The following is a 139,108-nucleotide window of genomic DNA, read 5'->3' as shown; positions in this document are numbered from 1 at the left end:
CCTTGTAATCTGAATCCATTCTAACTCTTTCCAGTTTTTGTGGTCTGAAAAAAAAAGTCTTTAAAAATAAAATTGAATAGCGTGATAACTGAGGCTATGAAAGCACAAAAGAAAACTAATCATCTCAGGCCATTAAGATCCAGATTGGGACGCACTTAAAGCATCCCGGGATCGCCTGTTTATTGTGAATCGGTGACTTGCAGGTCTCATGTTGGGTTTACAGCAATTGTTCTTCCCTTTGCTGCGGATGGGCAGGGAGAACCCACCGGGGCTGCTCCCCTCACTCAGCCTGTGTGTTTTCCTTGTCTCCATTTGGATGTTTCTCTCTTCCAAAGCTGTTGCTCGTCCTTTCAGCAGCGGCGGGATGGGCAAGACCCCGAGTGCTGGGCTCCACCACGGTATCTGATGAAAACGCAGTTTGAGCCTGCCTTCTTTAATGATTCCCTTTGAAATGTTGTTGCTTCCGCACATCCCCCTTCGGGGTAGAATATTAAGCAAGAGCAACTCGGCTGGAAATTCAGATTGTTTTCGCGTCTGTTTTCATTTACATTTTAATGATAGAGAAATCTTAGAAATCAGGCTATTTGCAGCACGGCTCCTCAAAACAAAAGGGAAAACCATCTCATCTGCAACCATCTCACCTTTGCCCTCTGCAAATGGCACCGGGAGCTGGGGATGGCCGACAACTTTGGGCATGAAAGTGCTCTTTGCTCCCTTTTTCCCCGGATGGCAGCGGCAGAGCCCAGCGCTGGGTGCAGCATCGCGGCGAGGGTTTGGGTGCTGAGCAGAGGGGGCTCTGTGCTCGGTAGGGTTGGGTGCTGGGTGATGCTCCAGGGGCTCCCAGAATTTGCAGGAGATGGGGATGGGGTCCCAAAGGTACCCAGGTCTCATCGCCTGCCTTGGATGGTGGTTGGGGGGGTTTTCCTGCACCCCACGCTGGCACAGCCCCATCCCGGACACCAGCCCCGCTCCTTGGGTTTGGGACAGAGATCCAGACCTCCCCGAGAAAACAGCTGGGAGTGAAGATCAGGAGAAGAGAAGCAATAAACTCTCAGTTATTCTTCTGCCGTTGAGGCCAATCAAGCTGCAGAGAGTGCCCCAAGGCCAGTTGTACATCATTATTTCACAGCGCGCTCCCCGTGCGATGCACTGGCTGTCTGGCTGGAGGGGACGCCTGCCTGGGTTGCAGCAGCAGCACTGAAATATCTAGAGCCCTGCAACCATCGGTTTGAATCCCAGAAGCCTCCATGATGCACTTTATTCCTCCAAGGGGATAATAACCCGAGTGCCACGCGAGCTGCCTGTCTATGAGCATTTGATTGAGGGCTTAAAAACAAAGGTTCTGCTTGGATGGCCAAGAAACACCTACCCAGCCCCAAACGGGGCTCGCTGCAAACGTCTGCTGGCTCCGGGATGGGGGAGATGGCCCCCCCGGGGCTGCTGCATGTTGGGCCGGGGGCTGCTGGGGACAGGTCCCAGTTCATTTGTGGGACCGCAGCACCACCAGCACGGACCCTGGGGCTGCAAATCCTGAGCCAGGCTCAGCCCCTGGGATGGCCAGAGTTGCCACCAAGATCCCTGGGGACACTGGGGACCCTGCGTGCCTTGGGAAGCAGAGGGAGGCTCAGGTCGGGGCGGTGGAGGGAGGCTCCCATCTTATCTGTGTTTGGTCAAACCATAAACGCCAGCACTGAACGAGCCTGGCTTGGCTGCATTCATGGGCTCTATCTGTGCTTTCCATCTTGGAATCTCCATTTTTCTCTGTTCTGCTGTAATTTCTCCACTCTCCGCACAGGGCCAGGAGGGACGAGGCAGCTGCCAGTTCCCCAGTCATGGATGGAGGCTGCATTTTGCACCGGAGCAAAACAAGTGCATGCATTTGGGTTTTTTTCAGTCCATCAAGGGCTCAGATAGTTTTGTTTGGCTTTCCAAAAGTCTCCTTCCACCCCACGGCTCCAGCCCTGCCCTGCAAGTGGCACCATCTGTATCTTGACATTGAGCAATGCTGACGGGCGAGCACCATGTCACCGCGTTGCGCCAGCGCCCGAGCGGCGTGGATCTGATAACCGTGCCGGCCCTTTCATCTGCTGAGCTGGGGGAGAGTTTATTTCTCAAGCCATCCAAAAACTTTCCAGGGTGTGGAGATCCCAGCTGACCTCCCTTCTCCTTTGTTTTCTGTGTGACGATGAGCAGGCACCAGGGCACGTACACCCCGGCAAACCCACCAAAACCCAGCGGATGAGACAGAGGCGCGGAGAGAAATGGAAACTTTTTAAAAATTCATGAAAAACGAGGAATACAAAGACGAATTAAGAGGAGCCAGTAGCGTTGGTCTGAGTCTGTTTGGTGTTGATACTGTGCAGAATTAAGCCACACTGGTCTTTCTTGTGGCCAGAGGGGAGAAAAAGGGCTCCCAGTGGAGAGGACCCAGCCCAGCACTGGCGATGCTGAGCGGGGATTGATAACCCGGCGCGGGGGGAGCGGCGCTGCCGATGCTGCTCTGGGCCCAAAAGCTGCGTTTATCCCCGCGATAGCAGCCCAGCCAGCGCTGCGGGCCTTGGGGGTAAAAAAGGCTTAAAAATCCATCCTTCATTCATCAGGCAGCTGAGACAGAGAGGGGGAGGAGGGGGAGGCAAAAATAATGGAGAACGAATGGAGATTTGGGGGCAATGCGGTGGGGGGGGATGCCGTGCCCCGGCTTAGGGGCTCAGCCCTGCTCAGTCCTTCACCCCCAAACCCAGCACAGGCAGGAGCATGGCGGGGAGATGCCCACCCCACGCTGTCCCCAGGAGGGACATGGCTTTGAAACCCAGCTGAGATGTCACCTCCCAGTCCCCAAATAACATCCCACCCCAGTCTCTGAGCCACCTGGGCCACCTCTGTGGATGCTGGCGATGGGGCGGCAATGGGCGCTGGGGTCCCCTTGCCCACTGTCCCCCCTGTGCCCTGGCGATGCTGGGTGGCTACCAGGAATTTTGCAGGCAGGGGGAAGGTTCATCAGTCACTTCTCATGGAGCAAATAACACGATGTGACAGCGAGAGGCTGCTCAGCGTAGCTCGGAGGGGATGCTCCACTCTCCCGCGCAGAAAGAAACCCGCCATGCGGAGACGATGCTGCCTGACAGTGCGGGCAGCGGGCAGGCAGGGGCCGGGCAGCAGACCGGGGTGTCTCAGGCTGGACACGCTCATTGCCAGGACACACTGACCCTCTGGGGAGCAGCCAGCCCCCCAAAACACGGTGGGGAGGTGTCTGCTGCCCACGCGGGCTCTGCCCACAGACCCCCGTGCTTTGGGATACGTTTGTGTTGGGGGTGGCTCGTCATGGAAAACTTTCAAAAGGACTCACTTGGGTTGCACACTGGAAGAAACCCAAATTTTAAAACCTTGAACATCTGATGTAACAGTTCTTGTACCCCGGCCAGCCCCACTTCTGAGCCCACCGGCTGCAGGGCCAGAAGAGACCATGATGAGAATCGAACATGATGTCTCACCCAGCATGGGCCAAAGAAACTCACTCAGCACCTTCTCCACCAGCTCCATGATGTCTGACAGCAACATCACCCGTGGGAAAGCATCCATCGTCTCTACAGCTACAAATGGGGCCTTGGGCACATCAGTTAATGTCTCACATCCTCCCATGTTCAAAATGGGGGTGACCATGGCGGGTCTAAGAGCAGATGTAGACATCCCCCTCCCTCCTCCTCTTTATGGGAGCAGACATCTAAAGTACATTTGGGAACCTGCCGGACCTCAGGGAAGGGACTCTGTGGGTCACCCAGTGTCCGTGCTGGTCGCCACCCAAGGGGCAGAAGTGCCACCACCCACCTTCTCCTGGGTGACAGGGGACCCTCCTGCGAAGTTGCTTAGTGGAGTCCAAAGCGTGAGGATTGCACTGTGGAAATAATTCAAATTAGGCATGCGTGTAATTACAGATATTTTATCCAAACAGGAGGAGCTGGAACATTACCGGGTATCTGGGGAATCATCGTGCTGGATGCACAGTGGGAAGCGACGCGGTGGATGGGGGATGGCATAAGGGCGATGATGAGGCCATAGCACCTCCTGGCCAGGGGGGTTCAGGTCCAGAGACCTCCCAGTAGCACACTGGGAGCCACTGGGAGAGGCGTCTCCCGCAGCCGGCCGTGCTCCTCCAGGCCAGCGCTGCTCCAGCTCAGCTCTGAGCAGGTTTGGCATACCCTGAGGGGGTTTTCTTTAGCTTGGAACGAACCCAATCCACCAAATTTTACATGATTTTCTGCCTCTGGCTCCAGGTCCTCCAGAAACTCAGCCTCTTGGCTCGTGCCAGGCGCCTGCCGCCGGCTCCGGTGCTGCCAGATCTGCCTGGAAGCCGAAGTAGGAGCTGTGCCCTATGTTCTGCAGCAGCCCCATGGCCGCGGGGACAGGGGGGGACACAGCCGGGGGTATGGACATGTCCCCAGCGCTGGGGCAGCTGCGGCCGTGCCGCTGCAGAGCGTGTTGGAGCAGATTCCCAGCAATAAAGGTGAAATTCGCAGGGAGCTTCTCCGAAAATGAAAGGCAGCCCCTGGAGCAACCTTTCCCCAGGAATTACCCTGCTGATTAATCTCTCCCAAAGCCACTGGTGATAAATGAAGCGATTAAGGGACTGACCTGCCAGTGGGGCTGGATTTTTTTGGAGGGGGTGGGCAGGGAGGGATGCTCTGCTCTCTCTCCCACAGCCGTGTTTTGGGCTCTTTGCAGAGCTGACACCTCCTAAATCCTTATCACCGCAGTTCGGGCTGCCCTGGGAGAAAGTCACCTTTGGCCACTGTCCTAGCTTGGAGGAGCCAAGAGGATTCGGGGAGAGGGTGCAGAGCCCACGAGCCCAGAGCAGAGCCTGAGCGGGCACAGGGATGGGGATGCTGCTGCTCTCAGCTGCGTTTGGTGGTCCCCGCGTGTACTGGGGGCTAATGCGTGTGAAAAGCAGATTTATTTTTGCCTACGTTTCATATTCTTCACGCTCCACGGCAGGAGACAAAGGATCAGCTCTTCAATGGAGTCCTAAGAATAAACCTTAAACCTCATCAAATCCAATCCGGCAATAAAAATTGCCCGAACAAAAGGCCGGGGACTGAGGGTGGTGGCGGGGGCCTTTTCGCCACGATAACAAGTTTTCACAAGACTGTTTATCCGCACAATTTGGAACGACACTTAAAATCTTTAATCCCAATAGGCATGAAAGTGCTTGTCCTGAGCAAGCAGGTGGATTGTCCCGCGGCGGCCGAGCTGCCAATGATGCTCGGTGGCCGCCGCAGTGCCCGTGGGGGTCACGGGGAATGTGCTGAGACGGGGCAGCTGCAGCCTGAATGCTTCTCTTCACCCCTCTCCATCCCACCCCCTATTCAACCCCGTTTTAAAAGGCAGCAAAATGGTTACAAGGTTTAAAGCAGAGGCGAGCAAAATGCTCCACAATAGGGAGGACAAAGGCGGGTGGCGGGGCCGGTCCCTAATCCAGCGCCCATGGCAATGCAGCCCGGACCCTCTGCCTGCGAGGATTAAACCCACTGCCAAGGGGAGGGTTTAGCGGTGGGGCTGGGGGGGTGTGGAGGGGTGTCCTCCCCCCAAGCCCACCAGAAGGGCTTTTCTGCATCAAGAGCCCCGTGGAGCGGGCGTTCGCTCCCAGGAGCGATGCAGGAGATGGGGTGGAAGCAACGAGGCAAAGAGGGGGACCTGCTGCCCGGGGGGAGCAGCGCCGATTCTCCAACTGGTGGGGACCTCATGGAGGCTGGAGGTGGGATGTTGGGAGCCAACTGAGGATGCAAAACCACCGGGTGGGACATCCTGGGTGAAGGATGTTAGAGGACAGGTGAGGGATGTGCTGCATCCCACTCTCAGGGCTTGGCTGGGCCATGGTCCCCGGCTAGGGTGCTCCATGGCCCGGGATGCTCCGTGGCCTGGGATGCTCCATAGCTTGGGATCCTCCGTGACCAGGGATGTTCCATAGTCCAGGATGCTCTATAGCCCAGGATGGTCCATGGCCCAGGATGCTCCATAGCCCGCGATGCTCCATGGGTCCTGCTCACTGCAAAGAGGCTTTTAATTACTGTCAGTACCCAAGTCCCACCGCATGCAAACTGCTCCCTCTGCTCCCCAAAGATGTGCCAGAGGCAAATCAGGGCTTTGGGCTGTTTTCAGACACAGAGGTGAGGACAGAGACCCTGGGAACGTGCCATGGGTGCTGGTGTCTGTGCAGCACTGCTCGTTTTCAGCTGGCAGGTCGTGAGAGGGGCGAGCGACTCAACGCCTGCACAAAGATGCCCAAGGTGCTCCTGGAGAGCAAAAAACTAAGAGTGAAAATCTCTTCTATGCACAGTTGTGGACATTGGAATCATGTTTTGACACAGTCTGAGCCAGGCCACCCTCTCGTTCTTTAAAATAATCCACGTTTAAAACAGCCTCTATGAAACCAAGGAAGGAGCAATACCGTGCTTGGCCAAGTCATGTATTTTTTCCTTCCCAAGTTCAAGGCAAAACAAAAGTGCTTGAATAAAGTTGGGGAAAAAAAAGACAGTGAGGTTGTGCTTTAAATTAGCATTAATTTACAAAGCCCAGACAGATCCGCTAAGCAAATTGTGCCCATTAATATATTAACAACAGCTTTTCCACTACTGCTCCTTTGGGTCCAGAGTGTAAACAGAGGCTGGTGATTAAGGCTGTTTTTAAATTCTAAGAGCCTCAATGACCGGGCTGGACCCAGCACAGCGTGCCCAGGCCGCCTGCTTTCGGGAGGGTGGCAGGGTGACCTCAATAAAGTAGGTGACCACGGCACCTCTAATCCCCTCTTTTAATTGATTACTCTCACCCAGCCCCCGAGGCCATGAGAACGGGGGACCCACCCTCTATAGATTAGCACCCTTTAGTTTACAGATCAGCCACTTTTTCAGTTCTCTGCCCTGCAGCAACGCATGAAAATAACACTAATCTCATTAAGGACAGAAGGGAGCCCTTCAAAGTTTATTAATAATGGGAGCAGACAGGGAGAGAGCCAGGCTCTGGGTCAGATTTCAAAGCCGGGGAAGTGGCAGGAGCTTTCCAAGAGCCTGGTTTTGCCAGAGAGGAGGGGTTTTGCCATGTTTTAAGCTGGGTCTGGTGGCTGCGGAAGGTGCTGGTGGGCAGCGAGGGGACAGCGACGGTTTGAGGAGCACTGGGAACCCCCCCAGATGTGGCTGAGCAGGGCAGGGCAGCACTCCCAGCTCTCAATCATGTTGGTTTGGCTGCTCCAACCTATTTTCTTGCATCACACAGGACTGTCTTCCTTGCAGCATCACCTTGAAAAAGACCTGACAAACAAGACTTTAAGCTTTAAATGCCAGGCCCACATTAAAGAAGAGATTAAGGTTTTCAAGGATAAAGCAGCATCGTGGCCCTGGGTTTGGTGCTTTTATCCTTTTTAGGTAGAGTTGCAGAATTTCTCCCATTGCTACCTGTGAAGCTTCTGACTGCATCACCCCCGGCATCCCCAACCCCAGAGGAGGTACCCGAGGGCTTTGTCTGCAGGGAGTGGGTTTTGTGAGCATCCCTGCTGCCCTGTGGCCTTGTGAGGTCCCCTCAATGTGCAGGGACCCCCAGCACACCCCCACTTGCCCTGCTGTGTCCCACATGTCTCCCGGAGCCATCCCCTGCTCCAGAGCATCTCTGCTTCGTGCTGTCCTCCCTGAGCCTCCCGTGGAGCCGGGGCCTCGCTAAACCCGATCGACTTCGCCTAAACATTTATTAACTGATTGCTGCAGGGTTACCACAGGCTTCTGCTCGCGTTCGGGGGAGAGGAGATGTCCACGGCGTATCCTCGCATGAACTCCCGCCATACCTCCATCTCCACGCGGTTGGTTCTGCATCTGTTGCTCTCGCTGCTGAAGTGGCTTTTAACCAAAGACATATGAGGCGCGTTAACATGGGTTTGCTTGTTTGCAGAGCTTGATCTTAGGAGGAACTGTCTGATTTCAGCTCATAGTTAAAAATCTCAAGCCTAGATACAATTGAGTGCAGATGCAGAGACCGGGGAGCTGGTGGCAGCCTGGCTCATGGGCACACGCGGTCGCATCAAGTTCAGGATGCATGCGGAGGAGGTTGAATCCGCAATGGACACAGGACGGATTAATTATAACAAAGCTATGGATGCTTCCTTTTGCTTGATTTAATGCTGAGCCCGTCCTATGGTGGGTCTCATCCCACCTGCAATTTGCTGGGCGGGAGGGAAGGGAGGAATGGCCGGGCTGCAGGAAAGATCCCCATGAGCAGAACTTGGGTGGTACCTCTGCCCATCGCCTCTGCCTCAGGAAAGGGACCTAAAAGAAAAGCTGGGCTTTTTCCAGCTGTAGCCCCACCCTGGGCTTCGCACTTCTTTCCAACTTTACAAATGTGCCAGATTAAAAAGAAAATAAGAAAAAAAGGGAAAGTAGCACATCCCTTTGTGCAAGGCTTTCTTAAAATCCCTGTTAAGTTCCTGTACATGCTGACAGTTTTACAATTTACATGACAGCTGGCTTGCTTGGAGGAGATCTCTGTTAATTAAAATAACACAAAGGGAAAGAAGTGAAATCGTGTCAGCGGATAATTAATTCGGAGCAGGGCACCAGGCTGCGCGCTGATCCCGCTAACAAAACTCTGCAGGAATTCACAGCTTTGCGGGGTCTGGCCCTGCTGAGCCTCCCGGAGCCGCGCTGGCTGCTCAGCCCCATCCTCGCACCGCGCTGGGACACGCATGGGACCCTCGGCCCCGCTGTGCCCTGGTGCGAGGTGCCGCATCCCTGGGAGAGCTGGGATCTGGAGAGGTGCTTTCCCGAGGTGCCTGGCTCTACCTCTCTCAAAATGATTCTTTCTGCTCCTGCCCCTTGCTCAGGTCCCAGCATGAGCCCGTGAACATCCATCGCTCACCCTGTGTGCAAAGGGGGTGGCCAGAGCATCTCATCTCATGCCAACCTCGATGCCGGGGCTCTCCAGGACCCCAGCCCATGGCTGAGACAGCCAAGGCCAAACCCCTCCCGGCGGCAGCGGGGTGGGTGATGTCCCCGCTACGTCCCAATGTCTGTCTCAGCGGCTGCACCCAGCGCCCGATGCAAAACCGGCCACTCAGCAACTCGCGGTTAAAGTTATGCTTAGTTAACTATTCTGCGGCTTGCTCTCGCTGCTTTAGTGTGCTGATCAGGCGGGCTTGGAGATGGGGAAAGGGAAAAAAAACACAGAAAGGAAAGAGAAAGAGCAGCCCAGGGCTCCAAAGCAGCTGAGGTGTCAAAGACAGAGATTTAATGAATGTGCCTGCGGTTCACCTGAACAGATGAGCACAAGCTAGAAGGAGAGAAGGAAGAAAATGGAAAAAAGAAAGGATCATTTTTCAGATTGGCAGTTCCCCTCCCAGACATCTTTTAACAAGAGAGGGGAAAAAAAAGGCTTTAAAGGGCCAGGCAGCTGCTTCCCTGCACTGCAGAGGGAGTCACCCTGACACCCATCACAGGGCTTGGGCTGGGGTGGTGCGGGGGCTCCCAGACCCCCGGCTCCCCTTGGGGATGGGGGTACCAGGGTTCTGGGGGCCAGTGGCACATGAGGGGTTGGAGAGGTGTCCTGCAGCCCTGACAGCGAGCACAGGCAAAGCCGCTGGCTCATCCATCACTGGTGCTGGCCCTGGTTTGAAGGCAGCAATAAGAGCGTCTGCCTGCAGAATAAATCTGTGTGCTGAACATGTTAATAAACAGAGGGGGTCTGCAGCCGCCAGCCTGGCTCAGTGTGTCGCCACACCGTCCAGAGCTGCCCCAGCAGAGCCCCGGGACATCCCCGTCCCACCGCCCCGCTGCTCCGTCTCTTGGTCCTGCCCCGGGGGAGCTGTACAGGGGACCCGGGAGAGCGTCAGCTCTCGAGTTTGTCTGCAGTTTACCAAAAGAGAGACTTTCTTCCCCATTTCTATTCCCCTTCATAACCATTTCCCATGCATAAAATTACTCTAATCAGTGCCACGTCCAAGCAGTCGGCCATGAGTTTTATGCAATGTTTCCTTTTCAAATGTCTAGAGGGAACGTGTAAAGTGTCTTGAGCCAGCAGCCTCCCTATGCTCCTTCATCCAGCAGGAGAAAAAGATTTGCACACCTCTCCCGAGCTCCGTAGGCCTGTGGGAATAGGGCAGGAGTGCCCCAAAATAATAATAATAATAAGCTAAGCAGCACTGCCCTGGTGTTCCTGCCCCTCCTGGCTGGGTGCTGGGACCTCGGGGTCCCCCGAGCCCGTCGTCCTGCACGGCCAGCGCTCGCTCCTGCGCTCTGTGGCTCCGCAATTAGGGCTATCTGGGTTTCTTCTTAGCTGCAGGACATTTTTGAAGCTGCAGGACTTTGATCTTATTTCCTAAGATTTTCTCTTTCCCTTCCTTTTCATGTGCTTTTTCCCTGGTTTTTGTCTCATTACTCAGGTGAAGGCTGATGTTCCCCACGGCGACCATGCTGGAGCCGCTGTCCCCATCTCACCATGACCCGGAGGCAGCGGGATGGGGGACAGGGCAACGTTTGGTCCTGGAGCAACTTTGTCCCTGGGCCTCTCCCGGGCTGCCAATTACGCTCAACACGCTGAGCAATGTCAGATCAGGTTCTTGTCAGGGAAAACATCGCGCTGGGGTCCTTCTTCCCCCCTTTTTTTCTGCCCCTGCTTTGCTTTTTTCTTGACGTTTTTAATGATTCTGCAAAGGAGCCCTAACGCTGGATCCCCCGGGCAGGGACGGGGACAGTCCTGCATCCCAGGGGATGCGCCACCAAAGTCTGGGCAGCCAAGGGAAGCTCCAGCCTCTCGGGATGTGCTGTTGGCTCAGGGTATCAAAGTCAGTCCCGATAAAGAAATAAATCTTGTCCCCTAAACATTAGCATTTCTTCTTAAAACAGGCCCAGCCTTCTCGTAGCTGTAATCCCCCCCAACGCCAATCTCTGATTAAAACTCCGGTGTTAAGTGAGTCGTAATCCTTGCCACCTCAGGGCTATTTTATTATTATTATTATTTTTTATCCATTAAAACCGGTTTTCTCTAAATGAAATAAAATAGGAGTAGAGATAACAAAACTCATTGCTTTTTCATATATATATATATATATATAAAAGAAAGAAATATTTTGCATTCAAATAAAAAGTTAATAAATGGCCGAGCCCCAACAGATGGGGGTGTGTGTGGAATTTGCATTTTTCAGATTAACATGCACGAGCGAAGATAGAAAACGCACTCGCCCCGGGGAAATAATTTGAGAAATCTTTGCATATTTTATTTAAAAGCATGCCGCGTTAGGCAGGGTAATAATGCAGAGCGATGGTGATTAGGTTAGGCCTGGAGGGATCGCAGCCTGGGACCCTCCCGCCTCTCTTGCTCTGGCTATAGTCCCTCCAAGCCCCCCCAAACCTGGGGTGTCACCCCCAAGCACCCACTCCCATTGCAGGGTTGGTGCATCAGTGGATTTAGCCCCATGGAGTTGGGGTGGTCTGTGCAGCTCCAGCCCCACGTGTGTCAGTGACTTGAGGAAATCCTCCCTCTGCGTTCAGCCCCCCAGGGCTCTGCGAACCCCACGGGATTTACAGCATCCCCTTGGGGTCCCAGCGCCCCGATCCTGCGGGATGCTCAGGACATCCTGACCACAGAGGTCAGAGCTGGCAGCACCAAGTGCTTCTGCAAAAGCCGGCTGAGCTGGCGCAAAAGCGTTTGTACCGTCATCTCCCATTTGAAGCCAGGCGGTAAATCAAGGCTCATCCCTTAAAGTGCATCTCAGCTTGGGAACGCTGTATGTGGAAGGTGCTTTAAAAATGCATGGCCTTTGTTGTGGGGCTTCGTGCAGCTTGAAAGAAATTGGGTGATCTCTCATAAACTGCTTCCACCGGAGCACTAACAGCCTGCTCATCACTTTTATAGGTCTTCAAACCCCCTGCAAGCGCTTGGCAAAGGTGTTTTGTCTCCCGTCCCACAGCGAGGAAAAGGGAAGGTGAAGGGAGCTGCATGTAGTCGGGTGCCTGCAGTCCCCCCAAACCCCCAGAGCTGTGTCCCCGTCAGGACGAGCAGCCTTTGCCCCCATCCACAGTGTCACCCCTGCACAGCCATCCGCTCACAGGGATCTTGGGCTTTCAGACCATCCTTTGGGTTCCTCCTCGCTAATTAATCCCTCGCTCTGGCACAAGCCCGGGCAGATGGAGGTGCCGCTCCAGGAGCCCACCCCTCGGCAGAGCAGGAGCTGAGCCTGGGAGGGCGGCTGATCCTCCAGCTCCATTAACACCGGTGGTGTGAGGTTGGGGTACGACCTGCGGTGCAGGAGTCTGAAGATGCAAGTCCCAGCAGCTGTGCAGTTTAACGGGGTGATAATTGGGCAGCAGGAGGGGAAGGAGCATAAATGGGAGGCACAGCAGGAGCAGGGGCTTTTGCACTGAGCTGGAGGCTTCTTCCTTGGCATGGCGGGGCTTGGCAGCTGCCCTGCAGTCTGGGGGTGTCTGCAGGGTGGGTGGCTCCTCTGTCCTGGGTGGGGAGTGGGTTAACGGTACAGATCCTATAGGGCACCTTTTTCCCCAGGTGTCTTGTCCCATTTCTACTGATGGAAAGGTAAATGGAGAAAGAAGCCCAGAGGTCCGTCCAGCTCAGAGATAAGTGAAGTTTTGCTTTCCTGCCCAGCTGATGCATCCTGTGAGAAAGGGCTGTAAGAAAGTCGGCATTTTTCTCCCTGCTTCATTTTAGGTGCAGATCAACAGCTCTGGGCAGGGACCGGATTTTCTGCAGCACATCCCTCACCCCTATGGGCTACAGACCTGGGTTAAGTTTGGATGAGGACTGAGCTACTTAATTGTATTTCCTCCCTTCCCCATCACAAATTATTTTCATTGTCCTTTCAGAACAAAGCAAAAAAGATTTCAAACCACATTTTGGGGAAGAAGGAGGGATTTTCTCTCCCAGCAGCAGCAAGGGATAAAAGCCTCCAGACAGCTGAGAAAGCTGCAGCATTAAAGCCCAAATGCTGAGCTTATCCGGCGAGCACAGCCGGGCTGCGAGGGCTCCAGTGTGATGCTGCACCGAGGCCAGTTTCCCAGGGGCTTGGATGCGCCTCTCCCATATGGAGGTTCCCTCCTCAGCCCCGTTTGCCATGCCAGCCATGCTGCCTTGTCCACCGAAACAAACGACCTTGAGCAGAGCTGCCGGTCAATAAAATAATTTGCTAACTGATCCATCTTCTGTGGGAAACAGATGAATCAACTTTGGCACCCTGGGCTGTTTTATGTACGGATGGCAGAGCCGTGAAGTTAAAATAACACGTGCACACACATCCATCTCTACGCAATAAAAGGATGACTCCAAGTGAATAAATTTGTGTGTTTCAAGATGGCAAAAAAGCATCTATGCATCTTCTGACACCTGACTTTCCGAGGTGAGTGCTCTTCCCCAGCACAACATGGCCCAGACCACCCTCTCCCTTGCAATGTCCCCTTGTCCTCATGTTGTGCCCATCACTCCCAGCAGCTCTGTTTCCCTGCCCCGTCCTCCGATGGCCCTTCCTGGGGGTTCAGGCTCTGGGGAGCCCTTGGCCACCAGCACCTCCATCCTCCCCAAGGGATGGACCGAAGGCTCCGGTCCCCAGGGTCAGGCTAAAGTTTCATCCCCAGAAAGGTGACTTACAGCCGGGAGCAACGTGGGAGGCAGACTCTGCTTTTACGGCTCTCCTGTGCAGCAAAAGCACTAAAAGCAATTAAGAAACGGCCATTTCCACCATAGCAACACATCATCTCGTGGCAATTGGCAGGGGGTGGGAAGGAGCTGGAAATGCAAACCAGCCAGCGCTCCCCGGACCGAGGGCTCGTGCGTCTGCCGGAGAGCGCGGCAAACTGGGGCACGGGAGGTACGGGAGCAGAAAGGCCCCGAGGCGGCTTGTGCTCAGTGAGCCCCTCGTCACGGCGAGGTGATTAATGCCCTTCTGCTCCCGTGCCTCGCTGCTCCCGCTGCCCTGGCAGGTCCCGCGCCGGTGGGCACCCGGTGAGCGGCTTCGCTTCAGTTTTCTGGTGCCGACAGCAGGGATGGAGATGGCGGCGTGGGGAAAGGGCAGAGCTCTGACCCAGGGACTCGTCCGTGGCCGTGAAATGGTCTATGCACTAGCGGCTGTTCCCAGGAGAGGGGGTTTTGTCACTGTCCTTCCCCGAGGACCCCAGGTTTTTGGGAATCCCAGGGCTGAGGCTCAGACCCAACTCCTACCACATGCACGTTGCTCAGATGGGCTGGAGCTGCCCAGTGTCAATCTGTTTTCAGACCAATTCGATGAGCACATTGTCTTTGGATTTAGGCTGCTGCAAATAAAGCGGTGCCTGGGAGCAGGAGAGAGCCCAAATTGGAGCACAGGAGCTCCCCAGGGAGTTGCACCCCAGGTTTTAGTCCTGAGGTAGAGGTTGCTGGGGACAAATGCACCTCTGACTTGTTGCCTTACCTGTCTGCCCTACCTGTCTGCTTTCCAAATCCTTCACTCAAATTGTGGCATGAGTTACTGGGATGCGTTACTGGGATGAGTTAATCCCCCAGGCTCTCCCGGCAGGTTAACGAGGTTAGGCACAGCTCAGCAAGGTTAGGCACAGCTCAACGGTAGCCTGTAATAAGCTGGTGAGTAGGAGCAAGCAGCCGTGCTCATTGCGGGGAGGTGAGAGGTTGTGGTTTCGTGTCCCAGAGGTTAATGAACCCTACGCAGCCACCCCCAGGGCACAGGAGCTGCTTTAGCTGGACACCAGAGATAAAAGGAGCTGCTCCAAGGGCTTGGAAAAATGGGGTCCCTTCCGCAGGGCCACGGGAAATGTCCTATGCCCCAGCAGCTTCATCCCGTGCTCCTCTTCCTCGCTGGCAGCCGCACACCAGGACTGATGCTGCAGCACCGGCACTGCTGCAGGGCACTTCCTGCGAGCCATTAGCGCAAGCTGGGTAATTAATACCTTCCATGCATGAGGAAAAATGAAAGGCAGGTGGGAGGAGGAGGGGAGGGGAGCCGGGGGCAGCCAGCTCCATTTTGAGGGCAGTCGGGGGGGTTCTTGGTGATGTGGAGCCTCCCGGCCACTGCAGCGTTCGCACCTCTGGGGCACGTTGTTCACAGCAGGTCCCACCACGATGCCGTTGGACACTGCGTCTTGACCCATGAAACTGGGCATGATCCGTCCTGTATGGCCACAGCAGCTCTGCTCCCTCCTCTTCCTCCTCTTCTTCCTCCTCTTCTTCCTCCTCTTCCTCCTCTTCCTCCTCTTCCTCCTCTTCCTCCTCTTCCTCCTACCACCACAGGACCAGCATCAGGCTCAGCACTGAGTGCTGCAAATCCCCCCTGGGCTGCCCATCCAGGTCACGGGAAAGTCCCCTCAGTGCTGAAGAAAGCTCCATTTCAGCACCTTAAATACAGTTCCTTAACAAACGAAATGTTTGTTTTCTAAATAATAATAATAATAAAAAAGCATTCCAGCCTTAGGGCATTTAGTGAAATGGCTACAAGCTCATTCAAGCGTGTGTCCATTACCATCCCCACTCCAACCCCCCCGCAGCCCCAGCGTTTTATTCCGGCAGAGTGACTGACAGACTCTGATCGATGCTGATTTGGGTCTTAAATAAACACATTGGCCCTGGTTTGGCGGGGAAGAGCGAGGTGTCGGCATCTGGCTGACAGGCAGAGAGAGGGCAAACTTTGCCAAACGGGCATTTCTTTGCAAATGTATTTTCTTTGCTATCAGCATTGTGGCAAAGGTGGGATGTGGCAGTTAGGACACGGGTTATTTTGCATTTTTCTCCTTTCAGTTATGTTTTTCGTAGACAGAAAAATAACTGAGATGGAGTTCAAATATTCCAATAGTATTGTCCTGCTGAAAGCCGTCAGACATGACTAGATCAGACCATCCAGCAGGGAAAGGTGCTTTATTGTTGACAGTTGCTGTCAAGAGAAAAGCCCTTTGATAATTTGCTGAGCTGCACAATTCATGTCTGCAAGAGCCATAGAGCTCCAAGAAACCCTGAGATCCTTGGAAATGCAAAAAAGGAAACTCCTCTCTGGCTTTTGCACCAGCATCATGTAGTTCTTACAATTATCGGACATGGCGCATGAGAGAGGAGTGAACTCAGGCTGCTGCAGGTTTGCAAAATATCACTCGGGTCAGTTTGTTCCCCCTTTGTGGACCATTTTGTCCAGTCTACCTGTTTGATACACCTTGTTTCTTGCTTTACCACAGTGTCGGGCACCAATATGAGAACAGCAGCAGATGAAGTTTGTTGGTGCACCCTCCTCTGCACAATGTGCGGTTGCAGCGCCCGTGTGCTGGGGGCTCATTCGGCAGGTGATTTCTTTATCTCTGCATCTCTGAGCCCTGCGTGCCGGCCTGACCAGAAACCGAGCTGCTCTGACTCGAAGGTCACAAGTTACCGAGCCGAACTGGGAAAGAAATTCCAGGAGAGCAGATTGGGATTGTTCTAATTAAAGGAGAGAGGCAGGGGAAGGGGGGCAAAGCAACACTTGAGCAATCAAACATTTTCCCCTCCCAAAAATCAAACGGTTGGAGGTAGGATTAAGAAGGTTGAAATCGCCTTTTTAAAGGAATGTAAAAATGTGGATGTTGGATGATTGACAAATAAAGGGCACTCTCCTTTAATTTAAATATGCTCCTAGTTTGTGCAGAATATGTTAATTTATACATTGCCTAAATAGCCGGTAGCTATTGTCTGTAAACCCACATCAGATCAGGGCAGCAGGGCAGTTAATGTACTGGCTGGATGTTCTGGCTGGTCAGTGAAGCGATCCCGGTTTCCTCCCGCCGCCCCCAGCCCCTCAATGGAATAGCTGAGCTGTAAAAAACTGCCGGGGGCATCAACTGAAGTTCATTCTGTCAGCCCCACACAGGACGAGGTTCTCCTTCCCACAGCACCGCACGGACCCTCAGACCCGGCTCCTGCGCCCGCTGCCCTGAGCTGCTCCCATGGGCTGGGGGGAGTGGGGGACCCTCCGGACCCCTTGCCAGTCCCTGTAGCCCCATAGGGCTGATCTTGGGGGTACCCATGAGCTGGGGGTGCAGAGGCCGTGCACAGCCCTGCAGCGCCTTCCTCTGTGCCCTGTGCTCCCCTCCTGCCTCAGTTTCCCCATCTGCTGGCTCATCCAGCCCCTCCAGCCCAGCTCTCCTGGGGTTTTAGTCCTGTCTTGTCTCTCTCACAGTCCCACAGCCTCTCCCAAATGTCCTGGTCCCCTCTTTGCCACGCCATGCCCCACTGTGGGGTCCTCAGAGCAGCCTTGGTGCTCCAGCTGTATTTTTAACACCGGGACATTTGGCAGTGCCGGCGAGTGAATGCGATGGTGTCACATAAACCCATGTCTTTGCTCTGCAACGCTCAGCAATGCAGAACGAGCCCTTTTTCTCCATCAGACCCACTGTTGTTGTACAACCCACTGGCCTCAATAGGTGAAATTGGCCTCTCGCCCCCCAAATCAGCCAGTAAACTGGCCATGTTAAGGACTCATCTTACTTAAGAAAGGTCCATTTTCTGCATTCCTGATCCCTTCCAAAAGATCAGTGTGGATCAAGGTTAGAGTGATATGATAAGTAGTAATTATACCGCTGCCTTGCCCCTAATTATTTTCCATATAATTCTGTACCCTCAAGAAACCTTTTAAATAGCGCACGCTCGTCAGCGCTCTGGTCCGAGGGATTCATTTGTTTCAGGAAAGAAATATTCTCGGGGTTGAATCCTTCGTTAGTCTTTACTAGAGAGACTCTCACTGCCGTGGGTGGGTACATGTGCCCCCTGGGAGCCGTGGGGCTGTGCCCATCCAGCACCTGGCCCGCAAACGAAGGGTTTTGCAGGCACCTCAGAATTTGATCTGTCGGCAGCATAAAGCGTTTGGCAAGCAAAGAAAAAACCCCTGGAAGTCTGCTGGAAAATGTCAGTGAAAGACGCTGAGTTTCGCTGTCTTTTATCAGCTTATCGCGTCTTTCTTTTCTCGTCTTTTAATCCCACACAAGTGCTGCGGCTCTGATGTGTGAAAGAAAAGGAGATATTAGATCTCTTGGCTGTTCGGCCCTGAGTGTGAGGCTGTGTTCCCGGTCTCTGCCCAGGCATGGGAAGGTGCTGAGCTGCCGTTTCATCTCCTGGTGCTGCCCAAACCTGCCCAGTTTGCCAGGACACGGCTGCCTGGTGAACCTGTGCCCACAGCTCACAGACCTGGGTAGACCTGGGCTTCCCATTGCTACCCACAGCCCAAATCTGTCCCGCTGTGCTCCTGCCTTCCCTGTTTGAAAACCAAGGATGAGTTTCTGAGCAAGTTACCTCACTGAAATAGTTAATGAGGAATTATACCATCCCCCACCCCTCTCCCCCCAGCTCACCACCCCTCCGAAAAAAAAAAATCAGAATAATAATTAAAAGATGCCTAGAAACGCTCTTGGAAGAGCATAAATTCTGAAGATGAAAGTAAATGATTAAAATAATTAAATACTTCAAGTTGACAAGCAGAAGCAGAATCTTGCCAACGGACATTTGTCGGTAATTAGTTAATTAATCCTAACACAAATTATAAGCCATAACAAACCAGTGAGGCTGAACGCAGCCGGCTGTTCAGAATTAAACTTGGAAAAAGAGGGAATGAGAGAAAGAAGGAAGAAAAGTTTTAAGGTTTTTGTGGATCGGAGGGAAGACGCGGTGTCAAAAAGCAAGGACTGGAACCAGCACACGTGCTGGGACAGGGGACAGGGACCAGCACACGTGCTGGGACAGGGGACAGGCCAGCGCTGGTGGCCCCGAGAGCCCCCACGAGGCTCTTGGATGTGATGGATGGAGCAAGGATGGGGAGATGAGTCCAGCTGGGTTGCATGGTGGGACGGGATGCTCGGAGCAGGCAGTACAGAACTCAGGATTTCCACCCTTTAAATGCATATGAATTTAGAACAAAGGCTCCCCAGCTCTGTTTCCAGCTCTGCCACAAATGCCAGCATGTGAGTTGAGGCAGGTCACTTGGCCAGGCAAAGAAACAAGCTGGTCCGTGTGATCGGGGTCTCCTCAGGTCACCGGGAAGATGGTGACATTAATCCAGCGGTTTCTGGAAGACAAGTGCAGGATGGTGTCTCAGAAGGGCTCTGTCTTGGGCTGCTGGGAGGGGACCTGCAAACCAACTGCCTGTTAACACCCTGATTTAGAAAGCAAAAAAATAAAGGCCGGGTTGGTGCTTGGGAGCTGGTTCCAGCCAAGGGAAACCGGGTGCAAACGACACCAGGTCGCGGATGTGGCCAGAAGGGACCTGCCGTGGTGCACACTGAATCACCGGCAGGACGGGGGGGACGGAGCCGCCGCTTTGCCTCGTGCGACGGGGAGAGGTTAATGAACCGCAGGCTGGTTTCCCACCTCCGCTCACCTTGGCTCAAGTCCAATTTTCAGCCTGAGATTAAGCGATCCCAGTGACCCACAGGCCAGAGCCGGTGAGTGACAGCTCGTGCGGCGGTGTCCCTGCGCGCTCGCACGCGGAGCGGGGCTGCGGGTGCACCCCACGGCCAGGCTGTGCCCTTCCTCCCGCGCTAAAGCGGCTCAGTTTAAGTGAGAAGTGGGACACACAAGTTGCAAATGGGCTTTTATCGGTGAGGACGAGAAGGCAGGAGACGCTCGGAAGGAATGAGCAGATGCCAGGGCAGTGAGACCTTCCCACAGATCCCTCATTTTCAGCGCCTGATGTGCCACGTCTGGGTCTGTATCATGCGAGGAGGAGTGTGAACATGTGAGCACACTAGACCATCCGCTGATGTGCTTCGCACCAAAGACATAATTTACAATGATAAGAACTTAAAAATTGAAGGCTCGTCTCTTTTTGGCCAAAATTCTCTGAGATGCATGCAGAGCGGGTTCTTCTTTGCCACAAAATCCATCCAGAGCTCCGCTGGAGAGGAAGTTTTATTCCGCATGTGTGTGAGCATGTGTACGCGCGTGTTCGAAGTGTTTTGCATTATGTGAGCTCTGACCTTCAGAGGGGAACAGAAGGAATATTTTCCCCCCTGGGGCTAGAGTTGTCAGTGAAATGTCTGTCTTTCTTAATAATTTCAATCCGGGTGACAGGGGACAGGGCATTTTGCTCTGAACGAACGTACTGTAAAAACTGTCAGATAGAATTTGTCTCAAGAAGCAACATTTCTATCTATTCAGGGTCATAATTACAGGCATCGTATGACCTGTGGAGCAGCACATTTTTCTCAACTGAAAGAAAAGGAGTCCTAAAATAGGTGGTTTGGTCTTCTGCAGAGCTTTGGGTTAAACCAAAAAGGATTCCAAGCAGTAACGGTGATGATCTCCAGCTTGCTTTGTTTGGTTGCTGGTTGTTGTTTCTATTAAAATCCAGAATAAACTGTGCACAGAAATGACGTAGCAGAAAAGAAGGGATATAAATTGCCATTCACTGGGCCGGAGTAATGGCCTATTTCGTCCTATATCCTGCCTGCCCCGCTGAATTTCCTCCAAAGTGACAGTGGCCAGCGTATTTTTAATGAACTGAATAAGTAACTAAATGGGTAATTAACCAAATGAGCATGACGATAATTTGATTGTGCTTTCCCCACTTTTAAAACACAGGAAATGGTAAGAAAAGTAATAATTCAGTGACCAGCAGGAATTCGAACAGGACAGAGCTAGAGGAGCTGGGGGGAGCTTTGTCTAGATGTTGTTGTCTATAAATCCCCCACAGTGCTGCAGAAATAGCTGTTTGCTTTGTTAAACATTTTGATTCCTTGATTCGAGCCTCCTCAGTGGGGAAAAGCAAAACAAAATTACTAGAAGCAGGTTTTCTTTTTATGGTTTAATTTTACAATTAGCAGCAGTTATGCAATGATCATCCTGCTGGACCCCGTGGAGCTGGACAGTTGTGGGTCACACACCACTCAAAGCCACACACGGTGCTGGGATCTCCAGCCTGGTTTTATGTCACGGAGCTTTTGTAATATCAGCCTGTTGCTTCCCCGCCTCACCGAGAAGGTTCGAGCAGCGAATTGAACTGGGAGAGGGAACTGAAAGTTAACACAGTGGGAAGCAGCCACGATGCCAGGGAGCTCCAGAAATGGGAAAACTGGGGAATAACGAATAACAGTCCCTGTCCCTGGGCATCCCAGCTGCCTGGGGTGAATATCCTCTTGCTCACTGCAAGGAGACAGCGGCGGCCGCTGCAAAACAGCTCGGGTAGGAGCATCCTGCACCGAGCAGGGCCCCAGCTGGTCTGTGCCATGTTCTCACCTGCGAGATCAATCCCACCAGAGCCGCACACAAGCGCTAATCAGCTCTATTGACACGCCAGACGGCCGGTTACAATCCATTTGCACCTGCACACTCCAGCGGACGCCCCGCTCTTGCCAGCGCAGGTGGAGGGTAAACACTCTGCAATGGTCTGGGACCGAGGGAGCAGCGCGGTGGGGGCTGCTGGGGATCCGCACCACCGGGCACCGACCTTTCCCGACAAGTTCGGCAGGAATAACGACAGGTTCCCTTCCATGGTGGAAACTATTCCCCGATTCCTGCTGGGCAGAGATGTCCTTCCATCCTTATTCCGATGTAATAATGTCAGAAGCGCCTTCGCCCCGGGAAGAGCGGTAGGTGTGTTCTGGATGTACGCGTGCTTCCTAAACAGGGAAATTCAATCTGTCAAGAAAATTCAATAACAACCTTAACGTTTAATTGCACCCTAGGGCCCAATCAAAATCAACAAGGACGGTAGTTGTTGATTTTTCATTAACCTTCTCTTAAAAAGGTCTCAAAAAATAACTGCAGAGTTAGACTGGCTGGCTGTACATACATGTGCAATGTGTACAAAGAAAATGTGTTTAAAACTTCAGGTTGGATCGACATAGAAAATACTGAAGCACTGGCACAGAACTCGGCCATCGTTAGGTAAAAGAAAACATCCTGTTTTGATTTATGCACGCAGCACTCAATTTAACAAGTGTAGCTACAGGCAATTGGAAAACAGTCAAAATGGTGAATTTGCTGCTTACACTCATTTATACTGTTTCCCGAAGACAATTTGCTGTTGCTTTCTGGCACATTTAGTATTTTTTAAACCACACAAAGGTTATGCCCAGCTCTCGTAATTACACAGTGACTTTCTCGGTGTAGGTGCAGTTGGGCGTTTGCCAGGTGCTGGAGCATCCAGAGTTTTATTTCCTGGGGCTGCCGCCTTCACGGCAACTGCCGGGGGGGTTTAATGCTTCGGCGACCCCTTTCATTACCGCGGTGCTGGGCCTTTGTGGAGCGGCACTTAGTGAATGTATTAGACAGGGCTCAGGCAGAGGGTAATCAATACACCAAGTGCCAGTTGGAGTCACTCCGCTCGTCAGGATGGCGCCAGCACTTAGACAATATCCAGGCAATTAGCGTATTTGGTTTGTTTCTCTTGTTATTAATTATCTACGTCACAGCCACACCTGGAAGCTTCCGGGTGCTGCGCAGCCCCGTAAGACAAGGCAGTTTTTAAGTAGATAGTGGGGGGGGAAGAAGGGAATAGCAGAGAACAGGATTTGTGGCTGTCAGACCCACATCTGGCCAGGGGATGGGCAGAGGTGCCACCCCAGCTCTGTACCTGAGCTCACGGCGTGGACCAAAACCTGTTTTGGCTCAATGGGTGGGATGGGGGCAGCAGGAGGGACTCTGAACCTGAGAGCGCTGTCGTGGTTCCCGGCCACAGAGGCGGCGGGAGCTGCAGGGAGCCCGGCACACAGCTGGAACAGCTGGAAACACCCCAAACAGAGACATGGGCAGCAAACCCAGCACCCATCGCTCCGGGAAGCGTTTCATTGCCTCTCACAGCTCGATTCCCCTCGACTACACGGATCAGAGGCTGCAGGAGCACCAGACATTTATTTCCAAAAGAATTTGTGCCCAAGGAAATTGCCAGAAAAGGAGGGATTAGTGCTTTTCTTTCCTTTCAGACTCCACAGACCAGCCCATCAAGCAGGCGGCCATTCGCTCTGGCTGACACTGCTGAGCCCACTCTGCTCATTTGAGTGCTTTATTCCAGCTCGGTTTATTTTATTCCAGCTCGGTTTATTTGAGTGTTTTATTCCAGCTCTGTTTATTTGAGTGTTTTATTCCAGTTTTACTCCGGAGTGCAGGGCAGAGCGGGATGTGTCACCGCCATTGTCACCGCTCCACTTCCCGCATCGAGACTCTGCTCTTTAACACCACACACGGTGCATTTGGGCCAAGAACCGAACCGAACACCCAGACTCGCAGGACTCTCGTCCCAAACCGAACTCCCAGGTCTGTCCGGAACCTCCGAGCAGCCCCGTCCCCACGGAGCGTGCGCGGGGGCGGCGAGACCCCCCAGCCCGGGGTCGTCGGGGTCCGGTGAGCGGGACATAACCCGGGGTGAATGGGACATAACCCGGGGCTCTTCTCCGCGGTCTCTCCGCCGCCGCCATCGCCGCCCCGCGCCACGTGACGCAGCGCCACGTGACCCCGCCCTCCCCGCCGGCGTCATCACTGCGCGCCAGCGCCTGCGCGGGAGGGAAGGAGGCGGCGGCGCTTCGCTGTGTCACGGCGCGGCCCGAGGGGACGGGGCAGCGGGGCGGCCATGGAGTACCTCATCGGCATCCAGGGCCCCGACTACGTCCTGGTGGCCGCCGACACGGTGGCGGCCTCCAGCATCGTCCAGATGAAGCACGGTGAGAGCTGTTCCGGGGGCGGGGGGTCGGGAGTTCTCTCTGCCCCGGGTAGGCCCGGCGGGGAGCCCCGGAGCGGCCCTAGGCGGACAGGGGGATGAGGGATGAGGGATGAGCTCCGTCTCGGTGGTCACGGTGCTCCGAGGCTCTGGCAGGGTGAAGATGAATGTCCCCATTGAGGTTTTATTGGTTGTGGGGGCTGCTGGCCGGGCTCTGGCACACACAGTGAGCTGAGGGCTCAAAGGACCGATCGCTGAGTGTAAAGTTTCCACACCTGAGCCCATATTAGTTGGTTTGTCACGTTAACGTAGCAGTGCTGGCTCATTAACCCAAACCACAATGTACTGCGGTGTAGGTGAGTTAAAAAACTGCACAGGGATAGCAGTGGGTGAGATTAAACGCTTGGTTGTGTCTAATTCGTTGGTAAAAGGTAATTTATGGGGAAAAAATGAAATATTGGAAGTAAAAGCTTCAGTGAAATCTGTAGCTCAAGAATATTAGTCAAACTGTAACATGGTTTTGGTTGCTTGATGTGGTAGAATATTTAAAGTAGAACGTTCTCTGAACCAAATTCTTACTCCTGAGCCCAGGAAGCACCACGTATAATGTTGAACTTTAACCTCAATATTCTATGTGAAGTTTTAGTCTTCATTGTTGTATAAGAAAGACAATATATTTCTGAAATGCCTGAAGGAAGCACTTTGTGCGTCTCAGCTTTGTTTCTTTTGGTGACGTTCCAGAACATAATGTAGTTCTCAGAGTCTCTTAACTTTCTTGCTTCTGAAAGAAATCATAATGTGTTATGATATTGGCAAAATAGTTTATTCTTTCTCATGACTGTGGCTCTTAATATTATTTTTCTTTGTCCAGACCATGACAAAATGTTTAAGATGAGTGAAAAGATCTTGCTCCTGTGTGTTGGGGAGGCTGGAGACACTGTGCAGTTTGCAGAATACATCCAGAAAAACGTTCAGCTCTACAAAATGAGAAATGGTGAGTGAAGGAGCACAGTTACTCACCGAGGGGCTGGAAGCTGAGTTAATAAACTGGAATTAGACTAATGATGCTTTGTCATTAAAGAATATCGTGTAATTTCAAAATAGGAACGAGAAGTCAGGAAGTGAAACATGAATATGGATTTGTCCTGTTATCAAATACGCACATTTCTTCTCCAGGTTATGAATTGTCTCCTACTGCAGCTGCAAACTTTACACGCCGAAACCTGGCTGACTATCTTCGGAGTCGAGTGAGTAAGAGCTGAAAGATTTTGGCAAAGGCTCGCAGGGAAAAATTTCCATTTTCAAGTAATGAAGTCTGATGAAAAAGGTGGCAGCTTCTGTCTTTAGTGGTCAGTTCACTTTGCTGAAAGGATGTTTTATTAAAACATATCTTGATTTGCATATTTAGAAACTTATCGCTTATCAATAACTGATACAACTGTAGTCTTGAAATTCCAGCCTTAGGCCCAATAAACATTTTGTCACAGCACTGCAGACAGCTCAGTCAATTAAGCCTCTTTAACATTGAGATAAGGTTGTCAGTTTTCATGCAAATGCGCTGAATCCATTTAATCTTCTTGGAAAATGGTTTAATAGAGCAAAGCTGTTTGATGTACTTAGCAAAACAAGCCCTTTTTGTAAACAGCAACACGAGGCTTTCAGTAAATATCAAACCTAAGTCTGAGCTGTATTTTCAAGTTACCAAAGTGAAGTTATTAATTTTTCTCATGGTAATTTTTTCGAAGTATGAGAAGATGTCATGAAGGGGCAAATGGGCTTTTCGGGATCCAAGGTTAAGAAGGATCATTGATCCTGTTTCTGATACAGGTGACACCTGAAGGCAGCGAGTTTTCCAGTGGGTGTGTTTTGCGGAACTCTGTGCAGTTTGGGGGCTGGTGTGAAGGGGGTGGTGGTGTTTGGTGCCTCATCCCAACGGTGTCTGACCTGTGCATACAGTGCAGGTGAGGGTGACACCGACCATCCTGCCTGTTTGAGCAGAGGCAGCTATTTCTTATGTATGATTTAAAGTACCACTAACAGGAGTGATTTAACAGGTAAATTTAGCCAGCAGGATGTGGCACTGATGTGGCACTGTCGTCTTCCTCAGTGCTGTGTCCCCTGAGCCCCAATTGTCCCCATGTGTCCCCTCCTCCCTTCCAGCTCCCCTGCTCCAGATGGGCAGCACAGTGAGGAGGACACTGGCAAAGGCAGATGTGTTTATTTACCGGAGACGCAATGTTGTGCTGCTGCAGATGGCAATGCCCTGGAGCAAGCGCTGCACTCTGACACTGCTGTCACACCACAGCCATCTCCTTTTCTTTAAACACAGTCTTCCGTGATCTGCTTGTGGGATCATCAATTTGATGACCCAAACCATGCCATCATGGTTTTTTTTCTTTCCTGTGAATTTTTGTTACATTTTTATCATAATTTGTGGGCTACCAGAAGGACTAATGCTAGCTCTCTGTAGCTATTTAAATTGATATAGGATTCCTGGAGGCTACTAATTTAATTAGATGGATGATAAAAATGAAAAGGTAAAACATGTCACCACCTCCTGTTAGAAACAGGAAATAGTTTAGAAATAAAAAGTCCTAACACTGAAACAGTTCAGGCATTATACTGTTGTTGTGGTCTCGTCTGTAACAGAGCTTGTTCTGTGGTGTTAATTACCATCTGGGTTCTTCCCTGTATTATGTAGTTGGATTTCCTTTATGAACCTTATGGCTTCTGCAGTCCGAGCTCCTGCTTTCTTGGAGATGGCTGTCATGTAAGGCAGTGCCTCCAAGTTCTCCTGGTGGGAAATATCAAGTGTAACAGTGCTTAAAAAGTGAAGTAGGGTCTGAAAAACCTCTTTGATTTCTATTTATCTGTTGCAATTGAGCCAAACCTAGAAACAGCTTTGGAGCCAGCTGGGTTTCCTGTAGGTGAGCAGTGCTGTCGTTCCCCTTCCATGTGACCTGCTCCAGCATCTCACTTCAGCCACCTGCTCAATCAAGCGCCTGGTTTGGTACATTAACACACTACTGAGGTTGTGTGCTGAGGGGGAATAGGAAAAATAACCCCCCACACCCCTCCAAACAGGACAAAGTTGAGTTTTTTGTGTTTAATTCCAGGTGACAGGCTCTGGCCCCAGGCCCACGCCTGGCAGGAGCTTCCCCGCGCCCACCTTGTCCCCTTGCTGTGACTTTGGCTTCCGCCAGATGTCACAGCGCTGCTGTCACCGCCCGGCCTCCCGCTGCCAAGCCGCTTGGTTCAGTGTGTTTAGCACAACTGTTCAGCTGTAAATTCTGAAGAATTTCACACATCTCTTAATTGCTGTAGTTATTTTAAATCAAACAGCACGAAGTGCAAAGCTGCTTGGGATGAGAAATGTCGCCTTTAACGGGAAGGTCAAGTTTGGAAAAAAAAGTCAAGTTTGTCAGTTATCCACTCATTTGGTAGCCCTTTAATCACACCAGTCTTGTAGAGTTTTGAACTGTTAGGATGGATTTAGTTAAGCCAAGGGGCTGCCTTTGGGCTGGACTAAAGGATGGAGGTGTATGAGGAATAACCAGTCCAGCACTGAGGTGTTAGTCCCACTAAGAGCCCTACGAGGTCCTGTCTGCAAGTTTAGTTAGTAATCTTGGAAGTACTAAATAGATTATGTATATTTTCTAATGCTTAAATCCTACCTTTCTTGAATAATAAGGTGGTGTGAGGAACAGTTGATTTACATTTGAGTTTTAAGAAGTTGTTTCTAAGGCCATTAGCGGTAGAAACTACAGCTGAACAACAGCTTACAGATCTGTGCAAGTCTGTATAACACCATTTATTTATGGTTGAGTATCTCGCATATGCCAATGTTGGTAATTCAAAGTCACACAGTAATTTGAGTGATCTTGTGTCATGGCGCTTAAATATCAACTTGTGTGATGTTTCAGAATAAATAAATGATGAAATACAGACTAATTAAACTAATGCAGCTGCATGGTAACTTGGTTCCAAATAGTCTTGAATGCTTTGAAGATTAAATCACACAATTTACAGTGATGTTTGATATATGTGTAACTGTAGCTGGTTTTATTCTTTCTCACTATCTTGTCAAAGTCAAAACATGGTATCATGTAGTAATTTCTTGAGTGCAAATCCACTGTGCTTAGTATCAAAATTAGCTTTTCCTTATGATAACATTTTGGCTTTAGTGTAGGGTTAAGGGTGGTGTGACTGGGGGAAGAGCGTGCTCAATGAACAAAGGAGTTCTTATAAACTGCAAAATATTCACGTTGTTCTCATGTGTTGGTGGTAAAAATCCACAAGTCGTATGTTGAGATGAAAGAATCTGGTATGAAAACATCATTAAAGCTTTGTGAAGTTTGAATCTGCCATGAAAGCTTGAGAATCAGAGTGTTATGTTTTCCCTTCTGCATTCCATGTTCCCAGAGGAGAGTCTTGATGTGTTTGCTAGTGGTGCTTTATGGGGGAGGATTGTGCAACCAGTGATGTTGTGGATCTGTAGGTAGCAAGGGGAATTAGGATTGCAGACTCCTAACAAGCACCCGGTTCTGCTTGCAGACCCCTTACCACGTCAACCTGCTCCTGGCCGGCTACGATGAGCACGACGGGCCCGCGCTCTATTACATGGATTACCTGGCGGCTCTGGCGAAAGCTCCGTTTGCAGCACACGGGTACGGCGCATTCCTCACCCTCAGCATCCTCGACCGCTATTACAAGCCAAGTAAGTGGAGTCTGTGTAGAAGAAATTCTTCTGTTACGGTTTAATAAGTTAAAGGCTTAAACTGAGAGATTGGCTTTTGCTGAGTCAGATGGTCCAGCACAATTGCTGAGGTGGTACGGATTTGAACTTGACTTTTTGTTAGAGTAAATGTAGCTTTCAAGATTGCCTTCTGGTTTTGCTGAAAGGGTAATACGAAACGAGTCAACTCCTTAACGTGTTTTCCTGTTCGAAGCATAACAGACTGTAAGTGGAGGAAGTTTCAATTTATACTAAAACATGACTAGACTTTCCTGGACCATTAGCTGCTAGTAGTCTGTTTTTAATAAATAACATTTTGATAGCTTTACCTTCTACTTGCTTGTCTGTTGACTACGACGTGTACATTTTCCCAGAGTATCAATTTTTGGAGGGCAGTTCCAGATCCTGTTGCTCCATATCTTGGATTGGCTCTGTGTGATAGATTAAAAGCAAACAAGTGAAAAGATATTCCTAGCAAGATTTCCTTCTGTACTCTGCAGTGGTGGCGATGAAGATTGGTTGGCTTGGTTTACAGCTTCACGCACATGATAGCTCTTGATCGTAATTCTTGTACGTGTCTGTACCTGTCTAAAGTTTTAATTTTAGAATCATAATCCAGTTCTTGCGCTGCCAAAGAATAAACATGGCCCCATCCCCACTTTACAGATGAGGTAATGTTCAAAGCTTGGAATATTGTTAATCTGACATCTCTGGCTTTAGCTACAAAACTCCTTTACTCCTGCGTGCAAAGCTGAGTTTAATCTCATAGAGAGATGTTTGCTTAGTAACCCTTTCATCTGTCTCCTGCAAGAAACAGAGCCATAAACTGCCAGTTTTATTCTGATGCCAGTTTTATTCTTCTGCCCGAGCAGTGGACGCAGGGCTGGAATGAGCTCTAGAAACAGGGTTTGTGAGATCCACAGAGCTTAGTTGTTTTCTTGTCCTGTCCCATGAAAATTATACTGCTCCGCTTTCACCATTCCTTGTGAAAAGAGGAAAATAGTGACCTACAATATGTTGTCATGGCTGGTTGTCCCCATAGAGTGCTGGATTTTATCCAAATGGGTGAGAATAGCCAGGGCATCACACACGTGCCTTTCCCATTCTTAAAACTAATACCCAGCAGGGAACGTAGCACTAAAACCCGTCTCCTCGTACTGTCACTGACTTGCAGCCGGCTGTGGACAGATGGAGCTGATTTAAACTGTAATAAACTCGGAGAGAGAGAGACGGCTGGACTTCTCCGCAGCCCAGTCCCTGGCCATGGGAGGCAGAATTCCGTCATGCTTCCCATTCAGTGGAACAAATCGATTCTCAATGGCTTGTTGCAGCGTGAACGCGTCAGTGCAGGGCGTCCTCAGTACATCTGGAAAGTGTTTTCTGTGAGCTGGGAAGGAGAGGGTTTGGTGCTCAGCTGAAAAGTTGTTTAAATTTAATAAAGTTTCTGTTGAGAGAGATGGCCTCTAATTAAATCAATCTGTGGATGTTTTCTCTTTCAGGTATCACACGTGAGGAAGCTATGGAGCTCCTAAAAAAATGTCTAGAGGAGGTGAGTTGCCAAACTTAGGCCCTTACGATCTTGAGAAAGGAACGTTTGTTTGCATTCATTTGCTGATGTTTTCCTGTTCTTCTTGTCGCATTTTTTTGCCGTCTTTGCCAGAAGGGTAATAAATGCATGTTGACCAGATGTGGAATAGCTACTGGGAAACTGATGGAACGACTTCTCCTTGGTGCCATCTCAAGACATATCAGGGATAAGAGGGATTTGTGGGCACTTGCGTTGTCTTAGCATGGTTCATGTCCTCCAGAACATAAACTTGAAGCCTAATTGCTTTTCTTCTGCTTTTTCCACGCTTACCATAATATTGACACAGACAGCCTTTGACTTTTTCCTTTTATGTTTCTTCTGAACATAATGCAAGCATCCTTCTGTTATTGTGTACATACCTGCAAGCATACTTCTCTTCCAGCTTGTGAAGTGATATCTGAGTTAAAAATTTAACCTTAAAGTTCAGGATCAATTTTAGCGTAAACATGACCTTTCATACTCCAAGGCTTTTATTGTAGGATAATGTTCTTCATCCTTGTCTTTAAGAGATTGAATTGAATGTAAGTGGGAAGAAACATCTGGGGAAACATAGGGTAGAAATACTCTAAAGTGGTTCTGCTTGAAGGATCTTTTGGATACGTACACTTTGTGCCCTACGTTGTAGCTGACTGGTCTTCCTGCTTCAATGTCTTTCTTGTTAACAAGCTTGTCTATTTTGCATCCAGTCTCATCTAACATGGATGGTCTTATAGCAGAGAACAAACTCACTCTGACTCCTGAGCAGTGAAAACAACACTCTAGTTCCTGATATTTCATGTTGCTAGAACCAGGATGGAAATTTACATGTGCAACAGCATATCCCTTAAATGAATGCTCTCATCTTTTATTTAAGCTTTGAATGAATCTCATCTCTTTTGTCTTGTCTTTTGTTGAACAGCTTCAGAAACGCTTCATCCTAAATCTGGCTTCTTTCAATGCCCGGTTCATTGACAAGGATGGCATCCATGAAGTGGAGAATATACCCCTATCAAAAGCAACGTCCTAACCCCTGAGATCTTTCTTCAGCAGTCGTCTTTTTTGTTCACTTTGGTTTTTTCTATTCATGTGGAGCACACAAGTCATGTAGTGCACTGGGAGATCAAATAAAGATTGACATTTATATAGCCAGTTTTATCTTTTTATTCCACTGATCCTTCCTGAGTGTTTAAGTGAACTGTTCCACAGTGAAGGTGAAACTGGATTTACTGTTAATGGGTGCACATGTGGGTTACTTACTTTTCTTTCCTCTTCTGATATTTTACTACCCCCCCAAGTGTTCTTAGGTGTGGGAAAGCTGGTACTATATCATCTAGATGCCAGTGTGTGCTGTCATCCATTCTCATAATTCAAACTCGAAACACACCAGGCAGGTGTTTCATGCTGAATGTACAGCACCAACTTTATTTTTCTGAAGATATTACCGCTGTTTGCTTTGTAAAAACAATAATAATCAGTTTTCAGAGACTTGCTTTTGTTATACTTTGTTTCATTCTAATCCAAGTGAAAGGTGAAAAAGCTTTTCAAATAGAATGGAATTTTAAGATGCTAATGTCACTTAACTGGCCTGGCTGTGGTTGTGATACCGAGCAAGAATATTCTGCTGGCACAGTAGGCTCGTACCTTTGTTAAGTATTTTAAATATAAACTGATGTATTAATTGCATAATTGTTTGACAATGTGAGTCTTTTCCCCCAAAACTTGTCAGTCTTAGAGACCAAGTATTTCCATCTTTTGAGCAGGTGAGGGCTGGATTAGAGACTGAGACTTGCTTAATGTCACAGAAGAGATTTGCAGCTCATCCTGCCTCTTAAGGCTGCCTTTAAATCCAGTTCTTAACTGAAGTCCCATCAGGCTTTTTGCTTAATTCTTTCCACAATTGGTTTAATTATCAGCTGGTTTTGTTGTAGTCATGGCTGCAGTGGCTTTTATGTGAGGCCAATGGCATACAAGACATTTTGCTGAAAATTTTGTCTTCTAAAACCTTTTCAAAGTTTTTTTTACACTAAGAAGCCCCCAGTCTGATTCTTTTCTCTTGGCAGGTCACAGTTAACACGAGTAGAGTCTGAGTGTTCTAGTTCTGTAATTGAAATCTCACCCCTTCATGTTGCATTAATGTATTTGTTTAGCTTAATATGCAGCATCTCTGATTTATTTTACCGCTGATGTTGAATGTTTTTGCAGGTTTCTTGTCTCTTCTCGTCACTGCAGAGTGGCTGCGCTGATGTGCTATTTTTGTCACTGCATATCCAAGCAGTAATGCCTCCTTCTTGGGGAGATTCGTTATTGCACACACCAAAACTGGGCTGTGGTGCTATTAGCTCATGTGAGTCTGGCAGAGGATCTGCCTGGAGTTTTTATTGGCACCTATTTGCATGCAGGTGATTAATAAACATAAAACAATTATTCCCTTGCAAGCCCCCGTGTTGGATGCAGGTTGAACATATGTTTCGCCCCAGGGCAGGGCCCAGGATCTGAATCCCCTGGTGAGTGAGAGATACAAGGGGCTGCAGCAGGAGCCAGCGGAGCAGCAGCCTCTAGGAATGAATAAATCCAGACCTTGATTGCAAAGCAGCAGAACAAAAGAATTGGCCCACGATGAGACTGGACTCCAGACTCTAATGAAGTAGATTCTTTTGAGGCCTTTCCAATAATTTACACTCCCTAAGCAAAGGTGTGATACTGTGGAACTTTGAATTGTTTTAAAGGTCTGCAGGGCTGATCCGTAAGTTCAGAAACAGTCAACTTGTGTTTTTAATAGTAATACATGGAATCTGTTTGAAAAATCAATGTTTTAAGTTTCCCATTTGCATTACATAAGGAGAAGAAAACCTACCTCCTTCAACTTTTAGGGCTAAAGCTTTTGAAAACCGCATTTTGCCTAGAATCTGGGAATACCTTTTGGGAAGAATTCACCTTTCCATTTGAAAAACATCTATATTTATCATGGCAGGCCTCTCTTTCATAAAAAATCTCGGAAAGAATTGAGCACTACAAGAAAGTACTGCTTTCTACTAATAAATTGTGGGGATTTTTTTGTTCTTCATATTATAAAACGTTAATGTTGTAAACCAAGGTAAGGTATTCCTGGGGCATTGTACCCTCAGTGAGCTGCTCTGCTTTGCTTTGGCTGGTAATTCTGACCATATGTTTTACTACCAAAGCCTCAGGGCCTAAAGAGTTAACAAGGCACTTTTTCTTGTTTTAGGTTTCCTGTTTAAAGCTGCTCTTTTCCTGAGCCCTGTGTGCAACAGATCATTGCACCAGCTCATCCCAGAGCTTGGGGTTTGCTCCCAGATCAGTTTACAAGGGACCAGTCTCCATGCCTGAGGCTGGTTGGTTTGGGAGTGCTGTGCTGAAAGCAGCCTGTGAGTGTAGGTGCGGTGCTCGTAGCTCATTTTCTTGGTCTTAATTATACCTTTTCATGCAAGAAAATCTGCATTTTGTTGTAGACCTTTATCTGGGACTGTTGGTGGGGGAGAACGCCCCAAGTTCATTCACCTGAATGTTTCCCCAGGATTTTTTCCAGCCCAAGAAATCTGTGACCCCGTTCGGTTAAAGAAGCCAGGAGACACTTGAGCCGCGCGAGGTGAAATGCTGTGGGCAAGACGGCTTTTGCTGCGTAAACTTGAGGCCCTGGGCAGCTGTGCCCACAGAAATCAGTGAGCCAATGTGGGGACTACACAATAGAATAATCACTTGGCAGTAGGTTCCTACAAGAAGCATTAGCCAGTGCCAGGGCTGACATTATGTTCATGTTTAGGAGTTGGTTGCATCTGTAAGAAAATATAAATTTACCCTACCTGTAAAAAGCTTATCCTTCAAACCATTTTAAATTCTTTTTCTTTAAAGGAAGCACCTTATATGGAGCTTCCGTGTGTTGCTATCAGTCTGCCATCAGCAGTAATTAAGTGCAGGAAATTTCCATGTGAGCACTGATCAAACTGAACAAGCATAAGTTGTTTTAACAGATTTTAAAAAGTCAAATGGAAATGGTGGAATTAAAACATGTAACTTCTTTTCTTCCATGTTCTTGACTATGTTGATTTGAATCTCTGTGTACTCCTGACTTGCTGAGGACTATGTTAAAAATAAGTTAGTTGCCTTGAAAATGAGAAGTGACAGCTTAAGTGTTTTGTTTCTGTGCTAATGTGCAATTAGGTAGTTATCCAATAAGCTTCTTCATGTAGTCTAACTCAAGGCAGCTGTGGCAGGAATAGAGAAACCCTTTGCTGCCGAGGATGGTGAGAGGCTGTTGAAAAGGATCTGTTTCAGAATTGCCAGGGTGACCTGGGTAACTCTAGACCAGTCAGCCTCACCTCCATCCCTGGGAAACTGATGGAACGACTTCTCCTTGGTGCCATCTCAAGGCATATCAGGGATAAGAGGGTCATTAGGGGCAGTCAACGTGGCTTCACCAAGGGGAAGTCGTGCTTGACCAACCTCATTGACTTTTCTGAGGACATAAGATGGATGGAGGATGGCAGAGCGGTGGACGTGATCTACCTTGACTTGAGCAAGGCATTTGACACAGTCTCCCACAGCATCCTCACAGCTAAACTGAGGGAGTTTGGGTCTATAAATTAATTCTAACCATACAAGGTGAGGCCAACCTAATAATCTAATTGTCTGAAATGACTACTTGCCTAAGTGTATTTTGATTTGGGTAAAGTACCTTTTGCTTAGTAGGGGCTTCCTTGATGTTGTCAAATATTTCTAGTCTTTATGCACAAACATGGAAATAGTTAATTAACTGAAGACAAAGCAGGCTCCATCAGATTTTGTGTCAGTATTTTTAGGGTTATTGATAGTATCCTATTACAGCACCACCAAAATGCCCATGGGCTTACGCGATGCTTGATCTCCTCTTGCTAAATGTTGCACTTGAAACACAGCCGATGCCCCAACCCCGCGCGTCTCAGCAGAGGGCAGTGATCCTGCACACACTGCGCCGCCTCCATCCAGACCCATCTTGGCTCTTCATCCCCGTGCGGATCGTGCGACGGGCACAGAACCTTGGTGTTATGGAGGAGGGATTAACGCCTGCCACGGCAACGGCACATCGGATGTACAAGGTTGTTTCTTGAATCGTTTTCACAAGTGTTGGACACTTATCCCATGAAACAGGTATTTTTTGATGCTTTCACAAGTGAAGGCTAAGACAGCCAGAAATTTGCCAAAAAGAGTAACTGGAGTCCATCCTCTACTAGTTACTCCAAGCACTAACGAGCAGGGACATAAGGTACATCTTTAATCTTTTTAAGATAATCCCGTTCTCCCTTGCAAAAGTGCACTTGATGTTGACTGTGTGCTTCAAGTGAGGATGCTCACAATGTTTTATCAGCAACACTGTGCTAGGGGGAGAAAGCTACAGCACCGTGGGATGCTATTTTCAAAGAGCTTTCTGTGATCCCACAGCAAAATTGGCTTAAAAAAAATACATCAGGAAAAGCCTGAAATGACCCTTTTGGAATGTGGAGAACTAAACCAAGAGGTTGTCTGTGTTCAAAAAGCTTATTAACACACGGCGTTAATAGAAAAAAAAATCTCTGCCCCAGACTAAACTGAACAGAGATATTACTCCCTCACAGCAATCAGAGAATACTTTAAAACAGAAATGTTCATTTATTTTATATCTTTTCATCAAAATCTTCAGACTTTACCAGGTAAGACCTGCAGTGGAGATTCTCTCAACTGTCCATCTTTCTTCCACGTGTTAGGAAAGATGCTTCATGGGGTGGACAGGTTCCCCACCTCTTTTGCCTTGCTCATTTTCCTGGGGACAGCTGAATGCTCAGTTTGCCCAAAACCTGCCTTTTTGTGCCCAAATGGCCACGCTGTGCTGGGGTTCCCGTCCCACACAGGGCTGTGGGTGCTCTTGTTCCCATTCTGGCTCCAGAGGGCTGCACCAAACCCCATCTCCCTCCCAAAGCCCCTGGATGGGGCAGACGCGGAGTTATCTGTGCTAAACGCCTCGTCTGATTTAGCGTGGTAATTACTGTGTTCTTTTGGAGGCTCCTTGTGATGACCAAACAAGCAGGAAACTCTAAAAGGTATAATATATAATATGCTCCTGACATATGACAGGGCTGGGGGAGAGGAAATGAAATGGAAATGGGTCAGGAGTGGGAGGTCGGGGCTGCAGCAGTTCCCTGGTGCCAGGGCCCATTTCAGAGTCAAAGCAGCAGCAGCACATTACAAAGAGGGTGGAGAAAAGTTGTTTGCATTGTCCGAACCCAGCAAACTGGCCTGGCCACCGGTCTCCTCCTCAGCATAAACGGCTGATGAGTTCCTCCCTAGTTTGATGCTTTTTGCTTTTGTTTTTGCAACCCAGCAACAGGCAGCAAAGTAGAACAGGGGTTCTTAAAGGTCATGACTTTTTATCATTGGAAATAAAATAATAAACTTGTAGACTTTGTCCGAAACAGAGTGTTGATACTAATTTGGGGGTTTTTTTGTGGAAACAGTGAAGTCTCCAAGGTGTGATGAAGCTCTCATGAACTCCAGAAGAAAAGCTTGTTGTATTTTGGCCACCAATGTTCCGAAGCTTGAGTAGAAACCTCCATGGATCCACTGGTCAGGTCTGTAACACAGTACAAGTCTGACTATGGAGGAAAGAATGTGATTTACTACTTGCAGCGTGCACCTGAGAACAAGTAAGTCTGAGACACCGTCGCGGAATTAGCTGGAACTTATCTGTTCCGTGAGGTAATAAATAGATCCACACAGAACACATGACATTTTGAGTGCAGACAGAGAGGGATGGTGGTCTGGTTATTATTTTTTGTAGAGTGCAGCTCACACCAAGAAAATGCCGCCTCTTGGGGAGTCTGTACCCAGTTTAGGGATCTGTAGAGTGGAAGAACTCAGAGGGGACCCCAAGGCACTTCTGCAGCGACAGACCCATCATCAGGTGAGAAGATTGCAGCATCCAGACACCCTGACATGCTGCACAACTCCTTGACTTGGAGCAATATCTTGATCTTTCTCTGAACTCACTTCACACCCCCCAAAAAAGCTGAGTTGTCTCCATTTAGCAAATCTTCTTTGGCTGTAACCTTTGCTACTAAAATGAAGCTATCCATATGGGAAAGACTTCTGGATTTCAAGATACAATTTTAGCCTTTTCTCTGCTGAGAAGAATCAAATGAGAAGCATCTGAAGGTGTCAGGATAAAAACATACAAAGGAGCCATCCGGAGTAACCCTGGCATCGTTTGCTACGTGCATCAGAGATATTCCCAGGATGCTTCAGCATTGTGGGGTCAAAGCTACTGTCTGCAGTTATTATCACTGTTTATGGTACCCTGGTGCAAATGCAGTGATGCTCAGGTGGCCCCAGTGGGAATTCTTTGCAATAGAAAGGAGGTCAGGCAGGAAGATCAAAATGACACCTTCTGGCTCAGCATGTCCAAGTTCTGTGTAATGATGGGTTTAGGCTGCTTGTCCCAAAGTCTGTTAGGATAATTAAGGCTGCACACGATGCTGTCTGGGCTGCTCAATCAGTAATCTCTGAAGCAAGCGTCTTGTCACCCTTGCAAATAACGTTTGTTTTACTGTCTGATTTGAAAATGTTTTCGGTTTTGGTGTTTTGATTCAGCTGCACTAACAGGAAAAACTTCCCTTGCTCACTGATGCTGCGGCTCCTCGGATTCTGTATGTAAAGTCTGGAATTTAATGGACTCTCTCATATATGAAAGAATGCATTAACTACAGGTCAGCAAAGTCTGGTTATTGTGTTGGTTTAGTACGGAGAGCTGTTATTACCCTGTTGCTTTTAAGGTAGCCTGCTGGAAGGTAATGATTTACTCTGTCCGAAGCCATGCAGGATGCAAACACAACCTCTGCCTGTTTGTGTTAGTGATGCAGTAGAGAGTCAGTTCGGTGTTAACCTCAGTTTACCCTTGGGACAGCTGACTGGTGGGGAATGAAGAGTCTCTGTTAATGGTCTGTCTCTTTCAGTAGTCGGGGATTATCATGTGCTTTCCCTGGACTTGTCATTCATTCAAAAAATAATCATTTTTTTTTTAGTTCCCTTTTAGGATTGAAATTCCAGAGTGTTTTATAACAAGCGTAGAAACCATGAGCCTGAATCTATTTTTACTCCCTGACAAAATACCACGTCTTTTCCCACGATAATATTTGTAATCAGTGTGGGAATTTATACCAGAGTTAAGCCCTGAATTGTGTACATTTGTTTTTCTCTCTCTTAGGATGGAAAGGTGAAGAACACATCAGGGAACAGCCTTGTTTGACAGTGATCCAGGAAGGGAACTCTGGTACTAACTCATTACAAACCAGAACCGGCCTGGCACAACCTCGGAAAGCTCTGTGTCTCTGCGGTTCGGCAGAAATGAAGGGGTCCAAAATTTGGGGTGGTATCGAGCATCTGTGGCGGAATCAACAAGTGAATCCAAATCATCTGACTTCCTCGCAATTACAAGGTAATTGGTGGCATCCTGGCCTGTCAGGCACCAGACTGTTCCTCATAAAACATTCAAAAGCCTCGCAGTCACCCAAAAAGGAAAATGAGGAGGGAGGTGTTTTTCCACCCGATGGACGGGGCATGTAATGACTATGGGCACAGCCTGATTCCTCGTCTGCGTTGCTCATCGCCGCTGTGTCTAAGAATTCCTTGATATTCAAAGAGTGCCCTAACCAAGGCAGGTTTTCATAATGTGATTAAGTTATGCAATTATCTTTCACGCCTGTATATTACAGTGTGCACATACACACTTTCATCACGTATCGGAGTGCAGTTTGCTCTTCTCTGATACCCTGCACCAGAGAATGCCTACAAATTGAATTATTCCAGGATAGTTATCCTAAATAACTCCACGGAGGGAAACCTGTCTTTTAGCACAAAAGCACCTTACTCTCCTTTATAGTAATCCATTTTAAACATGGATTATGCTGATGCAGAATGGGACACTCCTATTTTGGAATTATTTTAAATAGGAGTAGTTCTTGTGCTTTCGGCTCACACCCTGCATTATCCAAAATAGCTTTGAAGTGTAAACAAGCCTCTAATGTGTCTGTAGCATTTCCATTCTGCTCCCTGGCTCCTCCTTGTTCCCTGACTCTTCCTTTGGGAAGGTCCACAGCAAAACCAGACCTGCAGAGCTCGTCATTTAGATCTTTGCTTTCACAAACTTCATACCAAGGGACATTTCCAATCCAACTCCCAATTTAAATGCATCCCTAAGCCTTTGAAGGGACTATTTAGATGCAAGTTTCTGACTCACAGCCATCCCACAAATCATGTTAGTACATAAAATGTTTCCTTTCACCCTTTTCTAAAAGGGAGATCCCTCTGGAATCCTGTGGTCCCTTCTGGGGCTGGTTGATTATTTCTCTATTATCATCAGCCTATTCTGCAACCTCCAGGCAAAACTGATGGGCACAACTCTGAGAAAGGTCCAGTATAACGAGCGCTGTGATGACCCAGGCCCATGTCCATCTGCAGTGGATGTGTGGGGAAGGCTGCAAACGTCCTCTCTAAAATTGCCCCTTTTCCATTGTGTCGAAAGCCGTTTAACCATCCGCTTCCACAAAACACCACAGCTTCTTACTTGTCTTCTGTTCATTTATCTAAACCTGCTTCCTGACTATGTCATTTGGGGTCCTGTTTTTAATTTTAGTGTCTTAATTCTCTGTTTGTTTTCTGTTATTCTAATTCCACCCCAGATCTTCCTGGCTGCTTTTCTCTACGGCTTTACCAGTGGGGCTGGCCAGATCTGCAAGAGGCGTTCACGACAGAGGAACACCACGCAAGCACACGTATGTCATGCAGTATAATCTGTTCTCTGGTTTGTTAATCCTATTTTAACCATTTCCATCGTTCTGTTTGTATTTCCAACCTCCTGTGAGTACAAGGTGGCTGTTTTCAGAGTCCTGTCCTTAACGACACCAACACAGCAGCTCATTTAGAGCTTCATTGCACGTAGATTAGTAGAGTTATTTTATCTGCTAATTTATCACGCGTTGCCTTGATGCCATGAGGTCCTTCTGCAGCTCTTCACAGACAGGTTTAGATTTGACTCTCCGGGGTAGTTCAGGAATGGCTGAACACATCGTTTCACCTCCAAGATCAGCAGAGCCTGTGAGCTCAAAGCATCAACACCAGCTCCTGCCGTTCCCTCAACTCTCCATTTGTCACTGCACAGATTGGGCAAACATCAGCCAGAAACCTGCAGGATGTTGTTTCTTATAACCACATAATATTTCAAGAGAGAACCACAGAGGCAGAAGGATCCTTGCTCACAAAGACGATGGAGGTGCTTTCTTCAGATAAAAAGAGGTTTATTAAGATAATGAGAATGACATTGTGGTGTGGGTGTTGTACATCTATTGCAGCATTAAGAGAAACAACAGCAAGTACAAAATCCTGCAGAACTCCTATAGTCATTATCATGACAGCCTATCTTGTCCATGCTACAGTTTTGTGTATCCAAAACTTCATTCCCATTTCTAATGGCAGAAAATCCAAAGACTTTCATATTTTTTTTTTTTTAAAAAAAAAAAAAGGGCAAAACAAAAAAACCCAACTCAATTTTATATAAATAACTTGCACTGGACATCTTAAAACTTTCAGATTTTAATTACACATAAATAAATATATACAGATTTAGAACAGTTCCGTTTGGCCTGGTTCAAGTTCTGCTCCTTGTGCTTTTATTAATTATTATTAATTTTAGAAACTTGTGTGCTGTTATCGGTAGGTTGTGGAGTTTGAATTAGTCCTGGGTTGAGCTGATGCTGCTTTATCCCCAGCTGTGCCTGTAGTGGTCGGGAGGGCTCCTGCCCTGGCAGCCGTTGGGGAAAATCCGCCTTGAGTCTCAATTTAACAACTGTAAACGAAGTCTGAAGCTGCTTTCAATCCAAAGCAATTCTCCTGGCAATTTCCTCTTGGCGTGGCTCTAGAACGGGGCTGGGCTGTGGGGATATAGGGAGGTTTTTCTGTGTGTTTGCCTGTCAAAATCAGCTGATAAATCCAGGTACAGCTGGCGACCCGACTCCCTGCCCTCTGCTGCTCCAGCCTCTGCTTCTTGCATTGATGAGACTTTTGCTCTTTCTCCTCCAGCTTTTCAGTTGGAACAAATTCCTGGAGCACGTGAGGATTTCACTATGGGTTTTAAAACAGAACAAAACAAAATTGCACATGACTTGGCTTCCTGCATCCACGATTTAAAAACAAAAAACAAGGTAAAAGCCATCACCTTGGCTTATTCTCTCAATCTTACTGTGTCCATTAGAGTTGTTCTCTTCTTAAATTCCTTAAATCTTCCTCTTTTCTTTTTTTTTTTGTCTTTATTTGCTTTATGAGTTTCATCCCAAGTTCCAATGTAGCAGTTCAGAAAACAGTGCCCTGGGTCATCTTTCCCCCTCCAGCGCGTTATTTCCGATGCTTCGCTTCTTTTTCTGACGCTTTGGAGTCTCCGGCCGCGTGCCCATTCCCTGTGCTGTTCAGGAACATTTTATCCAGCCCCTTGAGGGACTCCACCAGGTAGTTCTGGAAGGCGGTGAGGGCAGCACAGATGGCCGGGCCCCCGAAACCGTGGGTGATCAAGCTGAAATGAGTCAAACAGCTCTGGACGCCGGGCTCGAGGATGAGCGAGGGGCGGCTGTTCCCCAATGGTGAGCGATCCTGGGCTATCAAGTCTGCAAACTCTTTACAAATTTGCCTGAAAGAGAGAGGGTTGGATTACTATAGATGCTGTTGGAAAGCTGCAGGGATGTGGGTTCTATGAGTTCTATGATGCTATAGGTGTATTTGGGGTTTCTTTTCCTGCTCCCTGCCCCAGCAGCTGCATCTCTGCTGGGAGTTTTGGGCTCCAGCCTGCGGAAGCCCTTGGTCTCTGCTCCCAAGAAACAAGCACCAGGAGCAGAGGAAACAGCCTCAAGTTGCCCAGGGGAGGTTGAGGTTGGATCTGGGGAAGAATTTCTTCCCCAAAGGGCTGTGGGGCATTGGAACAGGCTGCCCAGGGCAATGCTGGAGTCACCAGCCCTGGAGGGTTGGACAGATGGAGATGAGGTTCTCAGGGTCACGAGGCAATGCCGGGGGTGGGTTAATGGTTGGACTCCATGATCTTGAGAGTCTCTTCCAACCAAAGTGATTCTATGATTCTCTGACGCAGCCCTTCACTCCACGTCAGCTATTCCCCTTGCTGCACATCTTTCAGACCTGTGTGCGGTGCATGAGGTCATCTCTTTCCTGCAGGAGAACAAGCTTTGGGGGTAACGCTGCCCTTCTGGGCTGTGGGGACCGAAGGCAGCGGTGGCCCAGTGCCATCTGTACTCACTTGGTAGCCAGCAGCATGTTTTTCCTGGTGTGGAGCTCCGTGGGGTCGGAGTGCTGTCGGCACAGGTATTCCGCCACTGCCTTGGCTGGGAATTCTGTTTCGCACACATACCCAAAATCCCGAGCCAGATGAATGGCTTCACCTATGAGCAGGACAGATTAAAAACCCATGTGAAAGGGGAGCACATTCTGTAGCAACTTTAACCATTTTGCTGATGTGGGTTATTCCTGCAGGGACTGGAACACTTTCCTTTCTTGTTTGTCACCCAGAAGCTCTCTGGGTGTCTGAGGTGTTTCTCACTTTGCTGCATCCTCCTCTCCCTACTTCTTCCAAAATTTCCTGTTTCACCTCCCCAAATTGAGCAGAGATTTAAACAGGGGCTGAAGGGTGAAAAAGCCACTTTAGCCCCGTGGCTGCCGGACAAACTGGGGATGTGAGAACAGGGCAGAAGGAAGGGGTTTCCATCCTCCCGCAGCAAGCGGGGCCTCAGGCTGCATGCGGAGGCAGAGCATCCATCACCCTGTGGACATGACCCCCGTGGACGGGATTGATCCATCTCCAGGCGTCCCCATGGAAATAATCAGAACTGATGGCGATTGATCATGCCCAACACCCGAAATCCTGGTTGGGCAGGCAGGGCTAATTTGCCTCGCCCCCCTGCTGCTCGTATGTATTAGATCATCCATCCTAACAGCATTAACCCAGATCCCATCACAGCTCCCCAGCGCCCCGAGCTCAGTCTGCAAAGCCACGTTATGGGGAAAGTGTCTGTGCCGCCCATCTAACGATGATAATTTCCACTTCATCTCCTCCTCCAAAAAAGGAGCAAATAAGGTAAACCTGGAGAATTTGAACTGCGGTTGTTTGTGTGTTAAAAAACAATCGGGAAGTAGTAGCTGCTGAAAAACAGTTCTTGTGACAATGCAAAAGGACTTTGTGACCTGAGGGTGAGAGCCGAGGCTGGAGCCAGGATTTATCCCCTCCCTGAGCGAGTGAGAGTGGCTGCGCAGCTGAACACGTGAACAGCAGTTTGGTGCTGCCTTAGAGGGGTTTCAGCACAGGGAACGTAGTGGTTCAGAGCCCAGGGAAGCAGAGCGAGGGGCCACAGAAGCCTGTCTGAGTGCACAACCTCATCCTGAGAGCTCAGGGATGGTTCTGAGGCTGAGCTACAGCCCCACAGCTCCCTTGGAACCACATGGGAACTGATCCCACGGAGCAGGCGCCCAAGAGAGGGTCAGCACTGGGTATACACAGCCAGAGGAGCCCGCATTTCTACCTGCAGCCCCCGCAGTGCTCCCCAGCACCCATCCTCTGCATCCAGAGAAACAGTTGTGGGGCAGGGAAAGGAAAACTATATCATTAGCACTCAAACCCCAGTGTGTTGGGATTTTTTTAAATCAACAGACATTGGGAAGGTGGAGGGAAGAAAACAAATGAAGCCAAGACAGCAAATGTCCCAGAAAGAAGGTGCCTGGGGCTCAGGAGGACGCGCCGGTCCCTGCGTGCTGAGCAATGACAACGCCACAGCACCTTCCTCAGGGTGAAACGTCTCCCAGTACCACAACAGCCATGTGCAGGAGGAAATTACATCCATCAAGCACACATGACACCACTCTTTTATTTGCTATGAACTGGTAAGCAGCAACCAAAACATCAGCAGCCACCTGAAATCAAAATGGACATTTCTTCCTTCCTTTCTTCCATTCTTTTCTTTCTTTTGATGGAAATCAGCCTTTCATTCAGCACGAACCAACTGCCCTCAGTAACAACCTCCGCCTAATGAAGCGGGTCATTTAATTTGCTGGCAACAATGGAGATGATTTTCTATTCAGAACCTGCAGGCAGCTGCCTCCAACACGCTGGGCGCAAACACAATGGATTCCGCAGCTCGAAGGGAGCCGGCGCTATCATCACATTTGTCTGCATCCTGTGGCCTTTTCTCCCGAGATGCGGTGGCGACATCACCGTTTGCATCGTGCAAAAAGTAGGAGGGGAGCAAAGAAACAGGCGGCCTTAAGCAGAGAGACCTCGCAGCACGTTCTCCATCACCAGCCCTGAGGATGGCTGCTGTGAACCTGACCTTCACCTGCAAGTCCTCAGAGCTGCGCAGCATCTCTGCGAGGTCTCACTCGTCCCCTGCTGTCTGGCAGGACTCAGATATGGGGCATCTCCTTATGAGAGACAAGACCTGGAGCCGAACATGGCAATGGAGCCTCAAGAGAGGGGTGACACAGCGCTGGGTTTGTGTCCTGAATGGGTGCACGGTGCTGCCGAACAGCGGCTAAATTCTGGGCAGCTTTATTCAAGCTTTCTTGTGTGTGTTTGGTTTCTGTGAGCCTGACTGAGCACTACCAGAACTAGTTCACAAAAGTGACTGAACGCTTGGATCCAGCCTAAGGGAAGCTCAATGCCCCGTCCAGCCTGGGGACGGCTTTTCCCCACGGGCTGTGACTGGTCCAACAGAAATGTCTGAGTTTTGGAAGACAGATGTGCTTGAATCAGCACGGAGGCTGACACAGGGATATTTCCAGTCTCAATCGGTGGTGACTGCTGCATATTTTAAGTGTTCTCGTTTGTGGAAAGCTGCAAACGAAGGGCAGTGAAGTTTTGGCACTCCCGTCCTCTGCTCTTACCTTCCACGAGGGACGTCAGCAGGGTGACGTTGGCAGCTTTGCGCCTTCCTGCAGGCAGGTTTAGCCCGATTTTCTCTAGCCTTTCCCTTAAACACCGACCCCCGTTTTTGGATTTTGCTCTGAAAACAGAAAACAAGGAGTCATGTTAGAATAACTATTGTTAATCCCAGTTTCAACTATTAGGTTTGAAAGAAAAGAAGAAAAAGCAATAAAAGTGCTATTTCCCCGATATGTCGCACACCGGAATTTCTCATCCCCGTTAATCTGAGAGGTAAGAGCTGGTGCTGAACGCAAATATTGTTTCGGCCTTACCCCCTGCTCTTCAGCAGGGGGTGCGGAGCAGCTCACCTGCGCAGAACTCCGCCGAGGAGAGAGGCGTTGAGACACTCGGGGGGCGAGAGCCTCCGCTGCACCTCCCCGACCGTCACCTTGTACTTGGAGGTGGAGCTGAGGAGCGAGAGGCGGCCGGGCACAGAGCAGAAGACCTCGTTGGGATTCGTCACCCCTCCGATCAGGCCGTCCTTGTTCATGGCCAGGCTGGGGATGCTGGTGCCGTTGGCCTTCGAGGGGATGGGCACTGGGGGACAAGGAGGGGAGAGAGGAGACGGTGGCTGAGATCACTCGGGTCACTTCATGTTCTCCTCGATACAAGAAGAGAGGTGGGGTGATGAAACTGAATTAAATAAAGGGGAAAAAAAGGAGGAAGCCTGGCCGCTGCTCTCACCTGCTTTCCCACGCCGCCCAGCTCTACCATAATTAAACCCCAGGTTTTGGGCTAGTCTCCCGGATGGACTGTCCCCAGCATCGCTACCTGGACCTGTGACTGGTGTCCCCTCCCTGTCCCCGCTGGGCACTCGGAGAGGTGGGGTGGCCGGGTGAAGCACTGGCTCATGGCGCTGGTGACATCCTGCGACCAGGGCTGAGCCGTGACCCCCCTAAACCCCGGGAGATGCCGGAGTGGCCGAGAGCCAGCGGGTGCTCACGGGAACCCATGGACAGAGTTTCTTTGACTTTGCGATTAGCCCCACGAGCTGCAGCCCTAAACCTCCATCATCCCTGGCTTAAAGGAGCTTGAGGACATCAAACCCAATTAATCCAGCACAGGTTTCCTTTTAATTCATGGGCAAAAGTCAATTAACGCGAGAAGTTGGAGAGGCAATGTGGACTGCAGCATCGCACCCGGGTGAAGTGGGCATGGTTTTCCCATACATCATTCCAGTATCAATGTTCTCAGATGCAATAAAGGTTTATAGTTTAAAACTGTGGCTGAAAGCTGTGCTAAATCTCTTTGGCTTTTATGTTCTGAAATTAATAACCAATTTAGCTCTGGAAAAAGAATAGGTTTTGAAAGAATCCAAAGAGGACTGCAAAGCCATCTCTCCAGATCATTTCAGCCCTGGCATCTTTGTGGTTCCTCGGCAATGACTGTTCCACATGCACATTCAGATGGTTCCTGCAAGCAACACAGCAACAAATACCAGCACAAGATGCAGGTTTTATAAAGGAAACACACATGCCCAAAATGAAACCGAAAACCGGAAAATTAACTGGGGAGGGTATGTAGACCAGACCTGTTAGGGGTGCTTACAATCAACATATTGTAAATACGGCTCAATAGCTTGTTAGTGTGGCAATAAAATGTGCCACATGGTATATAAAAATGACTTTTAGTTTTCAGACTAAAAGATGAATGGGAAGTAACTGTGGTATGTTGGAATCGGCCGCGGCGGTGCTGGCATTTGCCACCATGGTGCCTGGCTGAGGGACAAATACAGGAACGTCACCGTGAGCCATTGGAATCCAGAGCTATTTCCAGGAAGCAGCAGCTTCAAAGCTTTCTTCCACAGCCCCAGAACAGGTTAGATCTGTCTCTAGGGGACACCCGCACAATAAGAACTCAGGGTGTGTTTTACAAACACCCCAGCGCTGCCGCCAAGGCGTGTGTCATGTCAGGGCCGGGTCCCCAGCGAGGGGGGCTCTGCTGCAGCGAGGGCACCCCAAAGCAGCCCCCCCTGGGGAGCTGGTGTTGCCCGTGGTGTCAAACGCTTTTTCTCCCCGCGAAGAGCTCACGTCACGCACACACTCGCGTATTCGTGCATGCTGGAGATCATGCGCTGGCGTGCGCTCGAGCCGCATGCGTGGCTGGGGAGCGGCACACGGCGGGGACCGAGCAGCCATGCAGGAGCCAGGGGGGTCGTGCGTCACCACGCGTCTGCGGAACGAGGGGACAAACCTACAGAAAACCAGGCTGTGGGAAGGCAGGGGTGGATGCTGATGCACAGCACCGAGACACCACAACACCTTGTAAACGCATTTTTAGCAATGATCCTGCTCTCAGAAATAAATCCCCTCGAGAGCTGTGACCCAGACCCACCGCTGCGATGCGCGATGCCCAGAGCAGCCGGGTCAGCCCTGCTCCGTGCTGCAGGCAAACCATGCAGGCACCGCTCACGGAACAGAAACATTGACCCCAGCACATTCGGCACGTGCAAGCGTGGGACAGGGCCACCCGTGTCACAGCGAGCTGGCACCCTCAGCCGCGGGGCACACGGGGAGCAAAGGGAGGACCAGGATGGGTGGCTGGCCCAGCATCGCGGGGGGTTAGCGGTCCCCTGAGTGCTGTGACAGTGCTTCAGCCACTAGACAGCGTTGCCTCAACACAGCAAGAATAAACACAGCCACGTTCGCCATTAATTATTAATTATTGTTATTTGGCCTCACCTGCTGCTGTTTGCCTGGTCTGATCTGCAGCTTGTTTGCCCATAAACATGCTGCAGGAGGGAGACAAGCTACCATTAAAGCCTGACAGCTTTGTTTCCTTGGCTTTTGGGGAACCAAAATTGTCTCTCGTCATCTGAGTAAACCAAAAGTCCCCCTCGATCTTCAGTTGCTGCTTTCCTGTTCCCGCAAGCAGCAGGTGATCGGAGCACCTGAGCCAGCCTGCAGACGAGAAGGAAGCATCAGAGCGGGACGCGGACGCGGCCCGAACCGCGGCGCACGGACACAGGCGACCCCGGCACCCGCCGCCACCGCGGCACCCACCGAACCGAGATGGGCACGCGCGGGCGCCTGGCCCCGCGGGAAACGCAACTGGCTGCTTCGCATGGCATCGTGTCGGGGTTCATCCCAGCCACGGGGCAGAGAAATCAACCGCTGGGACAAGGGCTCATGGTGGGGGTGCTGGGTGCCGAGGCGAGCGGGAGGCACTTGGTGCCATTGTGCCCGAGCCGGGCAGCCACCGGACAAGACATGGAGCTGAGCCCCACACGGTGCTTTGTAGCTGGGAATAAAAGTGTCACATCGCTGTCACTGTTGCACACAGGCTGCCAAAGAAAGGGTCAGGTGCTGGTGCCCAAACAGCCACAGTATCCAGGTGCTCAGCCCCCTCCTGATGAGCAGAACAGGGCTCAGCTGGGGCCACCCCCCCAGGGAGCTATAAAGGGCAGGGCAGAGGCTGCATTTCCTTCCGCAGGGCTCTGGTTGGGTTGGTTCAGTCAAAAGAAGGGCAGGAAAGGGTCATCAGGTTTTTAGTGACTGCTCAGAATCCTCATGGTGAGTATAAGGTGCTTTTTTTCTTCTTGTGCCCATCTTTGCCGTGGGCGCAGTCCTGGTGGGTTGAGTCACCGGAGAGGCTGTAGATGTGGCTACATGGGGGAAAGTTACAAAACAATACTTAGTCTGCTCCCTGAAATGCTTTGGTCGCTGGGCCTTGGCTGCTCCACTGTGTCCCCCTGAAGCTTGTTTGCTCTTTCCTTTAACTGAGAGCTTTTTCCCCCCCATGGGAGGAGTGCTTCGTTCATTCATCCTGCTGCCTTGACCGGTGTTGCTGGGACTCAGCTCTCACGCAGAGGTGCGCTCGGCTGCAGGTTTCGCCAACTAAAGCCCCAGTAAAGCGTTTTGCCCTCATGAGCCCCTGGTGCTGGGGATGCTGGAGGCGGGTGAGCACTGCAGGGCTGCGCAGCAACAGGGCTGCAGGGGTCTGGTCTGAGAGGGGAACTTGATTTCAAAATAAGGTTGTGCTGACAGACCTCAGGGAGCTTCACGGGTTGCTGATCCCCAGTGCAGGTACAGGACCCCATCCCAGTGCCTGTGTGAGCTGGATCCTTATTGCAGCTGGGGAAAACTGAGGCACAGAACCAGTTAAATGATTTACCAAACATCGGGCATATGGGCACAATCTGATTGCATGCAATTCTGGTCTGTGGGAATGCTTTTATAAGCAATCCAGGCTTTACAGCACTTCCTAACACTTGGGCAATAGCTATCAAAAACCCATTAAGTATGGCCTCTGCTTTTCTAACTCCAAAGTGCCTTTTTAATGCTGTGAAATGCTTGTCGCTGCATCATCTTGTCTCCTGATGCTCCCGTATTTTGAAGATAGCCGCTGAGAATGGCAGCGTGTCGATAATAAGTGTGCAACGTCTTGCTGAATGTGGGAAGAAAACCATCCTTACTTCTTCTGTATTATGTCCCAAGAAGCGTTTCCATGAGGCTCAGCATCTCACTGCCGCCTTTAACACTGCAAGGCAGGTACCGCTCACAATACGTTATAAAAGTCTGAGGGTGGTAAATGTAGCCAGAAGGAGCTGGTCCAGCACTGGACATGGGACAGGATGATGCTCCCTGGAGAGGCAGATGGGGTAGAAAGGCAATTCTGTGAGCACCAGCTCCTGGTATCTCCAAAAATGCTTCAGGTGGGATGGGATGCCATGGCCTGGCTGCTGTCAGGAGGTGGGAGGAAGGAGCTCGATGCCTTCAAAGTGTCCCAGGATAAAGCATGAAGTTTCTGACACTTCTGTTCTGGTTTCCAGAGGTGAGTCCCATTTTAAATTCCAGGTACAAAGAAGAAGGAGCAAGAGAAACACATTCTCCAAAGGAATTTCAGCACAGACTGACCCACAGCCCTGCACCTCTGTTGCCTCCTCATCCCTTTCCAGCGCAGTCTGGGTTGATGATGCTCCAGCCCTGAGCTCCTCCTCTCCTCCCTTGTTTGTGTTCACAGACATTTGTGTCTGAAACTACCACTACAATTCCTGAAAATGGTCACTTTTACATATAAATATCCAGTGCAAAAAGCACATCCACAGCCTGGGTTCTGCATGTGGGCACGGCTGAGAGCTGGGGCATCGTGGTGCTGCACACCATCAGCTTTGGGGTTTTTTTAAAAGAAAAATAGATTTTGCCTGCAAAAAGAAAAAGTATTGACTCATTTCCATCTGAGATATGTGTTAGCTGCTTGCAAAATCGTTTGTAAGCAGGAAAATGTGTGGGACTTGGAAACTGAGTTGCTTATCGTGGTGTTACTTGTCCAGTTGCATTTCCAGCTGGAGCTCGGGGTTCTGCAAGAGGAAAAACAAGTCCAGAGGGAACATGCAAATCGCTGCCTGTCTTACAGGTCTGTTTTCTTCTCTCCTTAGATACATTACAGGTAAATCCTCCTCCTCAGCAGTGCTGGATCCCTGGGTATTGGAGCTTTTGTTGCAGCATCTCTTTCAGAAGTGGGAGTGTGCTACAGCTTAGATCGCGTTTTAAAGAGGTATCAGTTAATCCGTTTAGGAGACCACCTGGCACAAAGCAATCTCTCATTTTTGGGCACAGTGCTGTCCCCAGCCACCCCAAAAGCATCTCAGCCCCCCAGTCCCTTCCCGGGGCTGTGCACCGCTCAGCTCAGCCACATTGAGCATCGCTGCAGATCCAGAGCATCCCAAAAACGTGCTGCGGGTGGTGCTGCCCTGCAAAGGGGATCCTGCACAGTGCAAGCACGTTTCAGACGTTCCTCGCTGCAGCTGCTGAGGTTTCGCTTCAACAGTGTTGCAGGTCTGGTGATGACAGCCCTGAGCCCCCCAGATTTTGTCCCCTGTGTGGACTGGGGTCCTGCAGCTCCATCCTGCTCTGGCTGATGGGCGCTTGTGCACGGCCCCTGATGAAAGGTGCTCTGGAAAGGCGAGGGATTCCTGCTCCTTCAGGAAGAGCTTTCAGCGCACTCATCTAACCTTCGTTTGAATGTCTCCGATGTAAATTATGAGATGGAGATACATATATCAAGAAGTATCTGCATGTGGATGTGAGCCAGAGGCAGCTGCTCCTGCCATGGCTTTAAAAAGCCTTTTTCCAGCGAGGAGATGCTGCAGAGTTGAGCTGCTTCAATTTCCTGGTGCTTCAGCGGAGAGGTATTTATTGATGGTCCAGGGAAGGAGGTCAGTGCCATCAGCTGTATTTCAAACCCCAAGTCTGTAATTATCCTTTCTTCCCAGAGGGGATTATACAGGTATTTTCTTTATCTCGAATGCACAACCTGAAGCAGGTCCCCATGTCAAAGAGCCTCGCTAGGAAACCCCGTAATCGGCTCGGAGGCCTTTTCAAATGGAAGGATGGAAAGAATCTTGGGTTTTTTTATCTCTAGGCTTTCCAGATCACCGAGTCCCGATAGGGAAATTGATCTGGGACCCTTGGAAGAAGAGAGGACAGAGATACAACTCAGCAGCCTCAAACCATTCCCATGAGAAAGCTGATCGGGAGAGGTCCCATGCCTATGCAAAGCTCCGTACTTAACATTTTGTTTCCAATGCAAATCAATACATTAGGTTGTGAACTAAATGCTAAGGTGCCATGTGATATTTAATGCATTTTTCTTTCTGTGCCTCTGTTTTACCCAGCAAAGCTCCTGCAATGTGTCACTGCGGGTCTCTGCTCCTGGGGGGCTTTGGGACGATCGATAGGGCAGGAGGGTTCAGCCCCCCCAGACCAGCAGATACAACATCTGTTACAGATGTTACCTGCCTAGTGCACGGTGTCTTGGTGGGAATAGACACCCAATAAACCAACAAAATTTACTCAGACCTCTGCAAAAGCACCCTGTGCTTCTTCAGGACTGGGAAGGGGATTAGTAAGAACTTTGCAATTAATAATTTCAGCTAATGCATTTTGCTGCTTTACCATATAGGAATGAGTTGGCCTCAAATGTACTGCTCGCTCAGCATATTCTGTGCATTTTTTGGAAACTGCTCACAAATAACAATGTATTGTGAGTTCCCACACATTTCCCTGCTGTACTTCATTTTACAGATTGGGTCGTGCTGTCTGGGGAGCCCAGGACGTAACAGCCTGAACCTCGGGAATGCCTGTTACCTTCACGACTGCATTTGAAAAATCAGTTTAGTGCAGTAATTGATTATTCCACTCCCTCCGATTTGTTGTTGTTAATATACAGCTAACCCCCTTCTCATCTATGTTAGAAAAAGCTGGTTTAAATTCATTTAAATTATTAACCGCTCCGAAGGGACGCGAGTCGCTCCGTCTCCGCTTGTACAGCGCACAGAACGCGCAGGGGTCGGAGAGGCGCGAAACCGAAACGGGAGGCTGGAGAGCCCCAGGATTGAAGCCAGAGGAACTGGAACCCTGTGCTGCTTTGTGCTGACACCGAGGAAAGTTTCCGATCTTATGTCACCCCCAGTTCAGCCGCGCGGCAGCAAAAGCTCCCGGACTCGCACACCCTCCCCGGCTCTGCCCTGTGGCTTTAACCATCACAGGTTTATTCATTTAGCAGCGCAAACTCCCATTACATTTTGGCAACCAGTCTACGGGATCTTTATGTGTTTAAACAGTATAATCCATTTTACGGTAACATGCTTGAGAGGTTTTCCCTGTATTCCCTATAGAAGTGCCTGAATTTGTGTGGCTTGGATCTACATAATCTAAAAAGGGAGAACAAAGGCGCAGTGTCTTTTGCGAACGGCGGTGGATCCTATGTAAGCCATCGTAGTGTTGCTATCAATTCGCTAAAATGTATTTAGATTATTGAAGGGCAAAAGACCCTTCAGCAAAGATTAGAGAGGAATAATAATAGAAGAATACTTTTTGTATAGAACTTGCTGCCAACCCTCAGAGCAGGCGGGAGGGTTTCGATCTGAGCCTCGGAGCGCAGCAGCGTGAATGTGCTGCTTCACCTGCGGTTCTGGAGCTGCCGGATCGCTCTGGGGACAGGCACCGCTGTCACAGCCAGGATGCTGTTACTTTTCCTTGCTTGGAACACGCTCTGGGTTTTTAACGTCTGTGTGTTGGCAGGATGTCCAGCAAAGCAGACGTTGCAGCTGGGTCAGCGCTGTGCCCTGGCCAGGACACACGTCCCATCCCAAGCTGCGGGGGGATGCACCAGGAAACCCCTGTGCAGCGATGGGGACCCACCATGGTGTAGGGAGTAACCTGGGGAAGGAGCAACATCTACATCTTCCTATGGGGAAACCAACTCTGACCAGCTGCAGATACAGCATCAGGAGAGCCCAGCCAGCTGTGCAGGAGGGGGCACATCTGCACACAGGTAACCGCAGCACAGCTCTTGCTGTGTGTACAAACCCTCTGGTGATGTTTCTTTAATGCCTTCCCCCATCTCTTGCTAACTTGGATCTTGTGCTTTAAGCAAGCCTGGCTGCCCTTGGTCAGACCCTTTGCTCGCACCCCACCAGCCCAGGACTGCAGTCCCACTTTGCCCAGCACACGGGGCCACCACGGGGCTCCCAGGGAGCCCTGGGGATGCGCCATCCCCATGAAGCCACCTCCATGCTGGGGACACCACTTGCTCCCCGAGACCTGTCCGACCGGTCCTGAGGGAATATGGCCTGACCCCGTCCCTCGCTGCCTGGCGCCTCGGCACTCGGGTGACTGATGCCAGATAAATGCCTGAGATAGAGGGTGGGGAGACTCGGCCGGGCTGGAATCCCAAACACGCACCACAGACGCTGCAGAAGCTGCGATGGCTTTTTAGGCTGCAGGGGTGAAGCTGCGCGCAGGTCCCCTCGTCCCCCTCCAGAGCCCCTCGCTCCCGAGCCGCGGGCACACCGTGTTCTGGGATATTGGATTGCAAGGGGCAGTTTGGGCTCATTTCTAGCAATTCTTTCTTGCTTCATTCTGCTTCTCCATCAGGCCACAACACTCAACCTCTCGCCAAACCAAAGGCGATACCCAGACACGGCAGAGCTGGATATGGGACAGGGCAGGGAGGTGAGAGCTGAGTGTGCAGCAGCTCCAAGCTCTATATCCACGTTTGCTAATTAGTTCCTCCATTAAGAATTAAAATAAACAAACAAATGGAAGGACAGTGAGAATGAGTAATTCTCCAGGATGACACAGGAAAGGGTGGGTTGGTTTACTTGTTAAGGTGCTAGTCTAGGACTAGAGAACCCTCTTCAAATAATTAGGACAGATTACAAACTTTTGGGGTTTTTTTGAGATCACATATTTTGGAATATTATGAAAGAGGGAGGAATGGTCTATGTCTGCCTCTGCTCTACTGCAGATTTGGTGTGTCCCTGGGCTGGGGGCACATGATGGTCCCCATGGCTCTGCCTGTATCTGTGCTGCCATGGGTGGGTGCCCCATGGGGCCCTGGTGAGGCTCACACCTGCTGCATGGCACTGTCTGCACGCTGAATATCTCAGGGCCACCTCCTCTGCAGGGCTGATGTGGGGACAAACACCATGGGCTCTATGTCACCTGGCCAAGGCTGCTCCTACTGACCCCACTGTCAACCCACCGATGGACAACGCAGCCCCCATGGGAGCTGAGGCGGTGGCAAAAAGTAACCCAAGCTGGCTTTTCTGAACCTACCCTTTAAGAACTGCTCTTCTAACAAAGAAAAAAATTCATTTAAAAACATCTAATTAAACAGTAAGTCATTACAAGGTACATGAAACTTGGAGATAACACATGCCTGGGAGGCACTGGGGAGGTTGAGACAAAGCCCAGCGCCTTCACCGGTACCCGCATGTGTTATCTCACATGAACACACACCTGGTTTTATCCCGGTGCAATTATAGGACATTAAAAATATAATTTTAGTGGAAGAATGGTGATCTGGACGCAGTTCAGAGCAAAAACTTTCTTTTAAGTTTCACTGTTTGATTAGTAGGTGTTCCCGCCACGCACGCCTGTGTGCGGAGGGAGAAGCGCCGCGCTCGGAGGTGTGACTGTTGTGATGAGCGCTGGGTCCCGCGGTGTGTGCGAGGGCTTGTCTCAACCGTAAAGCCTGCGTGAGCAGCGTCGAGGCAGCAAAACCTCCAGTCAAGACCCGGCTTGCCCCATTTTGAGCCCCTTTTCCCAACTCAGGCAAACTACAGCAGCAGATGAAGCTGCAGAGCGCCGGGAGGGCTCTGCCAGAGCGCTCAGCACCCTGCGGCTCGCTGAGTCCAAGCACTGCCGCCCACGGCTGAGGACACTCTTATAAAAGACGTGTCTTTGCAGCCCCGGGTGTTTTACAGGATGACCTCATTTATTACCTTGCTCGTCACAGGAAATGATGTTTATCTAATCTACCATTCTTTCAGGAATTGTTTTTCCTGCCACATCTGGCTGCACGTGGCGGTTCTTCCAGCTCAATTCCTCTCTGCACTGAAACACAGGAGAGGTGGCACCGCTGCCACAGTGCCAGCGCCCCATCCCAACAGCAGCCCCACACGCAAGCCCCGCGGGGAGATTTTGGAGCTCATGTGCGGTGGCGAGTGGATCTAAGGATCTCGGTCTTACTCTCCCTCCTCTGCTGCATTCTTTAGTAGTGACAACTACTTCTTGCAATATTTCTGGATGTGGGCTCGGAGCAGTCTGAGGCACAGATCTCTGTCCATCTGTCCAACACTCAGCCAAACAGGTCCACATTCCTGAGCAGAAACACTAGCGCTGCCGCTCCGGAGCAGCTGAAAAGCCTCGAATGGAAATTAAAACGAATCACAAACACGAAGGAAAGCACAGTGGCCAAATCCTGCTGCCTCAACGAGAAGCTCCGTCCCTTCCAGCCACGCAGTGCCTGGGCACCGTGCACCCCTGGGTGCTAGTGTGAGTCCCCACGGGCTGCGCCCTGTTCCGGCTCTACTCCAGGTTGTAAAACGCTTGCCCGCAAGCGGGATGTGCAGGCCCTGCAGCTCTTCCCACTGCTTGCAGGGCCCGTGGTCTGCTCCTGAACCCCGCTGAGCCCCCAGGCTCCTTCCAGGTACCAGCGAGAGAGATTTGTATTTCTCTTTATAATAAAAAGGCTCCATCAGAAGCTTTCAGCTGATCCTTAAAGGATGTCAAAGCAATAAACCCCCTTCTTATTTTATAACCAAGCTGCAGGGTTTTTTGCTACCAAATGCAATGGCATAATGCTGGATTTCATAAACAGAAAACCAGGCTCTCCCCACTCAGGGGAGGGAAGGATCTGCAGCAGGAGCAGCGGCTGTTTGGGCATCGATGAGTCTCCAGCCCTTTTTCCTGGGGGTTTTCAGGTCAGGGTGGGAGTAGCTGTCCCAGGCATCAGGGGAAGAGAGCAGAAAATGCCTGTAGCTGCTGCAGCCTGAAGCAGACAGAGCCATGGACTAAACTTTTTCAGAGTGAATTTTACTGTTTTCGAGTCAAATGTATCCCTGGCGTTATATAAACGTTTTGGGTGGAAAAACAAAACAACAACACAAGGAAAAAAATAAACAAAACAAACAAATACAACAACAATAAAAATGAGACAGAAAATAATTTCCGAAATACTTTTGAAAAGGAGGAAAAACAAACAAACGTTTGCGCAAAAAAATATTCACAAAAGCTGTTCTACCCCGTTCAGGATTTTATCCGTTTCATTCTCAAACTAAATCTATCCCGTTTGTCACGGCAGCGCGGGGGAGCTCAGCCTCCGTTTTTTTTAGTGCTATTCACAGCTCTCTGTGCTCGAAATCAAATCGCGGCTCTACGTCCGGCACACGCAGCATCCCCGCAGCCGAACCGGCATCCCGCATCCCCGCAGCCGAACCGGCAACTCCCGTCCCCGCTTCCCCCGGGACCGGCGCATCCCCGGGGCTGCTCCCGGCGTTTCCAGCCCGGGGGCTGCCCACAGGAATAACGAACCGGAGCCAGGCCAGAGAGCGATGGTGGAAATTGAGTTTAGAACGTGGGTTTTCGGCCCGGATCCGCCTCCCGGCGCTGCCCCCGCCGACGGGACGCGGCGATGCGGGACCCGCGTACCCACCGCTGGGGCCGCGGGACGGGGACCCCGGGGCCGCCCCCGAAGCCCTTGCTGAGCCGATGTCACCCCCTATCCTCTCCCTCTGCCGCTTGCTAAATTCGAGGCCACCTGCAGCAAAAAAGGCCAGAGCGCTGTGGGCTCGGGAAAACACACCCGGGGTGTATCAGGGCGCTGCACCCCTCGAGTCTCCCCAAAAATCGCCTGTAATGACATGAACTGCTAAAACCGTTGAAGTTTATTAAAGAAGGAAACGCGGGGGTAAGAGCAAACTCGCAGCCAGGGACAAATGGTTTGATTCGAATGAAACAGGAGTTAAAAGGTGGCTTAAAGGGTTTTGGGGCAGGTGATTAATATTTTGTTGAACCAGGACAACCGTATCTCGGCAGCTAATTAAGGAGAGATTTATCTGTTTTCACATGCACAGATTTATATCAGGTTTTTGTCCGACGGCCATGCCGTCAGGAATTCAAGGATTAACCATTCCCGGTGCGGTATTTGAGATATCGGAACGATTTATGACAAAACGGGGCTTTTCAACGTTTACCCTCAGTCTCCACGGAGAGCAGGGCAGCGATAAAGCCGCTGTCCGTCCGCACACCTTCTCGCCTTCTCTGCCCGCCTGGAAACCGCTCGGGATTTGTCTTTGATATGTTTGTTTTATTTTTCCAAGGGTGTTTTCCTCTCGCCCCCGTTGTGGATTCGGGAGTCAGCTCCAAGCAGACAGAGCCAGTGAAGTAGAAACGACCCCGTATTATATACTAAAAATAATACTAATAATAAAACAAACAAACAAACAAAAACAGACTGCAAAGTAGTTAATTTGGCCGTTTCGAGCGGAGGGCAGCGGCGTTTGCCGCTATCGCCCGGCAGCTCCTGCGGGGAGCAAACCGACCGTCGATTTCGGGGACCCGCGCAGCATCACCCGCGGTCCCGGTCCCCGACTTCAGCTTCCCTAATTCCCCAGCTTTCTTTTGAGCTCCAATTATCCGGTTTGGGGCATCTCTTCCAGGGCCGCCGGCACAGAAAGGGAAGCGCGGCCATCGAAATACGGGCGAACGGGGACCAGTCCAGGGCCCCGGGCACGGTGCAGGATGCGGCCCCGGACGGTCTCCGGTGCTGCCGCCGCACGGAGCGGGGCCGGGGGGTCTCGAACTCCGGCTCCGCTACAAGAAACAGCCCCGGCGCCCCCGTCCCGGCCGTGCTGCGGCTCCCGGGATCGCTGCTGGTCGCTCTGGGGAGCCGCGCCGCCCCACAAAAAAAACCCCACACGCTTTGCTTTGGATTTATCGATTTCTGAGGCTGCTCCAGCGAACTCGGGGCTTTGAGCTCCGAGTAGAGACGGGGACACTCCGGCAGAGCATCACCCCCAAAAGCTGCCGTCGGAATCCGACTATTCTCCTAAATATACTTTGCCTTTTTATTCCAAACACAGCAGGGGGGAAACAAGGGAACCGGAGCGGGAAGAGCAAGTGTCTTTAGTCGCAGGAGCTACAAATGTCCTGCACCCACAAACCCTGCTTTTCAGCCAGGGTTATTTTCTTTTTATTTCGAAAGAGAGACTAGAGAAACTGTAGGCACAAATCTGGCACTGAACAACAACGAGAGACGAAGATTTCTAAGTAATGGCGCCTTTCGAAAAGGAAGGAAAAGCCCTCCAAACCACTATAACTTCAACCGAACTTCCAGACAAATATTCTCATTGCAGAGTATTTTCTGAAGATACCTTGAGTGCTGCCGACACACAAAACAGCGAAGGCACGGCCGGACCAGAGCGCACACGCACCACACAGCTTGTTGCAACCATTTCTCATGCAAGGATATTTAATGAAATGCCTCTCATGTGTTCTAATTAAAGCTAAAATAATTACGGTCATTAATGCTCCACAGAAATGCCGCGTGTAATGAAGTTGCGTTCTTAGAATAACAATTTTCATGGCAAAGGGGCTGTAACGCACCGTGAACGCTGCTCCTTCCGTGTAACAACCTCCATCGCCCATGTCGGCGGGGAAGACCTGCACGACTGGGATATTTTTTCCGCGTTCTGGGGGGATGCTGGGCTCCGTACCACGGAGCAGCAGTTAAACACGTCCTCTCCATCCACAGCTTTTTGTAAAAAATCGCCCAGAGAAGCCAAGAGCAGCGCTTGAATATTTCATACGAGTTATCGCTCCGAGCAGCCGCATAAATCGCTCACGTCCCCCCTGCTCCCAGCAATGCCCCGGTGAAGTTGTTATTAGAAAAATATTTTACGGAGTTGAGCTGTTTTCACCACGGGGCTTTGTTTGGGAGCAGAGGGGCTGTTTAGCAGGTCGGAGATAATCGGCACTAAATTAGGAGAGGCGGTGGGAGACATCGGGGGCCGTGCGGTGCCCCTGCCCGCTGCCCGGCTTCCCCGCTCCGGCCACGGAGGGAGCGGCTGGTGTCGCCGCCGGTCCCCGGGACAAAGCCCCGTTTTTGGAGCCGCAGACGGGGAGTCCCCGCAGGCCCGGGTTGCTGCGGAGGCGGGGAGCGAGGATGGACGAGGCCACCCGGGGGTCTACGGGATGCTCCCCGGTCCAGAGGGACGGGCAGCACCGGTTCCTACGGCCGCGCCACCTCTTCGCTCCCGTTAAACTCGTCCTTCCCCACGGTAGAGTCCCACCGAACGAGCCCGCTCTGCCGTGGCTCAGCGCTTTCCCCGCCCGAGGCGGTGCGGAGCGGTGCGTGGCCGGGGCTGACTCCCCCGCAGCCAGGCGCAGGGCTCCCGTCCGAGGCGCCGGGACCGGGAGCGCCGGGAGGCGTCGCTCAGCCCCGCCGAGGTATCCCCGGGCTTCTTACGCAAACCGTTCGGGGCCGCCGGCGGGGCTGCCCCCGGGAGCCCCGATAGCCGGGCTCGTCCCTGCGGGCCCCTCGGTCCCCGGTAACGGGAAGACGCCACGGCCTCGGTACTGCCCGAAGGAGCCCAGCGAGCCGGGGACGGAGGGACGCGCTGGCCCGCCGGGACCCGCCGCTTTCGTTGCAGTCTCGCCGGGGACCGCAACGAGCGCTTCCCGACGCGGGGGGAGCGGCCCCGTGGGACTGTTGTCGCGGGGGGAAACCCGACGCAGGGGAGCCCCGAGGGCAGGAGCGGAAGCCGGCCCGATGTCGCGTCCCGCGGTGCCGCCGCACTCTTACCTTTCTTGATCACGGACTGATCGAGCAGGTTCATTCCGCCGTCGTCCACGGCCTGAAAGCACCGAAGCAAGAGCCGTCAGCCGGCGGCTCCCGGTGCGGATGGGCACCGACCGCTCGGAGCGGGGGGACAGCGTGGCCAGGGCCCGGTTCACCGGCTGTCCCCAGCCAGGAGGGATCGTTCGGTCACGGATGAGCCCCGTTGACGGGGCTCCCGCCCCGGAGGTCCTCCTTGCCCGTGGGTACGGACACCGCAGGGTCCGACCTGTCCCGGCTGGGACCCCCCCCGAGGCGCACAGGCGGCGGCGGGATCGGTCCGCGCTGTGTCGCGCCCGCCCCGCCGGTCACCCTCCCCGGCCTCCCTCCGTCCCCCGGTACCTGGATGTCCTCGATGCCGTGGTGGCCGAGGCCGTGGAGGCCCAGCGGGCCGTCGGCGAGGCCGTGTCCGCCATCGGGCAGCCCGTGGAGCAAGCGGGGCACGGTGGGGTACTCGCGGCGGGGGTCGAGCCCCAGGGCGCGGTGCGTCTGCGAGAGCAGCCCCGTGTCGTCTTGTCGGCCGCGCTGCGGGGGCCAGGCGGGCTGCTGGTGCTGGTGCAGCGGGCTGAGCGCCGCGTACGGATCCCCCAGATGCGGGTAACCGGGCTCCTGGCCCTGCGGGTAGGGCAGCGGCGGCTGCGGGTACGGCGGTGGGAAGTAGGGCGGCTGGAAGTCGGCGGCGGGCGTGTGGCAGAGCGGCGGCGCCGAGCCGTAGGGCGTCTGGTTGAGCGCGGGCAGCTGCGGCAGGCGGGCCCCGGCCGGTGCCCCGGGCAGCCCCTCGGCGCGGTCCTGCGGCAGCGGTGACAGCGGCGGTGAGGAGGGTGCGGAACCCCGACATCCTGACCCCCCGTCCCCGACCCTCCATCCCGTCCCGCCCCGCCGCGCCCTGTCCCGCACTCACCATGCCCGGGTAGCTGTGCACTAGCATCTGTGCGGGCCCGCGGCGAGCCCCGGGCGGGCCGGGCCCCGGGGGTACCCCCGTCTCCGCCCCTCTATCCCGCCGGAGCGGCGTCTCCCATCGCCCGCCCGCTCCTCTGTGCCGGCCCCGACTCCATGCACGCCAGTTATAGCGTCGGGGGCGCGCCTGCCGCCCCGGGAGCGCGCGTCAGAGCGCGGGGCCGGAGACGCGCCGCCCGCTCCCGCGGGGCCCCGACGGCTCCCGACAGCTCCCAGCGGCTCCCGGTGGCGGGCGCAGCGGGAGGCGGCCGGGCGCGGGGCAAGAGGCGCCCGCCACCCCGGGAGCGCTCCCCGCTCCGTCGGGCGGCCCCGTTCCCGCTGCTCCCGTGTCGCACGGTGCCGCACGCTTCCCCGGTGCCACCCTCCCCTCGCCCCGGACGGCTCCGCCTGAGAGCCCTATCGGGGAGCGCCCCGGGCCGGACCGGGGGCCGAGCCCCGAGGGTCGGAAGGGCCCGGGGGTTCGGGCTGGCTTCGGGACCGCGGTGATGCTCTACGGTTTGACTTTATTAGCCCGAGCAGGCAGCTGGTGCCCCGGCCGTGAGCACAGCGCGGGCCCGGCTGCAGCTGCAACCTCCGCCCGACGGCGGCCGGAGCGGGGCCCGGGGCCGGTCCTGCCGGGAGAGCCTGGGGCTCCCGACGGGGAGTGCGAAGCCACAGGCCCTGCCTGGGGAGATAGAAAAGTGTCTGGGGGTGCTCCAGGCCTAGTTCTAGGCCCGAGGGGACGGGCGGGAGTGCGGGCGCCGGGTGAGAGTGAGCGAGGGAAAACGGGGAAGCAACGACAGGCAGCATGCCTGCCTCCCCGCCCTCCTCTCCCTCCTCCATCCCTGCCTCCTTCTCTCCATCCCTCCCTCCTCTCCATCCCTCCCTCTGCTCGGGCCCTCCCTCCGGGGCAGGGTGATGCGGGCCCGCAGCACCGGGTGACTGAACGCGGCAACGGGCACCGGGCACCGGCTACCGGTGGGGCGAGCACAGGGTGATCCCCATTGATCTCCCCACCGGTAACACGCACACGCAGGCGGCTGTCCATGGCCCCACCGGTGCGGTGATGCACCTGCACAGGGATGCAGGGCAATACAGGGGGATGCACAGCAGCCCTGGCCCACACACACCCCGCTGCACTCCGACACCCACGGACTCACATGCAGACTTGCAGCCCACCGGCCCCATGCCCATGCTCTGGGGCCACCATGTCCCCACGGGGTCCCCACGACCTCACCGTGCTGCCCATTGCTGCGTGGGACTTTCCTTTGGGGGCAGAGTGTAATTTGTGTGTGAACAGAGAACAAACCCTTTACCCCCATCTGTAACACACCGTGATGTGTGATAGACATTAACAAACACAATCCCACATTGCATTTAATTTAATTCCACTCTTCCTGCCCCGAGCTACAGCTCCCTTCATTTTCATTTTTCCTCTGAATTCCCACAACTCAGACCTCTTTGATTTCCAGGTTTAATTAACAATGCTCATTAAATGAATTTTTATTCATTTCTTTTAATATTATCCTGCCACCTGTCTTTAGGAGGCAAGGGCTGATCATTTATTCTAATTTATTTCTATTAAAGATGGCATTTAAGGGAGGGAGGAGGGATATGCAGAGGTGTAAAGGGCTGATCTATTCAAATCTCTTCATCCCTCCTCAAATGCTGTTCAAGGACGCTGCTCCTGAAAGTTCTGTATTTATTTTCCACCAGATCCGTTTCATTTGCTAGGAAAAATTGGATTGGACATGCTGTATTTTGCAGTTATGTTCCAGTTCATTCTTAACATCTCTTGCTCGTCTAGTCCGTATCATGCTGAGTCTTTATTCATTTGAAAGAGGTGAAACTGTGAAAAATCCAGGCGGGAAGGGCCATGAGCTGACCTGTGCGTGGGACCACAGGGTGGGCAGAAGGATGCTCCTCAGCAGCAGCTCAGAGAGAAGCCGTGTATCCACCCAAAAATCAGACAGAGCAGAGGAAACCTGCAACACTGACACACAAAGGGAAGGAAAAACAAAAGGCAAAGCTGACACTGAAGTTGCCGCACAAATTTGGCTTGTGGCAATGTGGTATGCAAGGGGTGTGGGGCAGTGACCTCTGCTTTCGGGGCTCAGCAGCCAAAATACCTGCCGAGCAGGGCAGCAGGGGCATGGAGGCAAAAGTATGTGAGCACAGGTCTCTGCCCCAGCTGGAGATGAACCGGTTCTTCCTCAGAAGCCCGGCTCCTATCAGCACCTCAGAGAAACGCGGGTTGCTCCTGTGGTTTCCCACATCTGGACTACGGGTGGGGAAGGAAGCTCCTTGTTGTGGGGCTGGAGAGCCGGGCAGGGCTTTGGGGAGACACACAAGGACCCTGGCAATGGGTGGGCAGGGAACAGGGCAGCCCCCTCGCACCCCCAGAGCCCCTGTGACATCTTGTGGCAAGAGGTTTGTGGGAGGGGGCTGCGCTTGGTTCTGCAACGCAGCAGCCTTATGAAATATTTAATTTTATTGGCAGTGCTTTTGGGGTGATACGAATAAACACTGTAAGATAATGTATGGCACAGTTGGGTTTGCAATGGCATTATGACATTTAAGCTGTCAAAGCGAAGCAGAATGTGCATGTGCTCCTCTGGAGTCTTATCCGTCTTGTCCGAGCCACAGTGAACAATCAACCTGGCGAGCTCACTCTGGTGTTGAAAATGCACCAGGAGATAAAACACAATTTGTTCTGGGCCTTGAAATCTTGCTCTGTGCCAGGATCTGGAAGTTCTGTGCCAGACAAGGGACATTAGGTGATGCCATCATCCAGCTCCCTGGCACTAGGGGATTGATGCCCTCAGACGCCAGGTGCTGGTGGCAGAGCCTGTGGTTGGGCTCACAAAGCCAGGGGTGGCTGAGGAGGGACCCCACAGCCTTCGCAGCTTTGGCCAGGCTGCTGGGGCACCATCTCTGTGACACAAGGCTGTACCACCCAGAGGAGTGTGGTTTGTGTTATGCAAAGAAACAAGTGTATGATGAGCCATCGGGGTCTCTGGGAGGGTCCAGCTCTGGCATGGGTGGTCCTTCCCACACCTGATGGGACTTCCCGTTGAAGACCATGAGAATGAGGGACAGGTGCTCTTCCCCAGGCACCTGCTGGTGCTCAAAGCCCACTGGGATGTGGTGAAGGGTAAATTGGAGGACATCCCCAGGCTCTTGGTTTGCTCCCAGAGACCCTGCCTGGGAATTGAAGGCCAGCAGCCCACAGGCTCTTGGTCTAGGACTGATCTGGGCTTGGGCAGGGTCTGGCAGACCAGGATCTCTGCTCAGGTGTTTTGGAAGCTCCTACCGCTGCCCACAGGGATGAACAACAGTCAAGCCAGCACTGCAAACCACAGCGAGCCCCGCACAGCACTGGGGGGAGAGAGGTGAGTACCCTCCTGCTGATACAGGCCCGTATCGCTCATTAGCACTAATAATAGCCTTTCATTAATGGGAAACCCACACCCTTTGACCAGAGGCAGAAGAACATACAGACTGGGAATAGTGGAAGGTAAAGTGTTTGAGGGTTTGGATGGGTTTTTTTCTGACAATCTGAAGTGTGTTTCTGCCTCTTCCAAGGCGCTGCTGTTTCCCCGCGGTGCAGAATGAGGTGTTCTTGGCAGGCTGGGGACACTCTCCCAGCCCACGCTCCAGCAGAGCTCTGCTCTTTTCCAGGGCCAGGAGGCTCATTTGCCTCTTTGGCTCGCATCACTTTCTTCTGGTAGGACCTACCCTTGTTCCAACTTGCATTAACTTTTCAGGGCTGAGCTGGAAAGATCAGAAAGATATTTTTCCTGAGCAACAGCAGACACCCCCTCTCTAGTTGTGTAAGGTGTTTGCTTGCATAAAGCAACAAACTGAAACTATGGTATAAGGCAGGAACGCACCCAGAATCAGCCATACTTTTGAGACAGCTCCTCACTCAATTTTGTCTCAATGAGACGATTCCACAGCCCCCCACCCTGAGCTTTGGGTGCAGCCGGGATCAGTGCCGTGGTTTGGGCGCAGAGCTGGTCCCTGGTGAGGCTGCAGCTCCCAAATTGCTCCTCGACTGACACCTGGTGGAAAATCCTCCCGGGCCCAGCCGAGTCATTCTCCACCAGCCCAGCTCTGAAATGCTCACACCACCTCGCTGCTCTTTCTGGGGTTTTTGTGTGTTCAGGTTCCTCAGCTGCCAGCCCAGGCTGCACGGTGATTGACTCCCCCCTCGCACATGTGTGTACGTTTTTCCATCTGGTCTTTCTCCTCCACAAAGCAAACTATTCCTCGGTCTGCAGGGAGCTGGCGATGTGTAATTCACCCATTTCTGCTCTTCCAGTCCATAGCCGAATGCTCTAGAGCCTTTGCGGTTCGCACCCCTTGCCTTGCAGGAGAGGTGAACTCCCCATGTACATCCCAGCCCTGGAGTGAGCGAGTGTGAGCAAACACAAATCCCCACGGCCGCACCTTTTGCAGGTGTTTTACAGGGCAAAACAGGCCACAGTGAGCGCTGCTGTGAAGGTTTTCTAGGCATAAATTTGGGATGATGGTACCGGTTGTGCATAAGAGCAGGGGGGTCACCCCATAGCACGGCAAAAGGGCCTTGGTGCATCTTTACCTTGAGGGGGACAGGTCTGTGCCAAGCTAGAGTTATTCTCACTGCTATCTGTTGAAGTTATTCCTGTTCCCACCATTTGCACCTCTCTAGGTGTAATGACAGGGTTCTGTACCAACTTCTGCAGGCCTCTGACAGAAAATAAAGGGACATCCTAAAGGGCTCACTGTGACAAAATCGGCAGCATGTTAAAGGGAGAGGCAGGAGAGCTGCGCAGAAATAAATCCCAACACTGCAGGAGTTTGAAAAATGAATCAACAGGAAACACCTTTAATAATAAAACAGGCTGTTTGCAAAAATAAATATTACAGGTCGAGCAGGTGCATGTTGAAATGTTCTGGGGCAGCAATGGTTCTGCGCAGCAGGTTGTGGGCAGTGCAAATCCCACTGAGCTCTGCTGTATCACTCCAGTTTTATCAAGTTTTGTCATTTAAATGTGGGGGTTTTTGTCCCTATCTGGCACCGAAGGGTGTTGAACAGATCTTGTGCAGGTGTCTTCCTGCTGCTGGCTCTTCACTGCTCAGACAGACACTGCTCCAAAGCTGCCATCCCGTAAAGGTTGGCCCATTCCCCGCCGTGGTGTGACACGATGACGTCCCTGCACACCTTGCTGGCTCTGGCCAGCTCTACCAAAACGCCCTGGAACGCAGCAATGAGTTCAAAATCCACCGAGGCTGGATCAACACGGGTCAGTAGGTCTGCGAGGCTTTCCAGCCACCGCGCCTGCAGCACAGCCTGCGGCAGCCAGGGCAGCAGCGGCACGCAGCCCGCCAGCGCCTGCGTCCCCAGCAGCCAGAGTTCGCGGATCTCGGCCCAGGCGCTGCTGTAGGCGGGAGACACAGCCATGGCCAAGGTGTCGCTGCCAGGCTCCACCTGGGCGGTGTGGGCCTGCGATAGGAAGCGAATGGCGGCTCCAAAAAACTCCTTGGCGGGTTGGGTCCCCTGGAGAACTGCAAGAAAAAGGGAATGATGACTCTATACAAAGCTTGCTTGGCCAAAGGAGGGACCCTCCGGTGGGTCTGTCTGCAGCAGGGCTTTTGGGGAGAGCAAAATACCACCCTCCTGACCTGGAAATCTCTTAATCCCAACCCATCACCCCACTGAATTTTCTGTATATTCCTTTCTCCTCCAGATTTTTGGGTTTGTACTTTTCCAGTGACAGAAACCAGACCTTGTTCCCCTTGTATTTGCTTTCTCCAGCCCAGCCACCCAGACCTGGCCTTGCCCACGCAGAGCATCACGCAGCTTTGCCAGTGGGAACTCTTCTTACCTGCTGGACTGGCAAGAATCCTGGCCAGCATCAGACCCAGCGTGGCAAAGTTGGCTGCTAGAACCAGGTGATCTTTCTGGGGCAGCACCAGTGGAAGAGACTTCAGCAACATGTCCATCAAGGAGGAAAAGGTTTTGTCTCGCCTGGAGAGAAAACAAACCCTGAGATGCGTTTCCTGAGCAGAGCCAGAAGCACCTGAAAACATCAAGGTTAAATACTGGACCAAAAAAGTAATGTAACTGGTGTTGAAAAAGGCATCTTGCAAGCTCACTTCACAACATCCCCTCTTTCTTCCCACCGAGAAGCTTAAAGCTAGCTCCTGCAGCCCTGTTACCTGATGAGATCTGGTGCAGTCACAACCAGGTTAAGGAAAATCCCACACAGGGTCTGTAGACTCATTTCAGCGCTTGTCAGCGGAGTTGGGGATGAGGACTCGGAGGTCAGCAGCTCCCACTGATGGAGGAAGTACTCGCACAGCAGTGCTGGTGCCCCTGCTGCAACGAGGATGTCCCGGGGCCTGTCCTCTGCTGTTAAATGGCAAAAGCCAGGTAGCAGAAACCTGGAAGGGGAAAGAAATTTGGAACATGAGATAGAATGGGTCTAACTCCTGCATTTACATCCATCTGGGGGGAAAAAAAGAGTCCAAGAATAGGCACTGCAGGAAGAGGGGAAAATAGCAACAGATTTGAGCAGGTTTGTGCTAAAATGCATCAACTCTGTGCTTAAAATATGCACCTCAGAGCATCCCGGGGTAAGTCAGAGCCCTCAGTGCTGACCAGCTCCGGCTGAGGAAGACTCGCAGCTGTGCTGCCCTTTTGGAAAAGCTTCTTGGCATAATGAACAAGGGAAGGCAAGAGCTCACAGATTTCCTGCTTGAGGGAGGATGTCTCTTCTGCCATCCAGGCTCCAAGGATTCGAACAGAAGCAAAGATGAAAGGATCTTCTAGCTCCTCCTGTTTAACCTGCATGAAGAAGCAAGCAGATGGAAAATTACATATTAAGGCTGCTGTCCCATTGAGTTATCGCAAGTATGAAAACCACGGTGGGCCAATGTGCGCATCTTTCTCTACAGAGCCATGGCTGTGAGCTGCTGAGCACCCATGAAACATCCCAGAAAACAGCTATCAAACCCTCCCAGTGAAACCCCCAAAAACATGGTCTTTGCTTGAAAGCCTGCATCACCTGTCTTAAGTAGAATATTACAGCTCCAAATGCCTCTTCCATGATCCTCATGAGCTGTATTTTCTGCACGTCTTCCAGCAGTGGTTTCTCTTCTCTCAGGCACTCCTGGATCCCCATCTCGATAAGGACATAGCAGGCTGTCACCACCTCTTTTTTCCCCTCCGCCTCCACAGGATCTGGCTCCTCCAGGGTCAGACGAACCTCCACACAAGCCAAGTTCACCAGCAAGGCCAGGAACTTGCTTCCAGCACTCCCTGCTGGGATCCACTCTGACCCGCAGGCCTGCACGAGGCAGGCAGCGAGCTTCAGAGCAGGGTCCCGCTGCGACTGGCTGAGTTTACTGCCCAAGATGTCAGCCAGCCCTTTGTAAAGTCTGTGCAGGCACTCACGGCCCTGTGGGTCCTGCATGAGTGGCGGCGACAGGGGGACGAAGTGAGGCAGAACCTCACACAGCTCAAATTTGGTCATGTCTTCAGCCTTGAGGAAATCATCGGAGAGCTTGCTAAGCACGGCCAGGAGGTGTGGAGCATCTCTCTGCCAGCACTTTGCCTCTGCTACAGCCAACAGCCCCAAGAGCAGGGTCAACGCACGGTCAGAGCCGTAACCGCTCTTCACATAGGCCTGGCACAGGGCACACACCGTCCCTTTGGTCACCAGCTCTCTGGGGCCCCTGGCAGTGGCCATGACAGCACTGAGGCACTGGTACACATCATCGATCATGGACATGCCATCTGGATCGCAGGGGGACACCAGGATGTCATTGAAGGTCGGGATTTTGTTCAGGATCTGGGAGTGCCCAGCTAGCTCTGGGTCAGTGCAGAAACACGCCAACAGCGTCAGGCCCAGCGCGCGGAAGGTGTGCGGGGGGCAGCCGGCCGGGGGCTGCCTGGACACCAGCAGGCGATTCGGAAACGTGAACCCAATCGCGTCAAAGATCTGGCGACGGGTCTTGGCGTCCACTTCTCCAGCTTTGACCGCTTTGGTCACCTGCAAGACAAATGAGGGGTGAGCGCATAGCATTGCTAAATTTACAGGATGGAACAGGCAGGTAAGAAGCATTAAACAACTTTCATTAGTACTGAGAAGGACTCACTGAGCTGGGTGCTTGGTCTGAGTGCTAACCGAGGGCTCCACCAGGCTGTTTCAGGAGTGTGGCCGTGCTGACCAGCCCTCAGCAGGCCCGAGCCAAGGCCGGGCTCCCTCCACTTTGCTGACGGACACATCAGGGCACTGAAGCACCTTGTCCCCAAGTCCCCAGCACCAGAGGTTTCCCGTTTCCAGCGGCCGGCTTCTCCGCCCCCCTGTCTGCTCCCGAGGCGATAGCGCCGCCATGCAGCGCTTCCTTACCAGCAGCAGGGCTGCGAACTGCTCACTGTCGTTCCTCGCGTCTCTGAGGACACCGAGGCACCTCTTCAGCGCCGCGGTTCCGTCTCCGGAGCCCGCGGCCATGGCCAGGTGAGTCCGTGTCACCCGCTGTCCCTCAGTCCCTTCCCTCACCGCTGTTCCGCCCGGCCGCCCAAAGCCACGTGCCGGCTCTCAGCCAATCCGCGTGCCGCCTCCTCATCGCTAACCAATCGCCTGCCGTCTTGTTGTGAAGCCCCCGAAGCCACCTCCTCCGTGCGGCCTGTGGGCAAATCACCTGTGGCTGCGCGGCCTCCTGGCCCGCTGGCTGCCGGAGGGCGGCGCCGCCCCGCCCCGAGCCGCTGGAAGCCGGGACAGGCGGCTCCGCAGTCCCGGCGCTCACCGGACGGTGCCCGCTGAGGCTCTCCCGGTTCCGGGAGGCGGCGGTTCAGCTTCCGGGTGAGGGGTGAGCGGGCGCCCGCCGCCGCCATGGCCGCGGGGCAGGAGGCCGCGCTGCCCCCCGGCCCGCCGCGCTGGAGGCCCGGCCCGGCCCCGCCGCCCGCCCGAGCCCGCTGAGGAGCCGCCGAGCTCGCCTCGCCATGACCCCCTGGTACGTACCCGCTCGCTCCCGGCGGGGCCCCGGGGCACTGTTGGGCTGCGGGGGCTCCGTGCTGGGGCCTCCGCCCCCGGCGAGTCCTACCGGGCCCGGCCCGTCGGTGTCTGCGCCCCGGCCCTGAGTCTCCGGGGCAGCGGGGACCGGGCCGGCGGGGCCAGGGGGCGGAAAGTTTCCGTCCCGACCCCTTGGCTGGTCCCCCGTGGGTTCGGGTCCCCCTGTGGTTTTGGATCCCCCGTGGGTTCGGGTCCCCCTGTGGTTTTGGGTCCCCCGTGGGTTCGGGTCCCCCTGTGGTTTTGGGTCCCCCGTGGGTTCGGGTCCCCCTGTGGTTTTAGATCCCCCGTGGGTTCGGGTCCCCCTGTGGTTTTGGATCCCCCGTGGGTTTGGATCCCCCTGTGGTTTTGGATCCCCCGTGGGTTCGGGTCCCCCTGTGGTTTTGGGTCCCCCGTGGGTTCGGGTCCCCCTGTGGTTTTGGATCCCCCGTGGGTTCGGGTCCCCCTGTGGTTTTGGATCCCCCGTGGGTTCGGATCCCCCTGTGGTTTTGGATCCCCCGTGGGTTCGGGTCCCCCTGTGGTTTTAGATCCCCCATGGGCTCGGTCTCCCGTTTCACTCCCGTGTCCCTCGCTCTTCGCGGCCGGAGTGGAATTCCCTTGGATTTTGACAAGCGCTGAGTGTTTCAGCAAAGCACTGATAGATCTGTAATACCGTTCCTTTTGAGTCTTCATAAATGGCAGATTTAACTTTTTGTGGCTAATGGTAGCTCATTAGTCTCTGAAAACAGATCATGTTCATTACTTATGAAATAATGTTTTCATGTCACATCACCCAGAGCTAATTTCGATTTCAGTAACATACAAGGCTGTAAAAGAGCCTTTAGCATTAGGACGGCTGAGAAGGAGCATCAGTGCTTTAATAATCTGCGCCTTGTGGAGCAAAATATGAGGCAAAACACGTCTTTAGCTCCATGTTTCTCAGCATTGCTGTTGCCTTGTCTCTCTGTAGTCCTGGCTGGTACCAGCCAGTGCCAACATGCCTGCGATGACACGGCCAGGCAGATGTGGAGGTCAATCAGAGCCTCTGTTATGCTTGTGGTCCTGCCTGGGTGTCCGTTCTCTGGGGCATATTTCAAACTGAAATTCCCTAAATGTATCTTTTGAATCCATTAGGCTGTGATACTAGGTATTTTGCCACTGAAAGTGATAGATGAGGAAATCACAAGGATAATGGGAGAGGCCAGCGTGGCAGCCTTTTGTGGTTCAACACGGGAAACTTGGCTACTTTGGATTTCGTCTTAGTGTTGTACATCGATAGTTACTTAGCAGCAGCTGGACTAAGTCACAGCAGATAAGATAAGCCACTGCTTTTTCCCCGCAAATGCTCCACGCTCTTCATAGTGTCGATTTGGTCAGTGCAAGAACATACCAATTGCCGGTCAATGTTTTGTGCTTCTTATCTTATTTGTTTCCAGAACCCTACTGCTGCTCACAAAGGCCATGGAGAAGAGGTTGGAAGCCAAGTTCAGCATTAGCGCCCGGTTCCTGTCGCGACACTGCCTGGGAAAGCCAGCGAGGGAGCGGAGAGGTCTGCAGCTGCTCTGCCTGTGCGCCTGCCTGTATGCCTTGTGCTCCTCAGCAGGTGAATCTTCTGTTCTCTCTGGGACTGTAGCTGTATTTTTTGTGCTATTTATCCCTCTCACTTGTTTAAAATGTTCTGAGAGGAAAGGGAAATTATTTATTGGTAGACATTGTAGCTGGTTTAAAAAACAAACAAAGCCCCACCCTTAATGATTGCCTAATGAACTACCAAAGGGCAGGAGAGATGTGGGGCATGAGGGAAAACAATTTAATCTAAGGAATACCTGAAGCAGGTTGGGAAGGCAAGAACATTTTTTTTAAAGCCCTCAAATGTTAAGACTCTTCCCAAACACAGTATGTCAATAATCTGTATTTGCTCACAGCCGGTTATTATGGGTTTTTTTTAGTTTCTGTTCAAACTTGAGTAACCAACCTCCTGCTCAAGTAAATAACCAAGTTGATGGCTTGTATGGAAGCCTTCACATAATGGATGTGTTTTGTTTTGCTTTTATTTAAGAAGTTCAGATTCTGACTTTTCAGAGAGATGCGGTAAGGTCCTGTGAGTGTTTTGAGGCCACATCTTCACCAAGAAGTCATGTTTTTCCTATGTGCATGTGTAGCATTCACCAGATACTAGTTCAGAAGGTTTGTTTCTCGGTTATGTGGACGTGTTCTCCAGGCTGCTGCCTAGTGAGTGTTTGAGGGCTGATCTGCTTTGGAGAGCTTAAACCTCGAAGGGTCATGCGTGTGTGGAAACAAATACAATTATATGTGACATGGTTATCCTGATGTGGACACTTTTTCCACTGTAGAGTTTTTGTTCTTTTGGTCTTGTTTGTGTCACTTAGGCAGCAGAGTTTGTTAAACTGAGGAGGAATTATGACTGCCTAGAAATTGGTGTGATCACGCGGAGTTACGCAAGAGGAGTTATTTTGACATAATTGGTTACATGTGACAGATTTTAAAAGTCTGTGGAGTCAAGTCTTTAATCATTAATCCGATATCAGGAGGGATTAAGTGCCTGGGCAAATCTGTGAACCTGAGCTTATTAATAGAAACTGCTCTTGTCCATTCCATTCCGCTGCTGTTGAGCAAAGCCCCGAGCTGCATCGTCAGGATGGGAACTCCCGAGTTCCTGAGGAGAGCAGCGTTTTTTTTGTACTGTTTTACTTGGAAAGAAGAAAAAATAAGCCAAGAAAAACAAACACATCTTTCCAGAGATGAGCTGCAAATGTAGTCTGAGGAGTTCTGCTCGCTGCCATGGTGCTTAAATGAATTGAGTGAATGTCATGCATATGACTCTTCCCCAAGTGCAGGAGCAAGGGGAGGGTGGCAGCACTTCGATATCACAAACTTTGGGTAGCAGCTGCGATTCGGAGGGTCAGAGTTCCTCACCAGCTGAGTAGTGTGGGGCTAAGTGTCCTTGTGACTGGAGTTTAAAGCCCTGAAGTCAAACACTTCAGGTAGCCTAAGGCAAACAGACGCCTGCATCCATTTGTGCTGTTCTGCTCTCACGGAGTTTTCCAGAGCTGGTGCTTTAGGAGGCAGAGGTTGAGCGCTGCTCGGGAGCCCCAGACTTGCACAGAGAGGTACCTCCCCTCTGCACTTCTGTGTTGTGGTTGGCTCTGGGAAAGCATCCTGCTCCATGAGCCTGCTGTGAACTTTTCTTTATATGCTGTGAAGAAATGGGGACTGAGATATTATAAATTAAATTCAGACTTCTTTATTTTCATGGAGGAAAAAGTATCCCATTTGCGTTGTGTTCAGGAGCTCCATCCTTGCCAGGCAGGGAGCCAGCTCCGGAGCGTAGCCTCCGGCTGCACCACTCAGCCTCCAGCGACATCGTTCGTAAAGTAATCTTTCAGTGACCTATTATCCCTTGGATGCTGAACACAGCACAGTGTAACAGTCCCATAGGTCATTAGTCTATTTTTAGGGAGTCCTTAATCTGCAGAGCTCTGAATTTTGGAAGCCTTTAATCCACTGATCCCTGCAAGCACTCTAATTTTTTATGCTAAGAAAAAAACCCCAAACATACGCAAAGCAGTTGCTGCTTTACTGCCGATCTGAGATCTGAAGTAACTTGACTCTTCAGAAACGTGTTTGACAGGTAATTTCTGTCGTAGAAAGCCCCATGGTGGAGCAGGTGGTGAGAACAGGCCTCACAGACCTCTGTTCTAGGAGATACAACTTCTCAAATGGGGAATTTCAGTCAAGTGACTGACTTCAAACATCAGCGTGGAAGAGGAAAACATGTTGCTTTTGTGCACTAAATTAGTCTTAACAATAATGATGAGGATCTATTGTTCACTGCTTTAAGGGTTGAGAATTGTCTTTATTTGTTTTCCCTCCCCTTTCCCAGATGCAAACTGGAACAGATCTAAATGTGAGCCGGGGAAGATCGTGTTTGGTGGCCATTTGAGATCGTGGGAAGATCATCATTTACAGCTTCTGGAAGGATTTCATACCATCTGGTCCTGTCAGAGCGCTTGTTGCCAGAGCCCCACCTGTGATGCCTTTTGGTTCTTGGAAAATCTGTGCATCCAGGTGAACTGCACTATGCATGGCACGTGTCAGGCGAACAGGACTGACGCTTCTGACTCTGTTTTGGTATTTTTAAAGAAATCAAAAAGCATGGAGCGCTCCTTAAAGTTTCAGACAGAAGGTGATGGGAAGACCTGGTTTCACAAGCAGTTGGACTGGGACATCCCTGCACAGAGGAGAAAAAGACTGCGGAGGTCGTTGCAGACGTGGAGCTTCGCGGGGAAAAGGATGGAAGTCCAGAGAGGGGACAGAGCAGTGAGCCCCGGCACTGAGGCTGCGGCCAGAGCACCGCATGGCAAATCCAGAAGCAGCCGAAGCGAAGCAGAACGCTTGAAGGATCAGGTACTGAGGCACTTAGTGGCAGAGAAGCCAGTTCCCAAAGGCCATCCAAATCAAGAGGACTCGCTGACAGATGGACAGAACCCAAGAGAGCAGAAACCCAAAAGCCCCTTCCCTCCTAACAGCAATAATGTGAATAGATCGAGCGACGCAGACGGTGTTGGTTTGTCATGGGTAAGTGGGATTGCTGGGGCAGAAACGGGGCAGTCTTGGCCAGCTCTCACCTTCCTGCTCAATCTGCTTTATGTAGACTTTTCCTATCACTTCAGCAGATTTAAGTCAACCGTTCAGGATTTCTGTTTCCAGCCTCTCGTCAATGAGGCAAGGCCGAGGGTTGGGGTTTTTGTTTGGGGGGTGGAGGTTTTTCCCTCCCTTTTCCTCAGTGGAATAAAGAGTCTTTGGGAAGGTGAGGGGAGATGGATGTCGTGATGATTCTTGTCCTTTGTGTAATCACACAGTGTACTTGCCGACTGAGAATGAGATGTGATGTCAGTGGAAGTGCCTGGGAGTTGAAAACTGTTACCTGTAGTCCACAGAACAAAATAAGCTGTTTTCCTTTGAGTGGTGAATCGAGGCAGTTAAATATGTTATTTTATGGACTCATGCATGGAGCTTTCAGTGCACTTCCATATCAGCCTACTTGCTTGAGGTGGCATCTTAATGCCAACTTTTCCGCTCAGTTTTTAAGACTACTTCAGTTTCTCAAATCCACAAACTTAGGTTGGCATTGGTTGAATTAAACCAGTTAGTCTCTACTCCAAACATGTACAATGTTAATCTAGTAAATCTAGATGTTAAAGAGAAACTGGCGCATTTCAATTGTTAAATGATGTTTCCATTTTTAAATCTGCAAATGGTGTTTTGAGCCTTATCATACCAGAAAGCCCATGCACTCGTGATGGTGAAATAGAAAGAATTCTACTTGGTGAAGCTGTTCCTTAAATACATTTTGCCATGTTTCTAGGATTTGGTGCTGTTGGAGCCTGACGCCTTCTGGGAACTTGAGTGAATGCATTTCTCTCCCTTGCGTTCAAAGCCTGGGTGCAGGCAGGGCTGTGACTGCCCGGAGCCCCCACCCTGCAGAGCAGGATGTGGAGCGGGGCCAAGGGCCACGGCTGAGAGCGCCCGGCCAGCCCGGAAAATCACCCGCAAAAACTTCACAAATGTTTGATTTTCCAGATCCCCGCAGCATTTAGGGCTGACTCAAAGTATTGCAACATTTCCACCCTGCTTGTTCTCTCCTCCTCTTAATACCTGATATTTCCCCAGTGGCCCCATTCTATCTCCCTGCTTGTTGAGTTTGCAGTGTTGCGTTCTGAGTTGTCACATCATTACTGTTCAGTGCCTGTCCAATAAACTGGTTGCAAATACTAAATAACATGGATTAATCAGCTTCTGAATATTGCTGAGTATCCAGGATTTCCCATCTTTAGGAAGCACTCTCTGGTGTCATTAACTTTTTCTTCTCCTTGCTAATTTTTGCTAATATGAAGGTCCAGATCTCTTGACAGTTCATCAAAATAAAAACTTGTTACTAAAATGTATTTGCTGTGATGGAATTCCTGGCTGTCACATTTTTGAGGTTTAGAACAGAGTTTCTGAGGAGGAGAAAGAATTAAAACAATCCACCTTAACAGGCATGTTGAGCTGAAGCTGGTTCTACACAGCCCTGGGCTAATTCCTTGGTTATTGAACCATCCAGTTTTCGCAGGGAAAATCTAAGGCAAGCTATGCAGCTGTCCTTGTGCTGCTGATCTGTGAGCGGTTTAATTTAGGCCAAGGATATAACATTCAGGGCTTTATAGTTGGGAGGTGGCCAGTCTTTGCAGGAGGGAGATGCTCCAGCAGGGAGTTGGGTTGAGCCAAAATAAGTAGAATTACACATATGCTGAAATGGGTAGAATTTCACCTGGGCTGGATTTTGAAATAGCTCAGGATAGCGATTCTGCTGCTCTAGTTCCATCTGATAGACACAGGACTCCCAGGGGCACCAGGTCATTTATCCCTCGCCAAAGGCAAGTAGGGACTGGAATCAAGTGTCTGACACTTCTGTATTCATTCACTCAGGCCAGTGTGCCCCTTCTCTCGATTTCCTACGCTAATAAGACAGGACAGCTGGCAAACTTCTCATCTGCTCCTCATTTATCTCCAAGAATGAGATCTTCTGTTCTTTGCTTTAAAGAATTTGGGGTTATGGAGTAAAGATAAGAAGTGTCTCAGCTTGCAAGCATTAGAGGCATTTTTTACTGTTACGTTGCCCCAGGCAAAGCTTATCTAATTCGAGCTCTCTGCAGACATTTGGCTGTCAATTCATCCTGAAGACTTCTGGGAGGAAGAGGATCTCTCTTAACTGTAGAGTTAAGAAATGATTTGCCAAAGACTGAAAAACAACCCCAACCTTCTTGCAGAGAAGCCTTCACTGCTACTCCTGGCCTGGCTGGCTGTTGCAGTACGTGTAGGATGGCTTTATTTTTACAGCTGGCATTTAATGTTTCGTAAAGCCCGGGCCATCTACTGAGCATGATGTTGCCCACCCTGGTCTAGAGTGTTTTTCCAGTTGCTGTTTGCTGGAGTGAATGCCAACAGCATGGTATGAAAGCTTGAGAGTATTTCCTCCAATATGAGCTTTTGAGTGGGGAGCAGTGGTGGGCAATTCAGCTCCAAAACACTTCCCAAGTCCAAGATGGTAATTTGCTCCATTTAAAATATTTAGCAGATGTTCTCAAAATAGAGTCAGTGGAAGGTAAATTGTCAAGAGTATTGCCTGGCAGGCTGAGAACTGGAATGGGGCTAGGTACCGTAAAAGGAATTTTCTGATGAAAGAAAGGAAATTGTTCCTGCCACTTTGATTATTTTCAATCAAGTGGCTCATCCTGTATGGATGTGAGGGACTTTCTGCCCGCGAGCGCAGGTCTCTGCCCCAGCAGCGTCTCCCGTGGCACGCACGCAGGGAGCTGTTTGCGTCAGGTCACCTTGCTTTGAAGAGTAGCTCTGAAATAAATTCTCCCTTTGCTGCGATGATTTGATTATTGCATAAAAATGCCATTGCAATCTTCCTGCGTTGTGCTCGCCAACTGCACAGCTTTAGAGAAAGGAATATATAGCCAAAATAAATGGCCCAAATGAACCCCAGTTCCTGGTCCCTGTTTTTTGTTCCTGTCTTAACCCACCTCTCTGTTCTTTTAGCTCCGCTCACTGCAATTTTGAACATAGACCTTCTGTCAGGTTTGCCACATCAACAGCCATGGTGCCTAATATGCTGGAACTAAATCTATGGTATTAACTGGTGTTCAGCTGAGCTAGAGATAGCGTATCAACCGTGGAGGAAGAACCTGGAGAAACAATTCCAAAGAGAGAAGAGGGAGCAGTAAAACATCCTGCTTCTGGGCAAAACAAACCAGGGACTTTTCAGCCTGGTGGAGGTGACGTGCAACTTAAACACAGTGAAACAAAAGTGCTCAAGTCAAACTAACACAACTTTTTCCTTTACAGATCTCCACAGGAACACCTGCGCCAGACCCGTCAGTGCTGGCTGCATTCTCCAGCCCTGTGGCACAGGGTTTGGCAACCGCAGGGGAGACCGAGAAGCCTGGGCAGCCAGAGGACGCTTTGCTCCATCCTCACGCCTCGGCTGTGTTGCCCACGGTCAGCCCCGTGCCAGGAAAAAGCACAGCGAAGCTGCAGACAGCTACTTCAGTGCCAAGTGGTGTCCCCACAAACGGCAGCGTTTCTACAACCCAGACCAGCGCTGCTGTGTCACCGAGTACAACAGCCACCACACCAGGTGAGAACATTATCTGGCCAGGCTTTGATGACAAGCTATTGCCGTATTGAAAAATAGAATTTCAGAAATCACGGTGCCTTTGAAAAAGCGCTGAGGTGTGTGCTTCAGTGCAGGTGGTGGTTGGACCCCGTTAACTCGTGAGGTCTGAGAATGGGATTTCGGCACCATAAATCTCACAAGTTCCTTTCCCTTACAAGGGAACAAATGGTAAGTGTGAAGGAAATGCTGCATCCAGAGATGATTTTGGCAGGAAGCTCGTTGGATGCTGGTGCTGACAAGTTAGTATTGTTTTTAAGGGCTTACCCCAGCTAAAACTTGAAAATATATTTTAAATGTCTTCAGTGGCTTGTGTTGGAAAAGTAATGTAGCCAGGGCCTCCTCGTTTTGCTAAATAATACAAAGATGGTGTGAAAGGCAGTTTTTCTGAACAAGGTTTTGGTTGGGTGTTTTAGTCTGATTGGTTTCTTTGATTTTTCCTGTTTCTCTTTCAATTCTGTGTTTTCTCCCCTCAGTTATGAAGGAGCTGGTGGTTTCTGCTGGAGACAGCGTCCAAGTGACTCTGCCAAAGAATGAAGTTCAGCTGAATGCGTTTGTGCTTCCTGAACCGCCACCTGGTAACGCTTCCCGGGGAGTTCTGCTGAGGGCTTGTGACAATGGCAAATAGGCAGTATAAACAACATTAAATAAGGATAATCTTCCAGATGTCTTTTGTCAGAGAACACTTTCCTGTAGAAATTTTTCATCCCATGCTATTACCTCTCCCAGAAAATAGCAAGACACAAAAAGCACTGAGAGTACTACACAGTCATTAGATTGGGCAGGCAGTGTATTCCCTAAGTGTGTGAGGAAGCAGCGGATCTTCAGCATCTGTTTGTGATACTTACCGATGGGTGACAAGCTGTCTTAGCAAGCGATCTCTCATTTGGTGGGTTGCAGTCTGATTTGGGGTTGGTATGCGGAGGAAGACGTTTTAAACACTCCTCATTTTATCATGCAAATCCTCCACAGGTATTTGTAAAGGTCTTTTCTAGAGCTCTGTCCACAGTGGCAGTGGGAGACTGCACTGCAACGGTGTTATGTGTTGTACAGCAACAGGGATAGATGCATTCCTGTTCAAACACTGGCATTGTGTTGTGTCTGCAGGATTTGAGAGCGTGATAAGGCTTTTCTCTCCTATTATCCTGGAGCTGTGATTGTTCCAAAGCTCTTTAATGCCTTAGAAGCTGAGAGATGGGGTTTGGCTCCGGAGTAAATGTGTTTTTAGAAGCGCAGATTGTCGCTTTCCCTGGGTATATTCCCAAAAAGCTGCGACTCAGTTTCCAAGCTGTCTCATTTCTCCATAGCGCAGCAGAATGTGCCTTGTAAATGTTTAATGCCTTTGCTTTTCTTTAGCACAGCAGAAAGGCAGTCTTGTAAAAACTCATATCTGGACCTTTTTTTTTCTTAAGGAACCACCTATTCCTATGAGTGGGAATTGATTACTCATCCAAAAGACTACAGTGGAGAAATGGAAGGGAAGCACTCACAGACTCTTAAGTTATCTAAGGTAAAGCTTTTGCTGCTTCGTATCCTGTTGTATTAAATGACAGGTGGAGAAGACGGGGACCCTGGCAGCCAGGATAGACTTGTACCTGATTTCAGGATGAACAGGAAATTGCAGAATGGGCAGGCAGCCAGCGTTTGACTGCAAGCTCTTCTGTGTATCTTAGAAAACAGAAATTGATCTGACGCGAGGGAAAGAAGAAATTGATTTCAGGATTTAAGAAGTAAGAGAAGAAATACTTCCCTTTGTAAAAATACGCAAGAAGAGAGGTGTTTTTTTCCTTACACACAGCCTTTCTCAGCTCAAATGCAACCTGCTAGTACAGATTCCTGTGCCCAGACAACCTGAACTAATCTCCGTTATCTCTCTTCTGTTTGCCTATTGTTGTTAGAAAATAAAGCTTGACTGGCAATCCTGTGGCACCTGTGGTAGAAAGAAATACTAGTCTCTGGTTTCTGCATAGCCATTGTAAACTAAAAGATACGTAATATGTTTTGGCATGGAAACCATCCCTTGCTGTGTATGTGTAGGTTGGAGCATAATTGCCCGTGTCTAATGTGCTGCTGTGCCAAGGGTGGTAACTGGACCTTCTCACAGCTCCTGAGAAGGTGCGACTGGCCTGAAGGTCAACAATTTTTTGTGTTTCCTTCCAGCTTACTGTTGGTCTGTACGAATTCAAAGTCGTCGTTGATGGGGAAAACGCCCGTGGAGAGGGTTACGTGAATGTAACGGTGAATCCAAGTGAGTTGGTAGGACTGTGTCTTTTCTTAACTTCATCTGTCCCTGACAAACCACAATACCTCTACCACATTGGCGTATTTGACTGGACCCTGGTTTAACACCATGAAAATTCATTGTGCTGTGAACTCAGTGTATATATGTATGAAGTTATTTGTCGAGATGTGAAGCTTAGCAACTGCTTCACCATGGAAAGCCGCTGCTTCAGTAAAAACTAGCTGTAACTGGGTAAAAAGTACATAGCAGCAGGAACACAAAATGAAGGGAAGCCAGAGCTTTGAAGCTCCTTTGGAGGTTATTTTCTTCCCTATCATTCCCAACCTCGTGCAGGTTAACTCCAGTCTCATTCCTTATGGTAAGATGTGGTTTGCAGATGGGCTGGTGTAGATACAGCAGCTTGTGCTCACTGTCTCACCACGTCTCAGTTTTTAAATGGCCTGTGTAAAGAAGCAAGCACAGGTTCTGCATTGCCTTTTATGCAAAAAACCTCTTACTTTTGTACACTTCAGCAAGACTTTTTCTCCAAGCTTTGTGGGCAAAGAAGTGCTCTTGCACTCCCTAAATTAGCAAGTGTGTGGCTGGCCTTCTGGATGCTGTTGCTGATCCTTTCCTTATAAGCAGTGAATCTGCGGCTGGCAGCATGCATCAAAATCATTCATTTTTCAGAGCAGCAGCTGAACTTTGGCAAGAAGCTATAGGTGCTGCTCTGTTCGGGTGGTCTGTGCTGGAATGCTTGCCCCAGTATGGGACAACTGATGCAGCGCAGCCATTTCCAGAGCATTAGTGTGGCGGTTTGCCTCCTTGCTTGTTTAAATCCCTTTTGTTAGCACTGTTTCCCCGCGCTGGTGTACAACTTGCTGATAGCACGAGTCGCTGTGGTTGATTGTGCAGTTCTCTGTGGTCAATCTGATCGGTGGTGCAGCAATTCCACACTCTGGACTCACTGACTGCAGCACGGAGGGGTAATTAGGGCTGGGAAGAGGATGTGCAGTATATATTCCGCTTGCTGCTCATGGTGCACAACAGCAGAGCGTTTTTTCTGAGTTCTTTGGCAGGGTGTTTTTATTGCGATCTGCCTGTAGATGTCATTGTAACAGCTTGGTTGTTGTTGCAGAGCCTCGGGTGAATCAGCCTCCTGTTGCCGTTGTGTCCCCGCAGTTCCAGGAGATTTCACTGCCAACCATTTCCACGGTTATTGATGGCAGCCGTGAGTACCCACAGTTTAAAGGGCAGTAGTCTAGCAAGCTTAGTTTCTGTGTGTTTGGTTCTGGGCTGACCCTTTAGATAAAGTTTAAGAGGAACTGGCTGTGACACAGTCAAACACACTTTAGCGAAAAGAATCAGCCTCTCTTGTCAGGAGAGGGGAATACACACACGACGGCATCTCTCTGTGTTTCCTTTTGAAGGGCACTGGTCTGAGCCAATTCCTAAAAAAGGAGAAGCTCTAGAGGTTGCTGCTTAGAATAAGAAAAACTATTGTTGGTCAAAATTACTGGCCTCTTGTGTTAAGCTTCAAACATTATTAGCTAACACAGCACCTTTCCTGATCCTGGCCTGCACTAGAGCTTTTCAGGGGTTTCTTTGAGTACATTCAGGTTGTCTTACCCCAACTAGTATTTTGTTAGAGTTTTGGTTTGGGCTTTTTGTCTTTCCCCAGCACACATACAAACCTGGGATTAGGAGTGTTTGAGTATCCCTGTGAAACAAGGTAGAGAAGAGGATACGGTTTGAGTATCTGGGCACAAGAGAGACCTCTGGGCTTGGACCAAACCCGCCTTTGGCTGCTAAGCCCAGTACTGGAGTAGGGGACTGAACACCTGGAGTTTGTGAAGCATTTTCCAACTCCTCATATGTTCATTTTCTTCCACAACTGAAACAGAAAGCACTGATGATGATAAAATTGTCAGCTATCACTGGGAAGAACTGAAGGGTCCTCTGCGGGAGGAAAAGGTCTCTAGCGACACTGCCATACTGACGCTGACCAACCTGGTACCCGGGAATTACACCTTCAGGTGGGTTATAGCTGCAGGAGTTGATCAATTCTCATCCCTTAAAATGCAGAAGATTCCTAAAGTGTTAGTCTGGTTTAAAAAAACAAAGGTGAAACAGGGAGAGAACTCTATTTTGTGACATACCCTCTCTCTCCACTCCTACATTTCCAGGTAGTTTCATAGCTTTGCACTTCAGAAAGAGATAAGCTATCCAGCTACTTTTTATTCTTAAGTTGTAGCGCTGGTCTAAGATGATGGCAGAAGGGAACGTATGGTCTGCCAGCGCTACAAAATGTCTCTTGAAATGTCAAATCTAAACTGTTTGAGTAAAGGCTTAGGAAGAATTGTAGTCTTTAAATCCAGTTTTCAAATGCAATGTGTTTGTCCCGGATAAGTGAATTGAGGCTTAATGGTTTTCTGCACGTACCTGAGTAATAGACAGTAGCTGATTTTACTTCAGTGTTCTGTGTTTTTCCTTTGCTCTGCATTTTGGTGTGATGTCCATGTGCTGCATCAGCAGATCGACTTAAAATAAAATAAACCTGAGTATCCATAACTGAACACTGTTTTATCCCTAAGCGATTGGTATATGAACTAATCAGATTGATGCTCAGATCCAGATTTAGCAGAAAGCTGCTCTGTTTTGTGATCCTGGCCCTACCTGCAGAGGCACACGGTGTTCAGGGCACTGGTGGGTTATTAATGAACTTCCGTGTCCGTGTTAACGAACATCTCCCATTGGGAAGCGGTGTCATACTCAGGGAGATCTTTTCTGTTACAACTGTGTATGTAAAAGCTGCTGATCTTTCACTGGGGTGGTTTAATCTTGGAACTAGTTGTTAGATTTTGAGTTAGAGGTGGACGTGACTAGATTTCTTTGCATCACTTTGAGGCTGATAATTGGGTGTTTGGGGGAAATTACTACTCAGAAAAAGCACCGTTGCCTCAAACCATAGGGTTTTTTCACTTAAAAAAAATTACTCTCCTGTTCTTGAAAGTGTCCTAAATTTCTAACTCTTCTTTTGCATTTCAGTTCACTCCAGCCAGTGTTTTGTGTTCAGCTCGATAATCTTGACTCTTCACTGCTCTTTTTTTTCAGTCTAACAGTAGTGGACTCAGACGGTGCCAGCAACTCCACCACTGCAAACCTGACTGTGAACAAAGCCGTGGATTATCCTCCAGTGGCAAATGCGGGCCCAAACCAAGTGATCACCCTGCCTCAGAACTCCATCACCCTTTATGGGAATCAGAGCACCGATGATCACAGCATCGTCAGCTACGAGTGGCTGCTCAGCCCGAACAGCAAAGGGAAGGTGATGGAGATGCAGGTCAGTGTGGCTCTCCCATACTCATGCTGGATCTTGTACTAGCTGGCTTATTTTTCTATAATCAAATAATTTTAAAATTACTGTTAGCAAATGACTTATAATCCTACAGAGCCAGCATGTGATGATTAAATATATGCTTAAAACTAAATCCTCATGAAGCTGGTATTGGCTTAGTGCCTGAGCTGGTGTGCCAGCCTGGCCACAGGTTTTCACTGGCATCCTGTTTCCTTCCTTGAGCGATGCAGGTGTTGGATTCTGATGCCTTTTACAGCAGCTCTCAGCACAACTCGATCACACTTTAACCTGCTAGGGAAGCGCATTCTTTCTCTGTTTGGTTGCTGAGTTCTCAGAACATCAGTGGTAGCGGAATCAATGATGGTGTAATAGGGATTTCTGAGTGCCATCTCCAGGTGTGGAGCCAGACTGAAGCCCTTTGAATCTGCTGATAATAGTTGTTTTAGAAGCAGGATCTTCTGATCTATCATCTGTGTAGGGATTATTTTGAATACGTGACTATGTTTTCTCGAAGGGGGTGAGGACACCAGTCTTACAGCTCTCTGCGATGCAAGAAGGTGATTACACTTACCAGCTGATAGTGACGGATTCCGCTGGGCACCAATCCACTGCAGAGGTCACGGTGATAGTCCAGCCAGGTGAGCTGCTGCTTTTGCCGCTTCCATTCCAGGCTTAGAAGCGAGCATCAATCTGTCAGCATCCTCTAGGTCTCACGGGACCTTTGTGCTGCTTTCAGAAAAGCTGCTTAATTTAAGACCATTCTGGGCTGGTATGTTGCTGATGAATGAACAAAATAATGTTTCTAGGGATATTGCCTTTCTAGGCTGTTCTCTCATTTTACACAATGTAGTCTGATTGAAGTTATCCCACTGCAATGGCAGGATTGTATTTCCAAGCAGCTGTCTCTGCCCACAGTGCTGGTCCTGGGACAGGAGCCCAAAAAGTGGAGCAGTGCTTACAGAATGAGAGCAAAAAATCAGAACTCCTCAATTTTCTTCTCATTTTATTGCAGATATTTGAATGAAAAACTGATCTGAACTCTTAACTGCTTTTAACCTCAGTTTTTCTGAGTACAAGGTTGAGATAACAGGCAATAAGCATACTAGGGATCATGGAGAAACTTCTTAATGCTGGGGTTTTAAGCTCCACCTTTTATGGTATGTGTATGAAAAATATTGCAATCCTTTTTCAGAGAACAATAAGCCCCCAAAGGCGGATGCTGGTCCAGATAAAGAATTAACTCTTCCTGTGGACAGCACCACTCTGGATGGCAGCAAGAGCTCAGATGACCAGAAGATTGTCTCCTTTCTTTGGGAAAAAACACGGTGTGTATCCTCTGTAATCAGGTAACAGCAGGGCCTTCTGGCTTGGTGTTTGAATGAGGCAACGTTCTGCTCTTCTTGTTGTCCTGCTTCCCTTCAGACTCTAAATTCCCTGAAGTGCTTCAGGGAGTTCAGGAAAAAGCCTGTGAGCAACTTGCAGTAGCTTTTTCTGTTTTCTAATGCAAAGTGTGCAAAGCTCTTAGAAATGAAGAAACTATTTTTCTTTATACCTTTCCTTAAAATAATTGGCTTATTGTGCAGTTTACGAGCCGATTTTGCTGAAAATACCACTTTTTGTAAACTTTACTTAAATGCTGATATCAGTGCTCCCCTGATTTAAAAATAACCAGAACACTAAACCACCAGAAATCATGGGTTTTGTTCCGAGTGCTGCACTTTCGCTTTTGATTATCTTGTAACTGGAGAAAACTATTTTGCATTTTGCTGTGGACTCTGTATTTCCAGGCAACTGTGTGTTTGCATCCCCATAAATTCTGCTTGAGCTTGAGCCTCCTGGTTGGTGTGACACAAGCTCCCGTGACCTGTGCCAAGTTCAAACGGATCCTCTTGTGCTTTGTTTAGGGGCCCCGATGGCGTCAAGCTGGAGAACGCCAACAGCAGCATTGCCACTGTAACCGGCCTCCAAGTTGGGACGTATGAGTTTACTCTGACGGTTAAAGACGAGAGGAACTTGCAGAGCCAAAGCTCCGTCAACGTCATTGTCAAAGAAGGTACGTCCAGCCATGTGCTGAGCTGCCTCACACAGGTTAACTCTGAGCAGTTCAGCAAAACCTGTGTTCAGAGGCATGCCAAAATTAAAAATAGGTAAAAGATACTGTAGATAGCACTGAAATGTCTTTAAGCCAAGGCTCTGCCCTTTCTGGAGGAGCGGTATCTTCAGCTGAATGCTGCAGTACGTCGTTTCCCTTCTCCTCTCCTGGGGTTAGACAGGGATTTCTAAAGATCTAATGCAGCAGTTTTTGTTTGGGTATGACCAGATTTTTCTCCAACTGCTTTCTTTCTGTTTCCTTAGAGATAAACAAGCCACCAGTTGCAAAGATCGCTGGAAATGTTGTCATCACCTTGCCCACAAACACAGCTGAGCTGGATGGATCCAAGTCCTCTGACGATAAGGGAATTGTCAGCTACCTGTGGACCCGGGACGAGGGGAGCCCTGCCGCTGGGGTGAGCTTGCTTTTCTTAAACGGCAGCACCACAAAAATCAGTGAGAAATAGCGCTGGCAGCTCCTGAGGAAACATAAGGCTGATTGTTGGCACTCATTACCTTTGATATCCCTAAGTATGACGATCTATCGTGCTAGTTTGATCCTTTGTTTCCTGATACTTATTTTGCTCTGCCTTCCAGGAAGTCTTAAATAATTCAGACCATCATCCTGTCCTCCTCCTGTCCAATCTGGTAGAAGGGACCTACACGTTCCACCTCAGAGTAACAGATGCCAAAGGAGAGAGTGATGTGGAAAGGACCACAGTGGAAGTAAAACCTGGTGAGTCTGGGTTTTGTGCTGTACCGCGTATGCTTAGAGAGCACTAGCAAGCCCTGTGTCTGGATACATATAATATGTAGTCTAGTCCAGCTCAGAACTGTAAAAGCCAAAAGTTTTGGGGGATGTGATTGTATTTTCATGTGTTTTTTGGGGGCTGACTCTTCCTGCTTGCTGTTACCTGTGAAAGTCATTGACTTTATCTCTTCCTACAGTGTGAATCTGTAATTTTAGAGACCTGACTTGTACCCAGACTGTTAAATAGAAGTTCTAAAGATCTGTATTGTGTGTGTTCTCACTAGATCCTAGGAAAAATAACCTCGTGGAGATAATTCTGGATGTTAATGTGAGCCAGCTGACCGAGAGGCAGAAGGGTATGTTCATCCGACAGATCGGGGTGCTGCTGGGGGTCCTCGACTCGGACATTACCGTGCAGAAGATCCAGCCGTACACTGAGCAAAGGTGGGGTTCGTCTGAGGGGGTACACGGAGGGGAATCGCTTGAGGGTCTAGTAAACCAAGGGGATTTTTCTCTTGGGAAGCAGATTGGGCGATCGTAACATGTACAGATGCTGCTTAACATCAATATTCCTGCTTGTTCGGGTCAGAGGTGTGTTGCCAAGCAGGTCTTGGGTAGATAAAGCACTGAAAAAGGGTCAAGGGGTGTGCTTAAAGTCATGCTGCAAGTCAGCAAAAAATCTGCAGTTATACTTTGGGCTTTCCTGAGTTGAGTAACGTATTGATTCCTTCAAGTCCAAGTTGCCTGCTGTAGCAGTAAAATCAGAATTCATTGTCTGTGCAAACCTAAAGAGCTCAGAACAGAAGAGCCAGCACTTTTTGTTGTAATATTACCTTTCTATCCCTGCCATGGCCAGGCCAGTTGCCACTGTTCTTCACCGAGTAAGGCAAGTAAGGGATTCTTGTAATTAATGCTTCATCTGTTTAGATGTTTATTAAGTAGACAGACAAGAGGGAAGTGTTATAAAGGAGCAGAGATTATTTTCTGACAGATGGCTTTAAGATCCCATTTTTGCCTCAACGATCAAAGTAACTTGTACTGTTTAAAAAAGACTCATTTTTTTTCCCCCAGCTGCTGGTTTATTGGTTTTTTGTGTTTTGTTTTGTTTTATTCCACATACTCTGAGAGCTTCACTAATATCCTGTTGACTCATAGGCTCACTGGTAATAAAAAACCTGAAACATCCATGCATCCCTTTGTGAATCTGAAGGATACACAGGACTCTGCAAACCTGGCAAGCGTAGTGGAGCAAGTTGTTCTATCATAAAGTTAATGCAATGACCAGCTCTACCATTATTGCTTTCAAGATGGAGCCAGGAGTCTGGCCTTTAAATAAACAGGAGATTCAGAATAAGCCCCTCTAGTGACAGACTGGGTAGAACGGCTCTCTACCTGATGAGAAGCAGCAGATTAATCATTTTTGTCTGACTTGCAGCACGAAGATGGTGTTTTTTGTGCAGAACCAGCCTCCGCACCAGATATTCAAAGGACGAGAGGTGGCCTGGACGCTAAAAAACGAACTACGGAAACAACAGTCAGACTTCCTCATCTTCCGGGCATTAGAAATCAACACAGTCAGTAAGTACGAGTCGCTGTGGCACGGGCTCTGCGGGGACTGCCCGTATTGAACTATCCCGTCCCATTTCTGCCTCACGCGCGAGCCGTTCGGTTGACCTTGCTGGTTTTGGTCCCTAGCGTGTCAGCTGAACTGCTCCGAGCACGGGCGCTGTGACTCCTTCACCAAGCGCTGTGTCTGTGACCCTTTCTGGATGGAGAACTTCATCAGGGCGCAGATGGGGGACGGCGAAAGCAACTGCGGTACGTGCGGCCTCCCTGGGACTGTTCGTCTTTGGAAAGCAAACAGTGTTTGAAAACTGGGGGGGCAGAGTAACGGCTACTTGCCTTCTCAGGGTATCTCTGACATGATGCTGACATGAGGAGATAGTCCCTGCCCTGGGCTTGCTACACGTTACCGTCTAGGCAGGCGATATTTGATAGGGAAGTGACTCCTTCAGACCCTTGGTGAACACGCACTAGGGGTTGAGACCATTCTTAGCGTAAAAGTCACACGTGCCACAGGAAAAGCAAGTTTTATAAATCAACAGACACTGAAACCTGCCCTTGTGCGGCGAGTCCACGCACTCGATCTCAAGCCTCTGGCTTCCGTAGGTGAGTCAGTGGTGCTGGCAGTGATGGATGCTGGACTCGAATTCTGCAAAGGGTCAGGCCTTTCTCTTTCCAAGAATATCACCCAAAGTACACGCTGTCAGCTTTCTGAGGTGCCCAAACGTACTTATCTCTGCTGTATTTTGCTTTCAGAGTGGAGCGTGCTGTATGTGATCATCGCATCTTTTCTCATTGTGGTTGCCTTTGGAATCCTGTCCTGGATGGTGATCTGCTGTTGTAAGAGGTAGGAGCGAGGCTGTAACCTCCTGTATTGGTGCTTCTGAGCCAAGTAGCTGCATGAGAACCCATCGTCCTGGCAGGTCATCTGTGCTGTTAGTTTTGTTACTCGGTGTTTCTTGTGAAATATTGAAGTCTTAGAACTCTGGATTTAATTAAGAAGCAAGATTTGGATTGGCCCTTAAATGTGCAACTAAAGCAGGGTTTTTAATGCTTTACTTTGTGACATGAACATAATCTGAAATAAGCAAGTAAGCTTTGAAAATCAGAGTTGTTTTTTTCATCTGGCTTTTTTAGAAATGGACTGCCTCTTAATTCCTTCTCTTACGTTTCAGACGAAAAGGAAAATCCAAAAGAAAAAGCAAATACAAGATTTTAGATGCAACGGATCAAGAAAGCCTGGAGTTAAAACCAAATCCCAAAGCAGGTAAAACATGAGAAGGATGAGCTCAGTGTTTCCAGAGGGCTGACTAAGAACACTCTTCCTCAGTGGGCTCAAAATCCCAGGGTGAAGCAAACTGTGTGGCTACAGGCCCGCTGACCCACGCTGGTCACTTGCCCTCAGGGCTCTCAGCAGTGTTTTCCTGGCTGCATTGCTGGCCTAGAGACTGCAAAGATCAATGAGTTATTTCAGGCTGGGGTGTTTTTGCTGTGATTGTACCTGACACCTGAACCGAGCTGTGGTCACCTGCTGACTGACTGGGAAAGGAGGGAAATGTGGGAAAATCTGTTGTAACTGTGTGGGGAAAATAGTCCGTGATTTGTGTTTGCTAGTGGAAAATAACTGCTCATCCTAGTGTTATCCCATTTATTGGTGATCCAGCAAAGTGAACAGTGCCTGAAGCAGCATTGGAGGGCACTGCAGCAAGAGCTGATCGGACAAATCCTCCCAGAACCCGCCTGTCCCAACTGCACAAATACAGATACCCTTGAAAAAAAAGGGTGTGTTTTCCTCCCTCAGCACCCAATTCTGCTTTAATCTGACCATCTGTCACCTCACACAGAAGAGCCCACTGTTAAATAAAGGGCTCGTTGTTCTGCAGTCTGTAGCAAATGTGCCTCAACCATTTGCTCTCTGGTAACTAAACTCATCTTGCTTCTTCTGAGGCCGGCTGCTGACTAAAGCCTTTTTCCCTGCTAGATATGTCCAGGGAGCATTCTGCTAACAGAGGAAATGTTGCATTTCTCCATTAAGGAAAAGCTAAATTTAAATATTTCCTCTACTGACAATATCGGTAAATGTGTCTCTCCTGTCCTTGTGCGTTAATCTAAATGCAGCCCGCTAATTTATCTCTCCTCCCTTGCAGAGATGAGAGTAGGGAGGGTGGTAAGAGTGCAGCAATCTTCCCTCACACACCTGCGTGTTGTCTTTGCTCCAGCCATTAGCCCTCAGAGAGCTTTTTAGACAATGCCCTGAGCAAGGTCAGGGAGACAGAGCTCCCGTGTGTACCCACAGCCCTTTCCAATGTCATTTGCTTTCCGACCTGTTTGTTGGACTTTGCACTATCTCCCAGTGTCGTCCTGAGCTCTGTGGTGCCAGGGTGTCTGAAACAAGGTCGCTTTGGCTCCAGCGTTTGAGGGAATAAGTGATAGAAATGGGGAATTCCGATTAGGCTGCCCCTTTGACGTGAGAGGAAAGGGAGACTTAAAGAGGGAACGGAGTAAGGTGAGGTTGTGTAACCCCGGAATCTCTCTCCTTCAAGGCGGCAGACAGAAAGCCCAGGTCCTCAACACCAGCCTGATGCACTCGGAGTCCGAACTGGACAGTGATGAAGCCATCTTCACCTGGCCTGACCGCGAGAAAGGGAAACTGCTCCGCAGCCAGAACGGCTCCTTGCGCAACGGACAAGTGGCGCCCAAAGCCAAGAACCAGAGGGAGGAAATCCTATAGCTCCCTGGGACCGCCGTCGCCGAGCTTGGCAGGAAAGGCCGCTCCTGTCCCCGTCCTACAGCCGCCTTGGTGGCCGCTTTGATGAGGACAACGCTGCTAACTTGTTTCACAGAAAATAACTTTGTTTTTGTGGGTTTCTTTTCATTCAGTTAAAACTGGTTGTACTTGAATTTGAACTTCAAGGGAAATCAAAGGGAGGAGAAAGCAACTGTGAACTCCGGGCGAAGCGTCGGAAAAGGACAGAGCTGGCGTCTGGAGAGCGGCAGGACAGAACCACTTGGAGCGACCGTGACTGCAGGACCCTCCTGGCCCACTCGAACTGCACGAAACACACACCTGGGACTTCGGACTTCAGCTCCACGGCAGCTCCTTGGAGGAGAAAGGTTGAGGCTGCGCTTTGAGCTGTGCTCTGAGCTCCCTTCAGGCTCCTACAGCCTACCACGGGTTACTTCTGCTGTCCAACGGCTTCTTTTCCTCTTTCCCTCCCGCCTTCCCTAATGGTTTAAGCACTATTTTAATTTACACTTGCCCTTTCACATGCACTTGGCTGCTTTTGGAGTGTAGAGGAGGGGGAATCTAAATACTATGGTCACACTCCATCAGCTCGCGGGTAAGAGGGGGGCTTGTAGATGTTCACATTACCGGCAGGCCCTTCTCGCTGGGAGCGTTGGTGACACGGTGGCATTTGGGATGTGAAAGGCTGTGGTGATTGCCTGGGCTGGGACACCCCTGTGCGCTGGGGGGACACCCGCCTGTGCTACCTGTGTCGAACATCTGGCTGAATTCCAAAGCTGTGACATGTTCAGTGGCCCCGGCACCTTCTGTGGGTCGCCAAGCCGTCCGTGAGTCTGGACATTAACCATATCTCAGTTATGAAATGCCATATACTGTGGTTTGTTTTTGTTTTGTTTTACCTGAAAATTTGCACAAGCCAGGCAAACAGGGGTTGCTATCTTGGGTCCCCAGCAACTGGCTGCTCCCCCTGTCCGGCAGCTTAGTGGCCTCACGCTACAATTGAAGAGCTGCACGTGCTCCTAACGCGGCGGGACGTGCACACTTGGTGGAAAAGGGAACTCGGTAGCCGAGGCCGTTGTGTGGTGAGTGCCGGTGGCGCCGGCCGCGTGTCAGGGCTCTGGCAGGCGGGGGGTCCTTTCCTGTACCCCTCCATTATCTCACTGTGCTGCTTTCACGAGTGGCACCCCTGTCCTTGGGCAGGAATCAGCCTCTTGCTGGCGTGAAGGATGCCACTGCTCCTCTGGATGGGTGGGTGGCTCATTGCCTTTCTTTGTGTTTAATTTAAAAACTGGAAACTTGTTTTGTTGGCTTTTTTGAGCTATGAAAGCCAAAAAGGCTTTAACTTCCTCCGTTGTATTTATATTGCTGCACTACTGATTTGTGTTGAGCTAGATGAAGATTAAACACTATTGAATGGGAGGGAACGTTCCCTCGCTGAATGTAGTCATGGCTGCTGCTAAGTTCATTTTCCCGGCCATCGTGTTGTCCTCGGGCACCAGCGCTGGAGCCTGCGGCTCTACCGACCGTCCGCCTCGAGCCCTCCCGGCTCTGCCAGGCGCAGGACTTGCCTCCCGCTTGTCACCGTCACAGCAGGGCCGCCCCGCGGCTTGTCCGTGTGGCTCAGCGCCAGCGTCCCCTTCCCGCTGTCCTGCACCCGCTCTCCCGACGGCTCCTTCCCTCCCAGGACCACACACGGACGGGGCTGACACCGCGATGCTCCCTGCGACGTGACATCTCAAAGGGACACAGCCCAGCGCCGGCTGCTGTCAGCTGGGTGACGGCCGGACATTTAACTCTTGGGTGACACCACTCTGATGCGTTTCCCTTTATTTGGATATAAGGTGATGACAAAACGCGGTTTTGAAGGTGCAGGGAGGGATCAGATGTGGTCCCTGGGCTGCACCTGGAAGCGAGTTGTACTGTTACAACAGAGACATTGGATTCTCTTTGATTCTGGTCCTTGGGGCTTGTGCTTTTTGACCCTCTTGTCCCTGCCCGTCTGGGGAAGTCCCCCTACAGCCCGTGGGGGCTCGGCCGTGGAGCACTGGTTGCTGCAGGGATCCCAGCCCCTCAGGAGAGGCAGAGGCTGCTCTCAAACAAGCCTGGCTTCTCGTTACGGAAGAGGGAAGAATTAAAACCCGTGCAGCTGTTACCGCCCACACCTCTGTTTAGCAGAGGTTCTTTTCCCATCCTCGCGTCTGGCCGCGGGTGCCGCACGCCGGGGTTGGCGTGCGTTAGCGGGCAGCGCCGCCCGCCCAGGATGCGTTTTGCGGTGAGCTCTGGCGTTCCCTCCGCGCCGAGCCGCTTGGTCAGACAGCTTCCCCGCTCCTTAGTCATTTGTCATCGCTGAGCGCAGGTTTGTGACAGCGGGTTTGTGACAGCAGAGCGCAAGCTCCTGTTAGACTCCTGGCTCCCATTAGCATTCCCTGGCTGTGTCCTGCTCCTCGCTCCACATTTAACCCTCGGTGCCACGCAGGGGAGCAGGGACCCACAGCAACGTGGGAGCAGGAGGGAGCCGAGGGGACCCCCCAGGCTGGGACAGGGACCCCCGGACCCAGGGGACAGGCGGACTGTCCGCTGTAGCGCACCGTGGACACACAGCTCTCCCAAGGTGTGTGCACACAGAGCAAAGGCGGGATGTTGAAGTCCCTCGCCACCCTCTCCTCCTCCCCAGAGGAGTCCCCAGTGTCACTGCTGCTGTGTCCCCGAGCACGGTGACCTTGCTGGGGAAGGTCTCTGCATTGCTCTGCATCGCGGTTGCACAATTAGAGACGCTGGCTATGGGTTACCCGTTGCATGTAGGTTAAAAGCTGAGACATCTGTTTGACAAACCATCAGCTTCACTTCGTTTTCTTTAATGTATTCAAACACTGGTTAAGATGTTTGGGGCAAATGTTGCGATCTAGTTTTAAAACAATTTGCTCTTCAATCTTTTCTTTATTCTTCTGTGTAGCAGGGCTGCCCAACCTGTCTGAACTTTGGTTTAACAATGTTTGTTGATTGCGGTGTTACTTCGATCAAGACTAAAAGTAATTTTTCTAAATGAAATGTTTCTTGCAAATAAACAGGGAAGATGTTTTGCTGCTGCTCAGCTTCTTTCTCCAGTTTCACGTGTGGGATGGTTCCTAATGTGACAACTCAGCGAGTGCTCCCTCCCAGCGTGGGACAGAGGTGGGTGACGCCCGTGGGGAAGGGGCTGCGTGGACGTGGCCCCCAGCACTGTGATGCTGAGACCAGGGCACCGAGGTGGGAGATCAGAGGAACCGCAGACCCAGCCCTGAGCTCCCCGGCTCCGCTTGTCCCGCCCCGAGCAGCGCCCGGGACCAGGAGGAGTTAAAAAAGCTGGAGCCTGGTGGGAGAGCAGGTTTCTCTTTCCGCGCGCATTCTCACCCTCCCCTTGCGCTGTCCTTGCTCCGACCATGTGCAGCTGGCGCTGCTCCCCATCTCCTCCAGTCACCAGGATTCCCTGAGCTGCTGCTTCACCGCTTCCAACCGGGCTCTCCCGGCCTCGGTGTCCGCAGGGACAGCAGCTCCTACACCTGCCATGGGGGTGACACAGTGACAGTAACGACGTGCTGGTTACGGGGAGAGCATGGCTGGTTTGGAGCAGCATCGCTGCTGCAGGCGCCTGCTCCGCTCTCCAAAGGGCACTGGGTGCGATGCAGGCGCTGTGGCACCGGACCATGGCCACGGTCACCCTCTGTCCATCCCTCTGTCCGTCTGTTCATCCACGCAGGCCCCTGTGCACCAAGTGAGCCCGTCTTTCCATTGTTCAAACAATCTCTTTTCCACACTCGGTGCCAAAGCCTCCCCGCTTGCTCCCGCAGTATATTTAGCTGCCTCTGAGCCTCTACCTTGCCTTATATAGGAGAGGCCAAACGAATTTCGCACTCTCATTATTAATAGCCTGAGAGGAGCTCTTAGGAGGCTGCCAAAAATAGCAGGCAAACAGAGCGCACCCGGGGTGGGGAGGGTGGTGTGGCAGGCAGGGAGCCGCCGGGACAGGGACACCACTGGGACAGGGACATCGCCGGGAAGGGGACACCACGCTGCTTTTTCTGATTTTTCGCTTTGGGAACCACAACCTGGTGTCTCCCGGCATCCTGCCCCCACCACAGCTCAGAGCAGAGGGTCCCCTCGCCCCCCAGCCCCCCCCGCAGGCAGAGGTAGGGTTGGGGTGAGGCCGGGGGGCAGCGGGGTCCCAGGGTGCAGAGCTGCCATGTGCCCCCAGCTTTGCTGCTCCGGGTGCTGGAACAACTGCCCCGTGGGTGCTGGGGACACCCAGAGCGGGTGTCTTGGGGCGGCCTGGGGATCCCCATCTCTGTGGGGTCCCCCTGGCCCAGTGGTGACAGGTTTCACCCTCCCAAGTGCCTCATGGGCTCCGCTTCACCCTCCGAGCTGCCTGGGCAGCTGCTGGGCCCAGCAGTGCCAGCTCTCCCCGTGGCGTTGCTGCGGGACCCCCCTGGGCACCCAAGGGACGTGGGACAGAGGTGCCCGGCTGCCTGCGTGCGGGTGACAGCTCTGGCTGCCTCGGCTGGCAGGGAGGGGGTTTCTCGGCAGAGATGAGCTGTGCAGCATCCCCGGAGCCGGACACACCATGAGCCGTGGGCTGGGGCACCCACTGGGGTTGGGGCATGCGAGGAGGGGGCTGCAGGGTGTCCTGCCAGCGCGGCGGCTTCACCTGCGCCCGGAGCTGTCGCATCCCAGGCAGGGGCTGCCTTAAATCCCTCCCTCCCTCCTCCCTGGCGAGGAACTTCTCCCGCGGAGCTGGAGGATGCTGCAAGCTCCTGCGGACGAGCCGGAGGAGTCCTGTGGCAAAGTCAAGGCGAATGGAGAAGCGACGTGCTCGTGCCGGGTGTCACCGCTGCCACCAGCCCAGCCTGCAGCCGGCCGGTGTCACCTCCAGGACGGTGAGTGGCCGCGCAGGGGCTGCGGGGGTCAGTGGGGCTTTCCCCACCGATGCGTTTAACCTTCAGCGAGCGCAGCTGGTGCCGACCCCGCTGGGTCTGGGGATGCTGCTGCTCCGCAGCCTCATGCTCAGTCCCCAGCAGTGGCTCAGTGTGGGCAGGGAGGGGGCAGCCCCGGGGCTGGGGGTCACAGTGGCTTGGGCCAGCCCGCACAGAGCAGTGGGGGCAGCAGCAAAACCTTGGTGGGGTTGAGGGGGGCACTGGGGCACCCCGGAGGTCCTGGCTGCAGGGTGCAAGGGTGGCGGGTGTTTGGGTCATTGGGCAGTGCACAGCCCGGCCCATCTGCCCGCGGGTTCCCCCACAGCGGGGCTGGTCACCCCCTCCCCAGGAGCTGGGGTGTCTTTGGCCATGCACAGTGGGGACACCCCATGGTGTGGGATGGGGCAGGAAGGAGACCCCAACTCCTGGGCATCATGTTTTGGCCACACGTGGAGGGAAGTGCTGAGCACCGCGGCTGGGGGCACCAAGGCTCCGTGCACCCGCAGCCCCGAAACAGGCGAGGGGGTGGCAGGACGGGAGCCAAACTGCTCCCCTTAATCCTCACTGGGCCTCTTCTTTTCAATGTTTTAAGGCGCTCGGCAGCTGGAGCAGTTGCTGCAGTGGGTTTGCAGGGGACGGATGAGCCCGGGGGAGATGGGGGGGATGCAGCGCTGAATAGTAAAACTTGGACAGGCCCCCGCGAGGCAGTGACTGCAGAGCGCGGCCGGGCACGCGGTGCTGGGGGGAGCGGGGATAAAAGATGCTTCCTTTTATAGCCAGGCTGGGGCTGTTGGGTGCTGTGTGAGTGCATGGGTGCTGCCGCAGCCCCGGCACCCCCAGCTCCTCTGCTCCCCCGCCAGGCCCTTTGTCCCCGGTGCCCACAAACCACCCTACCCAGGGCAGGGAGCTCTTCTTGGGGCAGGGTCCCCGGGGTGCCCAGGCTAGGGGGTCGTGGATGGTGTGGGGACACGGAGGAGCTGTGGGAGGGGGCTGAGCTCAGGGGTGCATCTGCAGCCACCAAGGGCAGCGCTGGGGCTGGGGAGGGCTGGGGTTGGTGGGCGCACCCCTGGGGCTGCAGAGGGGCTTGCACTGGTCACCGGGAACATCTGGGCACAGAGATGGGCTGTGGGGCAGCATGAGGGGGTGCTGGAGTCAGGCAGCACAGGGTGCCCTGGGTGCCGTGAGCATCCCGCGGTGCTGGTGCGGCCCTCCAAGGTCACCGGCACAGCCCGGCCGAGGGGACCCTGTGTCCTGGGATGGGGCCGTGTGGCCCCCCGGGCTTGGATACCCCCAGCGCCACCGTTCTGGGAGGCTGCCCAAGGTCAGCCGGAGTGGCTGGAGCTGAACCAGGCTGGGACATGAGAGCCCCGACCCCGTTCGCTGGCTCCGGGGGTTTGGGGTGGGCACAGCCACAAACTTTTGGCTGTGCTGCACCTCAACAGCCCCGGCGGACCCGTGGTCCCCTGTACCCTGACAGCAAAACCGCGCAGCACTGTCCCACAGCATCTCTGCTGCTGGTGGGTGCTGTGAGCGGGGTCGGCGCCGTGAGTGTGTTCTTGGCACCCACCAGCTCCTGGCGGGGAGCTGCAGCGTGTGTGGCCACAGCTCCCGGCGCTGAGTCACGGCCACGCTGGCCCTGGCCAGCCCCGCGTCCCTCCTGCCCGCAGCCCGGCCCCTGTGCACCCCTTACCCCCCGCTCCCTGGGGGTGCAGGGCTGGGACCCCCGGGATGGCTCCCTGCACCCCACTGTCACACCCCTCCAGCTGTGAATTTAGGGGCAGGGAAGTCACCGGGTCAAGGAATGGATGGGCTGTGGTGACACTTGCCTCCTCTGTCACCCTGCCCTGGCCATGCTGTGCCAGAGCTGGGGGGTCCCCATGCACCCCCCTTATGGTATCCAGCCCCTAGCCCAGCGCAGTGGGGACCCTGTCAAGAGCCAGGGCTGACGGGGACACCTCGTGGAACAGCTCTGAGCGCAGGCACCCATCTCCGCCATCCGCGTGGGCTCCCAGGACACGGCACTTGGCCACTTGGTCTCCTCAGAGGTGCAGCCCCCACGATGCTCCACCAGCTCTGTCCAGGGTCCCACCACCCGGTGCCAGCAGGAACAGCGGTGCCCCCCTGCCCTGTGTGCCCAGCGCCGCCCGCCTCTCCCTCCCAACCCTACATACTTCTTCATATACCCATATGGAGTCGGCCGGCGTTATGGAATGTTAAGAAGTATGTATTTTTGGGCTGGGACCCACCCGCCACCAGCACCGGCCCAGGCAGCGCCTCCGGAGAGATGGTGCGTCCCTGGGGCTGGTAAAAAGGAACCAGATCAACTTGCAACTGGATTTGGTCCCCTTCAACCAGCTGCAGCGGCGCATGTGCCACAGCCCCGGCTGCGTCCTGCCCCGAGGGGACTTGGGGTGAGGGGTGGGCACGGGGAGCATGGAAAGGGGCTTTGTCAAACAGCTTTGGCTGGGGTTTGGGGCAGCCGGAGGGGCTGCACCCCCACTGCCGGCTGCTGGAAATCCCTGCGCTGCTCAGACCGCCCGCGCTGCCCGTGATCCTCGACTAAAACCGTGGAGCTTCACCATCCCCAAAGCTGGTTGGGAAATGCCTGATAAAGCTGCAGCCACCATGGAATGGGTGTGAGGAGCATCCTCCCCACTGCAGCCCCAGCACCTCCTGTCCCCATGTCCCCGCCGAGGGGGTCGGGGGGCAGGGGGTCCCCACAAGGAGCAGCCCCAGAGTGCAAAGCCAGAGGTGGTGCAGCCGCTGCCTCCCGCACCGACAGAGCCAGGCAGACAAGGTTAAACAGTGTGACGAGGACCAGCAGTGTGGGGAAAGGAAACGGAGCTGAGCTGCTTGGAAATTTGCTGTCGCGATATCATCTGAGGCTTCGTCTACCAGCGGCAGTCGGGAAACCTCTGATTTACTGTTGGACGGCAAACAGACAGGTTGGTGACATGGGCGGCTGGGACCCCATGGTATGTGTTTGGGGACAGCGCCCCTTTTCCGAGGGGGGAATGAAAGTGGGAGCTGCTCACCCCACTGGGCTTGCAGAGGGGATGGGGAGTCCTGGGATGGGAAGAAATGGGGGTCTCTGCTTTTGTGGTGTGGCCGGGGGGTCTTGGGGGGCAGGATGGGGTTGGGGGGGTGGCTGTGGTTGCCTGGGTAGTGTGAGGGAAGAGTGACATGGGAACGAGGGTTTTGCAGCCTGGGGACACACATGTGCCCATGGGAGCTTCACCACTGTTTCTCTCCTCTGCACGGATCGCTATAACTATGCCGGAAGATCTGCACCTTTGGGGCTTCTTCAAATCGGAATTGTAGATGGATGCTTGGCCGCAAGACCGTCTCTGTCCACCATTGTCAAGGATGGGCGTGTGGCTTTCGGGAAGCTGATGGCCCAAGCCAAGTCACTCAGTGAGTGGTCCCAGTGCAGTGTTGCGAGGTCCATGGGTCACCCCTGTGCACCCCATGTTTCTGTTTCCCTGGGTGGTACCGGCAGCAAGGAGGGGGTCTGGGGTGGCCATGGCAGTGGGGACCCCTGGGGTCCCACCCATTCTGGGGTACCTGGTGTGGCCCCATAGGGAGGTGCGGTGGGGGGGCTGCTCCTCCTTGGGGTGCTCCCCTGGGCTATGGGGTGCAGTGGGGCCCCATGCAGGGGCTGGGGATGCTCGGGCTGATTTCTGCTCCTCTTCCTCAGAGATGGCAGAACTCTGCACATCTGTGTGGGCTGCCCTGGTGGCCATTGGGACTCTCATCGGGGCTGCCATTGGGGCTGCTGTGATGTGAGCCCCCACATTCCCCCCGGGACCCTCACTGCTGTCTGCTGGGCCCCCCTGCGTCTCTTCTGCGCACCTCTTCCCCCCCACGCTGTACCTGACCCCCGCAAACAAACACGTCCCAAAGCCGACCTCCGACTCTTCCTCCGGTCCTGATACTCCCAGCAGGGGGGGCTGGGGTGGGACTCTTTCGGTTCCGCCGTCATTTCAGGAAGACGGGCAGCGCAGCCAGTAGGTCCAGCGGGTTCGGGTGGGCACTGGGCACCCCGGGGTTGCTCCTTCTCCCCCCAACTCCCGGCCAGGAGCAGCGGGGCCGTCCGAGAGAGGCTTTCCTGCCCGCCCCTCCCTCCTGCCTTTTTCCTTCTTAGCAATGGAAAACATGGCAAGAATGACCGTTGGAGCGGCTCTCGGAGCAGGTGAGGGTCTGGCGGTCCCATCTCCCCGATGGCAGTTGGGGACCCGGCCGGGCTGGGGGGCTGCGGGCGCTGGGGAGACTTTGGGTGCAGCTGGGAGGGAGGGGGTAGCACTGGCCTGTGCCTGGCAATCCATCTGCACCTGCTGCTGCAGCCCTGCACGGCTCTGTTCTCCTCCCAAGGATGGGGTGTCCCCGTCCCTGCGCCCCACAGCCCTCACTCCCTGCTCTGACCCCTCTGTCCTTTCTGGGAGGCTGGATCCGGCGCTGGTGTTAGGGGGACATGGGGGGTCCCAGACACCGCACTGACACCGCCACGTCCTCCCTGCAGGATTGTTACTTGTTGGCGCCCCGCTGGCCATCGGTGCGCTGGGCTTTACTTCAACTGGCATCGCTGCCGGGTCCGTGGCTGCCAAGATGATGTCAGCAGCTGCCATCGCCAACGGCGGAGGAGTGGCTGCCGGCAGCAGCGTGGCCGTGCTGCAGTCCATCGGTGAGTGGGGAGGGCCGGGGGCTGAGCTGCGCTGGGCTCATCCCTGGAGGGTTCCACGGGGTTACGTGCTATAGAGCCAAACCAGCCCTTGAACCCGTCAGTGGGCTGAATCACCCAAAAGTGTGGCCGAGGGATAAATCCGCAATGTGGTGGGAACATTCAGGACTTGCCGGGGTAGGGCTCCCAAGGGCTATGCAGGTGGGTGTCTGCTCTTCTGCCGAGAACCACGGCTGCGGTCACCGCTGGCCGGAGCCGGGGAGGCACGGGCTGCGCTGGGGGAGCAGAGCCGCTCCAGGCCGGCACAGTTCACAGAGCTCCTTGGCTGTCGCTGCCCGGTGCTCAGTCCCTTCACAGGCAGCATCCGTGCTCCCGGAGCATCACACCTCGTTCTTTCTTTGCAGGAGCTGCAGGTTGCTCTCTTGGTACCAAAATTGGGCTGAGGACGCTCGGTTCAGCAGCTGGTGCCAAGCTGTTCAAGAAGAACATTCCCAAGTGATGCCAAGGAGGTGCCAGCACCCATGGTTCTTGCCAGGCCAGAGGCGGGAATCCCCTGCAGACCCCCCTGTGACTCGTCTACCCTCCTAAGAGCTGCAGATCTGCTTGAGCCATGAGTGGACTGAGCCCAATAAAGGTGCTTTGCAGGTGGGGCTGTTGTGGTGGTTGGTGTGCGGTCGCTCCCAACGTTCCCGTCAAGCGCCTTGGGATTCACGGTGGCCCAGGAACAGACATCATACAGGCAATGAGGGTGTACTCTTTTATTAAGGTTAAAGGGTTTTAATCACTTTTCCAGAATACAGATACGATTCAAACAAAAACTATTTTTTTGGGGGGGTCTCAATAATTCACTTATTAATACCATACATTGAACTCTATAAATTCTCATATAAGAAAAAGTCTTTTTAATATAGGTTATGATGCACTGGTGACCTATTTAAGTCTCTTGAAGTAACACTTTGCAGTTATATAGCACCTTTCATCATAGGGCTGCAAAGCATCCTACAGAATTTAGCCTCTTAATGCCCAAACGAGGTAGGAAAGTCCGGCCAATTTACAGGTGGGTACAACCGAGGTACAGACGGGCAAGGGACAAACATAAGGCTTCATCTATACAACAGTAGTGACGTGACGTGTACTCTGGATCCTGGGCTATAATAGAGTCAGATGCTTAACTGGGGAGAAAGTTGAGAGTTATCAACCACATCCTTCTCTTAAAGGAAGAAGCCGCGCTTGCAGCAGGTCAAAAACACCTTTCCAAATTGTTCTGGCTTGCTTTGTGGTGTAAATATGTAGAAGAGAGTCTAAAAAGTCCACGGCTTGTAGATCTAAGACCTTGGTATGGGGTTTGCTGGCGTATCTCAGTCAACCACGAACTCCCAGGCTCACCAGCTGCGGCTCGTGGGGCTGGTGCCACCCACAAGTCTGACCAGTGGGGAGCTGGACCGCATTTGTGTTCGTTAAATGGTGCACTTGAGGCGCATTTTGAGATGTGGTGTTTGAGGCTTTGTTAGGCTTGACTGTTTAATTGTAATAAACTCCCTCTTTCCCTCCAAGTGAGCGACAAGCTACTTCAGGTTTTGCTTCACTGAAAAACATCTCTCTGGTGAAAAAGCATTAGCTTAGTGAACATTACGTCCAGTGGAAATTTAGGAATCCAATGTGCCCGAGTTCCTTTGAGATTCTATGACTCACATCCCCCCTCCAGCCTTGAGCCTTCCCTGGACCAGCCCCAGCGCTCTCCATGGCGGCAGAATCTATTGGTGACAGTGGAAAAGTAGAAAAGCTGTTGTATATTTGTTCCTCAGCTCTGACGGTGCTACTGGGGTTCACCCTGCAGATGAGGGCTGGGAAACAGAAGGCAGCAAACCTTAATTTTGCCTCTGCTCAGTTAGGAATGTTTAAAATAGAAGAAAAAGAGGGAGGGGACATGTTGTGCTGATGGGAACAAAACTGCAGCCCAGACCGTGGGCACGGTGCTGGGGGTTTGAGTAGAGCACTGCGAGGATTTTATACATGAGTGGTTTTTTTTCCATTTCTTTTCTTTTTAAAGACAACAGTGAAACTGTTGCACAAGGGACTAAGGACAGTTACTGAGATTGTTACCAAAATCCAAAGATTTTGCAGGTTCAAAGGCAGTTCTGGGCCCCCGGCACTGAACTGGTGCTGGTTGCACGCCTGGGGAAACACCAAATGAGGGACTTTGCTGCTGTTTCATTCCAAGTCTCTGAGGAGCCACAATGGAAACCCAGGGAGCACCATCTTCTATTTCTATTCCTCACACTCATCTTTGTCATTTCTCTGTCCACACTGAGACTACAGCACAATTTTTCTCCTTAAAAGAATATTTCAAGTAATAAACATTGCTGCGTGGTCAACACAATTGAGATTATGTTTGATATAAGTAACTTTGTCTATGTGTTCAGAAATTTGATCCCGTGTGTGTGTGTAATCTATAAATGTATTTTAATCCTTCAAGGTAATACATCTTGTAAGTCCATGTGAACTCCAGGCAGCAATTCCTCGAGTCAACATACCTGACTAGAGGAAACTGAAACTAAAGCTACTCCTGTTCATTATAGCATTGAACTGCACTGGAACCTTTCTTATCTCAGAGCCTCTGAGTAAAAGGAGTTTGCACAATGATCAACAACTTTGTTTTCAGCCCGTCAAGCTGCAAGTGATTTACATTCCAAGGATAAAATGACAAATATCTCATTCCAAGTACCTGGAAAATAAAAAACCTAATATATGTGAAAGTGTTCACAGACAACAGTGAGGGTCTTCAGAGAAAGAAAAATAAGTTGCTCAGAAGATACACTACTTTATTCTATAGGAATATTTCTGTAAATGTCCACGAAGGGACCTCAGCTGTGGTGTATGTATGTCAGCCCCAAGGAAAGGCTGCACTCCCCATGGCTCGTGCCCTCGAAACACAGAAATCCCTGGATCCCCCAGCCCTGCTGCCATGGAGGGTCCGGGCACATCTGCAACCAGCACAACCCTACACGCTCATCGTTCCAGAGTTTTATTGTCCCTGAAATGCTCCATCAGCTGCCCCAATGCAAAGCAAACCAACCCAAATCCGCGCCTGCTATTTCACTATTTTAATATAACTCTGGGGAGGGCCAGGTCAGTGTTCACAGAACATGAAACCAGCCCAAAGGAGCAGCACTGAGCCTGGGCAGGTCCCTGGTCCGGATTACGGCCAGAACGTCTCCCAGGCCACGGACAAAGCAGCATCTTTGAGCAGAAACGACAGACACAGGTGGGCTTTGATCAGACAGAACCAGGGGCAGGTTTACTTTTTCACATAGTTTTCTGTATTAAAAAATACATCAGTGAAATCTGTTACAGGCAGGGACAGGACTACCGAGTACACAACGTCAATAGACTACTTTTGGATTTTATTTTTGTTAAATTACTTTAGTTACTGCTAAAAAAATAATTAAAAAAAACCCACAAACAAAACAAACAAACAAAAAAAGGAAATATAGTTCAAGGCTGCTGATTTTCATCTCTTGAAATTTTAGTGACAAGATCAAACACCAGACCCCTGTGACAGAAGATGGCTAACTGACCAGAGCTAGATAAAAACCATACAAGTCTCTTCTTTAAAAATAGTTTGTGTTTCAAATGGATTTGTGACCACTGGTCATCAGAAACACACATCTATAGCTTGAGAAAACAGAGATACAGACGGTATCTGATAATGTCCTGTCCCCTAAACACAACGTGGGAGCTTTTATCCTCAAAAAAGATGCAGTAACAGCCAAGCCTAAAAAAACATAATTCAAAAAAACCTCTCTTTCCATTTCCAACACTATGACTAAGTCTCTTTGGGTGGGGTGGGACAAAACATGGTAATTTTCTACCATAGTTCCATTGTCAGAAGTAATACTGCATCCTTTGTCGTTGCAAAGGCGGTAAGAGAGAGTGCATGGATCTTTATCTTTTGAAATGACAAGGCCCTCCAGATTTGCCTTATAAAATAACCCAAACCATAGGAGCAGGGGAAGAGGAGAAAGGAAAGCTGCCTTAAGGGAAAGAAAAACTTCCGCGCACCACAGTATTTGCTAGATTATATCGACGGACTGCAGAGCTACCGGGCTAGGGAAGGGATTGCTGCACGTACCCCAGAACAGCCACTCTCCTGTACATACCCAGAAACGTGATCGCTCGGAACTCTGACCTACAGCACCTCTTCACGGCGAGACCAACAGCGTTGCTGTGAGCCCGGACCGAGAGCTAGATTCTGGCTTTGTGTGCCCACCTAACAGCAGCCAGAGCTGTCCCTCCACAAAGCTTCCCTGCAGACACGCCAGCGGGCTCTGCCTTCCAAACATTTGATCCCAGTTTCAAAAGAAAAAACTTATAAAAGCGCACATGTACGTGTATTTATAATGGAAGGTGTCTGCTTGCCTAAATACCACCACTTTCTGTCCTGTCCCTGTGAAGAGCTCGAGGATCTCCACGTGTTCTTTGGCAGCGCGGACTGCCAGCCAGCAGGCTGAGAGGCCGCAGGAGCCACAGTCTAGCTCTCCATGCCCAACAGTGTTATGGTAGATTTTACACAACTGTTTTCCTTAAAAACATCTCACGACTTTTAAAAATCCCAAACAGAGAAAGGATTTATGCACCACTCAAATAGGTGAGTTCGTCTTGAATTTGTTCAGAGGATTTATTGGTGCCACAGGACGTTGTTTCTTGCAGCTTACACAGCTTGATTCCTTCCAGTTCCAGTTTGTACATCTACTGTGGTTCAAAATGCGCCTGCACGTGACATTGTCTTGGCTTATTTGTTACACATTTTCCGAAGGCTGGACGTATTCACAGTTTGGTGCTTCTGATGTGTATTCAAAGGAAAATACCCCACTTCAAGTTAGTCTGATAACTCAATATCAGAGTCCTCTGATTTGACTTTGGCAAGTTCTTCGTGTACCTCTCTCACCATAAGAATCCGCGTTAACATGATGTCCAAGGTTCCCGGGTCTATTGGCAACGTGGAATACCACATGGGGCTGTTGGGTACACAGGAGCGCTCGGGTTGAAGGTAAAACACGTCACTTCTCTGCTTCACGCTTTCAGAACTGTCAATGGAAAGAAAGGAAGAGCATGTAATCAGGAGGCAGTGTTAACAGTCCTACTCACAAAACGCTACGGAGAAACAGCAAATAAACAAGTTACATTGAGACAACATCGCAGTGATTTAAACAGCATAATTAAAATATTTTTGTTAGTGATCTGGTTTCTCTCCCTTCAACTTAAGGAACAGTTAAATTGTTTCCAGGTCCCTTAGCATTAGTTGCTCATAAAAAAACAAAGCATGCCTGGCTTTGGAATATTCACATTAAACAGCAAACTGAATTTTTACTGCTGCTTGCACCACTGCAGGGGCTCAGCTCTGATATATGATGAGGAGCAGGAAAATGTTTTCCCAGCCCAAGGACAGCCAAAAGCTTCTAATGATATGCAAATGAAGACAAGAAGGTAAGAAGAGGAAGACAAAGAGCCGGGCCAGCTGCTAGGCATGCCTTCCCTAAGTAATGGGACCATTTGTAGTAAGCTCAGTAGGTGCATTTTTGAGGGTGATTTATTTGAGTTTTAGCTGACACTAATGAGATGCTGTTTCATTTTGCATGTGTATTTTCTCTGAAGAGAGAAGAACATTGTATTCCACCTGCTCAATGAACTAACTAAAGTTTATATAGAAACAGGGGAGACAAAATGATTTATATCTATGTCCTTGCTATACAGTCCTTACCTCCCAAATAAAAGTTAACCTCACATTTCAGCAGGCACAAGCTATGAGCACTTTTACCTAATTCACACTTTTCCTACTTTCTTCCACAAGGAACACAATGTCAGAGCAGGATCCTTGCCCAAATGCCTGCTCTAGTCTACATACAGATCAAAAATCAAGTTCTGTCACTTACCATTTTGATAAGTAAAATTCATAGAGTCGGACTGGACATCGCAGGGGATTATCCGTATTTTCAGCCATTTCCACTGCCGTTGCCATCTCCTCATCTTCACCACGTTTCCTTTTGCCTACAGATAATTTATCTGGATACACAAAAATGGCATCACAGAAGCTCAGTGAAAAACAGCAGCTTCGAGAATCAGCCCCAGCCCAGCACCGAGTGTCGGGACAGAAATACATGGCTTGAACAGATTATTTCTCCCATGCAGGTCAACTGCTTTGATCTGCTGGATGGGCAGAAGATCACATATGCTACAGGTTGCCCACAGCCCATTCCTCTTCTAGAAAACCACAACAACTAATATCTCGCAGAAAAATATGGAGGATGTAATTTTTTTTTGGTAAAGCAGAATATTCATAGCCCTGCTTACTGTGTATTTTTTTCCCCAGTTTTTTTAAAAAGAAAGGAGATTACAGTACAAATATGATCGCCAAAATTCAGATGATCAAAAAGTGCTCACTTACCCGATTCTACCCCTTGTTTTTGAAAGGGTGGGAAAAAACGTAAATATGTCATCTTAGTATTATACTTCAGAGTTCGGGTGCGTCTCATAACATGGGCAAAGGATAGTTTCAGGTGCTCACTGACATTCTTTAGTTGGAAGTATTTGGTGTTGAAGAAAAGAAGTGTGTTCAATAGAACAATAGGGGAATATGCACCCAGCTGTTTACACTCCCACAAGTGCTCCTCTTCAATTCTTGAGAACATATAACCTAGAAACAATGGGCAAAGAAAAAAGAAGAGAGTTATTGATGCAATTTTAGGGCTGTCCCCACACTCAGTTACAAGTGAACAGCTTTTACGGACTGTGTCTAACCCAGCAGATTTGCACAATTTTCCCAAAGCAATGACAACATTGTACATGAGCAGGGTGGGAAGGCAGAAATGAGTACAATTAACTAGGTAGATTTCACCAGAGATGTGTGTAAGCTCTCTTTCAGCTAACCTTCTATATGAATGAACTGCATACCAGATCAAATTCAGACCTATCATGAGCAATTTTAATTCCGATAAAACCAAGAACACTGCATGCACAAACATAAGAGGGAGCGTGGAGAACCAAGCTGTGGAACAGCGTGACCTTCCAACACCTGAAGAATGGAGAGAAGCATATAAAGGAAGATTGCGGACACGAGCAGAATCTCACTAAGTTCTAATTTCACTGTATTAAACCACAGTCAGCCAACTGCAAAATGTATAATTCCTAAGACAGGGAGCATGAGTTTAAAATCTACCATTGTTATATACAAATTGCAATTATCCTAAGTCAGTCAGGAAAAGGAGATATGGAGGTTTAAAAGAGATTTGTTGTGAAAAAACCCCATCACTATATGCAGCAGCCTATAAGTAATTGGATTAGTCCTGTATTAAATAACAAGTTCATTTTCTAAATGAAATACCAGTGCAACCGTACATGGTATTTGCGGTCACTCATCTCAAATACTACATACAATTCTGGCTACCTGTATTCAAAAAGATTAGCTAAAACTTGAGAGAACTAGCATATTGACTAATGGAATGGGAAGCTTTTCTGTCAAAGGAGTTGAGAGGTTGATCAGAGGCAAAGATATATTGAAGTGTAATCTGTAACTGGGATGGACAGACATGAAATCAATGCTGCTAGTCTAGCACAAACAATGACATGGTGGAGAAAGAGGAGACTAGTGGGAATGCCTCAGATCCTGTGCTTCTCTGTGGCATTGAGAAAATAGTAATTTATAATACGGCTTTGTCATGCAGCTACACAAAACAAAATAATTGTCCTACCATTTGGAAGAATTGTAGGTTCCCAGATTTTCAAAAGTTTTGTAAGTTCAATCATAAACCTGGAATAGGGCTCGGTAAAAATGTTATCTATTCTACCATTCTCAAACAGGTACTACAAGAGAAAAAAAGGAAGACACACAGTTTGAGATTATATAACAATGCAGAAAAGATACAGGACATCAGATTATTTTCTTTCCTTATGTCCCAGTGTCTTATGGTCCAAAACACTTTGTTGAAATCTTTGGTAAAATATCAAATGTGCTGCAGGGACTGGGACCTTCCCAGTTTGAAATGAGAGATCTAGGCAGCTGTTTTCTGAAAAATCATCATCCTCTAAGTGTTAAATATTCTTGAAAAAAGTCTGTCTGTAACAGACAGAGTAAAAAACTTCACACGCTAATACCTCCTGGTATATATAGGCTTAGCATTCTTAACTACAATGCTATTATTCCCATTGTTTGGTTTTTTTTCTGTAAAATATTGCCAACAAAACAGGCATCTGCCTGGCCACTGATGGCGCTCGGTCTTTGCTGGGTAACCTCTTCCATGTAAACTCATATTTTAGTTGCATGATGTTCTTCTATCTTAGATCTAAAATATTCCATCATAAACCAAATATTTCTGAGGAGCAAATCTTTCCTATACATGAAAAAGGATCAAAAAGGTACCAAACCCAAAGACTTGTGTCTAGGTAGAAACACCTAGCCCTCCACACCACCTTCCTCCCAAGTGCAGAAGCAGCCTGTTCACTCTGATCATAAAGAGGTCTAGACAAATGAGTCAAATATGGGATTAAGACAGACTAAAGGTAAAGCACAAAAAAGCCATTCTTGCCTCCTCTACAAAATCCAAGTAGCTACACGGGACTATGGATATAAAGCATCAATAGCAGAGCAAGTTTTGTATGTTCTCAGCAATACACTAATTCTCTGGGTTACCTGCTGAATTCCAAGGCACAAGTATAAGATGCTGTCAGGATCATATTTCTCTCCATTTGGTCTCCGCACCTCTTGAATAAACTGGCACAAGCCAAAACTCAGCTCAGCAAAAGTGCACGAGAGAATGTCCTCCTTCAGTTTCACAGGGCGAACTGTGGCCAAGAAAATTATTAGAAAAATTAACTTAATTAAAGAGATTAAATCTTCACACATTCCTTATTAATGTGGGCAGAACTGTTAAACCTTCTCTCTCATACATGGAGTACCTCATACAACTAAACTTGTGAACTATTTCCTATCTGTTGGCTAACAATTCTGGCAAGTTTCTTTCCAGCTGTGAAGCCTAGAAATAAGGTGTTAAGTTTTTAATGTTGTAGCACATAATGTTTCTTACAGCAAACAGTTACGCTGACAAAGAAATACTTTGTGCATGTGTTAGCTACAAATGAAGGTTCCAGTGTAAGTTGGGGAAAGACCTATTAGAGAGCAGTGTAGGGGAAAGGGACCTGGGGGTCCTGGGGACAGCAGGGTGATCATGAGCCAGCACTGGGCCCTTGTGGCCAGGAAGCCAATGGTACCTGGGGTGGGTTAGAAGGGGGTGGTCAGTAGGTCAGAGAGGTTCTCTTGCCCCTCTGCTCTGCCCTGGGGAGACCACACCTGGAATCTTGTGTCCAGTTGTGGCCCCTCAGTTCCAGCAGGACAGGGAACTGCTGGAGAGAGTCCAGCGCAGCCACCAAGATGCTGAAGGGAGTGGAGCATCTCCCGTGTGAGGAAAGGCTGAGGGAGCTGGGGCTCTGGAGCTGGACAAGAGGACACTGAGGGGGGACTCATTCATGTTTACAGATATCTAAAGGGGGAGTGTCAGGAGGATGGAGCCAGGCTCTTCTTGGTGACAACCAGTGATAGGACAAGGGGCAGTGGGTACAAGCTGGAACACAGGAGGTTCCACTTAAATTTGAGAAGAAACTTCTTTTCATAAGGGTGGCAGAGCCTGGCCCAGGCTGCCCAGGGAGGTTGTGGAGTCTCCTACTCTGGAGACATGCAAACCCGCCTGGACACCTTCCTGTGTAACCTCATCTGGGTGTTCCTGCTCCATGGGGGGATTGCACTGGATGAGCTTTCGAGGTCCCTGACATTCTGTGTGATTCTGTGAAAAAGATGGAGCCAAGTTGGTGTTGCCAACTTAGAATTATGGCCAGGTAATAGTTCAGTAAAGCTCTGCACAAAGCATCTCTTCTACAGGTGAATTACTACACGTAAATGAACATAAGTGGAGGTTGAAAGACTAACATTTGCAATGACGAAAAGAAATCTGGTATTTTAGAGTCTGTGTTAATAGGTAACAGATCAATTAGGAATGTAATAGCTATGATTCTCAAATGCATAAAAAGACCTATGACAGTATTCCACAAAATACTTTAAAGCTCAGTAATATCAAATCCTAATTTTTATGTGAATAACATATCATGCCAAGCGCTCTTCAACTAAGTACTTCTGTTTCCACCGAGAGAGAAAAAATTACCTGAAAACTTCAGGTCCCCTTGGTCCTCCTGTGCATTTTTCCATTGGACCCAGTTTTTCCAGGCATTTACCCCGTACATATATTTTAGGGTCATCCCAGAAACAGAGCATCCCGGGTAGGAGCCCTGCATCAGATTCCGGGGCTCCACAGAAACTACAGACTTCTTCCGTCCCTACGGGCAAACAAACCAATCAAAACAAATCAATATTTAATAGGCTCTTCATCTAGGGATGCTTAACTTGCTCTCACATATAAAGGCTCACATGATAACAACATCCTGCTCTTGTATGATAGTATCTGAATGAGTATATATGTGCCTTTAATATGTGGACAAAACCACATTTTACAGAAAAGGTGCGACAAAATACAATAATTCTCACTGTGATAAATATGCACAGAAATATATTCTTCTCTAGGTACACAAGAAAAACCATTTATTCTTTCCTGTAGATTATGCCACTACTTAAAGGACATCTATTTTGCATTTTTTTAAAAATGATACACATTTGAGAAATGGTCTGCACTAAAAAGAGCATTTATTCTACCTAGTTGCAGAGTGGGAGGAAAGAAAATCTTATCTCCTGTAACAGAACAGGCAAAAATACACAGCAGAGTTAAATCGAATTCTCATTTTCACCCTGGAGCAGTATTTTCTTTCTTCTGAGAATAAGCATGCACATAAAGTTATCGCTTCAAATGCAAGGATCTTGCATTCCAGAAGCGTTTTCTTACCCGTCTCTTAGGCTGTGGGAAGCCATCTCTGTGTCTCCGTCTTGCTCGAGAACGTGACTGCAAACCCAGTCCTTTACTGAGAGGGTCAAATGAGTCTGAAGTCAAATCAACACCATTAAGAGTTTAATGAGATGATTTAACAGCCCAGGTAGAAGTGTCACTTAGATACTACGGAACACCTTAGAGTTGTCAAGGTACAATGCTTACTCAGAAAATTGTGTGTACTTTTATACAACAACGCATTTTTTCTTCACGGTACACTGACCTGATGGAAAATCTGCCTCCAGGTCCTGTTCCACGTCACCTTTGGAGAACTGCTTCAGCTCGGGGTCTGGCTCTGGCAGGGCGTTCGACCTCAAGGTGTAGTGATTTAACTCATCCTCCCAGCTGTGTGGAGTGGACACCGCTTCTGATTCAAGATCTCCACTGTAGGTACTGCCTTGGTCTGAAAGGAGAGTGATCAGATACACCATGTGCTATAGGAAAGGACAGACAAAAAGAGGAGTATACAAGAGAAAATATAGCAGGATCAAAGTCCATTTGCCAAAAAAACAATAATAAATCTAACTGACCTTTCTCAAATATCTTGGGGTCCAGGAAGAGTTCATGCTCAGATGTTTGAGATCCTACAGAAAAAGAAAGAAATTCATATCTACAAATGACTGACAGCTTACACAACTCATACAAAACACTTTGAATACCAAAAAACTACGTAACTAGGTCATAATACTAACACACATGATGTGTCTTCTCCTCCACTAGAGCCCTCCTAACAGCTTTCTACCTTGGCCATGCTGTTACAGCAAAAACAGAAACACAGAACTAACCCATGTTTGCTTTTCCAAACATTTCCATCCCTCGGTGTTTGTTATTTGGGTCATCTGTAGACAGGTAAGATATTTTGTTCATTTATTTTCAGCTTGTTCCACTCCATGGGACGATCACTATCCAACACCCTCTAACTTGCAACACCCTCCAAGAATCCACCAGAAAAAACCTGACAGAAAAATATTCTTGTAAAGCAGCAACTCTGTCTTCTCGACTTTGACTCCTCCTGCTAATGCATGATGTGCTGATCTGGAGATTACTACCTCCAGTAATCTTTTACTGTCAACAAAGGTCAAACCAGCACCTAGGATCAGGGAAAGGGAATGCAAAGACATCTAAGGCACTGTCAGCGCTTGGTATCTAATGTGGTTTCTGTGCTGAAGCGTAGCTCTACTGAATATTGACCGATAAACCTCTGTGAAATTACAAAAGCTTCAGAAAGGTGCAAGTATAACCAGCACCTGAGATGGGAACTATGAAGGAAGAGAAAATTATGCTTAAAACATGTTTTCAAAACAAAGAAGACAATATTGTACACTGAAACAAAATTACCTCCGAATATACAGTTCAGCTGTAAGCTGTAGGCCCAGAAGATCCCCTTGTTTTAAAAGAGTAAGTCATCAAAATTGCTAGGACATGACAAAAGTGTTATAGCCCTGTCTAGGCTGGCACTTTACCTACATGAACACTGTGGAAAATAGATGTTAGTAAGACAACAGGACCATTTAACATGCCATGTGTACTTGGGAAGCAGCCAGCATAGGCCCTGCATCTACTTCTCTCTGTTTTATATGAGAGGACCTTCATCTCGCCACATTTAGTTTCCTTTTTGAAAACACCACATACCACCATGAGAGTGTGTTTTTTCTTTCTCCTCATCTTCTGCAATCATTTCTGCCATCTGAAGGAGATCAGCTTCAAACGGATTCGCAGGAACCTTCTCCTTGATATCCTGAATAGTTTCAATGATCTTATCAGCATTATCCAGGGTAGTCGGGAAGAGCATGGGAACTGGTACCTATGGAATGCATGAAGGGAAACAGCAGATACATTTAATCTTACATACATTTTAGGACTACAAAATTTAATTTTACAATAAGTCCAGACTGGACAACTTGTTTCATTTCTGCAACAATGCTACAAACTGGTAGAACCAGAACTAAAGACTGGGAACCAGTTCTCTAGTGAACTGAACTATAACTTACAGGTACTGGCATCCCAAGTGGAACTGGTGTGTACTGGGTGTAGAGGTGAAGGGGCACTGGCACGAACACTGGTACAGGAACAGGTACCACAACGATCTGGGGTTGAACTTCTTCTTTTTCTATCAAAAATAGAGCAAAGCAAAAACTGTTTAATCATATGACTATCCAGTACACTCTGGAGATGACAGAACACTGGCCCAGGCTGCCCAGGGGGGTTGTGGAGTCTCCTTCTCTGCAGACATTCCAACCCGCCTGGGCACCTTCCTGTGTAACCTCATCTGGGTGTTCCTGCTCCATGGGGGGATTGCACTGAATGAGCTTTCCAGGTCCCTTAAACCCCTGACATTCTGGGATTCTGTGATTCTGAGTCTGCTCTTGTGCCTCGTGCTGTGAGAGCTAAGAACTCACAAATCCTGTCCTGAGGAAAACAAGTTCCCTCTGTAGCATTTCACATGTCACTCCTCTATTACGCTTCATTTTCACAGTTAAGATGATCGCAAAATGCTGAAGATGAGTTAAAGTAAATCTCAAGACTCATCACACATGAGGCTTTCAAAGAACAGCAAATGTTTTACGTCTTTAAGGCAAACTGCTACTTGGAAAATACCACACAACAATCTCAAAACTATTTAAGGTTTTGAAGTATATTAAAAATATTTTCTGATACATAAATCACACATTAGTCTCTCAACTGCAATAAAGGATTTTACAAAATGGGTAGGAGACGAGATCCGTACCTGTCTGGCATTCTTTGTTTTGTGTGTGAGGTTTGCATGAGGTGGCCTTAGTCTGTGTGATCGGCTTGCACAACAACGCTTTGTTTTTCAGAAGCCTGGGTGGCTGTGATGGTGGCAGCTTTAGGGCATCTGTCTGAGTACTAGCCTGTTCAGAACAATAAAAATGAGCGCAGTCAGTACTGGTTTGAAGGATATAATAAGATTAGTATTTTTTCCCTACTACGGGACGTTGAAGAATTTAAAAGTCTCTTTGCTGATAAAAATGACAATTTAAAAACTATTGCAAAACCAGCTTGTTAATGTGCTTGGTGTCTTCGTCTCTATTTTAATCAAACAATAGGCTTTTTGTTAACAGTGCAGTGAACAAATCTGCAAGAATGGCTAGCTTCTCTAGTCAAATAACCTCTCTAAACTTTTGACCTCAGAATCTTACTGACAGCAAGAATATAAAGAAGAGTTAAGATACTTTTGATGACTAAGAGTCTGGCTGATACAGATACCCAAAACCCACGGTAAACTGATGGGAAACAACTGAAAATGAAGTTAAAAGTGAACACAAATGCTGGCAGTATCAGTATCACATCCTGATTACACACAGACTGACTACTCCTGCTTGTACTAATTTCAAGTCCTGTTAACTCTGTCTTCCAGTAATATATTCAAATATAAGGATCTGTTTCATTAGGGAAAATTCGTACTCTAATCCATAAATGACACTTCAGCTAAAAGCAAGAGTGTCAGCCTTCCAGAACGTGAGAGCTACATAATAAAATCTTCATATCGTCTTAACATATCTAATCAATCTGTCAGTGGACACAAAAAGACTTTTATACCATAATTTTTAAAAAGGCATCTGCAAGCTGGATGAACTTTAAATCCCAATAACACCTAGAAAAAGCAGTTACAAAAATGACAGTGCAAAAATTCTTGGATACTTTACTTGTTATTGATACAATCTGGGCGAAAGTGAGAAAAAGAGTCTCTCGTAAAACTTACATCTCCTATTATTTTTGCTGTCACAGTAGGGACTGCACCTGTAAAAGAAAAAAAACATACAAGAATAGTCTGTGTATTTACCAGCAAGGAAAATAACCCATATTCTGTCAAGGTCAAGAAAAAGAATTCCCATTAAACCCCATTCCCTGGTGTGTGTATACAAATTTAAGTCATTATTTATACCTAGGTAAAGGAAGGACAAAACCATAACCATCTGCATTGACATGAAGCATAATGAAGAAGTGGCTATTCTCAGTGGAAAAGGTCCCTGAACAAATATAAATGTTCGAGAATAGAGATTTATAAATATAGACACGGTATTTAGCAGTCTTACCCTGTAAAACATTGTTGGAGTTAACCGTGGGCTGGGCAGCAGGGGTGCTCGCAAGGGACACCACGTTTGCTATGACGGGGGTTGAGTCCTTTCTCAAAGAAGGGGGGCCTGAGGAGGAAGCTGGTGCCGTAGAAAGGTTTGACAGACACAATGAACAGAAGAAAAGTAAATTAAGCAATAAGATAATTTACAAAATGGCATTTCTGAAACGACACCCACCCTCCCGATTTAGCTCCAAATGAAAAAGCCTGCTGTAAGCAGGAGATGCGCACAGAGTTCCAGAGCTGAATGTGGCCTGGCGCATACTATACATTTCAGTTAACATTCTTTAGTGCTCGTCGGGTACCTTACTGTTGCAGTCACCATCACTCAGTGGGAGATTATGCCCCTCTTTAGGATCAGTGCTATTTCTGCCCTTTGTCTCGCTTCCTCTTCCTGTCTTTGTGGGCCTTTCTTCCTTTCTTCCCTTTGCATTTCATTCCCTACAGAAACTCACAGTTCCTATTCCTGTGGGCTTCACTCCCACCCTCCTTCCCATTCCATCTGCTAAAATAACAAACAAGGAGACAGCTACAGTGCACATTGATCTCAGCATTGGTACTTTAAGAATCAACACTTGATGACACAGAAATGCTAACTCTTCATATGCCTACAGACTACACAGAACTGGCTCTTTTAAGTGCACATATGGAAGTCTGTATTTACAACCATTAAGTCTATTAATTTCACCATTTTATTTTTTTTCTTAAATGAGCATTAACATTCTAAAATGTCTGGCTATGTGTTATGAAGTACAGGAGACAAGCTAGGTATTTAACATGTCTTTAATGGGTATCAGTACATTTTACCCCACTAAATGGGCCTTTGTTTTCTGAAAGCGACTGAAAAGCAAGTGCTTCTGTTTGCTTCATATACCAAACCTAGATTGTGATTTTAAAGAACAACAATCTCATTTCATACCTGCAGAAGTCTGAAATTGTCTGAAGGAAGAGAGAGATCTAAACCTGAGCCTATTCAACGGCAATGGGCAATTCCCCCCAGTAGAAGATATATCCTAAAAAGTTCACTGAATCAAGTTTCCAAATAAAAGTTCCTATCGCTATCAAGCACAGCAAAAAGCAATACCACTCCCAGCTTGTTTTACCTGTGTTGTTTGGGGCTGGAGGGTCAGAAACACTTTGCTGATTACAGAACAACAGAATACAAAGCAGATTGCAAAAATGCTTGATCTCCCCTTGCCATTTCATGGACTCACTGAGTTTACCTTGTCTCTTACAACCATCACACTTCGCCATCTAGGAAAACAGAGCGAGGGAGAAATTAAACACACTTGTAAAAAGCAACAGGGAGTATCATATAAAAACCTCTTTGCACCCCGCGCAGCCAATATAGTGTACAGAAATCTGTCAGGAGTGCATCATTTTTGCAGTGCAACACAAAGCCGCAGAACATTGTGTCTGTCTTCCCACAACTCATATTAGGTTTTCTCTATATAGAGAACTGGTACTCAAAAGTTAAGAGGGATTTACTCATCTCTCACACATATGCAATATGTGCAAGACACAGAAGACAACTACAGCTAGTTCACTTGGCTCCTAACGCACAAAGGTTCTTTGCTAACACGTTCATACTCTAGAGGATGCTGGGTGAGAATATTGCTTACCTGGTAAAACAAAACCGTGAATTTAGACATGCACTCCTCTGAGCAAAACTCCTCCATTTTTCCCCCAAAGTGATTCTGGACCAGTTTGGGGGAAGTTTGTAAACAGTAACTGCACATTTTACAGTGGTTTCCCCAGCGCTTAGCCAAGTCATGTTTATAGAGCAGTTTACAACCTAAGAGAAAACAGCAAAAAAACCTTCAATATCAAAATGACATTTGCTCGGCACTTCTGATTCTTGTATTTAGTTACGTCTGTAATAATTTGTTGAAACATACCATGAAAACGTAAAGTGTGAACAAATTCTGTGTTTCTAAACATAAAAATGGCGTTCTAATATAAAAGTAGGTTTTTCTTAGTATTACAAATAATTTTAAGGCAAAACACGTCTGACTTGATTTGTCCCAGACATTGTCTTGCCCCTTCTTACCTTCACTACAGAACGGCTTATCTACGCCTGAGAATCGCACTGTCTCCTTCATAATTTTCTCAATTCTGCAGTATTCACACAAAGCCATGACACTGCTCCTCTTCTTATATTCATCGCAGCAGGTCTTCCCACAAAACTGGAACATTTTACCCTGCAACACAGCCAGAATGTTTTGGTTTCAGTGTTTCACGTCCCACATAATACGTTTTTATTGTTAATAAAAACTCAGAAGGATGTTCATGCTCTTGGAAATCAACAACAGGCAGCACTAGCAATCAGTCTCCCCATTTAGCTTTATAATAAAGCACAAATTTCTGCAGAAAGCTCTCAGCAATGTGCTTTGTCCTGGAACTAAAAGGATTATTTCTGGGACCAAGAATCAAGAATGTGCTTACCTAGCTAGGTAATGATAGGGTTTTGTTTTTTTGGAGTGTTTTGGTTTCATTTTTTTTCTATTTAAAGATCAAAGAGCTAGTATCAGTATTAATTTTGGTAATGGTTAAATAATACCAAAATCAGTTCCAAACTCCTCCATACCAGGTCACAGTAAGCACCAGATCACTACAGAGAGACCACTGCAGATAAGCTACAGTTTCTTAGGCTTCTGTTGAGAAATACGAGCCAGAAAAGCTCCAGTCATTATTACCTTGTAGTCAAGCAGTTCTGGTTTGGTTGCAAACAACCTGTTGCAGTGCTGACACCTGAGTTTTACAACAGGGCGGGCAAAAGTGACTTGTTGGGACTGGGCAGCCAGTCTCTGGAGCCCGGCTGCAGCCGAGCTGCTCATGGAGCTGGGGGACACCGTGGAGGTGGTGCCACCTGCCGAAACCGCTGCCCCCGAGGGAATGCTGACAATAACTTGACCTTGTGACAGTGGTACCACTGCAGAGTTCATTCCTGTGGGCTTGTTGAACAAATTCTGCAGGAAAACAAATTGAGGAAGAGGCTTTATTTTACATTGTAACATATTTTACCCGATATCACAGAATCACAGAATCAGAATCACAGAATGTCAGGGATTGGAAGGGACCTCGAAAGCTCATCCACCAGTCCAATCCCCCCACCGGAGCAGGAACACCCAGATGAGGTTACACAGGAAGGTGTCCAGGTGTGTATGAATGTCTCCAGAGAAGGAGACTCCACAACCTCCCTGGGCAGCCTGGGCCAGTGTTCTGGCACCCTTATGAGAAGAAGTTTCTTCTCAAATTTAAGTGGAACCTCCTGTGTTCCAGTTTGTACCCATTGCCCTTTGTGCTATCACTGGTTGTCACCGAGAAGAGCCTGGCTCCATCCTCCTGACACTCCCCCTTTAGATATCTGTAAACATGAATGAGTCCCCCCTCAGTGTCCTCTTGTCCAGCTCCAGAGCCCCAGCTCCCTCAGCCTTTCCTCACACGGGAGATGCTCCACTCCCTTCAGCATCTTTGTTGCCCTGCGCTGGACTCTCTCCAGCAGTTCCCTGTCCTGCTGGAACTGAGGGGCCACAACTGGACACAATATTCCAGGTGTGGTCTCCCCAGGGCAGAGTAGAGGGGCAGGAGAACCTCTCTTGACCTACTAACCACCCCCCTTCTAATACACCGCAGGATGCCATTGGCCTTCCTGGCCACAAGGGCACAGTGCTGGCTCATGGTCATTCTGCTGTCCACCAGGACTCCCAGGTCCCTTTCTCCTACGCTGGTGTTAGGCACAGATATCACAGATATTCCCACCATCGATTTATTATTCTACTAATTCAGCTAAGAAGAAATCCTAGAAGTCACACCTGAAAAGCTACTACGCAACTGTAGCTGCAAAAATTGCGTATGCTCCCATCTGACATAGCCAAGTGATACTGAGGGTTTGCTGATATTTTACAGCTGTTGCACTGAACTTGAACACCTGAGGGTGAAACAGAGAAGAAAAAGTGATTTATGCGACATCAAGTTGTACCGCAGGTAATTTTGCACTGTGCATACAAAACCAAAGAATCTGAATGACAAGCCAAGATACACACGGAAGCCCAATATAAAGTTAATATAAAGTTTTACAGATTCAGAAGTGGACACTGCAGCTGCGGTGCCTCTTGTTTGCCAGATTCTTTCATTAATCTCCCAGTATCCCTAGGATGTCAGTAAGCATTTTTCTGTTTTACAAGAAAAATAGCTGAGAATATGTTTGCCTAGCTCAATGCAACACTAGGCAGAGGTAACTAAGGCAATCACCCTGGAGAACAGGCGCAGAAATGTCACAGCGGTGGTATGGCATATGTCCACAGAAATGGATTTGTCCAGCTGGGAAACCCACCAGCTGCACTTGTAAGAGCAGAAAGTAGATTTAAGGTTTATTATCATGTTTAAGCTCTCTAAACCAAAGCTGAGATGGCTGTACTGTTAGGTTTACCTATGGTAGGAAGTCCTTATATTCAGTACCTCCCCTTAAAATAAAAAAAGTCACCTTCCACCCACAAGCCCCGCAAAAGAATATTTGCCTTAATTTTCAAGACAAATTAAGTCTGCATATGAGCTACATTAAACTATGCTTCTGAAGAAATAAAAGGATAAAGTTACCTGTAGAAGTAACCAATTTCACTCTATACGCTGACAAGCAGTTAACAGAGCAAAACAGTTCTGTTTTTCCCAAGGTGTTTGTGCCCTCTACCATCTCGGCTGAAGATCTCAAAGACTTACACAGTGTGCAAGGTGTGATTTTAGCTGACTTCTGTGGAAACACGGAAATTCGTCATTCATTTGAAACTTAATATTTTTATTAACCTGGAAATTAATCACTAACATATAAAACATGTATAGAAATCCCTGCCAGGGTCATATATCACAGAATCACAGAAAGGGATTGAAAAGGACCTGGAAAGCTCATCCAGTGCAATCCCCCCATGGAGCAGGAACACCCAGATGAGGTTACACAGGAAGGTGTCCAGGCAGGTTTGAATGTCTCCAGAGTAGGAGACTCCACAACCCCCCTGGGCAGCCTGGGCCAGGCTCTGCCACCCTCACCATGAAGAAGTTTCTTCTCAAATTTAAGTGGAACCTTTTGTATTCCAGTTTGAACTCATTACCCCTTGTCCTGTCACTGGTTGTCACCGAGAAGAGCCTGGCTCCATCCTCGTGACACTCACCAGGGACAGAAGATATATCTTAGACCAAGACAGTAACTGAAATAATAAACTAATAGACTGGGTGTTTCATAAAACACCCCAAATCTAATCACAGGTATTTTTAACGTTCTGTCAAAATATACCTGCTTGTACGCTGTCACACACGCTGAACTGCAGAACTTTTTTGACTGTCCCTCTATCTGAAGCACGTGGCATTGCCCAGAGCCGCTGTAGCAGTACCCTCCGCAATTCTCACAGCAGTTCATGGTCAAGTTGTTAGCCGAGCGGAACTTGGAGAAGCAGGCATCGCTGCACAGCTTGTGCACAACATTCTGGTAGTTCACTTCGTGTCTGATCTGCAAGAACACATAACAAGAATAGAAAGAATATGTGTGTTCTTCTCTGAGACAGCTAGTTGTCCTGATCTAAAGAAAATTCCATAGAAAAAGAAGTTTGCAATTACCACTGCGTTCTTCTGGCACATGCTGCACTTGGTTGAAATGCTGTTAGTATGAATAGTAACAACAGGTTTCCTTTTCAGTTCATATGTAGATAGACAAGACTGGCTGCAGAAATCCTTACTGGCATTTGTATTGTCAAATTGGGCAGTGATTACATCCTTTGGATTTAGAATGTCTCTATGGAAAAAAGAAAAACAGATAAAGAATTAACATTGGTTTCACGTCAACTTGCTGTCCTTTCCGTTTCTACAGACTAAACATTCTCTAGAAGACGGTTTGGCTGTTTGGTTGGTTGTTTTTTTCCCTGATCTAAGTACCTGACTTCATTTTTTCTTTTCCTATTAGGAAAATAGGTAAGAAGTACGATTCTCAAGTAGATATTTTGTGAAACATTTTGTACCTGGACTTTAGAGTGGCCTATAAACACATTAGGTTGTATCATTAAATCTTTTCAAAAGGAACTTGGAAAAAATAGCTGTTTTGCAGAGTCTTTACTAAAAAATATTTAGAAAGCAGGATAGGTGGAATAATTCCCTTTAACAATGAAAACAGCAGCTGTAGTGTTCCTACTAGAACAAATACAAGCACTGTCCTACTTTGAGCAGCTTGAGCAGGTTTTCTTGGTAGAAGCTGGTGGGCGGGAGGCTGGAGCGGTGTATCCAGTGAGGCACAGTGTGGAGCAGAAGAGCTGGGTTGAGCCTTTCCGCTGGTATGCGGTTTGCCCCTTCTGCAGGATTTTTTTACAGCCCGAACAGGAAACCCGAACAGCTGTGCTTGGAACTGAGGGAAGCATTTTACTCATGCCAGAGGACGCCACAGCAGGCTGGAAACCTGATGACAGCTGTGGAGCTAAAAAAAACCAACCAAACAAAAAAAACAACACAGAGAAAACATAGAGTAACTGTTATATATGTATTACACATCATTCGCTTCTGTGCAGGGGGCAAGGACAAAGCTTATGACTTCATTTGGGTTGTCAGGGTCTAAGGGAGAATTAAATAGCAGATGAAGTCGCCATAAAGATATGCCCTGAGCTGGTTTTATGCATAGCAGATTGTTTCAACTCCTCTTAATACTGAGAATGCACTAACATCCCTTTCACATTCCATTTTCCTATGCCTCAAAAATACAATTAATTTTATAATCTCTGTTTCTAAAACAAACTTTTTTTCTTCCTACTGGGATCAGACATAGCAAACAAAATGCAGAACAAACTGCAAGACTATTTGCAAAGGTGATATATTTTACAGATTTAAGTAAAGTTAGTCTTGCCTATTCCTTACCAAGAGGACTGCCACTGACTGAAAATACAGCACTGATTTTCAGCTCCCCTTCCTGAGTTTTTGGCTGTTGGCCGTACTCCTAAAACAAAGGGAAAGGAAAAGGAGAACAAATACACACATGTAATCACAGGTGACATGATTTCCATTCTTTCATAATGCTGTATTGAATGTCAAGGAAGAGCGAGTCTCTTAAGCCTGCTCCAAAGCCAGGCTTACAGATGTGCTGTGTGAGCAGCGCACACCCAACCTGCTCAGGGGCTCACGGCAACTAGGAGCGGGGTCTCGTGGAGCCGTGGAAAACCATGGCCAGTGCTCCAAAACACCTCGGAATTCAGCCAAAGCTTAAGAGAAATCTCTGCTTTCCTCTCACACAAATTTTCCATCTGCAAGTGCTTTGCAGTTCTTGCCCCTGCTCTGTGAAACAAGCTTAATCTTCACATTCATAGGTGATGATAATGAAATAGAGAGCGGGATGGCGAGCAGCATTCTGTACTTAGCCATCACTTAAGCACCTTGGAGGGGCCTGCGGTGAAGGTTCACAGCAGTTAAAATTTTAAACTGGGACAACCACGGTTCTGTCCCACCTCTCATCCCAGATCAGGATGCTGTTTGATAGCACTAAGTCAAAAATTAACTCCTTTTATTGCAGTCTTTTCCCTTTTTTTGGCCAGCTTAGCTGCATGAAGCTGGGCCCGCTAGAGCCAGATCGTCACGGTCCCTGCTCAGACTGGCTTCACTGAGAAGGGAATAAGCTCATAGCTTCTAAAGGACGAGCAAATCCCTCCAGCCAGCCACGTGTGGAATAGCTGACTACTATAAATCACCAGCGTACTCGCCAGCAGCTATTCACGTTTGACACTGTGCTTCCTGCCCGTGTTCTGCCTAGAAAGCTGAACCACAAAGCAGCTTGCAACACTCTACATGTAAATCTTAACAGGCTGAAAAGCATAATCTCTTGGAACTACAGAGATGATAAGATTTAACCTACTTATAGTCATTTGCGAGCAGTGAGGGCACGATGTCGTGTTATGACTGAGCTAAACTCGCAGTTGCTGTCTGGCTGTAAGGTAAAGCCAATTCAAAAGGACTAAGCAAAATTAAGCTCTCTTTTCAGCGGCACAGGACTGCTCCCTCAGCTTATGCCGTCTCCTAAATCACACACTAACATCCCCAGAATATATGCTAAAACTTAACACTTCTCTTACTCCTGGGGGAAAATTACAAGTTTCTGTACCAGGACAACCAAACTATTTCCCAACAGGTTTCCCAGGAGAACAGTATTTGTTCATCGTGCGAACCAGCAGACAGAAACAATGCCTCGAGAAGCTTTTAAGCTGTGTATAAGCCTGCTGTGATTATGGGTTTAAAGCATCAGATTTGGGGTTTTTTTAATATTACAATTTTAAAACTGGTTATTTGCAGAAATACAGTTTTTAAGCATTTTAACTGCGGTTTTATCCTTAGTGCATATGGAGGCAAATCCTGACATCAACTGTGCTTGATCAAGCGTAGTTTCACAGCAGTGTAAGTGCTGGAAGCCAAGAATCTTCAGCTCCAACTATTGGTTACAGTAAGAAATGCTCTTATCTTCCAAATGACATTAAAATACAAACAACCAACCCCAACCCAGAGTAATTCCAATCTAAAGCAAAATAAAATGAACCTTCAGCAGTCCCCACACTTGTCCAGTATCAGGCAGAGTTGATGGTTACAGGATTTTACTCCAGGAAATAATACTTTGAACAATACAATATTCAATATTCAAATTCTTCAAGTCTCCACTTTCACTTATTAATACGATCTTTGATAACTACAGACATCTTGTATTGCATTCCACACAAATCCACCCAGCAGATGACATCTTGGGAGGACAAAACAGAGAGACTGAACCTACACATGGTTTGACACTGCATACGCTTCAGGAAAACTAAAATCAAACAATCCCACAGGCACTGAACAAATCAGAAAGGCAGTGAAATCTGAATAGCGTCAAATACTTAGTTTACTTCTTTATTTTATCAAGCCAAGAGTATTATGAGAAAAGAAGAAAAAATGTTGGGATGACAGGCCCAGAGAGAAGAGGAGTTTTAGCAGAAGTTCACAGAATGATGCCAGAAAAACCAATGCATGCACCAGAACACCAGCACTCTGGAGTCGATGCGAGCGGGATGAATCCCCTTGGGAAGCTTTGCACACCTTTAACTGCACATAAAGTTTAGCGTATAACCCAAATATTAGCTGTGAGGAGACAGGAATTGCAACACAGATCATCTCCCTGGTGCCACACAGCAAACCAGTGGCAGAGACCAGTTAAAGCTCAGCAACCTCTGCCCCAGCACCGCTCAATCCATCGGGCAGGCTTTCTCCATTTTGCAATGATTGACCTTTTACCTGTATCATCATTAAAATTTCAGTGTCAAATGAGAAGTTGACTTAAACACATGCTTAAATTGACTTCACCAATGTGTACGTATTTCAATATTTTGCTAAGGTAAGACTTCTAAGTGTTAATTTAAAACAAGAACAACCAGGAACCACTGTGCTCGCAATAACCTTTAAGAGGGAAGTAGTGGGAATAGCACTGTTTCAACTACACCGCTCTACCTGTGACAACTCACAAAATAGTCAGTAAAACATGAATGCGTTTTATTTTCTAGTTAGATAGAGCTGAGAGAAAGTGTTTATATTGCCACAGATTTAATAATGCAAGTTTTACAGCACTTGGGTTTGTCTCTAACTAAAAAGCAAAACATCTTCAGTGACATGGTAACATGACATCAAAAATTTGGGGGTTTGGGTTTCATGGTAGTATAAGAAGGAAAAATCCTTCTACTAAACTATGTTCTTCAAGTTAAATTTCGGTCAACAAACCAAAGAAATTGCTGAATTTACATCCAGCTTATGCGGTCAGCTGTCAGACCAAAATGAGAAATGCAACGGGAAACTTACCTCGGAATTATCAGGTTCATCTTTAATTTTGTCTAACAGTCCCTGCTGTGGGGCCAAAGCTTTATCATATTCGTCATCCAAAGGCTCCTCCTTAATTCTAATATTTCGTGCAAAGGAATTCCCCAGCTCTTGTCCAATAGATTCCTTACTAGAAAATAGGTAGCTAGACTCCTGAAACAATAATATGAAAAAGAATTCACCCTCCTGCATCTGCCATGAGGAGTTGGGCTGCTGCCAAGGGGAGTTCCTGGTGCAGACCAGGAGAAATGGGTCCTGCCTCTGGAAGGTGGGAGAAATGCTGGGGGCAGCAGCTGCAGCACCCTCGGCCATCCCACCCCCGCGCCTTTCCACTCCGCTGGACAAAGCAGGAGCCACCCAGCTCACTAAGTTGCTTGTCAGAAGGGACATTCGGTCTCCTGTTGATACAGCTGTTCCCTGTCTCGTCTGGAAAAAAGGCAGCAGGTCAGATGGAGGCATCCGGGTCTAGATTCGGCTCACCGGTCAGTCAGACTGTGCTGAACACGGCTATCAAAAGAATCCTCAATCCAAAGAGAGGGTCAGCAAAATTTTACAAAATTAAAGGCACTGCTTAAGTAGCAAAGATGTCTAAGAGTCAGAAGATCAGTTTTCTTGATACTCAAATTTACACTCAAATACAAAATACGTATTTTGAATTATTCCAGTATATTTCTGCACTCGCAAAAGTGTTTGAAAGATCTATAGCTTACCCTGAAGTTAGTTTCTGGAGTTTGTGGCGCTAACTGCGTCCGTAATGTTTCTTCTACTTGATTATGAACTGAGGAAAACATATACATTAAATAGAAATGAATACAGATTCCAATGCATTTCCTTTAAAACTACCTAGAGTCTGATACTGATCCCCAACCCCATAGTCTGACAGCACCTCAGAAGTATGAAACTTTTCCCTTTCTCGTCCCTGCAAAGATGATGGTAATCCTTAAAGAGAACTGACACTTTTTAATTAGTCTACTGGGTCATTATTTTCCCATTCCAGCAAAATGGTTGGAAGACTCTGAGGCAAATAGTTTATTCAGAATTTTCTCTACCCAGTGCATTCTGAACTCTGCCATGTTTCAACAGAAAACATTTTTCAGAGCAACATCCTTTGCTTTGCTTTCCTGGTCTTCTGCCTCTTCCCCCCACTCTTAGGAAACAGTAGCTTATGCTTTTTTAGCATGTATCTTTTTAACAATAAAGGATTTGCCTGGATACTGCATGCTGCCTATAAGCAGTTACAATTGCTGTTTCCATTACTGACTACTCTACCTGAGGCTGCCCAGCTTTCAGCCACAATCTTATAACTGCAGGTATTTACAATTTTCTGAAATACGTCTTTGCACAGAAATATTCTTCAATTGATTTCTACCTGAAGGTAAAAGTAAAGAGACATATTTAACTCTTCTTTGTTTTAAAAGCATCCGTATTGTTGCTCTACCATCTGCGGAACCTGGAAACACTGATTTTAAGATGCTGTTACTAAATATAAAAAGTTTAAATATCAGAAATTTTTCAGAGCCTGGGAAGTCCAAAACAAGTGTGGGGGCAGCAAGGCTAGAGGTGACTGTCAGGCTCCCTCAAATGAGAAGTGGACGACAAGCACTTGGGTTCTCCCCATGGCAGCTGGACAAAGCTTAACAAACTTAACCTAAACTTCAGCATCTTTTCTTTTAAGGAGTTCCAAGGTCTGTTAAAAAAACAAAATAGTGAGAAAAAAACAAAAGGAAGCTTAAATTGTCACCCAACTTGGCTTAGTAAACCACAACAACAAAGGATATGTTGAGGCTTTGAAATAAGCTGTGGAGGATGAGACGCCCCTAATGCTGCCAGGCCCTTTTGCAAATCCTAGTCCTAATACAGAGTTCATGGTGTTTCAGGGTTCTTTATAAAATGCTGCCCTACACACAGTCATGCATATTCTCTTCAGTAAGATGATGGTTTTAATAACTAGCCCTCATTGCTAATTTCTGTCTAGTTCCTTCTTCCTCTTTGCGGAGTAGCCAGGTCTACGATGTCAACAGTTACCTGCTTTGTCAAGAAAACTGCTTTTCAATCTAGAATCCATATCTTTAGGGATTTTTTCCAATCGTTTTTCACGTTCTTGAAAATGTCCTTCTCTCTTCTTGTCCTTTGCTGAAAAAGTCTCTTTTCCATTATCTCTTGTTATGCTAAAATCTTTCCGCATTGATTTAAATACAGGGCCCTGCTCAAATGGTGAAGCAAGATCCTTTTGGATTGCATTCTGAATCTGAATTTCTTTTTCACTGTCCAGTTCATGTTCTGTAACTCTCTTGCCCTCTTCCAGATGATCTTCATCATGCATTGCTGAAGAAAGAGTGTCTTTTGGAGAGAAATTTTGATCATCTTCATTGTCGCTCCCAACAACAGGTATGCCCGCAAGATCCCCAGAGTTCAGAAAATAATCATCATCATCATCATCATCATCCAGCAGGGAGTTTTCAGATCCTGTTCGATTCTGTATTCTGTAAGAGATGCTGTCGAGGGCAGGTGTTAAGTTGTGGTCAGTGTCCTCAGACATTTCTGCATCCAGAATTTCACCACCTAGGGAGAAAAGAAACACATAAACAGTCAGAAAATTCACCACCTTCATGTGTATCAAAGGACAAGTGTGTGTCCTTTGCTAATCTGTCTGATGCTGCAATTCCTTGAATACTCTAAACATTCTTGGGCCAACATTACTGATAAAACATTGCTGACATCAGGAACAGTTCTGACCCACTCACCACGCAGTAGAGCAGAAGCTGAACTGAGTAAAACTAACCAAAGAGAGAAAAAACATTCACTTCAGTTCATCTCATCTGTAACAATTGTGAAGAAGGCAATGCAGGGAGGGAAGGAGCAGCAAGGGCTGGGAGAAGGGCAAGAGAGTCTTTTTCAGCAGCAATGATACTTCTAAGAGATGTTTTGTGAAACTATGGCCTTGTATAAATAAAGAAAAATACTTACATTTTTCTGTAATATCAAATACCGCATCAGATTTATCTTCGAACTGTAAAAAGGAAAGCACTATATCATTATCTTGGTCAGCTGCCACGTACTTTGCTAAAAAGTATCTGATCAAAACCAAAAAGAAGGATCATGATTCCTTCTCCTTCCTTTCTTGCTCCAAGAAAAGTTCTACAAATTAAGACTGTTACATTACTGAGAAGGCACATTTACTCTAACAAGTTCAGAAGCACAAAGAAAAAGTATACAATGAAAATTCAGAATTAGCGTCACTTCCCATAGAAGGTGGAGGAGAGAGGGAAGGAATGTCAAAATTTTCACTTCTATGTGAGACACTTGTATCAGGTCAAGATCACAGATTCTGCGCTCTTCAATGATCTAAGAGCTTTCATTTCCTCTGAATGGTACATGTGGAAAAACAGCAGCTTCCACGGACATGAGCTGCACAGATCCAACCTGATCTCTTTTTATGATCAGGTGACCCACCTGGTGGATGAGGGGAAAGCTGCAGATGTGGTCTATCTAGACTTCAGGAAAGCCTCTGACACTGTCTCCCATAACACACTCCTGCAAAAGCTGGGAGCCCATGGCTTGGACAAGTGCATTCTCTGCTGGGTTAAGAACTGGTTGGAGGGCCGGGCCCAGAGAGTGAACACAAGCCCTACAGGGAGAGGCTGAGGGAGCTGGGCTTGTTCAGTCTGGAGAAGAGAAGGCTTAGAGGTGAGCTCAGCACTCTCTAGAACTACCTGAAGGGCAGTTCTAGCCAGGTGAGGATTGGGCTCTTCTCCCAGGCATCAGCAATAGGACAAGGGGGCACGGGCTCCAACTCTGCCCGGGGAAATTGAGGCTGGAGATTAGAAAGCAATTCTGTGCAGAGAGAGTGGTCAGGCATTGGAATGGCTGCCCAGGGAGATGCTGGACTCACCGGCCCTGGAGGTTTTTAAACTGAGATTGGACATGGCACTTAGTGCCATGATCTAGTAAACGGACTGGAGTTGGACCAAGGGTTGGACTTGATGATCTCTGAGGTCTTTTCCAACCCAGTGGATTCTGTGATTCTGTGAAAGGCTTCATCTCTAACAGGGAATGTGGCAGGAACAGTGGAACATAACGCTGAGCCTCCTACCGGGAACGAGACGACGAATGTCAGCATGAGCACAACCAAAAAGAACCAGATGATGACTCTGAGTGCTGTACAAAACATCTGTTTTCATTAAACATTCTCTGACAGACGTTAAAGTTGATGGCATGCTTGAACGCTGCCTGAAGAAGTCTCTACACTCAGCATAATTAAAGTTCCCTTTAGAATATCTCATTAGCATCCTTCCTTTCTGCCCCAAAGATACCAGCCATTCATTCAGTCATCTCTCCTTTCTCTACACCCCCAGCTCACAGAATCCCAGAATGTCAGGAGTTGAAGGGACCTGGAAAGCTCATCCAGTGCAATCCCCCCATGGAGCAGGAACACCCAGATGAGGTTACACAGGAAGGTGTCCAGGCAGGTTTTGAATGTCTCCAGAGTATGTCTCTATGAATGTCTCTAATAGGTCATTCCCCAACTTATACTAGAACCTGGGGTTGTTCCTGCCCAGATTCAAGACTCTACACTTGCCCTTGTTATATTTAATTCAATTTTTCCCTGCCCAGCTCTCCAGCCTGTCCAGGTCTCTGATGGCAGCACAGCTTCCAGTGTCAGCCACTCCTCCCAGCTTGGTGTCATCAGCAAACTTGCTGACAGTCACTCTATTCCCTCGTCCAAATCACTGATGAATATATTGAATAATACAGGCCCCAGTACTGACCTCTCAGGCACTGCATTAGATACAGGCCTCCAACTGGACTCCGCCCCATTGACCACAACTCTCTGTCTCTGCACTTTCTTTTCTGGTAGATCCTGCTCACGCTTAACTCTTAAGCCATCTTAAGCAAAGTAATGCGATTTGATAGCAAAGGGATCATCTCTAATTTCATTTAACTCATATAGTAGATAAATCCAATATTCCACAGGACTGTGATGGGAACTATGGGCTTAGTAGCAGTCAGCTCCAGGAAAGCATGACAACATATTGTCTCAGGCTTCAGCTGACAGCAAGAAGTTTGTTTCTAATATCACTTGCAGGAAGATCTGTGTCTGTGGTCAAAAGCTTCGAATGGAAATATTTATAAAACAGGAACTTCAGCATCTGATACCACCAGCAGTCTTATCTAAGCCACCATCAGTTTCTGATGGTGAGAATCATCAGAACTCCCACATGGTGTAAATCCAAGGAGAGGAAACTACGGGAAGTGTTTGTAAGCTCGTGCATGTGGATACATATGTAACCTATATGCACATAAATATATATCTCCCCAATAAATTAGTCATTCCATAACAGTCTTTAACAATCAATAGATTGGTTTTGCGCAATATAAAGAGAGAAGTTGCCTATGGCTACAACCTTGTTTTGTATGCAAAATAGAGAATTTCTTTTAAAAAATAAACAGAACAACGTAAGAACTTTACATACATATGCGCATATCTTTCTAGCGAGCCTTTTGAAGTTTGATCCTAGGTTTTACTGCACCCATAAGCAAACTGTGGAAAGGAAGCAGCTGTTAAGAAAACTGCAATTAAAAATAGTCAGTGATGATTCTCAGTTTCTTGTCTATACAGTTTCCTGGTTCCTAGATACACAGCATAACCCTCCATGTCAGAAGTAACAAAACTGATAAGTAAGATGCGATTTAAAAACAAAAAAATAAAAGTAATTTAAATGGTAATTGCTATCCTTGACCCAGGTGAGCCCAGGAAGCATCCCCCTGACCTTCCACACCACGACCCCAAAAGGCTGCGGGAGCCTCCACCATGGGAACACTGGGAACTCAGCAATGGATCTGCTCTCCTCCAAACCGCAGCCAGAGCCGTGGGGTCGAACCGGAGCAGAGGGCAACAAAGAGCCAAGCCAGGCTGCAGCAACACCTGCTGCAGGAACCGAGCCGCTGCGGCAGGAAGGGAACCCGGCAGGGCCAGCGCGGCCAAGGAGCTGGGGCTGCGAGCGGGGCCTGCGGAGCCCCCAAGCCCCACGCCGGCCTCCACACTGGCCCCCACCACCAACAGCCACCCGCGGCACAGACAGCTCTCGTCCCCGACACATGGCCCGGTACCCCACCATGTGTGCCCTGGCCCCTACGCGTGGCCCGGCACCCCAGGAGCCTTGCGGTTCACGTTGTGCTCTGTGGGTGGGAACAGGCTCAGAGCCGTGCGTGGGGAGAGCGCGAGCTTGGCAGACATTGCAAAGTGTGTCCTTGAGACTTTAAAAGAGTCTTTTTAATCACTATTCTAGTCTAAGCGTGACCAAATGGATACTATGATGGGTATTTTTAAAGGCAAATCCCAAACAACCACCTATCCATGTAAACAGACAAAGGCAGGCATGTTTCAGTTCCTTGTGGCTCCCTTTGTGCTCCAGAAACACGCTTTTACCTGCAACTCACTTATGCATCTTCAATTTTTAAGTTTTGTGAAAGAAGATTTAGGCGTGTGCTGCTGCCATTTCATTTGTGCATTCTCAGAATTCTGAATGATTGACCAGAAATCACGGGCAGCACTTGAGCACAGAAGTGCATCTATTGCCCCTTTCCAGCCCCAGGTTTTTACAACATTCCCCAGTTTTCTGACTCTTTACAAGCAATTCCAACCAAAGCCCATGTCGACCTTATGGTTTCCATATCCACCATACATGTACACACAAGCTACAAACTGTTACCAACCTACGTGGGGTCAAGCAGATGAGTCTGTCAAACACACAAAGTCACAGCATGCCTTACTTTTTCTGAATGATCGGTGGTTTTAATCCATACCTACAAAAGCCAGAGGGGGATCTGAGCCCTTCTCCCATCTGCCCACAAAACCATAGATTTGAGAAGGAAGCGGCTTCACCTTGCAATGGTTTTTGCAAAGACACCAGTTTGATGTGCTGATCTGATGCCTGCAAGACTTGTGGGTTTGGCAAATTAAGAAACGTGCAGACACAAGACACACATCCAGTGAATTAACCAAGACATCCACAATAAAGGCTTTCTTCTAAAAACAAAGAACTTCACCGCTCGAAACCTCACCCCTGGCTACGCACTGAACTTTCCTATTGCTGGTTAAGACACTACAAACAATTGTTGATTTATGGGATTTTGGTTACACTAAATCTGTGAGCTGAAATTAGGGAAACTCCTATTTCTTGCAGCATCAGTCAGAAAAACTAAACTGAAGTTACATGAATGTAAAAACCACCAAAATCAGAGTAGGGTCCATACCATAACAATGTCTGTTTCTGATACTCAGCAAGCAATTACTCCAACGCAAACAGTTCAGTTCAGTTACATATTTCAGCATCCTACAAGACAGCATTTCCCAGATTACATAGGTACACTTTTGGCCAAAGCTTTCCAAAGGATGGCTATTCAGATTATGTTCTGCAAAGCACACAATTCCCTTAACTCCATGTAACCCCAAAGCTGAGCAGCTCATTGAGGAAGAGCCATCACTGTGGCTTTGGAAGGAAAGCAGTCCACACAATACAACTCGGAAGAAATTAGAGTAACAGTCTAGGATGCAGGATCAGTACTGCAACCTCCCTCTACTCAACGTCTCCCCCAAGAGGATACTTAACCACGCTAGCAATTGTTTGCTACTGAGGGAAAAATCCCTAACTCTCTGTAAATTAATCTTTAAAGAAAGTGAAATATGTCTAAAGCCTAAGTCTGCTTTTCATTAGAATGTGTCCTCAAATAAGAACCCACTGCACGCACACTGGGAAAATTTACAACCGTAGCAACTTCTGCTTGTTGATAAACACAGCGGGGATTATCAGCCATCATTCACCAACCGGTTCACACATGAACAGGCCCACACTGGTGAATCATCCCATCCGCCATGAGGTACTGCAAGTCTTTTCGCTTCTCCTAAGAGTTCGGTGCCTACACCACCAATTGGTGGTGAAAACTGGACAGTCTGTATGTATATTCAGTTCCCTCCATCTCAGTATTTCTGCTCTTAAAGTGAGAAAAGCAGATATGTGATCTACATTATTCTTCAAAGGATCTTCCTAACTTGGGCTTCTTTTTCGCCTGTTCCACTTCTCTTCCACATTCCTGTACAGTTCTACGATTTTCTCCTCTCGTGTTTTTACAAAAACTCTCTTTCAGTTGCTACAATTCCAGCCCCTTTTGTAGTTGTTGCCCTGGCTGGCTTCTACTTTTTCTTCTCCTATGAAGAAGTGGTTCTTAAAACAGGCAGCTTAGTTGGATGTTGCACCTTCTTTGCAGATACTATTACAAGTATCCAAGGCTCTTCAGAAGGAAATGCCTGAACACCTGGAAAAACAGGCAGAAAACCCACGAGTACTGTGTGATCAGAGCCACTGTGATTGCTTCACAGGGCGCTCAAGATCTGCCCTGTCACACGAACAAACAGACTGTCTGCAAAAACACCAGCAAGGACACCAAAACCATCACAGCGAGACACTTAAAAACACCAACCCACGTCTGCTCTGTTATTCTGCCTGAAAATGAGTGACGGAGGTGAAGCTTGCTTTCCATAGGCATCCTCCCTCCAAGGACATTTTCTTGAGACATGTTTAACCAACCAATTTGGTAAAGTTTTGAGATAGCAGAAATTTTGCCAAAAACTACCAAAAAAGTGTAATTTTTTCATATGGCACTATAACAACTCAAGGCTTGGATTTTTGATACTAAAGTTATCCAAGCTCTTAAAGGACTTTAAATATTTTTCTGAATCTGGACCAGCTATCAAAATGGAAAAGGACTAAGTGTAAAATTTAGGTTTTGGGTTTGTTACCAAAAAGGCGAATTCAAAGATTATGACATTAAAGGATCCTTTGAGAGCTGCACAAGCCTTTGCAGAGAAGCCTTCAGCGTCTTTGTACCATTCAAGAGTAGTTCAGTACCAAAACTTTCTAAATGAGATTATGTCATTCAGTTTTTAATTAAAGCCAGCTCACTCTTCACAGGTTCCATCTGTCACTCAAGCAGCCAGGAAGGATCCACTTATCCCCATGTTCCTCATGAGCTTCTTGATGCATGAACCTTCCTGCATCATTCCTACATTTTACTAAACAAATTCTCTGCTTCAGCAGGAACGAAGACTGTTGTCAATGCCAAGAGCACGGGACGCGTTCCATAATGTTCAGGGACACATGGAGCAACAATTGATGGAGACTTTCGCACTTAAAACTTGGTGGAGATGGCACTAACTTGACGATGCTTTTTTGTTATTCCTTAGCAGATAATTGGCAAGCTCAAGAAGAAAAAAGGCAACCTTCTTTTTTTCAGCTGGGAAGACCAGGTAACACAACAGAAAAATTGAGCCTATCAACGCAACGAGCACAAAGAGCCCTCTAGACATTGGGATAGAGGCAGCACAACCTTGACTGTCCTCGTGGTGTAAAAGCATTTCCTTATGTCCACTAACATTTCACTTACTGGGAATCAAGTTTAATTTAAAATTTCTTAAGTTATTGGCCTACATGCAGCCACTTCACTTTAAACTTCTTGCAGACAGGCAAAATCATGATTCCCCCAAAGACTTATACATTTATGTAATATCTGTGAGCAATTCTGCAAAACTCTTTTGAGTTTGCTTGGAAATAAGTGCAAGTGTCTGAAAGATTTGGGTCTAAGACAATTTAGTGATGATGTCCATTTCTATAACTGCAGAATAGCCAAATGGTGCCTGTGCAACGCCTCCGATTAGACCCTGAAGGCCAACTGTTCTGTTTAGCAACAATTAGCTTCACCGCAATCACAAGTTTCATGTTCCCTGAAACAAGTTCAGTAAATTAAACTTCTCTTACGCACAGGAATGGAAAACGTGAGCTAGTGTTCTTGTCCTTCTCAAGGCTGGAGAAGGGGAAAATTTCATCTTTGGGAAAAGGGAACTGGACAGCTCAGTGTCTTGTCATGGACTGTGGACTCTTCCACCCAACTACAAATGCGACTTCACCTCACTCGCAACAGAAAGGTTTCAATCAACTTGCATGCAGGAAGGAGGACTTGACTTGTTGAATAATTATTTTGAGCACTTAAAAAGTTATTCTCCCTCAGTTGCTTCAAGGGCTACAAGGCATGGACACAAAGAACCCTCCATTTGTTTAAAAGACAAAGTATTTCTTCAAGCAGAGGAGTTTGTCCAGCGTGCTTAGACCAAGCCGTGAGAACGAAGAACCACGTCTCAGGATTAGCATGGCCAATGGTGCTCACACAATGGTTGCAGTCTGAGCACCTAAGAACTGCCTGAAACTGCCATCTTGGCAACTCACTATGGCTTGACATGGACAATTGAAATACATCTAAAAAGAGCAATAACAACACTGTGTTTTAAACAAGGAGACAGATGGTGATGATGGATCCTAGTTAGCTGTAAGTTTATTATTTAAGTGATGCCAAATGATGTCTGGACATGCTCCTTAAGGAGAACTAAGAGGAAACTAAAGACACCTTGGGCAGCAGCAGGGCCAGCGCTGCTCAGGGCCTGCAGTCAGCAGGGCCAGCGGGCCGGAGGGGCCCCGCACGCCGGGTCCGGCCGCTGTGCTGTGCCTGGGGGACTGCAGAGCCCCCGGCCCGGCGGGCCCGGCCGTCAGGGCCCTGGACAGCGGCGGCACCGGCGGGGCCTCGCACGCTGGATCCCGGCGATGCGCGGCCGCCCCGGCCCCTCCCGCGCTGCCCCCGCCCCTCTGACCTCCCCTCGTGCCCCCCACTCACCCTGCCGCGGGGGCCGGGCCCCTCCTCCTTGGCCTCCGCCATGTTGCGCCCCCCCTCAGCTGTCCCAGCCCGGGGCGAGGGGCCGGGGGTCACTCCCTCTCAGCCTTCCCTCCCCTTCGAGGGGCGCCGGAGGGAGGCTCCGCGGGGTGCCGGGGCCGGCCCCGCGCCGTGCGGCGGCAGGAGGGGGCAGGCGCGGGGGCCCGGCGGTTCCCTCAGGGCGGCGGGGGGGTCGGACTCGCCAGGCCGCGAGCCCTCTTAAAGCTGCAACGACAAGCCCAGCGCGGGGCCCCAGCGCGCCTGCGCCGCGCGCCTGCGCACGCCCGCGCGGCCCCGCCTCCCGCGCCCACCCGCGCGGCCCCGCCTCCCGCGCCCACCCGCGCAGGCGCAGTGCGGCCTCCTCAGGGCCAGGCTGGGTGGCGCCCCCAAGGCGGGGGGGTCGGAGCCAAGCTGGGCATCCCTAGGCCAGCTCGGGGCGGGAGGTGCGAGGCTCGTCCTGCGACGTGTGAGGCCCTGGGCGAGCCTCGACTGGCCCCATGGTGGCCACAGCGCCTGTAACCTCGTGGCGTGGCCGCCATCCTGGTCTGTGGCGGTGGCAGGCGGCGGTGACATCGGGCCGGCTCCCCAGGCCCCGCGCTGCGCCAGGCCGAGGGTCTCTGGTGTGTCAGGCCAGGACACGGCGCTCCCGCCTCAGCACCGCCAGGCCGCGGCTCCCACCATGACACCTCCATGGCGCAATGCTGGTGCCTCCGGCCACCCCAAGACACGCGGCCTCGTGCCCAGCGCCCTGCAGATCACTCCAGCGGCACGAGGCAAACCAGGGTTGTCGTAACTTCCATCCCGGAACGCTCCAGAAGTTGACACGTTGGACCCACGGCCTTCCCGTTGGAGAGGGTATGTATGTGTTTATTCGACAGGATGCTCAACGCAGCCCAAACCATAATTGAACAAAGTTGTTGCGTTCCAAACCGAAGCAATGAAAGGTTTTAACATACATTTCAGCCCAAGACTATTCACTTTTAATTTTGTGCTGCCATGGAGTCTAGAAGCGCTTCCTTCCTGTGCTGAATCTGCTGCCCAGTGGTTTTGGAGTATGGAGTATTTGCAGAACATTTGGTTTGTTCCCTTTATTGGAATCAGCCAGAGAATACAGACCAATCTGGTTTTTGTTTGTTGTGCCTCTGCTGTATCACTCATGAATGAACCATTATGTAATTTTTTAGTTAATTTAACATTTGTTGGTACAACTGTGAAACAGCCATGTTTTTAATGTTGAAATGAATGGTTTAAATTTGACCACATTTTTCCTCATCTGTTGTTGATCAGAAGTTCTTATAATGGTTGTTTTACAGGCTCTGAGGACTTAAGCCCATGAAGATTTGCATGTATGTTTAGCCTGAAATACCTGAGAGATCCCATTTCTTTTGCAAAAATCACTGTAACCTTTCAAGGTTAAAACCTAAATATTTAAAGCTTTGTAATGTTGCCTGTCATTGTCATGCTTTCCGATAATTGAAGCACGCAGAATGTTAGCAGGACATAGGCCTATTAAGAAAAAAATCTGAAACTATGCACAAGATACAGATTGTTGCCTTTTTTTATGGTGAACAATGTCAAACATTACCCGCACCCACAAGCAGTTGATAAGAACAATGTGTTCCCTTCTCCTTGCTACTTAAATGATCTAACTGCTAATTGAAACTTTGTCTTAAAGAGAAATCTCCACTTACTAGCTTTATCTGATTTGCACCATTCGAAGCTGGTATTAAGCAGCAGCTGCATTTCAGTGGTGAATTAAGTGAACCTTATGTAAACACTGTCCTTCATTGGGCCCAAAATGTCAGATATATTCATTTAGATTCATTTAGGAAATCCTGTCAAATATCTCTTTAGAAATGATTGCATTCCAATGACAATGAAAGAATTAATGTAATAATTTCATAAGCTATGAACAGTGCTTTTCATTTATACAAGAGTCCTCATCCTGAAGTATAACATAATTCTAATTGATGAGTGATTTTGTGAAATTTCTTATAATAATCTGGGATTTTTTAGTGACAAAAGATGTAATATGTAAACTGTAAGCTTGAGGTGAAATTTAATTATTCAAAAAGAACTTTAATTTTGAAATAGCTACAGATTAAAAGAATGGCACAAAATATAGTGACAGTAAAAGATTTTAATATTACTTTATATTGGCATATTTTTTTTGATAGCTAGAAATTCTGATATGGTCTAAATATAGGGCTGCCGGATGTCAAGGTTCCCTCGGAGACGTCCACACGTGCCCAGCGCAGCCGGCAGGATGTGTGGATGTTGTGTGGAAATGGGCGCTGTGCACACAGCTTTGCAAAAGCAGGAGTGTAACTGTCCAGATGTGTATAACTGTCCAGATGTGTGTAACTACCCAGATGTGTATGGTGGCACAGATGGGCTGTACATGTGCAGATGATCCGAACACTGAAAATCCACGTATTTCTGAATTGAATTTTCTAGGAAGGCAGAAAATAGAGAAAAAAGAAGCAATAGGCTTCTTAGAATAGAAATATTTCTAAACCAGCTACACAATTAGTGACAATGTTGAGAAATCCAAGTATTCAGAAGTCAGGAGGAAGACCTTAGAAGATGATGTTGGTTTATGAATTAAGATCTTAAGGGTAACAAACTCACTTTTTGTTTTCAGCCTCTGGTTTCTGAGGCATTCTAGTGCACTACTTTCTTCTTCACTTCAGCCAGTTCGCAGTCCACCTCACTACCCGCTCATCCAGAGCGCACTCCCTCAGTTTAGCTGTGAGGATGCTGTGGGAGACTGTGTCAAATGCCTCACTCAA

General features: G+C 49.3%; 6 protein-coding genes across 11 annotated transcripts; 3 read left to right on the top strand and 3 right to left on the bottom strand.

The window, feature by feature from the left end:
- Nucleotides 1-23,469: 23,469 nt before the first annotated feature.
- On the top strand, nt 23,470-31,513 carry PSMB2 (proteasome 20S subunit beta 2). Its single transcript, XM_080357569.1, has 6 exons — nt 23,470-23,633; nt 24,501-24,623; nt 24,806-24,876; nt 28,184-28,346; nt 29,864-29,913; nt 30,851-31,513. Exons 1-6 carry the CDS (start codon nt 23,543-23,545, stop codon nt 30,956-30,958), a joined length of 606 nt encoding a protein of 201 aa, XP_080213695.1. The 5' UTR covers nt 23,470-23,542; the 3' UTR covers nt 30,959-31,513.
- Nucleotides 31,514-41,083: 9,570 nt separating this feature from the next.
- TFAP2E (transcription factor AP-2 epsilon) lies at nt 41,084-60,977 on the bottom strand (the record flags this gene model as incomplete). The annotated part of the gene is made up of 8 exons (XM_080357775.1): nt 41,084-41,632; nt 42,251-42,392; nt 44,884-45,002; nt 45,232-45,460; nt 47,605-47,823; nt 60,017-60,068; nt 60,392-60,838; nt 60,951-60,977. 8 exons carry the CDS (start codon nt 60,975-60,977, stop codon nt 41,344-41,346), a joined length of 1,524 nt encoding a protein of 507 aa, XP_080213901.1. The 3' UTR covers nt 41,084-41,343.
- Nucleotides 60,978-65,907: 4,930 nt separating this feature from the next.
- NCDN (neurochondrin) lies at nt 65,908-69,530 on the bottom strand. Its single transcript, XM_080357715.1, has 6 exons — nt 69,385-69,530; nt 68,038-69,024; nt 67,591-67,817; nt 67,190-67,414; nt 66,856-66,998; nt 65,908-66,535 (listed from the first exon to the last, which is right to left on the bottom strand). The coding sequence occupies exons 1-6, from the start codon at nt 69,484-69,486 to the stop codon at nt 66,099-66,101; spliced, it is 2,121 nt and encodes a 706-aa protein (XP_080213841.1). The 5' UTR covers nt 69,487-69,530; the 3' UTR covers nt 65,908-66,098.
- Nucleotides 69,531-69,745: 215 nt separating this feature from the next.
- On the top strand, nt 69,746-94,063 carry KIAA0319L (KIAA0319 like). 2 transcript variants are annotated; one of them, XM_080357699.1, is made up of 21 exons: nt 69,746-69,988; nt 71,460-71,626; nt 73,928-74,622; nt 77,941-78,232; nt 78,745-78,846; nt 79,681-79,778; nt 80,429-80,516; nt 81,628-81,720; nt 82,393-82,525; nt 83,604-83,832; nt 84,362-84,485; nt 85,040-85,172; nt 85,752-85,900; nt 86,203-86,354; nt 86,536-86,674; nt 86,974-87,133; nt 88,125-88,267; nt 88,385-88,507; nt 89,009-89,099; nt 89,428-89,519; nt 90,796-94,063. In XM_080357699.1, the coding sequence occupies exons 2-21, from the start codon at nt 71,485-71,487 to the stop codon at nt 90,981-90,983; spliced, it is 3,366 nt and encodes a 1,121-aa protein (XP_080213825.1). In that variant the 5' UTR covers nt 69,746-69,988; nt 71,460-71,484; the 3' UTR covers nt 90,984-94,063. The 2 variants fall into 2 exon arrangements, with proteins under 2 accessions (XP_080213825.1, XP_080213826.1); XM_080357700.1 differs by lacking the exons at nt 69,746-69,988; nt 71,460-71,626 and adding an exon at nt 72,141-72,210.
- Nucleotides 94,064-95,757: 1,694 nt separating this feature from the next.
- On the top strand, nt 95,758-101,201 carry LOC308048500 (interferon alpha-inducible protein 27-like protein 2B). Of its 2 annotated transcripts, XM_080357675.1 has the most exons (6): nt 95,758-95,908; nt 98,727-98,889; nt 99,228-99,358; nt 100,089-100,136; nt 100,464-100,625; nt 101,027-101,201. In XM_080357675.1, exons 3-6 carry the CDS (start codon nt 99,337-99,339, stop codon nt 101,119-101,121), a joined length of 327 nt encoding a protein of 108 aa, XP_080213801.1. In that variant the 5' UTR covers nt 95,758-95,908; nt 98,727-98,889; nt 99,228-99,336; the 3' UTR covers nt 101,122-101,201. The 2 variants fall into 2 exon arrangements, with proteins under 2 accessions (XP_080213801.1, XP_080213802.1); XM_080357676.1 differs by lacking the exons at nt 95,758-95,908; nt 98,727-98,889 and adding an exon at nt 99,642-99,951 and having other exon boundaries at nt 99,271-99,358.
- A 1,997-nt stretch (nt 101,202-103,198) lies between these two features.
- ZMYM4 (zinc finger MYM-type containing 4) lies at nt 103,199-136,514 on the bottom strand. Of its 4 annotated transcripts, none has more exons than XM_080357656.1 (29): nt 136,281-136,514; nt 128,526-128,568; nt 127,584-128,120; nt 126,269-126,336; nt 125,541-125,711; nt 122,592-122,670; nt 121,905-122,157; nt 121,311-121,485; nt 120,991-121,203; nt 120,303-120,453; nt 119,519-119,634; nt 118,400-118,672; nt 117,754-117,904; nt 117,326-117,498; nt 116,807-116,957; nt 115,663-115,782; nt 115,329-115,366; nt 114,333-114,477; nt 113,596-113,714; nt 113,237-113,408; nt 112,135-112,188; nt 111,828-112,007; nt 111,563-111,657; nt 110,831-111,002; nt 109,309-109,460; nt 108,371-108,482; nt 107,068-107,316; nt 106,556-106,685; nt 103,199-105,709 (listed from the first exon to the last, which is right to left on the bottom strand). In XM_080357656.1, the coding sequence occupies exons 1-29, from the start codon at nt 136,320-136,322 to the stop codon at nt 105,502-105,504; spliced, it is 4,542 nt and encodes a 1,513-aa protein (XP_080213782.1). In that variant the 5' UTR covers nt 136,323-136,514; the 3' UTR covers nt 103,199-105,501. The 4 variants fall into 4 exon arrangements, with proteins under 4 accessions (XP_080213782.1, XP_080213783.1, XP_080213785.1 ...); XM_080357657.1 differs by having other exon boundaries at nt 120,303-120,450; XM_080357658.1 differs by lacking the exons at nt 103,199-105,709; nt 106,556-106,685; nt 108,371-108,482 and having other exon boundaries at nt 107,103-107,316.
- Nucleotides 136,515-139,108: the final 2,594 nt, after the last annotated feature.

The sequence above is a fragment of the Nesoenas mayeri genome (genome assembly GCF_963082525.1).
Source record: "Nesoenas mayeri genome assembly, chromosome: 21".
NCBI lineage: Eukaryota > Metazoa > Chordata > Aves > Columbiformes > Columbidae > Nesoenas > Nesoenas mayeri.
This window is presented reverse-complemented; position numbering and strand designations above follow the sequence as displayed.

What these genes read in the sequence shown, in the direction of transcription:
- PSMB2 (XM_080357569.1), top strand. Translation starts at nt 23,543, where the DNA reads ATGGAGTACCTCATCGGCATCCAGGGCCCCGACTACGTCCTGGTGGCC. An exon ending in CATCGTCCAGATGAAGCACG is followed by an intron (nt 23,634 to 24,500) that starts GTGAGAGCTGTT and finishes TTCTTTGTCCAG; the next exon opens with ACCATGACAAAATGTTTAAG. An exon ending in GCTCTACAAAATGAGAAATG is followed by an intron (nt 24,624 to 24,805) that starts GTGAGTGAAGGA and finishes TTTCTTCTCCAG; the next exon opens with GTTATGAATTGTCTCCTACT.
- NCDN (XM_080357715.1), bottom strand. Translation starts at nt 69,486, where the DNA reads ATGGCCGCGGGCTCCGGAGACGGAACCGCGGCGCTGAAGAGGTGCCTC. An exon ending in TAATATTCTACTTAAGACAG is followed by an intron (nt 67,818 to 68,037) that starts GTGATGCAGGCT and finishes TTCTTCATGCAG; the next exon opens with GTTAAACAGGAGGAGCTAGA. An exon ending in ACTGCACCAGATCTCATCAG is followed by an intron (nt 66,999 to 67,189) that starts GTAACAGGGCTG and finishes TTTTCTCTCCAG; the next exon opens with GCGAGACAAAACCTTTTCCT.
- KIAA0319L (XM_080357699.1), top strand. Translation starts at nt 71,485, where the DNA reads ATGGAGAAGAGGTTGGAAGCCAAGTTCAGCATTAGCGCCCGGTTCCTG. An exon ending in ACGGTGTTGGTTTGTCATGG is followed by an intron (nt 74,623 to 77,940) that starts GTAAGTGGGATT and finishes TTTCCTTTACAG; the next exon opens with ATCTCCACAGGAACACCTGC. An exon ending in TTTCTTTGGGAAAAAACACG is followed by an intron (nt 85,173 to 85,751) that starts GTGTGTATCCTC and finishes TGCTTTGTTTAG; the next exon opens with GGGCCCCGATGGCGTCAAGC.
- LOC308048500 (XM_080357675.1), top strand. Translation starts at nt 99,337, where the DNA reads ATGGCCCAAGCCAAGTCACTCA. An exon ending in GGCCCAAGCCAAGTCACTCA is followed by an intron (nt 99,359 to 100,088) that starts GTGAGTGGTCCC and finishes TTTCCTTCTTAG; the next exon opens with CAATGGAAAACATGGCAAGA. An exon ending in GGCCGTGCTGCAGTCCATCG is followed by an intron (nt 100,626 to 101,026) that starts GTGAGTGGGGAG and finishes CTTTCTTTGCAG; the next exon opens with GAGCTGCAGGTTGCTCTCTT.
- ZMYM4 (XM_080357656.1), bottom strand. Translation starts at nt 136,322, where the DNA reads ATGGCGGAGGCCAAGGAGGAGGGGCCCGGCCCCCGCGGCAGG. An exon ending in GGCCCGGCCCCCGCGGCAGG is followed by an intron (nt 128,569 to 136,280) that starts GTGAGTGGGGGG and finishes TCCTTTTTACAG; the next exon opens with TTCGAAGATAAATCTGATGC. An exon ending in TAAGCCGTTCTGTAGTGAAG is followed by an intron (nt 117,499 to 117,753) that starts GTAAGAAGGGGC and finishes GTTTTCTCTTAG; the next exon opens with GTTGTAAACTGCTCTATAAA.